Here is a 113,707-nt window from a genome sequence, read left to right on the forward strand (position 1 = left end):
GAACAACAACTGAAAACATGGTGTTTTTATTATTTAAGCCCATTCAGATCACATCTCTACATGTATACTCAAAACTAGATAGTTTTTCATATTGTCAGGTTTTGAGGCTAAAAAGCATACTGAATTTATAGCCCAGCTATAAGGAAGGGAGAGTCTATTCAACTGTACATGTAGCAATTTGCTATACAAAAAAAATTGTAAATAAGAAGTCCCAGTCTTTATTGTAATAATTCCAACGATGAGCCATTTAAAACATGCAGAATATGTTTGGGGGCCAAATCCCTTTTTTCAATGGTAGCCTTGAAAAATTAAAAATAATAAAAATTAAATATATTTTCTGTTCCTGTTCATACAATAGCTGAAGACCAGATCTAAGTTTTAAGTTTTAAGATGCAGAAGCAATGAGGTGTAGAAAAGGTTAGACTTAATAGCATTTGCAAGTTGCTCTTTTTAAATTATAATTAGTCACGCACCCTGTCCCTCTGGAGTGGCACAGCTGTAGGTACCAACACTACAGAAAAGTAATCAGAGTTGGGAAACTAGCTGTCTTGCTGGTAGGATTGCTCAGGCTTGACCTGGGTGTCTTATGCACAGTGATGATTGTCTATGACACTCTCATATTCCACTATGAATGCAGAGGCAATGGCAACAGAAATCGAGTTTCCACATGAGGGTTTTATCTGCACTTTCCTTACCTCTGCACTCACAAACAAACAAACAATTTGTGAATAAGTATTCAGGACAGGAGCTTCCTCAGAAGAAGACCCAGAAACTTTAACTGGCTGAGAATGTTTGTGGGTTGTTGTAATGAACAAATGATTCAAATCCTGTGTCAACTATTTCACCCTCCTGTTTGTTTTTGAACTTTATATACCTGCTCATGGGGTTGCTACAAGAACACACAGTATCTGAGGTACATTTGATGAGGATGTACCCAAAGGCCTTTGCTCTCAGCCCTCTCAGCACAGGCCTTCCAGCATCAGCTAAAGATGTTATTTATTCTGGAGAGCCTTTTAATTGACATGGTCTACGTTTTTAATTGTTTGCGTTTTGCACTATTTTTTGTAAATTGCCTTGTCTTAAGAAAAGATAGCTTAGAAATGCTCCAGATAATGAACTGCAAGGTACTCAAGGTTCAGTTATGATGTACCTATAACCGGACTCATGAGAAGAATGCAATATCACAACAACATGTCTAAGCTACCTAAAATTGCATGCCTTATATCGTGTTTTCTCACACTCACTCCTCCAAGCTCTTCTGAGCAATCCACCTGTCCTCAGGTGTCTTACTATCCTGTAAGACACACGTTACATTTCAGATCCTTAAAAAACTCACCAATCGTATATCATCATATTGTTGTGCCTTTCAAGTAATTTCTCACACATGGAAGAGAATGCCTTTTTTTAAGAGGGTGCTTGCTTTGACATTTGCATGCATCCTCTAAAAACAAGAATGTGTTTTCCCCTCTCCATAGCACAGCTTTATTTATGTGCAAATGTATGCAGATTTAAGCTATTGATTAATCAACTAAAATGCATTCAATTAATCAACAATGATTTATTTAATTGGGTGACAGGCTTACTAAATGTAAATGAGATGCCCAGCTGCAGGCTACAAACTTTTAGAAGCACCACACAGGAATTGATAACCAAGGACCCCTATACTAAATAGGCCTGCAGGAAAACACATCTCAACCACACATACTGTGTTTGTGTGTGGTGGGTGGATTGGTCCTTTCATGTCCAGAGGAAATGTGGAGCTATGGATTGGATTAGAAGGCTCTTATCTCCCTATCCTGCACCTAGGCTTGCTGGTTTGAGTAGCATGACAAATGTGGATAAATGTGAATTGGGTAAGCTACTGTTGAGAACGGCTGCTAAATCACAGGCAGGCAAGCTCATGGGTGTGAATTTTATGTCCCACCCACCCCCTTCACTCCACATCTCCCCCTCCCCAAAGCTTCCACATTTTAATCTCTTTTTACTGTTTTCATTTCCTCCTTTGCTGGGGTTTGTGTTTTAAGTACCATCCTGTGAGGGATTTCATAGGTGACACTCAAACTAAATCTTATTCCATACATATGAAGGGAGAGATTTATTGGGCCAAGTTTGACAGAAATGTGCAGAGCAGCTGGGACTGCTTGAAATTCATCTCTTTCCCCGTCAGCTCAATGAGAGTTCAGTGTGATGGGGATAAATTGTATGTTATGCTTTTTCCCCCCAATTAGACTCCACTCAGCCACAAACTACCTCAATAAATAAAAAACGCCCACAAGTGAACATTAACACCAGGAAGCCATTTCTGTCCATGTCTCCCTGGACGGCCTGTGCAATAAAATACCATCTCATTATAGTGAAACAGGGAAGAAGACAAATGGTGCCTAGGACGGAGAAGAGGGGAAAGGAAGCTTAGCCAGGGCTCATCCAGATGATGGCTCTCATTTAAGGAATTCAATGTACTCTTTGCTGTTATCAGTACTACAGGATGCTTTATCCATAGATAGCCTCACACTGGCTAACCAGCAGGAGCTGTTTATGGGAGTAGTGTCTTTTTCCAGAGACACTTCCTGTGCTACAGCAACGCACTCGAACAGGGATTTAGCTTGGAACATAGAATGTCTGCTCTGAACCAGTTTCAAACCGCTTGATCCATTGTGGGTTCCTCCAAGAAACCATGGGGGCTGCAGTCTTGAAGGAATGAATTGCACATGCTTGATTTCTTATCATTTGAGTACTTGCATCAGAGTATGAAGTAACTGAAAAACATAGTGTTGGATGTGCTATAGGAATTTTGCCTGATCTGATTTGTAATGGCTCATTCACACATGAAAGACCAACCATGAAGCAACCTATGATCAAATGAGGAATTAGCTCTAAGGTCTAGTCTACAAGGGACACTGGATGAGTGGCAGGATGCTGAAATGAGTATCAATTCAACTTCTGGTTAGAAACTGGCATTTTAAAATGTATGTTAAAAGATCTTATAATTTTTAAAAAAATCTACCACACCAGGGAGCAAGGATCTAGTTCAGCCTTCACTTTGATGTAGCTGTAGTAATTTTCTATTTTTAATGTATTAATGCCACACACACACCTTCAAGATAAAGTGGTTACATCCTTAGCATTTTACTAACTCATTTACATCTTGTTCTACTGTGTGTAAAGACCAAGCTTAAAACAGGATCCTCCCTACCATGACAAAACTACAAATCTTTGGAAAGAAGTTAGGATGATGAAACCAGTGTCACGCCTGTGAGGTACAAATGTGCCTCAGTAATAAAAATTACCATTCAAACAGTGTCCTCCTGATAGGAAATCTGTGTTTTGGAATTCAACACTGACCACAGCAGCAGTTCTGAAAATGGGAGACAGCAGGCCTTTGGTAAGAAGATACAGCCACTTGCCAGCAAAACCAGAACTCTTTTATGATTCAATTTGCTTTCAATTAGGTCAGGAGGCGGGAAGCCAATTCCTGCCTCTCAATCTATGTAGCACAGGAGGCAGTGAGAGTACGGTTTAAGCCTAAGCGCCTATAAAACAGAAACATGCAGTTCTGAGCTGATAAGGATGGTTGGGAAAAGTAACAGGAATGATGCTGCACTTATCACTGTACATATTACACAGTGTCCAAACTCCCAGATGATGGAACAGGACTGCAGTGTATGAATAAAAATACATCTGATTGGAGCCCTCAAGCAACCCACAGACATATGTCAGTACTGGATCTAATCATTAGGAGGCCAGTGACCAACCCAAAGACAGTTTCTCCTCTGCCTAGAGATATGGTACAGTTAAACCATAAGCCTATATCATAAAGCATGGAGCGGTATCTCTCTAGAGGCAGTAGGATATACAAAGCCTAAGGCAGGAGTAGATGGGGAACATTTTCCTCCCAGCTGGAGTTGTTCTATCATGGGAGCCATTTCTGCTCTTCCAAATTGCACCAACATTACTTCTTTTAGAAAATGTTGGTTATAAAAATGCCAACCCTTGTTCTGAGACATCAACTTCCCATACAATATAATGTCCACCACTTAGTTCCTTATTTCATATTTCCATGAAGCATAACAGATAGCCACCCCTTCATTTCAACAGTACAGGTTTAAAGTATCCTGCATTTGTGAAATTTTAATTTGGCAGCCTTATCCACAGAGTCAGTGACTGGATTCAGTGGCATAGTTACACACTGTGCTGCCTTCCTAACCCCTTCACTTTGACACGAATCTCTAATTGTACAAGATTGCGTTTAGAGACTTACTGTCCCATTCACCTGAAACAAACAAGATGGGATAAAGTCAATTTAAAGCAGAGAACAAGTGGACTGAACATTTCTCTGGCAGCTGCTTTTCACTTATAAAGGGTCTTTTTTAGCTTTCTGATTGTTGCACATTTAATACATTCAAAGTATTTATGTCATTTATTATTTGCCTTTCTCACCAAGACTCCATGGATTACACAGTGTGAGACAATTTAAATCAATAGAATGAGACATCTGACAGACAATAAATATAGGTTTGAATTGCAGAAATCTGACAATAGAGCTGAAACCAAGCTGAAACAAAGCATAAGTATTAACATGACATGTTAAATGGTGTCAGAATGACACAGTAGGATCATACTTACGCAACTAGACAGTAGGTACTAGATACCATAGCACAGAGCTCAGTCCATATCCCTTTACCAAACATCTTTCTGAAAAACTTTTCATTACAGTATAGACCTATTACTTATATAAAAAACCCTCTCCTGAATAAATCAATTTTGCACAGTTTGCAGAAAGGCTAGAGTGTGAGAGCTTTCCTGACCTCATTCTACAAGATGGGAACCAAAACAGAGAATGCTCCTGTACAGGCAGTGGCTGATATTGACCATTTTCAGGGTAGCACTTGCAGAAGGCTCTGCTCAGATGAGCAAAGCTGTCCTGGTGGATCATAGCTAGGTTTGCCAACCTCAAGTTGGTGGCTGGAGATCTCCCGGAATTACAATTGATCTCCAGCCACAGAGGTCAGTTCCCCAGGAGAAAATAGCTGCTTTGGAGGATGGACTTTATGGCATTATACCCCATTTAGGTTCCTCCTCTCCCTTTGCCCAGAGTCCACCCCCAAAATCTCCAAGAATTTCCCAAACTGGAGTTGGGAACCCTAGGGGGAGAGGTAGTCCTGCAGATATGAAGGACCCAGGCTATGAAGGGCTTTGTATGGGATGGCCAATACCTTGAACTGAACCCAATAACTGTAGAGCAGCTAATGGAATGACTCTGCCTAGCACCTGATAATAACTGAGCTGTGGCATTCTGCACCAGCTGGAGTCTCTGAGTTGACTTTGAAGAGAGACCTATCTAGAGTATATTACAATAATATATGTGCCATGTTACCATGGCAGGGATCCAGGAGGATAGACCGGCCGTGTCAAGGTAGGGGGCTATGTACTGGACTAGACTAAGTTGGAAGAAAACATTTTTGCAGCTGTAATGTTTTTATTTGGGACTATTTTTAATTAACTTTGGTTCTGTGTGTTATTGGCAGTCTTAAACTGGGTTTTTATCCATTTTATGATTGTTACTTTATTTATATTGTAAGCTGCCTTGAGTTCCTGCAAAGTAGAAAGACAGCCAATAAATATTTTAAACAAACAAATAAAACTTGCTTGCTTCTCCAGCAGCAATGTTGGATCCAGTATAACCCTTAGGCTCTTAACTGAGTCTACAAGGGTCAACTGAACCCATCAGAAGTGGGAAGCACAAGGTCCTTCAAGATCTCTGCCTTCCCAACCAGCATCACTTCTATTTCGTATGGGTTCACAGTAGCCAGATTTGGTGTACAGACCAGACCCAGAAACTCAGGGGGAAATTATGCAGTCTACTGCCTAGTTTGTCGTCGGTATTAGGTTTTATTATTTTTATATTGCATTTAACGTTGTCACTATACATGCTTAAAACTTGTTAGCTTTGCCAATAAATATAACTGAGCTTTTGCTTTTATACCACCATCACCACCCCCAGCCATTTTTCTTTTTAAAAAAAAACAAGTATGACCAGGAGAAAAGCATCTGGGAAAGACCTGGCCCTTTAGCCCTTTAAAATGCCTAGCCTTGTTTATACAAAATCAGTGTTACCTGCATTGCAACTACATTGCCATCTCATATTGTTAACCCCAGAATGTGCCCACACACTATCAAAAAGCATATTATCCGTGACTATTTCTGGTATCTCACCTGTAAAGAAAGCATAACTGATCCTGAAGAGACAATCATACAGGCTAACAGAAATAGAATTAAAACAGAATTAGAAATAGAATTAAATTAGAATTAAATTAAATTCGAAATAGAATTAAAACAGAAATAGAATTAACAGATAGAATTAAAATTCAATAAGACCGGAATACTCTGGAGAAGTGGGCAGCTGTGAATAGGATGCAATTCAACAAAGACAAGTGCACAGTATTACATCTGGGCCACAAAAATGGGAAGCACAAATACTGGATGGGGATACACTTCTGGACAGTAGTATATGTGAAAGAGATGTTGGGGTAAGAGTGGACTGTAAACTAAATATGAGCAGTCAGTGTGATGCGGTGGCAAAAAAGGCCAATTCAATCAAAAGGGTTGTATCAAAAGGGCCACAGCATCGAAATCGCAGGAGGTCATAGCCCCTCTCTATACTGCCTTGGTCAGGCCGCACCTGGAGCATTGTGTGCAGTTCTGGAGGCCTCACTTCAAAAAGGATGTGGACAAAATCAAGAGGGTACAGAGGAGAACAACGAGGATGATCAGGGGTCTGGAGACTGAGCCCTACGAGGAAAGGCTGAGGGTCTTGGGAATGTTTAGTTTGGAGAAGAGGAGATTGAGGGGGGACATTTGCTCTCTTTAAATATTTGAAAGGCTGTCATTTGGAGGAGGGCAGGGAGCTGTTCCAGTTGGCAGCAGAGGGAAGGACCTGAAACAATGGGCTTAAATTACATGCAGAAAGGTACCGGCTGGATATTAGGAAGAACTTTTTCACAGTCAGAGTAGTTCAAAAGTGGAATCAGTTGCCTAGGGAGGTGGTGAGCTTCCATTCACTGGCAGTTTTCAAGAAGAGGCTGGATGAATATTTTTCAGGGATGCTTTAGGCTGATCCTGCACTGGGCAGGGGGTTGGACTAGATGGTCTGTATGGCCCCTTCCAGCTCTATGATTCTATGATTCTAAGAAATGCCTCCAACTTGACAGACTCAGGCTACAATAGGCAACCATAGGTCACGAGCCTCCATCCCTCAAATCTTCAGGAATTTCACTTTCCAGAGCTGGCAACCCTACTGGAGGGGGAAAGTGGAATCAATGACAGACAAGGATGACAGGGAGACCACAAGATAGCAGGAGAGTTCTGTACAGATCAAATTGTTTAAAAGTTTGTCTCCCCTCCCTACAATTGGTTAGCTTCATCCCTGCGGTCTAAGCCTGCCCGCCACTTCATCTGTGATTAATTTAAAGCCAATGGCTCAGTGGTTAGAGTATCAGACGAGAATTTGGGAGACCCAGATTCAAATCCCTACTGTGCTGTTGAAGCTCACTTGGGCTGGTAACTATCAACTACCACACAGGGTTGTTGTGAGGATAAACTGGAGCATGGGAGAACAGTTGTAAATGTGGTAGACATATCTAAATGCATAAATAAGTACAGCAGCAACTATGTTGTTTGAGTCCCTGGAAGCAACCGCATCACAGGAGTCATACAAACTGGATCTGCATTCTGTTTCTAAAGCTGATGTGGCTTATGTTACTGCAGTATTTTTTTAAAATAAGCAAATGAATTCCAGAGCTTTCCAATGAATGGGCAGCTCAGCTTGTGTAAAATCTGTTTTGTTCCTCCCAATAATATAGCTTCGGAAAGCTCACTGAAGAAATAAACACTTTGCACAGCTTTAGATTAAACTGATTCAGAGCAATCAAAAACTAGTAGCTCATCAGTATTGATCTTTCTCAGATGGTTTCAGACTTCACATTTATGGAACAAAGAAAGGCAGAATGGTTTCCAGTAAGCTGAATCGAAACTGTATCAGCGTCACCAAAACCACTTATTCCATTTCAGGAATTCCATCCTTCATGAGCTGGTGCAGGTGACAGGAAGGGGACAAATTCAAAAACTTGCCTGAGTAGAATAGAAAGATGTCTATGAATTTGCTCTTTGACCTGATGCTTCCCCAAAGGAGGAGCAAGCAGTTGATGCAAACAGACCCCTGAAGCCAGCCAAGAGATAAGACAGGGTGAAGTCTGTGGCTTGTGGCTATGTATGAGGTCTCTCTCAACATGGAACCACATAAGTTTCTTTATACCAGCTCAGCACACATACACAACCAACACATCCCCCACAAAAAAGCTCCCCACACTGGAGACTGCAGACATTGAACCTCACACCTTCTGCATGTAAAGCAGATAACTACACTGAGCCACAGCCCATCTCCAAAGGAACTGGGATATTGTGAAGGGGTAAGGAAACAGGATTGGCAAGAGTGGCAAAAATACCAGTACAGTGCCTGTGTGCAACAAGGAAGAAAAATGCAACATCTCTTGCAATAGCTGGTCTTGTGACATTCACTGACTGATGCAGATTAGTAACAATAAAAACGTCACCCCAACTCCAAGCCAACGTATTCTATAATTATCCCTCAAGGGATTTCTTGGAGTTTCCTCTGAAATACCAGGTCATTGTTAGAAGCAGGATTTGGAACAAGATGGCATCCATGACATTATGCCTCTGCAGCTCTAGTGTGCAATGTAAAGGGCAGAGACTGGGGACAACTGATTAGGGCTCAAAGAGTCGATTTCCACAACACCTTTGAGTATGCTGAGATATGGATTACTGGGGGGCATGGTCAGGGCAAACTATGCAACAAAGGGAGACAGATGTTCATTTGTTTCACCATGCCCTCGGGCCATTCCTCATCTTTCCTGTGCAAACCATCTAAAAATGGGAGGGAATGATGACCCAAAAGCAGGACTCCACATCAGAGGCCCCATTCCGTGAAATCCTAAGCAGAGGGCTTAGACTGCTTAGGATTTCACTGATTGTCACCTAGCGTATCTGTATTCTCTTTCCAAGTGGTAAGGAGGATTGAAACAAGCTTGCAGGTATGTGATGAAGTGTGTAAGAAAACAAAAATGTTTATTATTCAAGTCAGCATACTTAGGATTCCAAAGAGGCCTCCCTCCTGGTCACTGCTCAGACGCTAACCTGATTAGCTTCAGCAAGGTTGCCCCAACATGAGACCCCAACCATAACTAGAAGAATTTACCAATCATCTGCATCTGTCTTTTTATCTTTCCCTTCCTCCAAGGAGTTCAAGATGTTTCCCCTTCTTTTATTTCCCTGCCTACAACCCTGCTCAAGCACTTCCTCACAAGTGTAACACTCAGCATGCGTTCACTAACCTTTTACCACACTGAAAATGTTGATGTTTTATGCAGCTGTTCTGTTTGCTTTTATGTGTATCGGCACAACACAAATGTTTCCTTGGACAATATCCTTATCTGGATCAATGTTCTTAAATCAGGCCAATTCTCAAATAGGCTGATTGCTGAGAAAGAACGTGTAGCCCAAAGTTTGTTTGCTACAGGATACACAGGTTACTAAGATTACTAAGAGCCAGCATGGGTTTCTCAAGAATATGTCATGTCAGGCTAACCTTATCTCTTTTTTTCAGAAAGTTACTACCTTGCTGTATCAGGGGAATGCTGTAGACATAGTTTATTTCGATTTCAGTAAGGCTTTTGATAAGGTTCCACATAATATCCTTGTCGACAAGTTGGTAAAATGTGGTTTGGATCCTATTACTGTTAGGTGGATCTGTAACTGGTTGACAAATCGCACCCAGAGAGTGCTTGTTAATGGTTCCTCATCCTCTTGGAGAAGAGTGACAAGTGGAGTGCCTCAGGGATCAGTCCTGGGACCTGTTCTGTTCAACGTTTTTATAAATGATTTGGATAAAGAAATAGAGGGAATGCTTATTAAATTTGCAGATGATACTAAATTGGGAGGGATAGCAAATATGGTAGAAGACAGAGGATGTTCTTGACAGGTTGGAAAACTGAGCTAAAATGAATTTCAACAGAGATAAATGTAAAGTTCTGTATTTAGGTAGGAAAAATCAAATGCATAATTATAGGATGGGGAAGATGTGTCTTGACAGTAGTATGTGCGAAAAGGATCTAGCGGTCTTAGTAGACCATACACTGAACATGAGTCAGCAGTGTGATGTGATAGCTAAAAAGGCAAATGCAGGTCACCCAAAGAGATGGTATCACTCTACTCTGCCCTGGTTAGACCACACCTACAGTATTGTGCTTAGTTCGAAGTACCACAATTTAAGAAGGATATAGACAAGCTGGAACATGTCCTGTGGAGGGCAATGAAGATGGTGAGGGGTCTGGAGACCAAGTCCTATGAGGAAAGGATGAAGAGCTTGGTATATTTAGCCTGGAAAGGAGATGACTGAGAGGTGATATGATAACCATCTTCAAGTACTTGAAGGCTGTCTTATAGAGGATGTCACAGAGTTGTTTTCTGTTGCCCCAGAAGGTCGGACCAGAACCAATGGGTTAAAATTAAATCAAAAGTGTTTTTGGCTAAACATTGGGAAGAATTTCCTGACAGAGTGGTCCCTCAGTGGAACAGGCTTCCTTGGGAGGTGGTGGGTTCTCCTTCTTTGGAGGTTTTTAAGCAGAAGGTAGATGGTCATCTGACAGCAATGTTGGTTCTGTGAACCTAGGCAGATCATGAAAGGGAGGGCAGAAAGGGTTACATCAGTACTTAGTTCTTGTGGTCCCTTCTTACACACCCAGAGTAATGCCGATTGCTACTTTGGGCTCAGGAAGCAATTTTCCTCAGGCTAATTTGGCTAAGGATCCTGACAGTGTTTTGCCATCTTCTGGGCATGGAGCGGGGGTCACTGGGAGTGTGTGTGTTTGGGGTGGGGGGGGGTAGTTGTAAATGTCCTGCTTTGTGCATGGGTTGGACTAGATGACCCTGGAAGTCCCTTCCAACCCTATGATTCTATGATTCTAGGTGTAGCTGCAAGAGGATGCTTTATTTTTCCACTGGCTTTTGATAGGCTGGGACAGGATGGTAAAAAAAATTAACCTCTCCCTTTTGGCTTAGGACCCTTGTCTCCTCTGAACTGAAGACTGGAATGTTTTTTAAGATCGTGTAAATTGGAAATGTTAATGTTTTTAGAAAAATAATATGATTTCTTGTTCCCGCAACACACAAAATATACACGCCTATGTATAAAAAGCACATCTTCCCTGGAAAAGAGATTCACACACTGCCTTTTAGTATTACATTTATATGCAACTGTGTCTTCAAAAATGGGGGATTAGGGCCCATTGTTGGGAGGGGGGGAACTGGTCAGCTGCAAGGTTTCAGATATTCTTTTCTTCCATTTCTTGGTCCCAGTGAAATAAAATACAGAAATAGATACAGCCCACTTGGGAGTCCTGATGTCAATTTTATAGCAGCTGTTCTGCCGCTGTGGCAAACAGATGAACTTAACAGCCTCCGGCACAGAGTTTACAGACATGGATAATCATTCTAGAGTAATTACCAGTTTGCTCCCCCACAGGAATTCACCTGCAAGAAGTTGCTGGGAGCTAATTACTCCAATTACTCCCCTGACGCATGCAGCCTCAGCGACGAGAGCAAGCAGTGCTCTTCATAATAGCTCAGGTCATCCTTCCTCCCAGAATATACTTCTTCCTACTGAATCCTAGACCTCTGCCCATCTGTCAAGTACAACAGAGCTTTCTACCCCACCTTCATTGTATCATAGCCCCAAGCAAGGCTTAATGTACCAACTTGTAGCCCATTTTACGAAGGTTCTCCAGCTGTGCTCCTGAGCTGAAGATAAGACAACCAACATTGTGCATACCTCAACTAAACTGACTTAGTTAATTGAATTCCAAAAAGAATAACCTGCTAATCATATATCTGGAATGACAGGGGGAAATGTTCCAACTAACAAGGGGAAGAGGGGCATAATTGCCAGTGCTAGACTGCCAAGGAAAGCCATAGGGGAAACAAAGCAAGAAAAAAATAGCCCATCCTTGATTTTTATTTCTCTGAATTCTTGCCGAGAACAGTAACAAACTCCACGTGCTCTACTAACCACCTCCTTTATCCTCTCAAGACCATTGCTATCATAAGATGCTTAAGGTCCAGATACCGTGCAATCCTAAGTAGAGTTACAAGTCCATTGAAATCAGTATGTTGAAAAAAGTGCAACTTTGCTTAGGATTGTACTGTTAATTTCCTTTTAAAAGGAATCAATCCCCATCACAATGATGGACTAGATTTTGAACATTTGGAACTAGCAGTACCCAACTTCTTCAGTGCCTCAACTGACCACGAATGATGGAACCTGCAGCTGCACTAAGGTTGGGAGGTTTGTATATCACTGTGACTTCAATATGCTCAAACCTTGAATATGTATGTACAAATACTGCCCACTGTCCTGTCACTGCAGAATAGTGATATGAGTAAGTACCAGACTGTGGAAACAGGGAAACACACCTGACATTCTTTTGTCCCCTTTCTGGGCTGCCATGCATGCCAATTTGTGGCAGTAATTCCTACATAAGGCCAGGAAAGGAACACAGTCATCAAAGTAAAGGAGAAAACACCTGGAAACAACAAGGAGTCAAATGCAATCAAACTAGAGATTAAAAGAATGTTACAGTTCAACAGTGCAGCCCATATAATTCAAATGAGAGCATCCCAGAAGATGACAGCAGGAATGGCCAAAATGTGCAACACTCCACATGGATAAGGCAAAAATAATTGTTCTTGAACTGCTCTTGTTCAGGTTCCCTTTTCCTGCCCAGGAAAGAACCAGCAAATCTTTAATTACTTAAACAGAATAGCCAGCTATATGTTTAACACAGAAAATTTCTGTCTACAGTTTAACGCACGTTAAACCGTCAAGGGCAGATCTGCACGTGCCTTCCTGGTCCAGATCATGGAAGAAAATCTTTAGTAGTGAAAGAAAATGACCTAAACATCAAGCACCACAGGAAATCAAGCTAGGCTCAGTAACTTCTCCTTCCAGGCATGCCCAAGCATCATGCAAGTGGACGTGTGAATCTCAGGAACATGTGCAAGAGATAGAGCCTAACATCTAGTCTATGCAGAAGCTGCCAATTAGAATTATGTCGCTACTATTATATAAGCAGTGTTGTGTAGTGGTTAGAGTGTCAGATTAGGATCTGGGAGACTGAGGTTCAAAACCCCAAGCTGCCCAAGTTTGTTGGGCGACCTTGGGCAAGTCACACCCTCTCAGCCTAATCAACCCCACAAGGTTGTTGTAAGGATAAAATGGAGGAGGGGAAAATGATATAAGCCCCCTTGGGTTCCAACTGAGAAAGGGAGGGTTTAAATGAAGTATGAGTAGGGTTGTATATATTAATGACTCCAATGTACAACCGTGGAATACTGGTACAGATTTCAAAATCCTAGGAGCCTCAGCTTTTCTTGAAAAATTGGCAAACTACTAGGCTTCATAGATTTGCTTGGAAATGGTTGGGCAATGCCTACTCAAGTATCAGGAAAGTGAAACCAGATTCCAGAGGTCAGGGGATGGGGCTTCAGGGTTCTTAGCTCTGTGCTACCATTTGACTACCAAAATTATAATGAACAAGCAAACAAACATTTTTTTTAATTGCATTATTTTATTCGTCACAAAATTAGGCTGCAGTTTTAAGCACACTTAACTATAAAGGTAAGCCTACTGAATACAGTAGTAATTATTTCTCAGCATAGTACAAAAGATCCAGATGCATGGTTTTTCTTAATTCATCATTTTAGGGCAAAGAAAACAGAAGGAATTGTATTCAGGATCAGAGATCCCTTTTTGATGCCTCACAGAAAGCCTCACAGATTTCCTGCAATCATTCGATCTTCTGTAGCCAAAGCACAGGGGGATAGACCAAGAAACCTAAAAGACAGAGGAAGGTCTAAGCCAGGCCATGCCTGGAGGCCGGTTGCAGGTGTCCTTTTTGGTGGATGTGCACGTGTCAGGTTCTCATGCTTCTGGCTATGAGAGCTTTAATACAGCTAGGTGTATGGCGAATATTCATAAGGCAGACATTTTTTCCACTGAATCAACCCTGTGCTTACTACAGGAAGTCAGCCAGAAGATGGCAGAGCCCATACCAATCCCGTGCAGGACTACCACTGCCGGAATGCAAAACCAGGGAATACAGCACAGGCTGATGCTCTCTGCAGTTCTGGGCTGCAAAAATGAGAAGTGCTAGAACTGCTTCCCCAGCCCTAGCAGTTACAGCCACCTGGTTTTGCCCATAGACAAACAAGATTCAGGACACACGTCTCTTTCTTAGAAACGGCATTACTTGGGTAAAGATAAAGAAGCCAAGGGGGAGGACAGAGAACTGTGCCCTTTAAAGTCAGAGACAGGCATCTCTCAATCCTGCATGACAAGAGTGCCACCTGCTGGGTCAGAACAGATGCTGCTTGTTAAAACCTACCTACTTGGGCAGATTTACACTATAATACTATAAGCGTGAAGGAAATTTAACCCTATTCTGCCTCTTTTCCAGACTGCAGTCACCTCCATTTTGCAGTTACCATTATTCATGAGTATATATAAAAGTGGAACCTTATACATCTCATGGCTATTTAAAGATCTTTAGGAGTACCAACAAGTTTTGTCCCAGCCTGTCCAAACACTCCACATGGGGGAGCATAGTTAAAGATTTTTTTAATGAGCATTCCTCTGCAATTTAAGTCATGAATATGTTGCTTTTACATCCCTGATGGAAGGAGGTAAAGCAGTCTATGGTGTTGGGATGGTAAGGTGTTCAAAAATTCCACATGCTGCCAAATTTAAACAGCTGGTGACTCAGACTGCTGTCAGTGGGTGCAGAACCCAGATCTAACAGAAAATTTAACAAAGAGGATTGGTTGAAAAGAGGGTTGGGACTGAACTGGGAGTTCTAAACAAAAGCACAGACATTAGTAAAAAGTGTAAGAACTATAACTTCATCATACGAACTCTATGCCAAAGTAGTGTTCTTCTCTTTTCCTGTAGCCTGGATGTCCCAGACAACATGTCTGTGTATTGCTACCAAGTTGGTCTTGGTTGCCACCACCTCCTTCAGTCTCAAAAAGAAAAGTTTCCTCACAAGAACTAGCTGCACACTGGACTGCTCTAGCCGACATCCTGTCAGTGTTCCCTCCCAGAAGCCTTGTTCACTACTCTTCTGAAGGGGATACACCATAGCAAAGATCTCCCTCCGCCCCCGTCCTCCTCCACAAGAGACACTACAGTCTCCAAAAAAGCCCGTATCTCCAAACTAGGCCGCTGTTAATTTAAAATCCAGCTTAATTTGAGTGCCAGGCTCTCCTGCTTGCAAAACATATTCAGATCTGAGAGAACTGTATGCTGAGGACAGCATAGTATGGCTTATATACACAAACTAACTTAAAGTGAAGCCAGTAATCCAATATGTAAACAATATGGAATATAATAGCACCTAAACTCTCTTCACAGCACTGAAGGTTACAGTCCAATGTCAAATTAAGAAATGAAAAGCATTTAAATCAGTGAAAAATTCCAGAAGCTCTTTTAAAAAAAAAACTTCTTTTTGCTTACTACCACCCTTAAGTTTCTGGCCTATTCACTAAGAAAAACAAACAAACAAACAAAACTTTCTCCCTCATCACAAGCACCTTGCTTGCCAAGCACAAAAAATTATACTTGAATCCCACTCTCTCCATATCTCCAAGACCTACAGAACTGGTTCTGAAGTCTGGAAATGGGGAGGGGGCGCACGGCGACATGGGGAACAAAAAAATACAGCTTGTAGAGGAGATGACAGAGGATCTGGGATGGGATGGAACCTGTGTTGTCTTCAAGCATCCACCAGGGTCAGCCCATCATGCAAGGCACGTTTCCACATGTAATAAGTGGAGCGTGCCGTTAGGGGGAAGCGGGCCCGGAACTCTTTGTATGTTGGGAAGGTCTGTGATTCGAAGCGTTGCTGAAGAAATAACTTGGCCTGGGCTTTGAACTGAGCTGTGGCAATCACATCCATCACAAACATGCTGCTGTTGACATTTTCTGACACTGGATAACCTGGAACCCTGGTGTTGTTGGGCTTAGGCACCGGCTTGTCCAGATGCACTGGAGCCATCTCTCTTTGCTGTGTTGTCGGGAACTCAAGCTCTGTCTTCTTACCAGACTCTGAGATAACTTTTTGCAAGTGTTTGAAAACATTACTTGAGGAAGGGCGACACTTTTTGGTCTGGATGCCTCTCCTCCTCCAGAACCAATAGGCTGAGGAAGAGACACCTGGATAACGCAGACGGAACTTGCAGAACGGCATGTGCCATTGGCGGACACGCTTCTTGGCCAAGTCACGAAGCTGCTTCTGCCAGTTATACAGAGATGGCTTGATGTGCAAGAGAATTCGGGGTCCAGGACTGTGCCCATTCAACAACTTCCTGTTAGGCAGGTTTTCTGGCTTGCGTAGCAGATATGGGTTGCTGTTCACAAGGGGCTTCTGGCTGACAGGAAGAGGCTGAGAAAGTTTGAAGTTTGGGTTCCCCTTGATGGCCTTTCTCCTCCAGTTGTAATAAGTGGACCTGGAAATGCCAGGAAAGCTGCGCTTAAAGCTCCTGTAAGGCACAAGAGTGTTCATAGAAATGCATTTCTCCAAGTAAGACTTGGCTCCTTGCATAGAGATCCCATTTTGGCTGGAATTCAGGAGAGAGTTTTTGGAATCCAGGCCTCCCTCCAATTGTGCTGCCCCAGATATGCCTGTATGAGGCTTCACAGGTTTGTGTGAATGAGGTTCCTTTGAGGACCCAACTTCAGCAGGGGAAGAGGCCTCACCGTTGGTCATGCTTTGCAGCTCGTGCTTCCAGGCATAGTAAGTGGAGCGAGATATTTCTGGGAACATTTGTCGGAAGTGCTGAAGAGGGACAATGTTACCCTCTTGAAAGCAGGACTGCAGGAAGTGTTTGGCTGCAAACCTAGTAGCTGCTTTCTGCCTGTGCTCTCGGGACTGGCGCTTCCAGCGATAGAAGGTGCTTTTGGTAATGCTGTACCTCTCCCGCAGATTGGAGTAAGTCACCTGAGGATCGTTGTTCAGCAGCTCCAGGGTCTTCACTGGCTGCACCTGAGGCTCTGAAGGAGGGCTCGTTGGTTCCAGCTCTTCCAGACCTACAACAGCCACAAAGTATTGAGCTTTGAAAACCTGGGAGGAGACCTGCTGCCCTGACCACATAATATGGAGCATGGAGACCTGTGAGCCACACTTCCTGGGTCGAATCAATCGGTTGAAGTATGGCCGGATCTTCAAGTTGCTCATGGGGTAGATGGAATAGATATTGCACTGCAGTACCGACGCCAGGGCATACACATGCCACATGTTGGCATAGGTGCCAGGGAAGCAGGTGGCTTTGACGTCAGCATCAAAAATGGCCTCTAGGATGGCCAGAGGTAAGCTAGTCATCTCAGGGGATTCTTCTGTGCAAAGCGAGTAGCGAGCAGCCTGCAGCATCACCTTGGAGTCGATCATGCCATTTAGGTAGTACTGCTTGTGCAGCTGCATCTCCACTGCTGTGCGCACCTGCAGTTCCAGGCTTAGGCTTGTGTTCCCCCACAGCAGCACACTGGCAGCCTCAAACAAGTGGTTTCCCTCACCTTTGCAAACCAAAGGCAGCATGTTACTGGGAGCATCTTCTGGATAGAGGCTTTTTGCTACCTGATCAACTTCCAGCTCTTCCTGAAACTGCCTCCCACAGTAGCTAGGCAGGGAGAAAGAGGACAGTGTCCTCTCAGCCTCAAGGGCCGCACTGGTGAGTCCCTCCAGCCCAAAGCATTCCGTTGCCTCCTGCAGCTCCTGGAGCACAGACTGCACCAGCTGGTGTCGCTGGATCATCCTGGAACACAGAAGAGTTCAAACAATGAGATTTCACAGATTCAGCACAGGCCATGTCCACGCAGCCTAGCCCACAACTGGAGCAGTACAGTCAGACTGCTTTATTTCTATGTATTTATTTATTGTCCGCCTTTCTCACTGAGACTCAAGGCGGATTACACAGTGTGAGATTAATACAGTAAATATCAAGAACATTTTCCATAAACAATGCCATAGGGTAAACAGATACAAGTTCACAAAGACATAACATTAGCAGGAATCCAATACAACATTATGGTGAGGTCCATGGTTCCTAATTCATTAGCAGATCATCTGAGATCCCTTCCCTACAATACAGCCCTCTTAGCTGAGAAAAAGGCCTTTTTGAATAATTCAGTTTTGCATTGTTTGCAGAAAGCCAGGAGCATGGGGGCTCTCCTGACCTCCTCGGGCAGGCCATTCCACAGGGTAGGGGCCACCACAGGGAAAGCCCATGTACAGGCTGCTGTTGATTTCGCCACTCTGCAGAGTGGCCACAATAATATCCCACAAGCCACTCAATGAGCAGAGACTTTTCAAACTTGGTTGAAGAATTTCATAAAAACAAAAAAATTCATTGCATTTTGACAGCCTCATCCTATGCATATATATTTATCCTGAATTCTGCTGGACTTGCTCTCAAATAAGTATGCATAGCATTGTGTTCTAGTGGTTAAGTGGTTGGACTGTGAATCAGCACTCTGCTAGTTCGAATTCTACTACTGCTGTGAGCTTAGTAGGTGGCCTTGGGTAAGCCACTCCTCTCAGCTCCACTTCCCCAGCTGTATTGTAAGGATAATAACCACACCGTTGAGTGGGGCACTGTCTAGAAGAGTGATATATAAGCACAGTTATTATTAATAAAACCCTAGTACTTCTTAATTAGCCACAGAACTGCAACCTCAAGACTGCATCATGAGACAGGATAAAGCTTAATTTAAGTATTTCAATGGGCACATCATTTGTTATCTTGTTACTCATACCTGTTTGCGCCTATTACTTGAACATACTACACAACTCTAGTTGTTTGATAAAAACAGATTATCCAACCATTTTGCTATGACAGTATGAATTCTGAAATCGATAGTTCTAGTCTTTGTGAGGCAGCTCTAGATTTGTGAGACATACTGAAACGTACAAAACTGCACTGTAGCTAAAGGCAGATGGGTGATTTCTGACTATGGAAACGTACATTCTAAAGTTAGTTTCCCATATCTTTCAGGGTCCTAGATTTATGCTGCACTTGGCCCATGCACATGTGAATTTTCAAGTCTGATGCAATCCTAGAAAATATACTGAGAAGTGAGCTCAAGCCTACTTCAACCAGACCAAATCTTAAACCTTTCCCTAAATTTTCAGTATACAATATTAAAAAGAATGGAAGGGGAAGGGGTGAATCTCATAATCCTAATACAATAGGAATGATGGTCAATATTATATGGATTTATATGCAGTAAGTAACAGGCAGTAGATACTTTGACCATGAAGTTCAAAGAGGACACACCAAATGCAATTTAACTGTTCTTTGTAATCCATGAGTCAAAGGGTCATACAACACCCTTAACGGACCTCTTCTGGTGGAAAGGTAGGATTACATTACTGGCATCTAGAAACAGTTTTAACTGGAGACAGTACAAGACTAGACCACTGAAGGCACCACAAGACAAACAGATATATACCAGAAAACCCAGGGAAGAACTGCAGATGCTTATCTTTCTGGGCAAAGAGGCATTTTGCTAACAAGATGCTTAGTACTGTTCACAATGTTAAAGTAATGGAACCTGCTGTCACCTGCTTCTTTTCCCTTAACCCAACAGAAAATTTCCTAGAGGGGTCTTGCTTGGTTCTAACAATATTCTGCATCTGATGAAGGAAGTATTGACTCTTGAAAGCTTATAGCCTGCTACTGGACTCGAATCTTGCTCTTCTATTGCTGACCAACACAGCTACCCACCTGAAATAATTTTCTGCAGTAACAGTCATGGAAGGCCTGAAACCCAATAATGGAAAGAACAGCCTTGTTGCAGTTTTCTCTCAAGACTTCATATTCCTTGCCATCAGTAAAATGCCAGTTCAGGAATATAAGGCTAAAATCATCATTTTTTTTAATCCAGTGAAGGCTAGAAAGAAAGAACACTACTGCACTTCTATGCAGATACAGTAAAAGGGGCATATGTTGAATCTGGGTTTTATTTTGTTTACCTTATTCTAATACTTTAAAATGGCTCTGGTTTTTGGATGTCACTAAGAACCATCTCATACAGAAAATCAGGGAAGGCAGATGTGAGAAAGCACTTTGTTATTAATGAAACTCAAGCAAAAGCAAACACATTCTTCTCCAGGGACAGAACAAAGCACTGTAGGGTAGGGACACAGAAGTACAAACTACCTCACATCCAACAATCATTAAATAGATATAAATTTGGCTACAGCTAGGGCAGTGGTGCAGCAGGAGCAAAATGAGGGGAAGAGCAGCATTGCTGCAATGTCACTGCCAGTTATGTAATTGGAAATGATATCATGGCATTGTGACAGTCCTCTAAGAGTTCTTTAAATATCCATGTTTTTTACCACAGACATTTGGAATATTCATAGAGCATCACTGCGATGCCATGGCATCACTTCCAGGTACATTAACTGGAAGTGACGTTGTGTCAGGTCTGTTACACACAGTTCTTCCATATTGCTTGCCTAATGTAATTTTCCAGTACTGTTTATGTTCACAGGAGCAGCTTGGTTCCCGAGACAGCCTTATCTGAGATGGCTGACCACAGCGACCTTGAGACAACTCCTTTTGTTTTCCCACCTTCTGTACTAAGTGGGTAGACACCGAGGGTGGGGGCTGGCCTACAGGGTTTGATATACTGTAGCAAGCATTTAACACGTCATTCTCAACAAGAGATCTGTGTACAGCCAAAGCTTATTCTAGCCTTTGGATTAACTATGGACACTTGTACTCTCTGAGCATATATCTTCTCTCAATAAACAACCTTTGACTCAAGAGACTGTGGATTTCTTGCTGCAAGGGGTGGGAGATGAAATCAGAGTATACTGCTATCCACAGACTGACACATTGAATGCTGCAACATCACAGTGCCCCACCCCCAAGTTCCCAGCAGACAGCTGGCAAACCTGGCTGCAGCTCTAGTTGGCAAGAGGCACTGTCATAGGATGCCTTGTACAACTCATACCTCTAAGCCTCCTCCTTTCATGGCATCCGTGGTTTCTAGCCTTTAATTTCTAGCCTCCATAGTCTCGTTGCCAGTGCCATCCAGCCTGCTTATTCAAAATGTCTTCCTTCCTGCCCTGCTATTCATTTTCCTTTAAAAGCTGATAATTTTTCCAATCCATATTCTCTTGCAATTCTTTTACAGGCTTTTATGCCATAACATAGTGGTTTAAAATAAACAAGGAAGGTGCAAGCACAAAAGTAGGCACAAGCAATGAATCAGTTACAAAGTATCAAATGTGTTCTATTGGAGTATTGGAATAGAACACATTTGATACTTTGTAACTGATTCATTGTTCATGCCTCCTTTTGTGCTTGCACCTTCCTTGTTTATTGTTGATTAGTAGGTTCCTCTCTTTGCTAAGCTATAACATAGTGGTTTGGCTGTGAATCAGCACTCTGCTGGTTCAAATCCCACTACTGCCATGAGCTCAGTAGGCAGCCTTAGGTAAGCCACTCCTCTCAGTTCCCCAGCTGTATTGTGGGGATAATAATAACACTGATTTTTTTCATTGATCTGACTGGGACACTAATCTGTCTAGAAGAGCAGTATATAAACACAGTTATTATTATTTTCCCCACATGCTTATCAAACATGTTCTGATTTTATTTGTATGCAATGTACTATTTGCAGGCATTTGGTGCAGCAGCAACTAAACTAGGCCTCAGATCTCAGTTCAGTTCCTAGCAACTAAACAGCCAAATTCCTGAAAAACTGCCAAGGAATTTAGAAAAGCAAAACTTACCCCTTTTAGTAGACAACCTGAGTACTAACCAATAAATTCTTCCCTCAAAGCTGACTATTTATAGTCTGTCAAAGCTTTTGTTCATATATTGCTCTATTTCACTCTTCACTTCCAGCTCTCTCTAACAGGGTATTCTTTAAGATTACCCAAGAAAGAAAATACAGAAGAACAAGAAGTTTGCTATTTTCCTTTGCTGAAAATAATGGAAACAGAATAAGGCTCTGGGAAGGCACAAAAACCTTTTCTTTGTTTATGTTTAACCACAGCAGAGCTTGGAGAGGCTTATGGTCCATATTCAGACAATGGCAAATACAGGTTCTCAAACATCCTCTGGATGGTAAGTATTATAATAATCCTTCAGCAGAGACTGTTTCCCAGGACAAAAAATCTTGTCGTGTGGAGATAAACCTTAAGATTTAGGACAAAGCACAGGGAAGCCTAGAACCTATTCATAATTCAGGCCACAATTCTGAATACCATGTTATTTTGTGGGTAACATCAATTCAAAATCATAGCTGCCCTAACATTAGGTAAAACCATGTATTGTTCTATTCACTCTTGGATATCTGTCAGTATCTACTAGACATTTCTTTCCAGTAGGAATTGAAATTTCTCTGCTGGTATACCTGTAGGAAGTTTACAGCTTTTTAAAAGGAGTTTAATTTTGAATATATCCAAAACAGACCTTTGCTGTGAATCCTGCTTTACCTGCCAATTAATCTCTCTGCTGCATTCCCTTTCCCTATGGAAATGGCATCCTATGGCCAGGCCCACCAATACAAGAGAGTAGACTAAGCTGCCTCCCACTAGTATTCATGGAATAGTGGTTAGAGAGTTGCACTAAGGTCTGGGAGAACCAGGTTTGAATCCCCATTCTGTCATGGAATCTTATCTAGCCTACCTTCCAGGGTTGTTGTGAGGACAAAAGGCAAATATGTAAGCTACCATGAGTGCCCATTGGGGAGAATGGTGGGGTATAAATGGAGTTAATAAAAAAAATATTTCAGGGTCCCAACATCTGAGGTACATTGTTGGTGGATCAGGGTAGTCCTGCTAATCTATTACAGCAAAGATACAAAAGCTGTCTGGCATCTTTAAGACTTGATTTACTCATCAGATGCATGGAACATATCAAATATAACATTAATAAATTAACTCGATTTGATGCCTATTCTATTTTAACTCATCTACAGAAATACAAACCACAACCTTCTCAGTTCATACATCTGAAGTTCAGTGTTTTTGACAGTAGCCATGTTAGTTTGCAGTAGAAAAGTTAAACAGGAGTAGAGTAGCCTTAAAGTCTAACAAGATTTATTCCAGCATCAAATTTTGAGAGCTGGAGTTCTCTTCCTTAGATGACACTCAAAAGCTGATGCAGGAATCAATTGTGTTTGTCTACAAGTTGCTACAAGGCTGCAGTTTAATTTCACAATAGGACAGTTATCTTTAGAGGACTCTGGTTTTTTTAAACAATACTAATGCACTTTTTCACATACACTCCTTTTCTGGGTTTACTCAGAATCCAACTTAATTCAACAGGACTCACTACCAAGTAAGGGTGTATTAGACAACAACTTATTAAATGGGCACAAAAATTCACACCACAGGAAACCAGCAACTTTTAAGATGCCGTTAAGTTTTAGCATTACTTCTTAAACATTAGCATGGCAACTCACTCGAAGTCCACTGCTGCCATGAACTCAGTAAGTAGCCTTGAGTAAGTCATTCCTCTCAGCCCAGCTCCCCAGCTTTATTGTGGGGATAATAACACTGGCTTTGTTCACCCCTCTGAGTGGGGCACTAATCTGTCTAGAAGAGCAGTGTATAAGCACAGTTGTTATTATTATTATTTTCCCAATCATTTAACTAACTGCAATAAAAATGCTGAAGTTTAGGTAAGAGGCCATTCAAATTAAATGTACAAACTAAATATTAAAGAGGAGTGGACACCTTGGATTACAAAGATATCCTAACCCACCCACCCCTGAAACCCTGAAGATACAGCAACCTAAAACTAGAATCCACACGGAAAACAAACAAAAACTGGGCTTAGACACACCCAGTTCATCATCAACAGCACAAAAGACAGACTGCAACCAGTAGTCTTCCTATCTCATTCCAACTACAAGGCCAGCCTCCATGCGCGCTCTTGAACGAAGGCCTAGCTTATGCTCCCTCTAGCGGCAACTCTCTTGCCTTACAGCAACAAGACAACGCCAGGACAATCTTAAAACGATGGGGTGGGAGAAACCGAAGTAAACTTGGGAATGAGCTTGGGGGACGTTTGTTCCCCTGTTAACTCTAAATAAATACAGGGTTGCTCGATAGTTTCAGGTAGAAGGCCTCAGGGAAGAAAGGGCGGCAGAGCGCTCGACCTTTTAAAGAAGAAGAGAGTTTTGTAGACTTAACCGTTGCCGAGTCAAAGTTGCTGAGGAGAAGACAATGCCCAGAGACATCCCGCTCGACTACTGAGCGTTGTGTAGGAGGTTCCCACAGGAGGGAAGCCAGAAGCCCTACGGAATTCATTTAGGAAAGTCTCTTGAAACAAAGACTGCCCACGGAGACAGAAGTTCAAATGGAGACTTGGACCAGAGAGCCAAAGGAAAAGGCGAATTTGGGGTGGGGAGTCTGCAGTAACGACCGCACGTAGGTGCTTCCCTTGTAGCCCCTGCGTGTGCTTAGGCAAGCTCCAGTACCATCCTACGCAGAGATACTCCAACCTCCGCCCATGAAGTTTAGACTGGAGTAACTGTGCAGAGCAGCTGCGCAGTAAATTACTCCGCCTGGTTCCAGTTACAGCCCCTCTTGGGTTTGCGTTTGCGCTGGCCTACACGTGCATTCTCTGGAAGTTAAGCTCAGCTTTTGGAATCCTAATAATCTTAAACGAACGGTAGGTTTAGGAGGATCTCTCAAACTCACCTTACAAACTGGTGTTCACCCCAGCCAGGCCTAAGGCTCTCTGCAAGGAAGTTGACTGGACATTTAAATCCTTGAAGCAGGAAGCGCCAGGGAGCTCCCTTTCTCAGCTGTGTCCCACATCCAGACTGGAACTGGTTTCAGATCTGGAGTGAACCAACTGGAGTGACTTGACTTGTGTGTGTGAAAGGGTCTGGGCTCCTCCCACTCCCCTCACCAGGAAATAGTCCATCCCCAAGTGAGCTTGTATTCAGGATGAAAGGAGTGCAGATGCAGGGGTCACTTCCAAAGCTAAAGCGATCATGATGACTATTGTCCGGCGGCAGGACTTCTTAAAGAGACAAGCATCTTCACTACTAAGTATCACACTTTCCAGAACCTGAGCAGGAAAAGCGCACACACAATTCGGTAAGCAGGAAGTTGGAGAAGAAAGCCAAGCCACAAGGGGAGAAAAAACCTTGGGTAGAAAAGGTGCCTGTAGATGGGAATGGCAAAGGGGGATATTAACTTGGATACACTAGTGATGGTTGTATCCTTATGTACCTAGACCAACACAGAGAAACATCCAACTGTGTTTATTTTCCTTTGTTCTTCATGTTGCTGCTTGAGCTCAGGACAATAAACTGATACCTACAATGCGGTGGAAGTTAGAATATTAGAACTTCCTAACTGGGGTGGAAAAATGGACAAACGATGCTGGAGTTTTTGTGCTGGGTATGAAATATGCACAAAGATCTCACCAGGCAAATTTCTTTCTAATCTACAAAACTAAACAAATGTCAACAAAGACCTTTTTGCTCTACTTTCAGTTAAAATGTAAGCACAACAATTCACCTATTGAAAATATTTCTAGACCTTGTCAACCAAAGTTGATAATATAAGTACAAACATTCAATACACTTTCAAAATGAACCTATCCCAAGAAACAGCAATAAATGTTAAAATATTAAAAGCAGTGTTAACAATGGGATTTGAAAGCCAGCAAAAATACCAGCTATCAGATATAAAAACAATCTATAAAAGATTGATTATCACTAAAAATGGGGAGAAAGAAAATCTCTACTTTGCCTTCAAAGCTTGTTGCATGCTTGGGCCAATCACACTCTCTTTCTTAACCTAACCTACCTCACAGGGCTGTTGTTAGGATAAAATGGGGAAAGGGAAAACAATATTGTAAGCTGCTTTGGGTCCTCATTGGGGAGGGGGGAAAGAGTGTATAAATATAATCTGCCTTGAGTCTCAGTTAGAAAGGCGGACTATAAATAATGCAAAGAAATAACACCCTAACATTCAAAAGAATGATTGCTAGGCAAATTGCTGCAGGAACTGAGTTCTGTTGGCAAGGCACCAGGAGAAAGTAGACTTGACCTAAATAAAATAATAACTTAGCCTTTTCCATCTTCTTTTTGCTGGGCTCTTGCTCAAAAAGTGTGGCCCAAAGGACAACTTCCTTGAATAATCTTACAAAGCAGTTTACAGAGACAAGCTATAGGAGTGTACTATCTCTACATGATAGATAGTGTATTACAATGCATAAAACATTGGATTTGGATTCGGGTTCAAAACCATACTCAGCCACGATCACCTTGATCAAGTCTACCTAAATTCTGGATAGGTAAACCATTAATGACCAATTCTGTTGTCAGAGTGGAACTGTAAAATGAATGAAACTTGATGTCTTTTGAAATTGAAAGTACAGTATTTTAAAATCCATGGAAACATAGCATTCTAGGTAAAGACCAAGGATTTGGATGGACCAGTCAACCAAGTCTGTTAAGAAAGCATATTTGTGTGTGATTTTTATTAATAATAAACATATTCGTGGGACAGTGCCAATAGGGGGCCCCACAGTAGGACCCCAGAGTGTTGGGCAGTTTTTAAATGAAGCTACAAGCAAAAATGCTGGTGAGTCAACTTCACTAATAATTAACATAGGCAAAAAGACTCAAAGAGAAACTCTGAACCATTCTGTCTGCAATCCAGTGTGCACTTTCTGGGGAGTAAGCCCCATGGAACAAGGAAGAACTTTCTTCTGAGTAGATTGCATAAGATTACGCTGTTATGCAAATGATGAGATACATAAAGATCTCAATAAAGAAGTAGTTACCATTTGTTTATTACTTGTGTTGAGCATTCTCTTACAGGGTTTATTGTGAGGAATATGTGGAAGCATTATAATATGGGTATCAACTTTTTCATGTTTTTTGTTTGGACTTGTGGTATTTTACAACCAAATCTTGGTGTACTATCCTCCACCTGGGCTTGATTTCCTGTTCTCATTTCATATGGGGTGCTCTGACTTTCAGAAACCCAACAACTTGAATTAAAATAAAATATATCATGTGAGCACATTCCCTGTTTTATTTGGCTTAATTTCTTACATTTGTGATAGTTTAGGGACCTTAACAGGACATCAAAGTCCACTTAACCACAGGAAATTTGACTAAGAACAACTGTGGCACTAATGAATTTTATCAACTATCACTCACAGACTTTCAAGCAAATCTTTGGAGTCATAAGAACTAGAAACTTGCGTTTAAAAAAAAACAACTCAGATTTTCCACAATGCCAGTTTCTGCTTTGATATCAGATACCTGTTGTTGTTTTGTTTGCACATGTGCAGAACTGATTTTTCAAATTATGATTCACTTGCTAGCTTTAACACCCCTTTGTAAATTGTAAATAGGGATTTATCTCATGAAAAAATAAAAATAACTATGCAGCTTTGAAACTACAAACAAACCTGCTAATTGTGGCAGATGTATGAGGTAAATTTTGATGTAATATCAATTTAAAAATTAAAAATTCTAAATAAATAATTATATACACACGTTTATGGATGCTGTCCCCAGAGAACAACTGCAAGAACAGAAATTGGGAATGGTCTGTCTGGCAAATATTGAGTACATTCAGAGTGCAATCCTAGACTGAAATACATCCTGAAGTCCACTGAAGACAATAGTCTTCACTCTGTTTAGGACTGCACTGTTTATATTCCATTATAAAAGAAATAGGTGGGGATCTCTTCTTTTTATCTGGGAGGGTGTGGTGAGCTGGCAGAGATTCTCTGCAGGGTTTGGAAAGGGACTTGGCCCAGAGATCTCAACATTCCATTTCAAAACATTTTGAGATTGCAAGCCCAGATAGATGGTTTGTGGCTGTCCGTCTGTGGAATGTGATACCTGACAAAGCCAGGGGTGTGGACTCATTTCAAAATAGCAAATGGTTGATTCCTTCCATTGTAGCCCACCAAGTTCAAATCAGGAAAGTCTCAAAACAACACTGACCTGGTCTGTGTTATGTGGAAGGTTTTCTCTTTTTTACTTACATGAACACAATTTGTAGTAGTTATGATGAAGTTCAGATAAGGATTAGGCATAGGCATTTCCAACAGTAATTTGCTCACATCAGATTAGTACTCTGAATAGAGGTAAAAGCTACCACTATCATTAATCTGACATTAAGAAAACTACACCCTTCTACACAGTTACATGTGAGTAAGGCCACTGAACAGCTAAGTAAATATGCACAGGCTCAAACTGTAAACCGAATTAGCGCTTTCACCTTAAATAGCATACCTTTACTCTGAGCAATTAAATCAGAGTCATTGATTTACTCCAGCATGAAGCACAGAGGTCAAAAGCTTGTTTGGAGACTAGTAGATTACAGGCTGGGAAATGGCCCAGCAAGACAGAAGGTTGTACGAGATAAACTATAGACAGGCTGCCCTTGTTTGTCAGCACATCACTAGGCCGACTGCGGAGGGCTGCTTCGTATTTTTAGACCTCCACGGATGTCATTGGGTCTTTTTAAAAAAGAAGCTGCTGAGGGACATTATGGATCAGGGACATAGTAATAGAGAAGGAGGGGCTTAACTCTTTGCCTCTATGCCATTTTCCTGATCAAAAATGCACTGCCACCACCCCCAGCTAAGCCCTGTTATAAAATAAAATAGGCCCCTGTACCTGATTTTCCACCCCTCAAATGGAGCTAAAAGTAGCTAGAAATAAAATTGTGCAAAATATGTGGTGGATCCTTTCAGAGTGCTCAACATCTTGCAGCATTCAGTGCACTGAATGTACAATGGGGTACCAAAGAGGAAGGATATTTTTAATGTTCTTTTTCTTCTCTCCTGTTTTTATATATATGAAAGGAGAGATTAAAAGGGGGGAGGGGGACTTACTGAATACTGAGTTTGTGCAGCACATTAATTTTTGGGATATCATGACTGTGAATGACAACGTGTCACAAGGACACAGGATTCAAGAAAGGCAAAGAAGCTTCTGTGAAGAGCTGAGAAATTGTATTAGGTTCTAGCACATTGCTACCCAAGGAGATATTAAAGGCTGAAATTATGACAGAAAGCAAAGGAAAGTCAGATTTCTGGGCAATATATATCCTTTTAAAAAAGAAGTGATATTTATTAGGCATGAACAAAGAATGACTTATGGAGTGTATCAGAAAAAAAGAAAACAGTGACTGCATTTCAGAAAACCTTTCCTGACAATAAGACAGCTTGAGTTGCGGAATCAATTTTCCCTAGGGAAATAGAGAAGGAAAAAGAACTTGACTGCATTGGAAAGTAGGTTGTACAAAGTACTAAAAAAAGTGGCAGTTTTGCAGCTTCCAAAATACCTTTGTGTTTCCATGGGCAAATTTAAAAAGTAAATGTTTAGCTCACATATTGCAGAGAACTGTTTTAAAATGGGGTGATAAATATTGTTAATAATAATATTGATTCTTTTTGCAAGAATGTTCATTTTATAAATCTATATATCAAAATTTTCCTAAAGCCATCTCCATAATGCAAGCTTGGGATAGATATCTTATGAACTAAATATCAGTACAACCATATGAAAAGTTAGTAATACAGTCCTAAACAAAGTTATATTCTTCTAAACCTATTGATTTTAATGGATTTAAAAGGGTGCAAGTTTTCTTAGGATTTCACTGTGAGACAGTCAGTTATAATGCAGTTATAATGCAGTCCAGTATAAAGCAGTTACACCCATCCAAGTCATTGAATTCAGTGGACTTAGAAAAATGTAACTCTATTTAGGACTGCACTGTTAAGTTCAGTTGTTCTTTTGTGTTTTGTCATATAAATAAATTTATCTAGATTGAACTCAATGGGATTTTCTTCCAAGTTTTTTTTTTCATTTTATCCTTACAACTATAAGTGAGATAGGTTAGGCTGAGAGTATGTGACTGGATCAAAGTCCAGCATGCTTCCATGGAAGGGGGGTGGGTCTCCCAGATCCTAATCTGACACACTAACTGTTGTAGCACACTGGTATGGGATTGCTCTGTTAACCCTGTCATGTGCGACTTTGTAACTTTCAGACTGAACTGTTATAATGTGCTCTACTTTGGTGCTGTCCTTGAAGACTGACCAAATGACTTGAGGGCATGACTGCCTGAACTTCTCTGTTTAGGGGGGAGACACCTATCTAGAAACATGACGATTGGTTTCCCATATATTTCCAGGCCCAATTCTGAGTGCTGATTTTGACTTAAGTCGTAAATAGTCTGGTTCTGATGGAATTCAGCAAGCATCTTGTTCCCTATGAAACCTCCTGCCAATGAGGCTTTAGTCCAGGTACCATGATTTATAACATCCATTAGAAATGGGGCCTTTTCCAAAGCTGCCCCAGTAAGATGAGATGTTCTCTTCAGGTCTATTTGCCATTCAATTTTATCATTTGCTTCTTCTAAGAAACTGGCAAAGAAATTCTTGTTTTGCACAGGGATATGAATCAGTACAGAGTACAGTAAGAAAATGGCCAGAGTAATACCTCCTATCTTCTACCTTGACACCCAAATACCATTACTAGTAAGAAATGTAAGGTACTTTCACCCCTGGTTCTAACAGGCTGTTTGTCAGATGCTGAGATGAGGCTATTCAGACAGAGTAGAGAATCCCAAGTCAGGCCAGAGGTCAGGTGAACTGAAGATCAGAAGAAGATGAAAAGTCCATAGTAGCACAGGTAGATGGGAGGGGGCACTTGGTCCCTCCCGACGAAAGATTGCCTGCCCCTAGAGTGAGTGATTCTTTACATTGCAGGGAAATAATGGAGAATATTTTGCTGGTATGGTTTCCACATTTTCTGAGCTTCCTTGTAGATTTCTATATGGTAGATTGCTTGTAGTTTGCTCTAATGTAAGCCACTATCATCTTTACATATGCAATGAGTAACATATCCAGTCATGATTAGTATGATTACCATGAGTATGTTTTTAATGAAAAAAATCAGTAAATCACAGAATACATACTAAACTTACACTAATGTCCTTTCTGGTAACAATTCTAAGCTGGTCCATTTGGAAGTAAGTCCCATTCAATTCAAGGAGGCTTCACCAAGGAAAGTGTTCTTAGGATTACAGGCTATCTCTAGTAATAGATTTGAGACAAACATTTCACAAGTATTTCCTGTCCCTTGTCCTACATTTCTCAACTAGGAGTAGGAGTTCTTTTTAAAATCTGATAGTATGATATTCAGTAATCTTATAGAAGCCTAATTCAGCTTTTTAAAACAGTTTTGCCATACACCCATCTGTTTGACAGTGTCACAGACATTGTTTCAGCATCTCTCCTCCCCGTTTTTAGATTTTACATGCACCTGCAAATTTAGCAGCAATAAAAACACCCATCTGGCTGTGCACATATTTGTCAGAATGAATAAAAATACTAAGCTCCTTCCACAATGCAAAGAACAGTTGTTATTAATAGGAGGAAGATACTCATTTGTATTTTTTTCTAAGTTGAACATGCATGAGGAAAAGAAGGAATTCAGCCTAATGCCTCACCCTATGTACATTTACCTGGGAGAAATCCTAATTGAATACAGGTGGACTTACTGTTGAGTAAACATGCATGGGATCACACTTTGCAAGTAGCATCTGATGAAGAGAGCTGTAGTTTTCAAAAACTTATGCTACAATGAAGTTGGTTAGTCTTAAAGTTGCCACTGGACTCTTTACTGTTTTGCAACTACAGACTAACACGGTTAATTCCACTGTTGTCTGATACCAGCCCTTGGCGCGCTAGAGAATAAACGGCCGCCGATTGTTACCAGTGGGATATTTTGACATGGTCCATTGGGATCGAGACAATAAGAACTGTATGCCCAAACGCACACAGCTGGGAGTAAAATAATATTGAGACTGACGCCCCTGATGAGGCGTTATCGAAATCTGAGCTTCAGCCGGCCCCAGATTGGGCGTGTCTCTTGCTTCCAAGTGAGCGACTTGCAGTGAAGTGGAATATACATGGACACTTTAACCCCTTGCTGCTTCGCGTTCAGAGAAGACATCATTTATGTTGGTGCAGTTTGTGATATTTAAGAAGACACGAGTTGGACACTGGTTAACTTATATTTACTTTGCAGGTTCATTCTATGTATACTCTTATTGAATATGTATAAATTAATTTTCATATTATGAATTTTGCATGTTGAGTTACAAGTAAACAATTACTGTATAAAGTAAGCTTTTGCATTCTGTGCATAATAGTCTTAACAACCCCCGTGGGTTTTCCTTTATACTGTTCGCTACAACGGGGGTGGCCCCTCCTTTTTTGTTGATACCAGCCCTTGGCAAATTACCTTTCCCTGTCTTGATCCTGCTTTGTCTTTTTGAGAAATTTAGCAATGCCTTTTCAAAAATCATTATGATTCTTAACCACCTATCCAGGTAGTGAATGTTGCAGAGTGTGTTTTAAGTTTCATCTATTGTTTAATAAGTTCAGTCAGATCTGTTGTTTAAATTAAACGTTCATAATTTTAAAAAACTCATGTTTGTTTAGCAGTATTGTCTAGTGGTTAGCATGTTGGGCTAGGATCTGAGTGACCCAGGTTCAAATCCCCATCTGGCATGGGTGACCTTTGGACAGTCATACACTCTCAGCCTAATCAACCTCACAAGGTTGTTGTTAAGATAAAACAGACAATAGGAGAACATGTATTGTCGAAGGCTTTCACGGCCGGAGAACGATGGTTGTTGTGGGTTTTCCGGGCTGTATTGCCGTGGTCTTGCCAAGACCACGGCAATACAGCCCGGAAAACCCACAACAACCATCAATAGGAGAACAATGTAAGCTGTGTTGGGTCTCCCTTAGGGAGGAAGGTGGGCCAAAAATGGAATAAATAAATAAATAAATAAATAAATACTAACCAGTTTGGTGTAGTGGTTAAGAGTGCGGGACTCTAATCTGGAGAGCCGGGTTTGATTCCCCACTCCTCCACTTGAAGCCAGCTGCGTGACCTTGGGCCAGTCACAGCTCTCTGGAGCTCTCTCAGCCCCACCCACCTCAAAGGGTGTTTTGTTGTGGGAATAATAATGACACACTTTGTAAACCGCTCTGAGTGGGCATTAAGTTGTCCTGAAGGGTGGTATATAAATCGAATGTTGTTGTTGTTGTTGTTGTTGTTAACACCTGCTTAGAAGCAAGTGTGGGACAAGCTACTGCAGAGGAAATAAATACAGTGCATGCTAGGGTTGCCAGCTCCAAGTTGGGAAATTCCTGGAGATCTAGGGGGTGAAACCTGGAGAAAGTGGGGTTTGGGGAGGGAAAAGACCTTGGCATGGCATAATTCCATAGAGCGCCCCCCCCCAAAGTAGCCATTTTCTCCAGGTGAACTGATCTCTGTGGCCTGGAGACCATTTGTAATTCCAGGAGATCTCCAGCCACTACCTGGAGGCTGGCAACCCTAGTGCATGAAGAAGATCCTTCAGCAATAACTAATAATAATGGAAGTGTGGTGGGAAGACTGCTATAGAGCAACAGATCTTGGCGTGAGAATGAGGCAAATTGTCACTACAAGCAATTGAAGCAAAAGCTAAATCCAAACACAGTTTATTTACAAAACTTCTACAATTATCACAACACAATGACAAAAGACCATATCTTTTCTTCAGTGAAACATTGAAGAGTATGCTAGTGCAGGAAGAATGTACCTTTCTTGCGCAGCTTGCTTTAGGTCCCTGTTTTGGAAGCAAAGTGAAATATAAATCAATGAACTAAAGCCAAAGGGCATAGCCAAGTCAAAAAGATTACTTCCTCACCCAAGTGGAACTCTGCCATCACCATTTTTTTTCTTCCAGTGGTCAGTGGAATCCTTGGGGCATGTGGGAGACAAGAGCTATTGCTGGGAATTGTCAGTGGTTCAAAGTCAAGATCAAAGTGCTTCCCTTCTGAATTCCTCCTGCTGTTTCGCCCTCCCACTTGCCCATAAAAGCTCACATCCCTCAGCAGGCTCCCAGCTCTGGGAGCGGGTGAGTGCTCCTTCCCCCCTTTTGCCTTTCCTGTGCTATCAGCAACTCTAACCCAGGATGCAAGAGAAACCTGGGAACATTCTTCTAGCACATCTCCCGCCACCCAAAGCGGTGGTCACAAATGCCTCGGAGAAGGTCCAAAAGGATTCAGATAATTTCTTTTACTGAACCTGTGTTTTTAAAAATGTCTGGTCATTGTAGATTTATTTATTTCTTTAATTTATGACTTGCCTTTCTCCCCAATGGGGACCCTAAGTGGCTTATGTATTTTCATCTTGTCCGTTTTATCCTCACGAAGATGAAGAGACAATTGGTGCAGAAGAATCTTTAATAATAATTGTACAACCTCGAGGTGTTTCGCATGCAGTTTCGTCAGTGGGTTATCTTCTAGATTATTTTTAGCAGAGTGCTGAAACTAATGAAACTAAAAAGAATCTGGAAGATTTTCCCTGATGAAGCTGCACGTAAAATGTGTAGGGGGTTGTACAATTATTAACGGTTCTTTTCTTCTGTATCAGTTGCCTCTTCGTCTTCATTTTGTTTTGGTGCCCCCCCCTTCTTCATTTTATCCTGACAAAAAACCCATGAGGTAAGTTAGGCTGAGAATGTGTGACTGGCCCCAGGTCAGGGCGGGTATTCAAACCTGGATGTCCCACATCCTAGTCTAGCACTTTAACCACTATACCACACAACTCCTCTGTAAAACTTGTGCCATAATAAAGTAGTTATATAAAAAGATATATCAGATAAGTTACTACATTTACTGTGATGATAACATAGAAATCTTGAGAAAAAAGGCCATTAGCTGTAAGTCATGACTGATCCATGTTACAAAGTCCTTGTGCCCACCACATGGCTGCCATGAGGAGACTTTCAATAAGATGTGCCCTGATGGGATAGAAAACTTAAGCCCTTTCTCCCCTCATTCTCAATCTGAATTGGGACCACAGTCGAAAGTCCCCTTGGGAGGGAAGCGGACTTTGTAACATGAGAATTGGCAGCAGAACTTGCATATGTTTAAAAGGCAGAGAAACCAAAGCATAATTTTTGTCATACCATCTACCTCCTATACACACTCCTAAAATTCTCCCTCTATAGATAACTTATACAAGGGGTTTCAAAATGGTTGCTTAGCTCCTAACCCTTGCACACTTTTCAACTCTTCTGGCACCACTGAACAGTTGGACAGCAAGAAATGTCAGCAAGTGTGTTCATTGTTATTGCTGTGTGGAATGCAGTGTGCATAGGCCTCAGGGACTATGATGGCTTTTAGAGACAGCAAAGTAACTCCTCACCTTCATATGTGACTTTTAAACATTTTACATTTTTATAAAATCCTTAGTGGTTGTGTACATCCTCACTATATTATCATGTACTTCTTTGCACAGTGAAAGCACTGGGTGGTGGGATAGTAATTATAAAATGTAAAAGATAGAATGCAATGGAGATAGTTCACACTGCCATGTACAGTGAAGTCAGTAGCGACAATGTACTTTTCAGTGTATTTTGCTACATGGAGGTAGACTTCTGAATGCTCTAGAAAATCATTACATATGATGTTCTTCACTATTAGGATCAAATCATTTATATGGGACTTGATCAAATTCTGCCTCTCTGTGACATAGGAAACCAAAGACATGGCATTACAATACCACATTGTTGTGGGTTTGGGAACTCTGCATCCAAATATATGCTCAGCTGTGAAGCTTGCCGAAGGATTCAAACATTATCTTCAAGCCCAGCCTACCTCACAGGACTGTTATGAGGAGCTCTCATGCATGCCATCCTAATCTTCTTGAAGGAAAGGTGGGATACAAATGCAATAAATGGCAACAGGACTACACTCCTTTTATTAGTACAAAGTAGTACAATCCTAGGGAGTTACTCAGTCTAAGCCCATTAATTTCAATGGGCTTAGACTGGTGTAACTCTGCAGAGGATGGAACTATAAAAATCGCAATGCAATTAACTAGCTTTTAAGTTTCACAAAACTCTTTGTTAAACATAATGGTTAAAGATTAAAAAAAGGGAAAGGAGGAAAATATGTTGGCGCAAGAATGGTAGAAGTCTTGTCTGCAATATATTAGAATGTTAAGGCACTGATTAAGGAACTCTTTCAGACTAATTAGGATGATTTGTACTCAGTGTAAAAGATGTGAGATTGCACCAAAATATACTGATACACAAGAAGCAATGAAATAAAACAGGAGTGGCACTTAAAAACTAACATTTTCTCCAGCATAAGTTTTCCTGTGTCAGAGCTTACTTCCTCGGATAGATATATACTCCAAAACATCTAATAAAACAAGGTTACTGAATCAGAAAAGTCTATACTGGAATGCATTTAGTTAGTCTCTAAGGTGCTACTGAACAATTTTGCTGCTATTGACTAATATTATTTGCCAAATGGAATTATCATAAAAGAAGCAATTGCCACTCTTACTTTGAAAACAAATTTATTTATTTATTTCATTATCTGCCTTTCTCATTGAAACTCAAGGCGGATTACAGACTTATAAAAACAATGCAATTAAGATCTTTATAATACATACAATGGATAATGCAAAAAATAAATACCACCTCTGGATCACACCATTTAAGACAGGAGGAGTAATTTAGCACTAATCTCTTAGCAGCACTAATCAGAACGTATGGTTTCCTTGTGAGGCATAAATTATTCCTGAATAATAATCAGTATGATTTGTAAGAATTTTCAAATATTTGTAAGGTGGTATATAAATAATAATATTAATGCCTCTCTAGTCTGACCTGTAGCCCAGAATCTCCCCATAATGTAAACAGAATTGCACACTACAGAGATTTGATTCTTCAGCCCTGGCTGTGACAGACAGTCCTGACACGCACAGTCCTTTTGCTGATACAGAAGTGTGAGAAGGGAAGGGAGGATGGTGGGCTGTAAAATATGTAAATGTTTCAGTACTGTGCCTGGCTCCAGAGGTCTAGGACACCAACTCCTGGGGGAGGGGTAAAAGCTGATAGGGAGGCCCAGAAAATGCTCTTCCCCTTTGTTCTTGGATTTGGATGGGTCAGGAGGAGTCATGGAAATTTTTGGAACTTAGACACTAAATGAAGCTCACAGCAGGTGCTGTATCTGGCCTGGAGAGGACAAAAGGGTCGGTGGGGAAGTGTTTGGAATGGACAATTGCATCTCAGCATGTCCCGAGTGTGTCAAATCCCTCAGCTTCCAAGGATCTGATGGTTCACCCAAAGCAAAGTCCAGTTTTTTCACAACCGTGTTGTGAATATCAAAGGGGCCTGATCTTCTAAAAGGATGGGAAATTCAAAAGAATTGGGCCAGACCTGGAAGCTCAAATGGGACTCTGTACAATTGCAGAAGTTAATGACTAAGCAGGGGGCCCAGATGTTCCCACAACATTCAAAAGGTGCTTTCAAGCAGCCAAAACTGTCACCAGATTGCCATCATAGTAGCGTTCCAGAACCTTTACTGTACCAGGTGCATTTGTTAACACATCAGATATGTAAATAAGTGTCAATAAGCTTGCAGGACTGCATGCAAAAGTAAAAAAGTCTCTCTAGATTTTTGCATACTTATCAACCCCACCTACCAGTGTTCATCTTAACCCATGTTTAGTGCATGGGATGTTGAATACAAACAGCATAGAATTAGTCCTGAAGTGGATCCATATTGCACTGGCAGCTAGGGACTTATGTGAACCTTAAGAATCTACCAAATATCATAAGTCCATGCTCCATAGAAAAAGAAATTATTTTAATACTGGGCATTTGAACAGCACTTTAGAATGCTGAAAGAGCACTGTCACATTCATTAGTACTCAGCAACCCTGCATCATAGATTAGTATTATTATCCTGATATTGCAGATAGCTGGCTCAGGCTGACAGACCCAAGTAGGTTGCAGCAAATGTGAGATTTGAACAGGGACTCTCTGGTTCAAGTCTCTTGTCCACTATGCTATACCTATCATTTTGCTATGTCATTTTGCAAAAGATTGCACCAAAGCTGGGGTGTACAGTTGCCAGTTCCAAGTTGGGAAATTCTTGGAGATTTGGGGGTGGGATTTAGGGAGAGGAGGGACATCAATAGGGTATAATGTCATAGAGTCCACCCTCCAAAACAGCTGTTTTCTCCCAGGAAACTGCTCTCTGTAGTCTAGAGATCAGCTATAATTCTGGGAGATTTCCAGACCCCACCTGGAGGTGCCAGCCCTACCAACATGGCAACCATGTGGTTGGGAAATCCAGACCTTCCTACATTAGCACCATTTCCCCTGTCCCAGTCCCTCACGTTCCAACAACTGAAAAGTGTTTTGTTTCAAAACAGCAATTGGCATATTGCTAAAGCAATGGTACTCACTCTATAGCTCTAGGAGAGCTGCATTTGCAATTATCTTCAACCAAAAGAGGTACATTTATTTCCATCCCTGGGATGAGGCCCGCACCTCAGGGACGCTCACAGTTCATTCCTCCTGCAGCACTTGTTTCAAAGTGGGAATGGCCTGCCAACCACAAATCTGGCCACTACAGGTGATTGGGGCAGGGAAGATGCAGGAAAACCTACTATGTGGAAGTCCCATTACCACGACACTGTAGTGGCAGCTGCAGCAACAACAGAAAAATCACACAAGTCTGCCCTGCCCTCAAATGAAAGAAAACAAGGAGAATTTTATTGGCAAGATATATTTATGAAAGAGGCCTATGGATGCTAAGACATTCTCAGATTTGTGTCACGCATGCAGATATAAACCCTTTTGCACGTTACAATTTTAGCTGCAGAGAAGCAATACTTGCTGTAGCACTTCACCAATTTAAACTCGTAATGTGGAGAATCTCCCAAAGTCACAGTGGGGATTCAGATTACTTGGTTTTAAAATGATGACACACAGAGAACAACACACACAGACCATGCAAAAATTAAAAGAAGCAAGTTCAGAAGAGCAATTGGATGAAGTGAAACTGCTTAGTATGTAAGAACTTTAGCTCCAGGCACAAATGTTGATGGGGTGTGTGTGTAAAGCAAGGGAAGCACTAGACAGCCAAGACAAGATGGGAAAAGAAATTCAGAGCCTGAAATTCAATGTCCATTGATCTTCCTGATTACTGCTGTGGGCCTCTTGCCTAGTGTTTTGTGATCCAGAAATGCGCAATTATTATAAAGGCAATGATAAGACTTCATAGAATGCTTTATTAGCATGAATGTTTCTCTTGAAACTCCTGAATCAACTCCATCAAAAATATTATGGTGATTTAATGAATCATCAGGTTGTTTAGTGTGTAGCAGAAACTTCTGGTACTTCTCTAGTTACCCAACAGTTTCACAGCAACTAGTGTGCAGTCCGTTTTCTACATATGCCAGCTTTAAATTTCCCCATAGTTTAAACAAAGTAAATGCTGTCCCCCCACCCTAGAAGGCATGACAACAAGGGTGCTACTATTGAGCATGTCCCTAAATTTAAGATATTGTATATTCTGTAATGGACTTTTGCTCTGTGGGTATATTGCTCATGCTGTTTCTTTTCTACCCCCTTATGACAAACTACTTTTACACTACTTTTACAAGCATGCAATTTTTCATCTGCCAAATGTTGATCAGTACAAGATTGAACTTGGACTTCTGGGAAAACTAGATCTAGGCCTCTCACATATAGCACTGTATGTGCTGAAATGTTGCAGTTGCTGTCAAGGAGATTTCATAGGGCAGTTAGGGCAATAGAAGGCTTAGATGTTAAAGCGGGAGTCCACCACTGGCCAAATCCAGCATCTGAGGGAAACACCCCCCACCCCCCACATTGCCAACTGAAAGGAAAAAGGTAGCTATGGAAAGTGCACTCAGACTAAGGAAGAGGTCGATGTTTTTGCCCACCAAAACCTGCAAGCCAGCACTCAGTGGCCAAATGCCAAAACTTGCTGCTGACCAGTGTGATAAAATAAGAAAAATGTGTAGGTGTTTGTTGAGCTCTGTTTGACTAAAACACCTCAGTTGCATTGTTCCACATTCCAAGTGGTATTTTTAAAGCACTGATGACTGAATATTTAGGATAATGCATTTTGCATAAGAATTATAACTAGGAAATTCCTGATCTACAATTTTTGCATCCCAGCATATATAATAAAAATAACATTCATTTTCAAGGACACCAGGGAAATATTCCTAGCTGAATGGTACAATAGCAAAATCTGTAATTTCTAAGCTCTATCTGCCCTTTAATTTCCCAGTTATAATGGATTGACAAATAAGAGTAATTGTGAAAAACTGTTTTCCTGTGTTTTGGAGAACAAGTGTCTTTTAAAAAATAATTTGCAGTCCCAAACAGAAGAAAGGGCCGCTCAGATTAAACACCAATTATCTTTTTTAAAATGGAAACAGAAATGGTTATTATGTTACCAGATATTTTTCAGCCATTAAGGAGCCTCTGTAATTGCAAAGTTTAAAATACTACTGGACCCAATAAGCCATGTACCATTTTCTTTGTAATCTATTATTAATTTTTGCAAGGACGTGGCAAAGTCCATGCTGTGCTCTATAATCTGTATTCTGCTCTACTTCTGGACTTATTTTGTGTCTGTGAAAGGCATTTATGTTATTAAAGAGATAGAAGTCTCCAAACAATTGGTCTCACACCTTTTTTTTTGTTTCATTGTCCTAGTTTTTATGCAAAATTTATGCCAAATTTACATTATCATACTTATCCATTTTTACCCATTCTCTTCCTTTCAGCAGAAGCTAAATCTCACTATTTTATCCTATTACCTCAAATCCCTGTTTTGTAGAGCATGCTACATAAAAGCTCCAGTCCATAAAAAATGTCAGTCCTTAATTTCAATGGGATTTAAGCATGACTTTCTGTAGAATATTGGGGTGGAAAGCTGTTGTGAGAGATGTACAAGTTTATGAAACTTAATTCTCGTGGAAGATTCCACATTAACACTCTCTTTCCCTATTTTGCAATCGGGGGGGGGGGGGGAGTTCTCACATACAGAAAGCACATAAAGATTTCCTGATGTGTGGCTGTACCTTGTCAGCATATTTGTGTAAAAAAGAGGCCGGGGGTTGGAACTGTTGTGTCATTGCTGCAGTGAGTCAGCTGTGAAAAATGCAAAGGAAAACAAAAGTTGCTGCTTGTTGCTAGAACTTTATTATCAAGTGAGCCCCATCAAATGAGTGTCTGTCACTGTACAAGGTACTTGGGAGTGTAATGCTTAATGGTAAACACAGAGAATGTGACAAAAGAAGTTCTGCTCAGGCATTACAATTTTATAATGCTGTTCAGTGGGAATCTGGCTTGTCTTGTATGTCTAGAAGCTAGGAATTTGGAAAAATAAGAGTACAAAACACAAAGCAAACTCAGAATGTTGAATCTAATGCCTTGCTGTGCAATGTTTCCCCTCTGGAATATACCACAAGCTACATACAGAGTGAACAGTAAATGTTTTCTTCAAAGGCAATATTCTTCTCCTGTGAAATATATCTTACCTAATGGGTTTCCGGGTCTGGTACCTAAGGCTGTCAGTTATCAAGCACAAATTGCAGATTCTCTTTAGAAGTGCTCAGAAAGAAAATCTTCCATATTCAGCCTCTAAAACCCATGTCTGAAATTTGATCTTATAGTAAGGAATGTACTGAATCAAAGACACCATCTTAAGTTTTCAAATGCAGGAGTACTGTATTTTAAACTTTAAGATGATGCCGTGTTTCTATCCAGAAACTCAGTCGGCCTAAGGAGAGCTCTTAGGAATTTTGCCACATTTTTGAAACCATGCTACTGACAATTAACTAGCAGAAAACTAAAATTGTAGCTTTTGGGAGAGGAGTGAAATCTAGGAATAGTTTTAAATACCTGGGCGTAGTTATACAGGCCAACGGCTCTATGGTTAAACACAGCCATTATGCTGCCGATCAAGGGGAAAGATCAGCAAATGCCATACTGAAATTTTTTTGAACTCAAGGCGGACATTTCATTCATACAGCCCTAAAGTTATACACGGCCAAATCAATGGCGCAGCTGCTATATGGAACGTTTTTAGGACCGCCCTCCTCATGCTTTGCCCCGCAAGAAAGAGTTCAGTCTAAATTTCTGAGAGCTGCTCTGCAAGTCCTGCGTATCTAATGCCTGGAAACAATCAGAGTCTGGTAGACTTAGGTTTGAAGCCAGGGTATGTATTCAATCCATTTATACATGGCTGAAAGGGCATTTTAACCCACAAGGTTTGTTCCCCCTGATCCTTCAAGACAACTTCCAATCCAGCTGGCTCAAGGCTGTTTATAGCCATATTCACAGAAAGGCTTTTCTCTTCAGGTTCTCTTAACATATGGAGCAAAAGGGTTAATCAAATGTAGAACAGAGGATATTTAGCATCAATCTGACATCTCCAATGCATCAATATTTGGGGAGCTGCTAAATGTCAAAGGTACTTTTGGGGAGCTGCTAAATGTCAAAGGTACTTTTGAGCAGGCAGTGTATGTGGCCTCAGTGGAAGCAAACAGTTTTAGAAGGGCGTTTGCTCTAGCTAGGTGCTCCACTCTTCCATCTGTGGCTATCGAAGGCAGGTACAACAAAATCCCCCATCTAGAAAGGTTGTGCTCACACCCCCTAGCAGAGGTTGATCTGTCGAGCACGTGTTCTTTAGGTGTCCATTTTATAGGGAGGTTTGTCTCAGATTCATTACCGTATTATTTGATACGATCCCTGGTCATATAACCACTAATAATGCAAGTCTCCACTGGTTTTTATCTGATAAAAGTTTCAGGATTACATGTCAAGTCGCTAAATTTTGTGCAGTAATTCTTAAATTACGGGAATTGTATCTTAAACGTTTTTAAAGTCAATGCATTTGTAAAGTCATATATGCATTCTCAATGAGCTTGTAAAGTCATCACAATTAGGAGGAAATGTGTTCAGGTCAGAGGCAGTATCTATACCACTCTGTGCACAAGTGTAATTTTTTCATGATCCCCAAAATACCTGACCCCATTTTGCAGGATGCCTTAAGTAAGACTATAAATACATGCTGTTGGTCTTCCACCTGCTATGCAGATCTCAGCCCAGGTCTCTCCTCTCTCTGTTAAAAGGACTGCTTCTAACCCTCTCAACACCTGTGGAGCCATCACCACCAGGTAGGTAAGTCAAGTACAATTTTGTACTAACAAGGAAGCATTCCATTCACGAAGGTAAAGCACTCTGCATTCTCATGGGCCTATAGACCCCTATAAAAAGTCATTTCTCTGGGGAAAAGGGGAGTTACAGCTTTTTGCTTCAGCCTTGGATTATATGACCAAAGGTAAATCACAGATAAAAACTACAAGCATATTTAAAATAACCTAAGGTTCTTTTCCTCACCTAATTGCTGTCCTACTGTTCCCTCAAACTCTGTCCCCAATGGACACTTAGCAGAATACTTCTCTTTTCCATCATCAAAACAGAAGCAGTCTCTTCTTTCCACTTTCCTGTGAGGCAGGAATGTTACCTGAATCCTCTTTCCTTACCATATTTTGCCTGAAACAATCAGGCCCTAATTCTTGAAAATAGTTACATGCAGGATTATTTGCAAAGCAAATGCAGCTATTAAGACTGAGATACTAATAACTACTCTCCTGTCCGTACAGCATTTTAAGAAGAGAGACTACAATATTACAAACATTGAAGAATCATTTCTAAGCTTTTGAGTCTTCTAAGTTTGCAAAACCTTACTTTTCCAGAAAAAAATTGATTCCCAAATGCTGAACTAACAAGAGAGAGTTTAAACATTTGTCTTGAGTCATATCGCAGCTCTTCGTATCACAAGTCTTCAGTATTTATTAGAATCCTTAATGTGTGAAGAAAGTGGCAGAACACCACAAAAATCAGTATAAAAACAAACAAGTGCAGTGCTTTGAAGTAATCATGTGCTTTTCCTAAAAACAGAGTTCTGTTGCTGACTGGAGGAACTTGCTCCATCATTGGCTTATGGAACAGATCTTCAGATTTTAAAAGAAATGCTAGTTTGGCTGTTAGTGAGTCCAGGAAAGAAGTGGTCAGAGCATAGAAATTTAGTCTGAATTTAATTTTGTTTGTTTTGGTGTTTATTTTGGAAATTCAATATTTCTATTTATTCTTACCTCTGAGTAATCCTATCAAACTAGCAGAACATAAAGCAGGGCCTCAGTCCCTATTCAGAAGACATTTGCCAGACAGAAGGAAATACATTTTGTAACTGGGCCGTTAGAACTTGAAGGAACAGCAAAAATAGAATTGTGTACTTTGTCAAAAAATGGAAAAGGAGACTACTGAACAGATCTTTGAGACTGAGGAATATTTGTAATGCTTGCACTCATCAGAAGCTGAGATTTATATAAGGTTATCAAGGCCTGGAAAAAGTTGATTGATATGTGTTTCAGTATCGCATATACAGTAGTGATCTGTGCCTGAGGAACTGTATCGTGCCTTTTAAAAACTGGAAAACTGGCAGAAATTAAATAAGTATAGACCTGCATAATACAGGGCTCAGAAACAGCTGCACCTGTTAGATTTCTACCCAGCACACTTCCTTTTAAAAGCACCTGAGCCCTGCCAGTTTTATTTTTCAATACATATTTTTTTTACTTATAGGGGTGAATTTTTTAAATACGTCATCAAAATCCAACAGCTAAACCTTTCTAATTACAACCTCTCCACCTGCTGAAGTTCTGCCTGACAATATGCCAAAAAGTTTTCCTTGGCTAGCTTCTCTAATTTTGTTTACGTGTGATTATTCAAAGCAACAAAAAAGATCTTCCATTGTCAGTGTCACTTGTTTTATTTTAAATATTTACAGTTAGTCATGTGCCCGTGAGAAGATCCCATGAACTAAAATTGGAAGTAAAGTACAACGTCAAATCGAGACTATAGCCCCTTACCTGGAGCAGGGGCTCTTTCTATTTATCGAAAAGAGTCCAGTAGCACCTTTAAGACTAACCAACTTTACTGTAGCATAAGTTGGTTAGTCTTAAAGGTGCTACTGGACTCTTTTCGATTTTGCTACTACAGACTAACACAGCTAACTCCTCTCGATCTTTCTATTTATTTATATCCAGCTTTTCTTTGGGGTTCAAGACACTTTATAAATAATAATTTATAACATATCGATTTAAAACCAACAAAACCTCAAAACCTCCTCCCCCCCAACCTTAGCCTAAGCGGGCCTTCACCCCTTTCAGCAGCTAATTGCGCCAGCATTAGAAGTTACCACGTGGCAGGTTTTTCCAAAGAGTTTGGCTGGAGGGAGATGCCAAGATTAACTTGGCTTGTTGCTATTTTCAGGCTCCGCCTAACTATCCGGGCAGCTCCGCCAGCATTTCAAGCCAGGCGCTTCCTTCTGTTCTTGGAGCTGCTCTAGCCGCGCTTTCCTAGCTCTATGCTTCCACCAGTGACCGCTCTGTCTCTCTGCTGTTTACCGGAGACTCGATAGTCTCTGCCTAGGCTTCCCACGCGCCTTATGAATAATCCAAAGCGGCAATGAATATTCATTACCCGAATGTGGGCAGGGCCAGAGCCGGTCGGGGGTGGTCCGAAACTCTGGCTTGGCCTGGCCGGGTTTCGGCGCGGGTCTTTTCGACCGCCTGCATGGCTCCCGGGACGGCGGGGTTAGGGAGCGCCCGGTGAGCAGAGCTGGGGCGACGGGCTCCGGAGGGAGGGAGGGAGATTGCTGGCGGAGGGAAGCGTTTTGAATGGAGATGTAAAAGAAACGGCAGAGGGAGGAGCTCCGTAGGGCCATCACAGCCTTTGTACCCTTGTATGCAGAAGAGTTTTTGTTCAGGACTCGTGATCTCTAATGTAGTTTGTGGAATTCGCACTAATTAACAAGCTGCAACGCTTTATAGGCAAACCTAAACACAGTTACACCCTTCTAAATTCATTAAAGCCCTTTGATCGAGCAAAAATATGCCCTGAGTTCAACAACAGTAAAAAAACTATTGAAGTATCTGCAAATGTAAGGAATATTAGCAAGGATAAACTTTGGAATTTTCTTCCTTTCTTTCTGGTTTAGGAGGAATTAGATGCAAATGCTAAAATAAATGAGCTGTGATTTGTGAGGCGCTTGGTTCTGATGTCACCTCTGCCACAGGGAACTTTGAGTTTCGAAAGTTCATACTCCGGAAATCTAGTTGGTCTTTAAGGTGCTACTGAACCCAAATCTTGTTCTTCCTCTGCTGCAAACTATCTCTGTCTCTCTCCCCCAGTCCTGCTTCCAGTATGGAGGTGATAATATTCAACTACATTATTCAGTATATAGTAAGAGTTAACGTGTACTCAGAAAGTATGCAGTAGGTGCTGAGTTAGGACATAAGGATGAAAACTTATTTTCAAACAAATGCAGAACTCTTTACTAAAGAAACCCCATTAATTTTGTGTGTGGGTGGTGAAACAGCAAGTGGAATTTGTTGCATTTATCCTTTCTCTTCTCTCATCTCATGTTGTGATATGAGCATTTATTGCTGATCTTGCAGAGGCAGTGCCCAGACCTCAAATTGGCAGGCCCAGTCAACCAAACGGCAGGCCTGAAGATAATTTTTACCCCTTTCCTACCCTGTAGGGTTGTTCCTGCAGCATCTTTGTGCGCTCTGGAAGATGTAGTCTTTGGGATAATGGACAAAGTTGGGCATCCTACAGACTTGTGCACCAAGCCACTCAGGGAAAACAGTAGGAATAAAATCAAAAAGAGTCCAGTAGCACCTTTAAGACTAACCAATTTTATTGTAGCATAAGCTTTCGAGAATCAAGTTCTCTTCGTCAGATGCCTGATACTGAGACTGGTCAAATTTGACCAGTCTCAGTATCAGGCATCTGACGAAGAGAACTTGATTCTCGAAAGCTTATGCTACAATAAAATTGGTTAGTCTTAAAGGTGCTACTGGACTCTTTTTGATTTTGCTACCACAGACTAACACGGCTAACTCCTCTGCATCTATGAGTAGGAATAAAAACAAGCACACACAACATTTACTTCATTCCTTTCTTAATTTGTAGCCTGCCTTTCTCACTGAGACTTGAGGCAGATTGCAAAATATAAAAGCAAAGCAATCAAATAGCATTAAGCCAGCCAGTGAACAATTAAATAGGGCTAGGACAACAGTATTAGAAGACAATGCAGACATACTATAAACAATGCAGAAAATGAATTTCAAAAGAAGAGGACAAGATATCAAAAGGAGGACAGTACATACAATAAACATGGCAATAGACTGAAGTCATAATTGACTTTTAGAAGAGCACCTCATGGGCCATTCCATTATATTACAGCCCTATGCATTAAAGTGCCCTCGTTAACATAATGAAGATGATCAGAGTTTTTGAAGCAGAGAAAAGCAGGATATTTTTGTATGTTCCTGCTATACAGATAACAGAAAAGATGTAAAAGAAATTAGAAAATAGAGAACCTTGTGGCTCCAAAGACTAAGCCTTGCTCCTCTTCCTCTCTTTCTGCAATGCTTCATTTTATTTTTGTTGGAAACATCTCAGCTCTTCGAAGGAAAGATTCATAGTAAATATGAAGAGGGCTCTTCATGATTGTATTAGGCAACTATTGATGTTTTAAACAAAAACTGCTCAGGAGCTACCATATCTGTATTACCAAAAAGAGTCTTCGCTCCCATAACTGTTCTAAGGTGACTAATGCAGAACTTCATTTGTAGTGCAGTTTTACACTCTTCTAAACTCATTGACTCATTGTCTCTGTTTATGGTTGCAATGTTTGTTTCATTTTAAGGGTGGGGGACAGAAGGCATGGTAACTGGGTGATTGGGCAGATCTGGGTGTTTGTATGGCACTGAATGCTTGCTTGCTTGCTCACTTTATAATCTACTTTTTGGTGCTCTTTCAGCCCCCAGCTGGACAAACAGTTCCTCCGGCGCTTCCTAAAGATCCAAGCGATTTTATTTCCCCGATTCTCTTCTCAGAATGTGCTGATGTTCCTTACCTTGCTCATAGTTGCCCTCTTGGGTAAGTAAATTTTACTGAGCCTTTACCTTGGCCATGTTCCATGCTCTTTTCATACTGGCATGCTCTTAAATCTAACTTTATCTCTCCCCCACCCCCAGAGCAGCTGGTCATCTACCAGGTGGGAGTGATCCCCAGCCAGTATTATGGAGTTCTGGGGAACAAAGACATTTCTGGGTTCCAGAACGTGACTGCAGTTGCTCTGATTCTCATTGTGTTGAACTCTGTGGTGAGATACATTTCTTTTCTAATATCAGAATGGGTACTTTTTTTTTTTTGGTTGAGGAGCAGACAAGACAACACGTATGCAAACTTAGTTTCTGCAGAGACACAACATCCTTATTCTTCCATAATCTTTCAGAGAGAAATGCAGATGCATGCCCAGAGATGTACCTGTTCTCTTTCACAAAAGAGTTTTCACACCTTGTTTCCATCACTGCCATCTTGGCTGGAATCTAAACTGGGATTTTTCAAAAAGCTAGATGCCACCAGAAACTGAACAGAAGGGACACTTTCCCTCTTGCCTCTCCCAAGTGCCAAATGATAAAAACAATGAGGAAACGTGAGAGCTGACACTGTTGGGGGTCTCCTCTGGCTCACAGAGCCGAGCCACACGAGATCAGCCAAACTCCTGAGAGCTGCACCTTTGGAGAATTCTGAAGGTGTAGAGAAAGCTGGAGAGGGTGCACCGTGAAGAAGGAGCTGCTAGCTGCTGTTCCTTGTCTCTCTCCCTTTGAATGCATGAACAGATGAAGCTGCTGTATATTGAGTTTCTCTATTGGTCTGTCAAGGTCACTCCTGTCAGCTATGACTGGCAGTGGCTCTCCAGGGTCTCAGGCAGAGGTCTTTTACTTCATCTGCTACCCGACCCTTTTAACTGGAGGTGTTGGGGATTGATCCTGGTGCCATCTGCATGCAAAGCAGATGCTCAGCTACTGAGCTATGGCCTCTCTCCTTATCTTGCATCTTACTGATGGTTTTTTTCCTACTGTTCCCCATCTCAACTCCTAGGGTCACAGCAGGAATAAATAAATTATGACTTGTCTTTCCAACTCCTGAGAATAATCTCACATCACTGTGAGATAATCTCAAATCAGGTAACCCCTGATTTCACGCACTTTTCTTTGCCTCTAATAAAGCCAAAACAAGCAACTGTCTCTGAAGCAAACTGTTGGGGAAAATCAGACTATTGGTTTCTGGTTAAGGGCATATGATACCTTTTGATGAATTTTGATAGACATGGGCTGCGCTGATGTTCTGTTGCATGAGTTTTCTCCGGATGAGCAGGCACCAGAACGAATAATATTTGTACTTTTTCCCCCTGTAGTCACCTTGCACTGATGAGACCATGTATGCTTTTAGTTGTCCAGTGGCAAATGGACATTTGAACATGGTGGGAAAATCCACCCCCACCCCCGCCCAAGAGCTGCATACTGGTATGGGCTATACAGTTACCTGGTACTTAGTCTAAGTGAAATCACGCTAAGATGTGTAGGGGTAAGCAACTGCATTTTGTATTTCAATGCACACAATTGTGGCATGGGACTTAACTTGTGGTACACATGGCAAAAAGGTTAACTGCTGCTGTGTTAAGCGATTGGGCAAATGCTCCTTGTGACAGACTCACTCTGGCCATGGGTACTCCCTGCTCTGTGAAATGTGGTTAGTCGACTACAGAATCAGCAGGGGCTGATTCCCTTCCTGGGTAATTCTATAACCATGCCCTCACATTATTACTTGCTCCACATCCACATATCATTTCACTCTCTTTTCCTTCCCAGCTGAAGAGCTTTGACCAGTTCATCTGCAATTTGATGTATGTGAGCTGGAGGAAGGTGCTCACTGAATATCTCCATGGCTACTACTTTCAGGGTCAGGTGTATTATACCGTGAACATGCAGCATGAGGACATCGATAACCCGTAGGTGGCTGGCTGTCTTCTCAGCCATTCCTGGTGCTTTCTAGCATGTCTCCATGCCCTGTGCCTTAATAAGGGCAGTGACTTGTGCATTTTAGCTTGGATCCAACAGAGTATTGCTGCAAGCGGAAGGATTTCTGCTTAGGGAGCTCAGCTTTCTTGCTTCTTCATTCTACTGCAGCCAGAAATACCTCCTTCACCCTGAAATGCTACTTCTGGAGATCTCAGGGAGGCATTTTGTACTCTAGCTAGACCAGTGGAAGCAAGATAATTATACTCTGTAGGAAAAAGTCTTTCCATCCATGGAACTCTGCTGTTGGATCCAAACCTTTGTATGAGAGAAAGCTCTTCAGTCTTTTCCTTGGGGGTCCATGAGCTCTTGCACTGAGTCAGGTGGAGGTAACTTAGAATTTTTATCAAACTGTTCACTTTGTACTCAGTACATGGTGGTTTAAAATGTAAAATGCAAGGAAGCGCTCTAAGAAAATACTAATCTATATTTGGAAATATGAGAATAGGGAGTTAAGGTGGTTGTATCGAGATGCCAAAGTTGCTACAAGAACTTAAACACCTGCACAGGTTTGGCAATTGCTTTGGAAGGTAGTTCCTGTTTATTGCTTGGAACAATTGTGTTCACATTGGGATGAGACATTTCCAAACAAATACTGACTTCAGCAAGAGTTTGGAGAGGGTATGTGGGACTTGGTCTTTTGCCACCTGTTTACATGGCCCTTTTTATTATTGTGTGTGTGTGTTTTTGTGTATGTTAAAATACAGTGGGCAGTTGTGTAACTAGATAGAGGTCACAGGGACTTGCAGAAGGGTAATATCAGATTTGTCTGCTAATGTGCTAAATGGTCCTCAGTGCTCAAATCCCCAGGAGGTTTGAGAACAGGCTTGCTTGATTCCTTTTTGCTTTCTGTTTTGAGCATAGTAAAGGCAAAGTCAAGGGAGAGCACAAAAACTGGTAAGCAGGTTGGGTTCAGGGTCAGCTTGGTCTCTGTTTGGGTTTCTTTCTTTTCTTTGGGGGGGATTACTTGATCCACTTCTGTTGAGAACAATTGCGACTTCTCAGAGCAGAGCAATTTGAGCTGTGAAAATACAGCTTTGGGTTGCAAACTGCATCTGCCTGAGAATGTGTATAACTGAGCTGCTGGCTAAATCAGCTTGAACTCTGCACTGGCTGGGCAATAAAGAGATAGCCGAAGCATGCTTAGAGAGCACAGAGAAAGGAATGCTCTGAAGAGGCTGGGATTCAGGAATCCTTTCCTGCTTCCTGTGTCCTCTTTCATGTTCTGATCATGATCGATTCTTTCTTCATGGATTCAGCAGTGCCCAGGAGCAGAACCATTTCTGTTAGACCTAAGGTGAACCACAACGGGAAGGACTCTGGTCTCCTATAGTCCTTTTCTTGCTGGATGGAACAGCATTTGCTTCTTTTAGAAACCTCATCTCTACAGTATCGAGAGCCACTCTCAGTTTCTGCTGGGAGGGTAGAACAGTGGTTCATTCAGCAGTGCTTTAGCAGCACCCTTCTTTGATCCTTTGTGGATCAGCTACAAACTAACTGGAGTTCAATTTTGCAGTCGTTACAGTGTGTACAATTTTAGGTTTTTCTCTTTTCGAGCAGAGACCAGCGAATCAGTCAGGATGTGGAGAGGTTCTGCAAACAGCTGAGCTCCATGGCCAGTAAGGTGATCGTTGCCCCCTTCACACTTGCTTACTACACCTATCAGTGCTTTCGCAGGTAAGGGCTCCTGAACTTCTTTCATACAGCCTGCCAAGGATACTGCCCTTGCATACCATTCAGCTGCTAGAGTTTTCCTGAAAAGCATGTGATGGCCTGTTGGCATTCCTATGCCAAGGATGATGTATTCATTGTTAATGGGTATATATAAGACTCCAGTGAGTGGCTTGGCCCTCTCTGCTTTTCAAGAGGACTAGCTGCTTCATGGCTGCAGGGAGATCTGTGCGAGGAGGGGGGATCTGAGCATCTTGCTCTAGCTCTTGCTGGGCTTACTCTCATCTGGGGCTGAGGATGCTGCAGCCCTTCTGGCACCTCTAGCCTTGCACGCAACTGCACAAGGGGCAAGGTTTGGGATGTTTAGCCTTTTGGATGGACTATTAAGGAGGGATATTTCTATTTAGAATTGCTAGTGAACAATGAGTGTGTGTGTTTTATCCCAGAAGATAAAACGTATTTTGCATTAGCGAAATAGTTCTACTCTAGCCCTTTTAGCATTAAACTACCAAATGCTAGCCCAAACTAAGCAGCCTTCTTGTGCTTCTGAAAGATGCTTGTGCAAGTCCTTAGCGAAAAAGATCCCCAAAGTTAAGCAGCAGCTACCAGAATGTCAAGAGCAAGATTTGGGACTAGTAGCACAAAGACCATCAAGATTTCCAGATTATAAGCTTTTGAGAGTCAGAGCGCTCTTCTTGACATTACGTGTATTTACTGTACATGGTATCTGACAAAAGGAACCTGACTCTTGAAACCTTATACTCTGGAAATCTTGTTGGTCTTTAACGTGCTCCTGGACTTGACTCTTGCTCTTCAACTGCAGACCGATGCAACTAGCTGTCTGAAATCATCTTCATACCAAGAATATGTGCATGCTGAGAAGCAAACTTATAAATGGGCACATTGCTCTTTTTTTTAGTAGAAACAGGGCAGCTGTGTTTGCTACAAGCAATTGCTCTGTGTGCTTCATAATTATAGCAAAACTAGATACTTTTCTAGTATCATAATAAATATAATAAGAACAACATACTGTTGAGTCACAGCTGACTCATGACAACCACTTCTACAGAGCATTCCAGGCAAGAGATGGTCCAATGTGGTTTGTCATTGCTTTCCTTCTTGTAGTAACTCCAGTCTTCTTGGCAGTCTCTCATCCAAATACTGGCTGTGGCAGACCCTACTTAGCTCCCAAACCCTGATGAGCTTAGGCCAAGCTGGGCTAATTGGTTTGCTAAATATAAGAACTAGTCAATTGGATCATTGTGCAGATAAATTTCTAATAGACTGATACATGGTCTTCCAGTGCTGGTTTTTTTTCCCAAACTCTCTTTGTTTTTCCTGTTTAGCACCGGCTGGTTGGGCCCTGTGAGTATCTTTGGTTATTTCATCGTTGGGACCATCGTCAATAAAATCCTAATGAGCCCCATAGTTTCAAAACTGGTTCAGCAGGAGAAGTTGGAAGGTGATTTCAGGTAATTCAACAGATTTATATTTTGGAAATAAGTAAATTAATGGGATGGCTGCAACTCTTTCTTCTACACTGGTATCCCAACTTTGCTTTATGCTGAAAAACTCTTGAAATAGACCATCTTTGGAGATGGACTGCCAGCCCAGGTGGAAGACCCAGATCCAAGCAAAGTCTCCCTGGCTATTTATCCCCCTTGTCTTTCATCATGGTGCTCAGGGCAACATATCTGGGGTCCCCAGAAGGTCTCCCATCAAGCCAGAGCTCTGATTCAGACCTGAAAAACTCCCTCTGTATCGTGCCTTCCGACTGTACTGTGGGACCCAAGTCTTCTGACTTCTGATGCTACGATTCTGTTCTGTGTCTTTTATCTTTTACAGCCTAGAGACATTTGTTCTCTGGCAAAAGCAGAAATAGGTTTGCAGCAATTCAGATCGTCTGCTCCAAGAAATGGGTCCCCATTGATGTTAACTGGTATTTATCTTTAACAGATTTAAGCATATGCAGCTGAGAGTGAATGCTGAATCTGCAGCTTTCTATAGGTAAGAGGTGTTCTTGTGAAAACTTCTGCTTCTGGAAGCTTGCTGTTTTGCTTTCTCACCACGTGAGGGCACCAGTATTACCTGGAATTTTGCTAGAAACAAACTTCATTTTGATAACCTTGGATTCCCTTACTTTAGGGAATATCCTGAAGCGAATATGGGAATTAGGGTATTTTTCTGTATTAAGGTACTTTTGTTGTCTTATTTTATAGTAGTCTGAATTGCTCAGTATGACCTCTTTTCCTGTTTGGTGCTTTGATACTTATAATATCCCTAATTATGAAAGTATTTCAGAGTCAGAGACCTGTTCATCAGCTATCCTTCCTTTCTTTGCTGCCTTCTCTGGGCAAGCTTGGGTAGGGAACAGTCCTAGCAGCTGCGCTGCGCTTGAGAGGTGCTCTTGGAGAGTGCATTGCAGTGTGAGACAGAGGAACCCTGGGGGGGGGGGGCTGTGCCCCAGTGGCAGAGCATCTGCTTTGCATGCAGAAGGTCCCAGGTTCGCTCTCCAGAATTTCTGATTAAAAGGATCACGTAAGAGGTGATATGAAAGATCTCTCAACGGCTTGTCTCGACCCAGCATAATTGAGATATCACCTTCTTAGATCATGATCCGCCAGTCTGAGCACTTGCTTTTAACACCAAGTTCACACTACAAAGACACATACAGAGAATTGTTCTCAGTGGCTTCCCAATAAATTTGGAACTATCACCCCACCCCTCAGCCAGGACTAATCAAAGCCTGAGCCTCTTTCATTGGTTTATCATTCATCGTTGTCTTTGCCATACTTGCATACGCACAGCTTGCCCTCACAAGCGGTGAGTTTGTGGGAATGATCATTTTACTGACGGACTGACTGTGGCTCCTGTGTTGCTTTGCAGAGCTGGGCAAGTGGAGCACATGCGAACCAACCGCAAGCTACAAAACCTCCTGCAGACCCAGAGGGAGCTGATGGGCAAGGAGCTGTGGCTATACAGTAAGCAGAGCCATTTTTCTTAATGGGTACGGTTTGTGAAGGTCACTTCACCCAAGAAGTGACTTTGGGTTGGAATCTTGCAGGAAATACCTCTGTGGGTCTGATGATTCCTGCAGAGAGAGAGAGAATGGAGGGAGGAGAAGGAATAAGTAAACCACCGACTGAGATCGGGGATGGGGGATGGATTACACAGGACTCCACAGGTAAATGGGGACACTGAACCTATACTTGGATATCTGAAAACATTCATCAAGAAGGCCTGAGAAAGCAGACGGGTGAGTATTTGCAGAAAGTGAGCACAGGGCATCTCTTGCTGGTGATCTTTGCTGGTGATCTTTGCATCCCTCTCTAGGTCAGGGTTAGGATTCTTGGATCCTGTCAAAGAGATCTGAATGCACAAGTGGGGGCAATTTCCTCCTCCTGCAACAGGTCTTCTCTGTCCCTCAGAGTCAAAGCAGATTACAAGTACAATAGAACTATTTAATCAATCAGCTGATTACAAAATATGTTAACATTTGAATAATAACGTAATGGGACAGATATTTCTCATTTCTCACTGGTTCATGCTGGTTTGTTTCTGCTCAGTTGGGATCAACACTTTTGACTATCTGGGCAGCATACTGAGTTATGTGGTGATTGCAATCCCCATCTTCAGTGGCGTCTATGGTGATCTGGATCCGGCAGAACTGAGCTCATTGGTCAGCAAGGTGAGTTCTTGTAATTTTTGCAGGTACAAACCTTGGTGACTTGTGTTCTCTAGAATATTTCCTTGACCTTCCAGTCTCCTGGGATTCTCATAACACCCACAGGATGAAGTAAACAGAAGCCTGCAGAAGTTTGGTCATACCATGAGGAGACTGGTGTGTCAAAAGGGAAGTGAAGACAGTCTGTGTTGGAAAGAGAGGAGGGATGCTGTCAGAGAGAATGTCAACAAAAATGTTAAAAATTATTTGTTTATGTAGCTAGTTACCAGCCTGGAGTCTATAAGGAACTGGGGACAGAGAGAACAATTTGGAGATCTCACTGCCCCCCCCAGTCTTCTCCAGGGTTCTTGAAGCTCTTAGGGCTCAGAGCATGGCGAATCTTTCTCCCCCCTTTCTCTCCCCTGCTCTTTCCCGTTTAATGAATGCCCATGTGTTCTCAGCCTTCTATGCCTCATGGAGCATATTTAGTCTCCATCAGGCTGTGTATGTGGGTTTTTCTTTTCATTCATTTATATAATCATATTTTTCTACATAAGTGGGGAATTCTCCACGTGTGGAAATTCTTAGCTTGTCTGTGAGTGACCCAGTATTGCTGCTTTCATAGTCATAATGAGGTCCAGCCATTTTACAAGAGTAACGGCAGACACACACAGGCAATGAGTGCCGTAGACAAGCAGAACCCCCCACCATATAGAATTGGACAAAGAGAACCCGATTGCCAAAGGAAGCCCGGGGGGGGGGCTGAATAATCCAGGATTGTGTGGATTCAAGGACTGTTTTAAATTTGGTTGGACGGAATCATGGAACTGACACCTTGAAACCTGTCCTCATCTGCTGTGGCTTCAGTGATTTTGTTAGCTCTTGTTCATGAGCATTCTAGCCTGTTTTCTTAGTCAAAGTAACTTGAATTTTACTTTATAAACTGGGAGATGAGGTTCTTGGGAAGCCAAATTCTCTTCCCAGAACAGGATTCTAGGCTTGTGTGGTGGCTTGGGAATATGTAGTGGAGGAAATGGCTTTTACTTGCATGTAAAGTTGCTGCTGCTCAGCCTAACTGTGTTAAATAGCCAGGTATTCATGACCCAGTGCTTCCAAGCACAGAGCTGGAAGTGACTGATAGTAATTGAGCCTAACCAAAAAGGCAGGACAAATCAGCCACCTACAGACTATCCTGTGCAATTCAATCCATACCATGCCGCAATCAGAGAACAGGTCTACTTTAGCAATATACCACATGAAATAGCAATTATGGTGGAGAAAGCAGCGCTGCTGTTCAGGAGTGCTGTTGCTCCACCCCCAGTGGAATGAGCTCCACAAGGGCATAAGCTGGAATGAGATCAGCAAGAGCACGTGTTCCTGCAACTTCCACATACCATTGAGAAGCCACAGGCACCAGCCAGCTGGCCTGTCAAGTCAACAGTCAATAAGGCAGATTTATTTGCTTCACCTGTCTTGGAAATGGATCCTTTCCTCTATAAGTAAGGAGTGGACAGAGATGGGCTGACATAATCCAGCTCAATAAACCTGCTAAAGCAGGACTTGATGAAGGAGCTCATGTGGTCTCATTAATAAGATCTGATGTGGAAAAATAAATTTATCAGTTGTGCCCAGGTGTGTTTTTGGTGCAGCACCAACATAAGCTGATAGGAAGGAGAGGTAGATTTGCTTACTTCTTTTGTTCTGGTTTTTTAAATCATCTCCCTTTCTGGTTGTTCTGTCTGGCAGAGCCCAAATGTGCATCTGGAGGTCAGTGATTAGGAGGATTAATAGTTTGGGGACTCTGTTCATTGTATTGCCTGCTCTACCTTCCTAATAGACTTTTACTTGCGCTTGTAGAGAAGATCTTGGAGTTGAGGACTCTGTGGCTTTTAATTCCAGGGGAAATGTAATACCCATGCTGGTGCTCCCTCAACCAGTATAGAACTTCACGGCTTCCATGAAACTCATGGAGCTCTCCCCAAAAGTCACAGTTCTCCTGCGTATAGCAGATCACACACTTTGATGTTCTGGGCTAGACAGACTGATTTGAGAGTGGGAGATATAGCAACAGTGTACTTGTTATGGTCAGATCACTACTCAATGACGTTCAGGCTGTCAGTTACTTTGAACTTCTGTAGGGGTGGTTGGTTCACCCTCAGAGATCAGTAGATTTGGATTTTCAGAGAGTTCTGGGACACTTTCCAGATGGCAGTTTCGTTATTCATTTGGAGTATAGAGAGCACCTGGGCAGTTCAATTGATCCATGAACATCCTCTCTTGCTGACTGGAAACGGCTCATATCCTTGGCGTATAAAGGGGGAGTTGAGATGAATGAAGAAGTAGTAATGACATCTAGAAGACTGATGCCCAAAACTCAATGGCACAAAGCTCTCACAATCTAGAGAGCATTCTAACAACTTTGGTACACCCACTACAAGCCCCTTTGGAAAAGAAGACTTTTGCCACAGTAGTCCACCTTTCAGTGACATCCAAACTAAAGTGAACTGTGCTGTTCATGGGGTTACCTTTGAAAAGTCTCCAGAAATGTCACCTGGTCGAAAACGTGATGGTGAGGTGGTTAGCCTGGAGGATGGTGTCATGAGCATATCTTTCCAGAGCTTTGACTTCTGCTCTGTTTCTGACTCAGAAGTGCTGGTGTTAACCGTTTCAAGCTGTAAAGAATTTGGGACTGGTCCAGGATACTTGAAAGACTGCTTTCTCCCGTACAAACCTGGATCATCCTCAAAAGCCCTTATTTGTATCACATTTGGAAGTAAAGCGAGTTTCTACCAGAGAGGGGTACCTTTTTCTGTAGTTGAGGGCTGCTTGTGCAAGATGCTCACCTGGCACATAATTGCTCTCTTTTAGATACCATCCCCTGTTTGTTTGTTTGCACGCGCGTGTGTGTGCGCGCGCGCGCGCGTGCTTTTGCTTGTTAATTCCTCCTCTTCCCCTTGTGCTCATCTGAGTTACAATGTTGCTAGTTTTTGCTTTATGCTACTATATATTTCATGTGTGTGTGTTTGTGTACCTTGTTTTCATTATTCTTATGACCTTTGTTCCTTTGCTTTTGTTGTTACTGTGAGCTACCTTGCATGTCCATCTGTTTTTAAAAATAAATGAATCTCAGGCGAGTCACATGGAGTTAAAGATAGCCTGACTTGGCATTCTTTGCAGTGCAGCAAGAGGCCTCTTTTGGGCATGATGGGGCAGCCTCCTGGCCAGGGCTGGCTGGTTGTCATGACCTCATGGAGTGAACATTGACCCTTGTGTTGCTGGGAATTACTGTGGAGCTTGGCAGGCTGTTGATGCCTGCTAGAAATGGAGTCAGGATGCTGTTTTTTTGCAGTTCCCTGGATCTTCCTTCATGTCCGCTCCTCTTTGTTTTCAGAACTCTTTAGCTGCCTCAACATTTCAAATGCTGTTTGGTACATATCTGTGGTGTTTTAAGGTACTGACATCAAGAGGCCTCTGGCTTCAGGGTGTTTCTTTGCTAGGCATTGTGTCAAGCATATCCTAGAAATGCTGTGTCCTGCCTCCTGTTGAGCACTAGTAAGCAGCGACTAATGCCAATATATCTGGAGAAGGAATGCTGCCCTAGGCATCTCCAGTGAACAGATTTTTCCCAAAGCCTCTGAAGGAGAAAAGAGAATAAAGTGTTAATTCATGCTCCATGATGCCCTAGTCCCTGAGTCTGGGGCCTGTTCTTTCTTGGCACTCTCTGTCTGTAGCCTCACCCTGCATTCTCTACCTTCTTGCTGGCTTACTCAGCCAAGCCTTTGTTGCTGAGCACTTGCAGGCTTGGAGGTGGGTCTCTGCAACTGTTCTGCCCCACCCCTCTTCTTCCTCCCAGTTGAAGCAGGTGCACAGCTTGAGTACTCTCACACTGTTCTCGCCGGGGAGGCTCTGCGCTATGTGCTGGGGACTTATTCAGTCCCACTATTAGCCAAGCAGGCTCACCCTCTCTTAGACACTGTACAAGTACCCAGGGATACGTCACTCACATTACAGCATGACAGCTCAAGCATTTCATATTCTCAACAGTGATAACATTCTGGAGGGGGAAAGTGTGTGCAAGGTTTAGAGGGCTGAATGGATACTTTGGAAGGGGTTTTTCCAAAGGGTCGGTAGGCTGTTTTTGAGGAGCCTTGAAGAATACCCCTTTGGTCGATGGTTCTGACGGATCTTTTTACCTGCCCAACTGCAATAGCAACTCCAGTGATCAAGGTTAGTTTAATTCTACATGCATAAGAGGGGGATACAAAATCTAGACTGCAGCATCTCATTCAGCATTCTGAAAACTTCACCTTTCTCTTTTAAAAAAGCAAGCTTCTAGATCTCACTGTGAAGAAAATATTTTAAAAGTCTGAGTAGTTGTCTGCTGGCCTCTTGAACTGCTGTCTGCTCCCCTGCCTATGTCTGCTTTCAAGCTTGGCACATATCAGCCATGCCAATATCAATGCTATTGCAGACAATGCTAATTCTAATGCAAACCTGTTATCTTGAACCAGTGTTTCATGCTGTAACTTGCTATAACTTGATATCATATTGCCAATGCCATAACTGTTTCTCTTGCAGACTTAGTACAGTTTCCAGGGCCGAATCAAGGGGGGGCAGGGAGTAGCCTGCCCCTGGCACCGCCAAAGAGGGGGCGCCAGGTGCGGCTGTCAGCTGCCCAGGAGCGCATCACGGCTTGCCGCCCGCGAGGCTGAGCACAGGATTGGGAAGCCCTCACCAGTCCCGCCAATAGGGCGGCTGGCTTGCTGTGTGCACAGGACCTCCCAGGCCTGCACTCAGCCACCCGTGCGGCAAGCCAGCTGCCCCAGCGCACGCCCTTGCCACCAGCTCCACAGCGCACCGTGCGCTGGGGCAGCCAGCTTGCTGCGTGGGCGGCACAGGGCAGTGGGGCACGCGAACTGTGCGGAGGGCCTCCTAGCCCTGTGCTCAGCCGGCTGCGCAGGGTGGCACGTGCTGGCACTGGGGCGGCCAGCTTGCCGCGCGGGCAGGCATGCCTCCCGCCCTGCGTGATGACATCATGAAAGTGTGATGGCAGCAGACAAGACAGAAGCTATTCTACAGTGAATGTGTTAGTGACAGGGAGAAGAAAGTGGTAGTTCTTGTTCTGTGCGTTGTTTCTCAGATCTTGCTAACTTTGTGTTTTGCATGTGGTTTTTCTTTTAGAATGCCTTTGTCTCGCTGTACCTGATTGGGTGTTTTAGCCAGCTCATTGACCTTTCCACCACTGTGTCTGATGTGGCAGGCTATACACATAGGTGAGTCCTCCTTCTCTATTGGCCAGTGGAGAAGATGTTTAGACATAAGCCTTCAAAGGATATTTCCATCAGGAGCTGCTGCAAAAAGAAAGAAGCTTTGACTCCTTAAGGCCCATCGTTTTGGGGAGGCTTATTCTGTAGGGTATGAGAATATGTCTGCATTCAGAGGACCCAAAGAAACTGAGATTAGTTTTGTTTGATATTTGAATGTAGCCAATATCTCAGCTGGATTATATCATCATGGGCTCCCTGAGATGCCATTTGAGAAGAAATGGGCTGGGGACCTTCCATACCTTCCCTTCAGGCATAAAATTGCTCAGCATCTGTAATCTGAGTCCACAAAGCTGCAACTGAAGAGGGAATCTAGAGAATCTTTTCTTCAGCAAGGACAGCTTCAGATTTTCCAGTCCCTCAGATTTCACTGAATAGCCTGGGTGTCACTTAGATTTAAAGGGTGGATCCTACTCTTCTCCCACTCCTTTGCTGAGCAAACTATATTAATTTATTGAACTATTTTTGCCCCACCTTTCCTTTCGGCTCAAGTTTGAAGTCTTCCTCCAACTTAAGCGGCTCTTCTGTTAGAGGAAGAACCACTTATTGGAGGCAGGCTCCTGGGAGGATGGTTGGCTCTGCCCCAGTGCTTTTCAGAAGACTCCTCTAACCATACTCACCTCTTACAATTGAATGGTGATATATTAACAAGTGGTTACCTCTTCATGCTTCCTAAAATCCATGCTCTCTCATGGTTTTGCCAAGCAGAGAAGAAGCTGCTTTTGAACAAAACTGTTTCTCATCTCCACCCCCACCCTCACTACTGATCAATTTGTGTTTTTGTAGAATTGGAGAACTTCAAGAGACGCTGCTGATACTCTCCAAGAAACAAAATGACTGTGAATTACAAGCCAAATGGGACTTCAATAAGTGAGTCACTATAGCTATCATAAGTCAATAGTTTCCTAATTACACTGCTTTTACAGGGGGAAATGGCTGCTGAACACATTGGATGTGGAGTGTTAAGATAATTCATGGGCACAACCTTGCATCACAGATATTCTAGGACACGAGTCTCCAAACTTTTAAGCCTGTGGGCAGTTATCTAATTTTGAGAAAGGTTATTGGGTACAACCACAGAATTGCTGCCATGGGAGATGGGACCAAATAACAAAATGTGTGGTATGGGAGGCAATTGCAAAAAGTTGAGAGGTTCCAAGTTAAGCATCCTCCAGGGATGGAGGCAGCTGTTTCTGAATGGGTGCTCCATGCAAATCCAAAAGAGAAGAGGCATTTTGAAGCACCGCTTACTCCAGTGAAGTGGAGGAAAATCCAGGATTTCCTCTTGGCTTTGGGGAAGAAGCAAGACAGTGCCAAGAAACACATCAGTGGTTGCCATGTTGGGGATCACTGCTGCAGGCACCCTCTGTGGTGATTTCAAGGGCTCCCAGCCAAGATCCAGTGTAAACAGAAGCCTTATGGGTTGAAGAGAGCCAGGCTCAAAGTACACACCAAGGAATAAAACACTTGTGTCCTTTGCTTAACGCTCTTCCCCACAACATGCAACTCAGAAAACAGGAAGTGGTGGATATGAACAAGGTGCAAGTCCTGTAGATTCTGGGAGTGGCAAAAACTGATGCTGACATGGTTATGAATGAACATCTTAGAGGCCTGAACAGGAGACAACACTATAAGATAGGGAATGGGTGTCCTAATATGGTAGGTCCTCATAAATATCAGGCTCTTTGAAGGGGGAAGGGCTATATGTTTTTGCAGGGCCACTTTTGGATTTCCCTCTACCCTTCCAAATTATTTGAAGGTCCCTGCAGACTTCCGCAACAGCAGCTGGAGGGAATGACTGCTGAGAAATGTTTCTGCAGCAAAGTATCCCACACATACTGAGTGACTCTCTAAGTGGCCTGTCAGAATTCAGTTGATGGATAACCCACTTCCTGCCCTTCTGAATGCAGTTGAGTGTACTCACAGGCTGATCGGTTTACCCTTCCTTTTATTTGTTTTCCCCTTTCACTTTTTGGGTCTTTGGTGAATGGATTTAGCACCAGTGTTTCTAAGGAACAGGCAGCACCAAGTGACACAGCGTTCTTCCTGGAGCAGGTCAGTCTCTCTGTTCCTTCTTCTGAGAATCTGCTTATCAAAGACCTGAACCTGAGAGTCACACAAGGGAACAGTCTGCTAATTACAGGCAACACGGGTACAGGGAAGACATCTTTGCTGCGTGTCCTTGCGGGCCTCTGGGAAAGCAAGCAGGGTGAGTACCTCAGCTTAACAGAAGTGCTGCTGGGATGGCCCTGCCAGAAAACTCAAGGTTGATAGGTTCCCTACACAGATCAGGTGACGACTGGACTTAAGCTGTCTGGGAATGCAAATCAGCCTTTGTCCTGCTTATGGCTTTTTTCTAGATACCAAGCCTACCCTTGACCCATTTAAACTTGGGGTATCAAGTATATCTAGCCACATGGAAAGCCAGTGATCTATAAAGTTTCATCCACAAGGTGCATTAAGCCTTGCTCTGTGACTAGATCCGACAGATGCCTGGCTTCCTTGTGCGGTTGGCACTGCTGTGGTGTGTCTTTATAGGCAGCTTGTCTGGTAAATAGTTGCTTGTTTCTTGCTGGGATAACGATTGTGAGTAAAATGTCAGGTTGTACAGTAGAGCCAGCCTGGTGTCTGCATTATTCCCACTTTAACCCAGATCCACTGGCCATTGCCTTCTTGGGAGAGAGCAAACTGTAAGATCAAGCTAGACAAGATGAAGAACTGGGATCTCTCAACATCTTTTGCTTGTAAATTTCAAGCATGTGTGGCCCCAGTGTAGATTTTAGCTGTACAGAGCAGGGGTGAAGGAGTTTGAGCCTTCCACTCCTGTCAAAACTGCCTTTCCTGTTCTGCTCTTAGACTCAGAAGGAGAAAAAAAATCAAGCACCCTTTTTTTGCCTACATCTTTCACTTTGAGCAGTGTAAGCGGGGTGCTTTTAATTGGCAAAACTGCATGGAGGGGCCTCTCCCTTTCACCCCTAATGTAGCCTGAGACCAGATTAGGATCCTACACAGTTTCTCTTAGCATTTTAAAAAACTCTGGGGGGAGCCAATTGTGTCATCTATTTTGAATTGTAGTGGCTTTGATGGTGAGCTAGGAGCCAAGAAGTCTTCCTCAGTCCTGAACTCGAGTTTGGCATTTGACACACCATGACCACTCAGGCTTGTCCTCCCTATCTAAAATGTGGGGGGAATAATATTGGCCTCATGAGCTTGTTGAAAAGACCAGTAAAAGAATGTGCTTTTTAACACTCTCAAGTGCTATAGAACTCCTGAGCATGTAGTATTGATGGGGGAATTGTTGAGCCTGTGGTGCAGTCTATGAATTCTTTCTGTTGGATCTCTTCAGGAGATGTCCATATGTTAACGTGCTTTGGCCCCCATGGGGTGGTGATCTTGCCACAGAGGCCTTTCTTCACAGACGGGACCCTGCGTGAACAGGTGAGTGGCTCTGGCACTCGATTATCCCCATTGTCTTTCTGCTTATGGGCTAGTTTGGCACTTCTGCTGTAGCTGCTGCCACTTAGGGCTAGTGGCTTAATGGGAGCTGAGAGGGGGAAGCTGTGGCTGCTCATTCTTTACAGCCAGTGCACGACTGGGAGGCCCCTCATTTTGAGTTTGTGTTTGGTTTATTTGATTAGGTGATTTACCCTCTGAAGGAGATCTATCCAGTTTCAGGTGAGTGGGAATTCATTGGAATAGCTGCCTCCAATGGACTTGGAAGTAGCTTCACTGGCACGGAGTGTCTTTTTCTCTGCAGTGCGTGTCTGTATTGCATGAGCTTTCTTGTGATTGCTTTATCTTAACCTGGGAAAAAACCGTTGACTGAGCCAGTATATTAATGCAGGGACATTCAGTGCATGGAGAGCTGCAAAACACCAGGAAGGTCATGCAGATTTGGCTGCAGGGCTGAGAAACCAAAGGGAAACTTCACTAGGTTATGTAAATTATTGTAGCCAAAGGAACATATGTTCCACACTTGGACAAAACAAGCCAAAGCCAAGAAAATGTATGCAGATAAGCTTTGTTTGCATAATGCATTCTGAAGCTAAAATGTAGGCGTCTAAGGACTGGATCTATTTTATTTTTGGATGCAGAATATATCCACCCTGACTGCAACTTTCCCACTTAATTGCAGGAGGCAGTCATCAGCTGCAGAAAGAAGCCAGTGAGTCATATAGAGATAGGGGGAGCTCCCTTTTACCCAGGGTCACTTGTAGCCCTCCACAAGCTATGCACCTTTGTTGTTGTGTGACTGTGTACTCTATTGCCATTTTTATTTTCATCCTTGATCCAATCGCATTCTCCACCACTGATCATTTGCTATCTATGCTTTGTGCTTATATACAAGATCCCCCAGTTCTTCAAATCACCGTATAATTCTTTTACTCCAGTCTGTTCCCTGTGAAATCAGTATTTGATACTGAGTGGTAAAAAGCTTCCAAATAAGGCTATTGGATGTTGGTGTAATACTTGGCATATGTTATTTTTCCTCTAGGCGTCACATTCCTTTTACCCATTTGTTATTTTTCTTAGAAAAAGACTATGGTAAAATTGTTGAAGCAGCATGCCATGTTAACTCACATTGTGTATTTGGAGTACAGAAGTTGTGAATAAAACAACATACACAGAAAGCAATGTAGGTTGCCATTTTAAAAAAAAATTATAAGTCAGGCCTCCCAGAGCAGAGCGATACTTCGGAGACGCAACACTGTACTTCTAAAACATCTGGGTATTCAACATTCTTGAGATTGTTCTCTTTGGCTGCTGAGAAGGGTATTTTTAATTATTTGTGCAGTACTCTTGGTGTTTGTGGCACTACAAGAGGGGGGGAAATAGGTCGCTTTCTCCAAGCTTACAGTTTAAAATAGACAATAGCAATAAAGGGTAGGGAGGAAGAGACAAATGTCTTAAGGAATAAAAGTGAGCTGATCCTGTTACGCATACTTAAGTTTTGAGATGGATGGCAGTGAGGACATACAGGAACTAAGTAAGAGACCTCATGAGGAAAAGTGAGCTTTGAAGAGGGATCTGAAGAGAAGAATGACAGATGTTACAAAATATGTTTTCAGAGAAGGACATTCCATATATAGGAGGGACAAAGGAACAATGATCTTGATGAGATAGCGTCCCTCTCTGTTAACACTATATTATGGATTGCTAAGGAACTTACAAAGCAGCTTAACTGATGCCTACGGCATTTGTTTTCAGTAAATCATCCACACATCCCCCAAAAGGTAGAGTATCTCTTCGCATACTTCTGAGTGTTGCTTCACACATGCTTGAAAATCACTTGATTAGCGCAAGGCATCAAAATATGATAACCGTAGGTGCTGATACCACTGAAAAGGCATTGTTTTCAAGGTGACCCAAGGTCACACAGACATAGTCAGTCTGATTGGCAGTAGTTCATTAATGCATGCAAATCACCGCTGGACATGGCAAAGATCAAGTAATGAAGTGTGTGTGTGTGTGTGAGTGTGTGTGTGTGAGAGAGAGAGAGAGAGAGAGAGAGAGAATGACCAAGCAGTGTTCCTGCCAGAGAATTAGTTGGGGTTTGTCGATGAAAATAAAGTTTGAAACTTAATCAGAAATCAGAGAGGCCTTTGTAAAAATTGTCACTGAAAAAAGAACAATACTTTACAAGCAGGCAGCTGTGCTCTGCTTTCAAATTATCTGGAAGATAATCTTAATACAAATCTCATTCATTTATAGTAAATGGAAGCCAGCTGTTGCTTGGTTAAGCTTTGCTCTTGTGTCAACAATTATTTGTTCACAGGGCCATCCTGAGTTCTCAGATACTGGCCTGTTGAACTCTATTCAGTTGCTGGGATAACTCCTGTTCTGCCATTGCCTGGGAATTCATGTTTGGGATTACCAACTGAAAGGGTATAGTTGAAACTCTACCAAATGCTCAACCACTGTTGGAGGATGCTTTCATATGCTAGCTTAAGGAAGAACCCAGGATAGACCTAACTGCAGTTAATACCTTTGCTGGCAAAATCTTTAACTGCAATTAAAGCCCAGTGGCAGGAATTCAAATGGCAGGAGTGAGGGATCGGTAAATGTAGCTATGGCCTGTTCCCACTTGCATGATCATGGTAAGCCATTGGCTGCAAACTGTTTGCATTGGTCCAAAATCTAGAGATTTTAGCTTAGTGAGATTTTATCACAAGGCTTGCTTATGTGCAGGTAGGCAGCAATAATCCCCTCCCCCCTCAAACCCCAGCCTTTTATATCCCCACAGTTTGCCTTGTAGTTACATATCTTAAGCCTGTTCAGTTATGAGCACTATTCTTGAATACTAAGCTCTTCCTGAATGGAGCAACTTCTAAAGTAGTTGTCTTCATGCAACATGTCGATCTTTGGAATTCACTGCCACAAGATATGGTGATGTGCACTAGCTTAATTGGCTTTAAAAGACGGCTCAACAAAGTCATGGTGGGATAGGTCTTTCAATAGCTGTTGGCCAGGGCAGTTAATTTAACTTGCAAGTTAAGAAACAATTTAGTTCTGAGTCTAATTGCTTGGTTATCACCAAGGGAGAGCTACTTCCTCTCTGTCCCACTTCTGGCTTCTTGGAAGTAGCTGATCAGTCACTGGAATGCTGAACTTTATGGACCTTTAGTCTGACCCAGGAGGGATCTTTCTGTAGTCTCGTCCTGAAGGGCAGGGGGTTGCTAATGGTCAGTTTGCAATACTTGTTAACTGACATTTACCTTAGTCTGTGTTACCTGGTAATACATCCTGTTGATGACAATGGAGTGGAATTCATGTAATGTATGTATGATTGTACTGTTTATTCTTATGGAGTTCTGAATACTTAAATAATTTTTAAAGGGCTGAAAAGTTGAGAGGTTTTGATCTTTTTGTTGAAGTGACAGTTTCCTAGATGGCGCAGACCAAACTGTTCTGTTGTTGAATGCGATTTCTTGCATAACAGGATCTGCAGATGATGAAAGGATACTGAGATTCCTGGAGCTGACTGGGCTGGTGAGTTACCAAGGGAATAAGCTGCATCATGTGTTAAACATCTGTGGTACGCTGTGGAAAGGAAGTGGCTATAATCCTCAGCTGGGAGTAATGTTAATGTTAGTGGCAGGTTCCTAGAAAGAGATGCTGGAAGAAAGAGCTTCAGCTTGCCAAGAAATCGGACCATAGGGTAGGCTGCAGTTAGAGAAAGGAAGCTGTACATGCTCAGAGGTACACTCTTCTCTGTTTCACATTTTAAGGGCTGGACATGAATACTCAAAACTGCTCTTTAGGCTGAGCTGTGGCTCTAATTAACATCCACTGTATGAACAAAAACAGTTAAAACTCTACTGATGGCAAGTGAAGATGGCGTGGTGTCAGAGAGCAACAGGAAATCGATGTTGGTCACTAAGTGGAAATGCTGGGGCAGGAATGGAGCAGCAAAATAGACAATTTATTCATGGCTGTATTCACCTTAGCAGCCGGTTGCGGAATAGTGGAATAAGTTTCACTTTTCATCTGTTGTTTTCTGTCCGATGCAGTCTGATTTGCTAGTGAGGACAGGAGGCTTGGACCAGCCAGTGGACTGGAACTGGTAAGGCTCTGCTGTGAAATGGGACGGGCACATCTGAGCATTCCATGCAGGGATTTGACAGTGGCTTGAAGGGAAGGGAAGACACACACAACCACTGCAATTCAGAGTCCTGCAAGCACTATTCCACTGCTGGCTATGGCAGACAGCTGAGTAAGGTTTGAATGCTTGTCATAGTCAGTAATGGAAGAGCCCCAGTTTCGAGCATGAGCATGTTAAGTTCTAAGAATAGCTCTTAGCAGCCTTCTCAGTTCCCATATGGCACCACCTATCAAGACCCTTTAAGGTTTCCCCAGGCAGGACGCAGAGACCTGAATTAAATGCTGGACAGAGCAAGAAGAGATGCTGCTGCATGTTGAATGAGCTGAGAAAAAGCTGACTAATTCCTCTAGGGCTGTAGGAGGTCCCTTGTGGAGTAAGAAATGCTGCTATCTAGTCCAAAGTGCAGCGAGCACACAAGATGGCCCTAATCACCAATTTCTCTGTTTTTTGCTCTTACCATAGGTATGATAACCTGTCCCCAGGGGAGATGCAGAGGCTGTCCTTTGCCCGTCTTTTCTATCTTCAGCCCCAGTATGCAGGTGAGGAAGGGAGATCAAATCAGGAAGGAGTAGTATGGCATCTGTACTGTAACACTTTAAGTCTTTTGTGGCAGTGGTGAAGCTTCTGGAAGTGATTGGCTGTCTTGGAGGGGTACTCAGAAAAGGCTTCTGGTTGCCATTGGTTCAGCTATTGAGATCCTGAAAGCTCACATTCCAGCTTTATAGAAAAGAAACACCCAATAGGCTTATCCCCCTGCAACAAGGGTCTTTCCATCCCTGGCCACCTTTTGCATGAAGAAAGGATCTTGTACTGCCAGTACTGGCTCTTAGGGTAAGATGGCCCACCTCACTTTCATTCACCTTCCCCCTAGCAGGAAGATGTATTTGATCATTTCGTTGAGCTACTAGAGTGTTCTTTGTATTTTCTTCCTTTCTACTTCCTTGCTGTACTGCGATGCAACCGGTCAGAGCTGCTGATCCGCTATTTGTGCCTGATCAGCTATTTGTGCCTCCTCCTGATGCACTCCCTATCAGGGATAATCCACCCAGTGTTGACTGAACAGCACCAAATTGTATTCTGAATTTCATTGTCAGCTAGTGGAGAGTTTGCTTTAATTGCAGTAATAGAGCAGCTTCCTTGGGGGGGGGGACCCTAAAATGGCTGCAGTGTGTGTGTGTGTGTGTGTGTGTGTGTGTGTGTGTGAGAGAGAGAGAGAGAGAGCTTAATCAGCTCTAGTTCTTGTTCTGATAAGGCACAAAGTCTATTTTTTTCACCAGCTGCCAAGCTGCATGCAAGAAGGGGAGATTGGAAGTCTCATAGTTTGTCTTGGATGATCCATATTGAGGGGATTTAACTTTTTTCCCTTGCAGTGCTGGATGAAGCAACCAGTGCACTCACAGAAGATGCAGAGAATCAGCTGTACAGGATCTGTGCACAACTGGGGATGACTCTGGTTAGCGTGGGACATCGCAGCAGCCTGGAAAAGGTAGGACAGGGGAGAAACAGCCAGTTGATCTGACTGTTCAAGCAGCATTGCTGCTATAAGAAGTAACAAGTGGGTTTACAGGCTCAGGCAGAAAGGCTCTCTTGCACCTGAGTTCTCTTTCCCAGAGAAGAGATAATTGGGGGCTAAAGGGCAAGGGGAATGAAAGAGAACCTCCCTCTTGAAAGCCCTGGTTTTCACATTGTACTGACTTTTGCATTTCAGTTCCATAGCTGGATATTGAGACTGTGTGGAGGAGGAAAATGGGAACTAACAAGAATCAAGAAGGATTGAGCCACTCCACAGCCAGTCATGAACAATAGAACATGGAATGAAAAGTTCAGATGGGGCAGTTACCAAAGTGCCTTGGAATCAGCCTGGAGGAGTTGAAGGAGTTGTAGCTTCAAAGCCAACAGGCGCAAATGAGGGTTCTGTGACAAAAAGACATCCATCTCCTATTGAAAGAACAGGGCAGAAGGGCAAGTTTTAACTCTTTTGTTGCCTTATATAGAGAATTTCCTCTGGCCCATTGTTCTGATTTTCCTTGTGCCCCAACTAAAGATTTTTCTCTGAGGGAAGGAGATTCTTCTGCTGCTTGGATCTTCTTTTAGCAAGAATAACTGAATAGTGCTGAAGAGAACTAGATGGAGTTGTGCAGACCTGTCCACACACTGTGAGCATGACCCTTCTTTTGTGTGCCTGAAAAAGGGCATGCGTGTCAGGCTTACGGCTACGGCCTTGATGCTGGACTGAAATGTCTATATGGCAAGGCCATTGTCTTTACTCTGCATAAGGATCTGTTTGCTCTTGGCACATGGACAGAGACTCCTCTGTTACTATAGCAACCCTTTCTTGCTCAGGAAGTGTTATCCAGTAGAGCAAAAAGGGAGGGGAGGGGAAACAGAGAAAGGTATTATAGACTGGAAATGTTGTACACCTAACAGCTATCCATACCATGGCAATAAATTTACTTTATATGTTGTACATGGAGGGACAGAATCTCAGTTGGCAGGGCTTCTGGAAATCTCAAAGCTGCAATATACGTGCACACTCCCCAGCTAAGGAGATGGGTGTGCAGTAGCGGCAGATGCTGATGCTCACCAAGACATCATTGAACTCTCTCAGTTCTCCTTTTGAGGCCGATGGACATTCTTACCAGGTGATGGCACATCAGCTGCTTGCTGGTTATAGAGTGTATCTGCATAACAGAGAACCTGTGCAACTTACACATATTGATTAGAGAGAATTCTTGGGTTTTTTTTCTCTTTGTGTTGTCTTTTTTGCTTTTTTTTAAAAAAATTCTTGCCCTCATTTGGGTTAGAGAAGAGTAAGCTGAGATGTAAAGCTTGGAAAATGTATGTTGTCATATAAAGGTAAAGGTAGTCCCCTGTGCAAGCACCAAGTCATTACTGACCCATGGGGGGATGTCGCATCACGATGTTTTCTTGGCAGACTTTCTGCAGGGTGGTTTGCCATTTCTTTCCCCAGTCAGGAAAGAGTACCCAGGAAACTGGGTACTCATTTTACCGACCTCAGAAGGATGGAGGGCTGAGAACCTTGAGCCGGCTACCTGATCCCAGCTTCCACCAGGATCGAACTCAGGTCGTGAGCAGAGCTTGGGCTGCAGTACTGCAGCTAACCACTCTGCACCACTCTGTTGTTATATACTGGTTTAAAAGTCCAAAATCCAGAAGGGGTCAATGTGAGACCTCCTGTAGCTTTTAGATCATCAGTCTTCCCGACAGCATCCTGTTCTGACTTTTCTTCCCTTTCTACCATTGCAGTGCTTTCCCCATTCTCATTTTCCTCCCATCCCAAAGGCTTCAAGTGATGAAATTGGAGGAAGATACGAATTTGGGATGACAAACAAGTACCAGCAAGGAGGCTTTTGAGTTGGAATGTAGGGGTATATAATACAGAACCCTGCCTTTCTGTTACTTATACCAAATATCTCCTGCTTGGGAGGGCTTCTGAGGGAAAAAGAAGAATCTGATGTCCAGTATTAAGTACCCCACTCTTTTTTCCCCCTCACCAGTTGACTAAATGTTCCCCCTAACTCTTGGGGAGAATACACCTTTGTGGCTTTGTTGGTGGCTTCTCATTCCTAGTGAATAGGCCAGCTTCCTCTGTAGTAAAGGATTGCTGAAGGGGAACAAGGCACTGCTGCTTGCAGATCACTTGCACAGAGCCACGTGAAGTATCTGAGCTACTGGCCCTACTTTTCTGGCCAAAGTTGCTTGTGTCGCTCAATGATCTCCTTCACCGCCTCATGGTCATCCAAGGTTGTCAGATCCCCTAGCTCATTGGCTTTGTTTTCTACAATCTTCTTCAGAACCCGCCGCATAATCTTCCCCGAGCGAGTCTTAGGCAGCCGCCGAGCCACCTGAGCCAGAAAAATAGGAAGGGTTAGAACAGGTTGGCAAAACCTCATTTACCTAGAGAAATCAATCTGTATTAGAAATTGTGAGACCTCCATCTATTTTTCTCCTGTTTCAGTCCATCTCCTCCCAGATTAGTAAAAAGGAAAAGATCTCCTTTTCAACCTCGTGAGCATATGTCAGGGTATCACCTAAAAAAAAAAGTTTGCCAAGGGGACCACCCCAGCTATCAGGGCCCTTCTGTGCCCAGGCAATTGAAGTACAAAGGTCAGATTAACAGTCCATCTGCTTTCTGTCTCATGAAGTCTGAAATGTACATTGAGGAAGAAGCAGCAGGAACAAACTGGGTTATAGTGATTTTTTAAAAAATCAGAGGGTATGTGCAAAGCCATGAGGCTTGAGTTGGAATAAAGCCGTGGAGATGCTCCTCTTGGATGGAGGCTCCAAAAGTAGGCCTCCACCCTCCCTCTGGGAGCCTCCTAGAGAATAGTGAAGGAACAAATTATTTGGTGCCTTGAACAATAGGTGTATTTACTCCACAGCTGATTGCCCCCATTTGCTAAAACCTCAGTGAACTCATTTGATTCATTTCTCCTGGGCCCAAAATGTATACTTAAGGAACTGAGATGGTCCAGTTATCCTAAGCCCACTACTATGATTTGTTCTTGACAGAAATCTCTCAGGCTACCTTACCCATGTCGCTTAAGTTCCGTCCCCCCTCCCCACTCCAGCAAGAGGGTTAGGTGGTCCTGATACTGTAATCAGGACCAAAACCAAGTTGTTTGATGGTCTTCAGGGACTTTCAAAATTACATGCAAAAACATAAACTGGTTTTAAGCAGCTTGCATGGTTAATAGGCGCATAATCCAATATGGTATCTCCAAAATATTTCATGTTTTCATGTCAACTGACCGGGCAGTCTTAATCCAGTCTTTGTATTCTCAGTGCTGCTGATTTATATCCAATTATTCAGAATAAGTCAGCAGTGAGAGATAAGTTTAGAATATTGTTTATACCTCATCTTTTCCCCTTTCTCCATTTTATCCATACAATTATAACTCTGTGAGGTACATGAGGCTGTGTGAGTGTCTTGCCCAAGAACACCTAACAAGCTTCCATGGCAGAATGGGGATTCAAACCCAGATCCTAGTCCAACACTAACCATTATGCCACACTGGCTCTCAAATATGTTGTGATACTGTTTTATACATTTTGTGTTTGTCCAGAATTCTGTTTTTTGATCATCGAAAATACGAAGCTGCTGTATATGAAATTAGACCATTGGCCCATCTAAGCAGTGGTTCTCCAGGAGCTTTGGCAAAGGAAGACTTTCCCCAACACATGCTGTCCTTTAAGTAGAAACATCAGAAATTGAACTTTACGTTTGTATTTAGTTGTGCAGCTGCCATAACCAGTCTTTACCTTGTATCCTACCCACAGCTGAACAAAGTGCTAATGCAGTGCAGTAGAAGGAGAAACAGTCTACAGCTTGTTACCTGAACATATTCAGGGGCAGCATATTTTGCTATCTTTTCTGAAACCAGCTCTCGAAGCTCAGAGGCTAAACTTTCTTGGGACAGAGTAGAGCCTTTCTTCAGAACAATGAATGCATAGGCTCCTGCCAAAAGAGAAGCCAGGAACAGAATGTACAATTGGACATGAGGCACGCCACATGAGAGACCACATTGCTTTGCCCCTTCTCCCAACTCTCTGGCATGGGAACTGAGGGCTACATCTGGCACAGGAGCCCCTTCTCATGCAGTGAAGACATCAGATTTTATCAGACACTTCCAGCTTCCAGCAATAAGGTCATCAGAGAAAAAGCAGGAAGCAGCAAGGCACAGCACTGCAGAAAATCTCCCCAAGGAACACTGGATCAAATTTTACTATCAGTTTTTTTAAAAAATTTGAGCTACCCAGGCCATGCACATGCAGCCTGTACTGTACATTCCATGTGCACAAGTGTTGCCCTAGTTTCCTGGAGGAGTGAGATCCAAACTAAGCATTATGTTTAATAAGATGGGTTGAAGTTTTTATTATTCTCCATAGACACATAGCAGCTGCTGCAAACTAAGTTTCCAAGCTCTTCAGGGCCCAGTTTGGATTGGGATCATGAGGTGGAAAAGGGGCTTCAGTTCCCCCCTCCCCCATGACATTTTCCTGACTCAGAATGGCCTGGGGGAAGCAGCATAGAGCTGCCTGCCCTCCAAGCTTTTTTTCTGCTGAACCTCCCTTCCCTATGTCTACTATGTGTCTTAAAATAGCTTCTTTAACTCCAAACAGCTGTGGGTAAAAGCAGGCAGTCACTCCAGCTCCCACTTGCTGCCTAAATTGATCCTCCCCTTCTGTGTCTGCAGTAGATGTGGAATATGCAAGCCCCAGTGGAGGTGGAGCCCACAAGAAGTAACTGCAAGACTGACAGTGCAACTTAAAGCATACTGACTCAGAAGCAAGTCCCCCTCAAGCTCAAGTGGCTTATCCTTGGTAACTGTTTACAGATTTTTTCGGCCAATTACAGAATCATAGAGTTGGAAGGGGCCATACAGACCTTCTAGTCCAAGCCCCTGCCCAATGCAGGATCAGCCTAAAGCATCTCTGACAAGTATTCATCCAGCCTCTTCTTGAAAACTGTCAGTGAAGGGGAGCTCACCACCTCCCTAGGCAGCTGATTCCACTTTTGAACTACTCTGACCGTGAAAAAGTTCTTCCTAATATCCAGCCGGTACCTTTGTGCATGTAATTTAAGCCCGTTGCTTCAGGTCCTATCCTCTGCTTCCAATTGAAACAGCTCCTTGCCTTCCTCCAAATGACAGCCTTTCAGGATTGTAACCAAAGCCACTCACCTTCTCCTTTGATCTCATGAGGATATCCAATCACAGCTGACTCTGCTACGGCACCATGGGTGTTCTGGAACACAAACAGGTTTGTTGTTTTACTTCAAGGATCCTTATAGACTGGTGGGAATTTGTAGCTCACTAGCCTTGGTGTAGGCAGAAGAAAGGGGACAGAATAGACAGGCTAGGCCCTGATGGTTCAATCCTTCCTTTACGAGCACTGGCAGACTGGAACCAAACTGTTTCCTGGTATCTTGTGCCACAGGACAACTGTGTGGGCTTCCACACTGAAGATGTATGATCCAGAAAACTTATGAGGGAGGAGCAAATTAAATAGTAAGTGCTTTAGGTGACTATATAATAGATGAGGGGACCTCTGGAAAACCAGTGTGGGATACTTGAAAGGAGAATGAACAATTATTTGCCATGCTAGTCCCCACTAAGGGTATGCACCAAAAAAAAGTATGGGTGAGCCATATCCAGGTTTCAGGGATACCAAAAAAAAAGGTCAGTATCCCTGAAATCTGGGTCAGATTCTCTAATCTGGTTAGAGAATCCCAAATTTATTCAGTCATGATTCCCTATCGGAAAAACTATCCAGGAAGGGGTTATTTTTCAAGAAAACACCACCAAATTTGCTGGGAACCTATTTTTTCCTGTCTACTAAAGACCCCTCAAGTTTCAGTAAAATTGGGCCCTGGAGTCCAATTTCATGGGCCTCTGGAACAAGCTGCCCCAAGCCACCCTCCATTGTTTATTACTAGGGAAGCATTTCCATGGCTTTCCAGGCAAAAGGAAACCTTAAGCAAAGGCAACCCCTGGGCCAAAAGCCGGTCCCAAACACACATCCCACTCCCTTGTGAGATGAACCACAAAGCCCAACAGAACCAAAGTGAAGGAGGGCAACCAATCTCCAACCAAAGGATCCCAATGTAAGACAATCCTGACTCCACCTGAAACAAGAGCGGGCAAGGTTTGATGGAGCTGCGGTGTATAAAAGGTGGCTGGCAGTAGCTTGAAAGGCTCTTTTGGAGCTCAGGAGGGGATGGAGGAGCAGGATGAGATGGGAATCCTCTCTGTCTGCTGCCTCCTCCCCAGTCCCACCAGGCTCACCCTGCTCTCCCGCCATGGTGTGAAGGAGGTCGCCTCCATTTGTGCCACTGCCCTCTCACTTGCACTGCTGCCTCTTGCTTGTTGCTGCTCCATCTCTGCTGCAGCTGAACAATCCAGCTCATAGAGTTTGGCTCATGGAGTTTGGTTCCTTGGAAACAATCTGGGATTATTTTATGTGATCCGTCATAGTTGGATTATGCTGGATCAGCATAAATTCAGCTATAAGGCTAGATTCCAAATCCCAAGTTGCACACCCCTAGCCCCTGTTGCTGTGGCATCTCATAAAATTGCTTGAACCAATGTCCTTCAGATCATTCCATACATCCTTTGCCTTGTGACATAACCATGAGGACTCAAATTGATTAAGTAGATTCTTAGTTGATTCTGAGAAGTTCCTATCCTCCCATACCTGCAAAACTGTTGCAGATACATTTTGTTTCTGGAGGGAATGATGCTTTGCATTTATAGGTCCATATAATAACAGCTGTGCTTATATACCACTCTTCTAGACAGATTAGTGCCCCACTCAGAGCGGTGAATATGGTCAGCGTTGCTATTATCCCTGCAGTACAGCTGGAGCTGAGAGGAGTGGCTTACCCAAGCCCACTTGCTGAGCTCAAAGCAGTGATAGGATTCAAACCAGCAGAGTGCTGATTTACAGCCTGCCCATGTACCCTGCATTCAAAATATTTCTAATTCCACATCAAAAAAATTCTGTGACTGGACATCTCAAATTCTGCAATCAGAATTCACTCTTTTCAAAAATGCAGGCATTCATTTACACACTTCTGAATCTGAAACTCATTCTCAGTTGCCTAAGGGCTGTTATTTCCCAAATTAGCGAAGAAGGAGTATTGAGATAGAAACACATGTAGCCACAAGGGACACTAGAGACATCAACTCAGCTAGTGGTAACTACTAAGTCATAGCATTTGGCCCATTTTCTTAGGCTACTGCTGGCGTTCTGCAAAGATTGCTATGACAACAGCAGGTTCTGTGTCACCTGCTAAATCCTACGAGTCTGCCTCTGGCTTACCACAATGTCTTCTATCTCAGCAGTGCCCAATCTGTGTCCACTGACATTGATGACATCATCCAGGCGGCCTGTCAACTGGTAATAGCCTTTGTTTGTCCGATACGCTCCATCCCCAGTGAAGAAATATCCTAGAGGGATCAAAGCAAGCCAACAGTTGTGTTCTAGTGGTTTTACTGAGGTGGCGTTCAATCTGTGTTTTGTGGTACCACAGCATTCCTCAGAAGCTTATCAGAGGTTCTTAACAAGACGATAACCTTCACTGAGAAAAAGCTTGTCCATCAGACAGAACTTCCCCTGAAATCTATAGCTACAGGAATCTGGTAGATGTAATATATTCTCAGTGCTGTTAGCCAAGATTTGTTTGTTGGTATACTTTTATACCCTGCTTTATCTTCAGTGGTGACACAAAGCAGCTTACATCAGTCTCACCGCCTCTTATCTTAACAACAACCCTGGGAGATAAGGTTAGTGTATATTTACTTTACTTCATTTACACCCCATCATTCTCAATGGAAGGTGGCATGGTATAGCCTTCTCTTGTCAGATCTCATAAGCTAAGCAAGGTCAGTACTTGGATGGTGACCATCAAGGAAGACTCTGCAGAGGAAGGCGCTGTCAAACCACCTTCACTTCTCACTTGCCTGGAAAGCCCGTTGCTGTGGTTGCCATAAATTGATTGCAACTTGACAGCATGCATGCACACATACATTCTCAATGGGGACCCAAAGCAACTTCCATTTTTTGTCCATTTTATCCTCACAACAAGCCTTGTGAGGTAGGTTAGGCTGAGTATGTATGACTAGTCCAAGGTCACCCAACAAGGTTCCATGGCAGAGAGGGGAATTTGAACCTGGGTAGCCCAGAACCTAGATCTGGCAGTCTAATTACCACTCCACTTTGGCTCCCTTGGTTTTCATAAGCAGATGAGCTGGTAAATGTGTGTTATTAGGCTATTGCAACTCACATTGTGACACTCTCCCCAAACTCGAAATTCCTGTGCTTAGGAATTTTGCATATCAAGAAAACTCAGCTAACTCCCTTTTTCTCATATCTAGTTTTCTACATACAGGGAATCTTTTTGTAGAGAGAAGCATTCAGTCATGAGCAGTGTGAAGAGGAAAAGTCCAGGCCCAGATTTACCATCTTAGCTGCCATTTGCAAGAATTAAGCCAAAGTGAGTGCCCTCAATATAAAACATGTTCAAGAATCCTCTCTGCTATGTGTGTAAGAGCAGGCTTGGAAGGATCTCTCCACAAGCCAACCAATTTAAATGTTCCCTGAAAGCAGAACATTTTAAAGCCACTGTGTTAAAAGAATTGAAGCCATTGCAAAAATATTCCAAATGTAAACCCATCATTTCCCCCTCAGAAAGAGACCAGACCCCTTCACTATAAAAAGGCATTTATGAATTTGCAGTTTATAGTATGCTCACTGCCTCTTTTTTCTGGCCTCTGCCTGTACTAATTTTAATATAAACAGTAATTACTGAGGAGGACAAACCACTTCAGAATTTTTGTGGGCCAGATACTTCTCATTCAGTTGGTTCTGAAAGCCATGTGGTTAGTGGAAGTCATGAAGGGGCAGCCCAGTTCTAGCAAGGAAGTTATTTTATGTCTTCTCTGTTGTCCTCCATTTATGTCTGTGTCCCCATGGAACTTATCCTTCTACATGCTTTTCCTGGGTGACCTCATCAAATTGTATGGCTTTCAATGCCATGCATATTTTAATGACACCCAATTATACCTCCATACGCCTGAAACTTTCCCCTCCATTTGTCTGACATTTCTGATATTATTTGCACTGAAAAGTCTCATTGTCCTCTCAATATGTCCAAGACTTTTCTCCCAAGCCTTCCTCCCTTCATACACTCTCCATATCCATTGATGTTGCCATACATAATGCCTTGGCCTTCTTTTCTGTTGTTCCCCTGTTGCCATATCATGTTACTTCCCCCTCTACAAAGCTGCAAAGTATGGCCCTTTCCCTCTGTTCCCCTTGTTGAAAACTGGTTCACTTTCTGACCATGTTTTGCCTTGACTACTGCAGTCAGCTCTCTGGTTTCCTGCCACTTTACCTCAAAACCTGTATCTCTTTCCAGCACTCTGCCACCCAAATCATTCAGTTCATTGTTCTGACCTGTGTTGTAGTCCTCATACATTTTCACACAGCCTCTGTTTGTTTTCAGATCCAGCACAAACTCCTCATCCCTGCCTTCAAATCCCTCAGTACCTCCCTGTCTCTTTGCTCTCACATCCTGATACATCCCTGCCTGTGACCTTCAGTCTTCCAGCTCTGCCACCTCATCCTTCTGAGGGTCTGTTGCTCACCCTTTCTCCCTTGCTGCCCTTTTATTCCAGGAACTGTTCCCCAGGACGTTTGTGCAACACCGTCTTTCTTTTTTCAAATTCCTTTTCAAAACCCATCTTGAAGGCTTTGTGCTCCTTCCCTACTAAAAGAAAGCCTAGAACAGACACACACTTTCCCCATCTATGTCCCCACCTTCAAATCCCTTCTGTTTATCACATTTCAGATTTTGAACTCCTCCTGAGGGCAGAAATCTGTCTTCTTGTGGTCTGTCAAGCACTGTGCGCATTGAAGGAGCTATGCACATAATTTAAAAGGTCTTTCCACTGTGCAGTTGCAGAGGGAGGTCACTGCCTCAAGCACCTGAATGTCTAACTAGGCAAATGAAAAGGAAGATTGTTTGCCTTTCTAGTCACATGTAGAAGAGAGGGAACATAAGAGACTCAGAATAGGTACAATCAGTAACCAAGTGTAATGAGCTGCATCGCCATCCTTTCTCTGTTTCCACAAGTCCTTGCATACATAAAGCCAGAAAAATCCTGCTTACTAACAGTTGTCCATAGCAACACATTGCTCCCCCCTCCACCAGCCACCTTTTCTCACAAGGATGTACCTGGGTAAGGCATCAGGTACGTCTCCAAGAACCTCTGGTGGTCATTGTAAATGGTCCTTGCCATACCCGGCCACGCCTGCGTGATGCAAAGAGCTCCAGAGACATTGTTCTGTTTTAAGACATTTCCCTGAAGGAGAAATAATTGTACGATAATGTTGAAGATAGTTCTTAGCCCAGTCCTGAGCACATTTACTCAGACGTTCACTGGGGATAACTCCTAAGTAAATGTACATAGGATCGCAGACTAGGGAACTCATGTCCATTGTGCTCATTCCACAAAGCCACATAATTTTGAGCTCAAAAAATAGACAAAGAATTACTCCTTTGACAGATTCTTTATCAAACTAGGTGGCAGCCTGCTATTCTCACTCCCTGCTTTGTAGCCATTCCACTTTTGTGCTGACTGAGGGATTTCACTTGAATCCTGAAAATCTTTAGGGCCAAATTGCATGTTATCTTTTGTAACAAGTTGGGTCCAAATTCCCCAGACCCAACAGGCTTTCCCTGCAGATTCACAACAGCTGTGGGGAGACACATTTTGAAGGACCCCAGGGGACCAATTTGATTCAGGACTGTGGCATAGAGGGAGGAGGGACTCCTGCCTCCCATCCACCCCTTTGCTATTTTCCCTAGTTGAAACACCCATTTTGGAGCTACAATGTTGTGTTACTTCTTTAGAGAAAAAATTAGTTCTCGTGGTTGCACAGTGGGACTTTAAAGTTGCAACCTCAGCTTTTTGGCAACCACTTTTTACTCTCCATCCCTCTATGCAATCTTGATTTGTATTTGCATGTGTGCCTGTCTTTGTCTATTCCTCTACTTTTAAAATCCTACTTCATAACTTATTTTCCTGTAAAGCTAAAGACAGATGATTGTTTTTCAGAGAGGTGAAGGTGGTTTGAAAGAACTGCTACTCTTAGGGGTGTGTATGTCCTCCCATTACTGGCAAAAGTATAGGTAAGAAGAGGCACCATCCATGCACACTATCTCCTCCCATGCTGCTACCAGCTGAGATCAAGAGTGCTATCTCTACTCTCGGTAGGTTGTAGCGCCCAAATGTCTGCCTGGCTCACTGCGGGGTGTAGGGTTGGGTGGGGTGTTGAGCCGTTGAGCCAGCCCTGTCAATTTTTCTGATCTTGAACTTATTTCTTTAAAACGTCTTAATTTTCAGATTCTGATTCCTCCAGCCTTTGTGTTGAAATTAGTAACAGCTGGCACTACAATCCACCCTTCTATTCAGCTACCGCAGTTTTGGAAAATATTGGCAACATTTGCCAGGAGATCAGCTTATCTTCACTCACAAAAATAGGCAAGAGCATGGGAAGAAACACAATTGGACTAACCACCTTTAACAGCAAATTCATGAAGTACAAAGATCTGTAGGGAACTAACAAAAATTGGATAATGAGACGATATGGTTCAGCGGGAGAGTGCAGGGTTGAAAGGATCTCTGGTAACAGGTTTTAGATAAGACTTTCCTCTCTCTGGGACCACAGGCTTGTTGTGAGGATAAAACGTTTTGACTTGGTACTAGGCTGCTTCATATGTAAATAGATCGCAGCTCTAAAAATCTACATGATGCTCTCGGAAGATTCTGTCCCAGAAGTTGTTTCAACTGATAGTGCTGACTAATGTGTGTGTGGGAGAGAGATTGCTAACATTGTTCTCCAGTTTAACAATTCCTGTGATCTGAAAAGTGGATCACAAATAAAATGTACCTTGTCATCCATGAGGGCTGGGCTGATGCCAAACAAGGGTCTCATGGCTGCAGCTGGAAGGATTTCAGCTCCTGGGTTTGAAGGACGAGGAGCAATACAGATGCCTCCTGTTTCTAAATAACACAAAACAAAATGGATGATTCTCTTAAAATCTGGCCAAGAGGATGTCCCTAACAAGAAAACTTTCCCTTTTATATGATCTCTGACTTGTAGGGGAAAAGAAAGATTCCTCTCCTGTACTCAAGCCGTCAACAAAGACTCGGATACTTATAAGTCAAGCATTTCAAGAACTGAGAATGATACTCTATTTTGCCACATTTTTACATCTGCACCTGTTGCAAAGGCAGACTTTGGGCACTTGGCTGGAAAAGCACCAAGCTTACAAAACTCTGTACGTAACCCCTCACTAAGTTAGAATTGCTTTCCTAAGGGCTGTAACATTGCTTTTGTTTTCCTACCGGTCTGCCACCATGTATCAACTACTGGGCACCGTCTGTCTCCAACCACGTTGAAATACCATTCCCAAGCTTCTGTGTTGATAGGCTCTCCCACTAAAGAGGAAGAAAAAAGGCAAGTGACATACAAACCAACCATCCAATGAAGTATTACACCTTGGAAATGGCCCTCATAGGAATATATGTGGCTACGTAAACTTTTCAGTCCTCTTTAAGTTCTCCATGAAGCTATATTGTATTAATATATCTGATTCATCTGATACTTCAGAGTTCCATATTCCACCATCCCATTTCCTGAGAAACCCTGGTTCAAAGTAGCGATTCTAATGTGACTTTGCCATAAATACACTGATCAAGACCCAGTTGATTGGCCTGGAACACACCTGATCCAAGAATCCTAAGGGAAGTTCTGTCATATTTCTTCACCCAGCCATCCCCATATCTCAGCAGTAGCCGAATGGCAGTAGGGGCTCCATAGAACTGATTTATTCGTAACCTCTCCACAGTTTCCCAGTAACGTCCTGGAATACAAAAACAGATGCAATTACCACAGGACACGAGTCCTTCCCAGCCTGATATTCAAACTAGTCTTGCCCCACCTGCTTCAGGCAGCCTACCTTTTTTTAAAAAAAAAGCTCTATCAGACTGAGCATTCACTTGCACAATTGTTCAGTGCCTTTGATTTTTTAAAAAAGCTGGAATCAACCTTTTAAAAATTGAAAAACAGTATGGGGGGGTGACCTGGTCAGCCAATCAGCACTCTGCATGGCCATCTCCTGCAGAAATAGGATCTACAAAATGTTCATGGGGGCCCACGTCTCAAGTTGTGTATATCTGCATGTAGCCTTACTCATTTCATCTACACATGACTCCTTTGTGCTTTGTCTGAACATGCAGAGTAGGCATAAGTATGTTGGCCGGATTGACTGGGGGGGCAGGGGGGGTAGTCTGCCCCGGTGCCGCCTGTGCCATTTGCCTGCCCTGCCGGACAGGGGGTGGCCAGCTTGCTGTGCGCCCACTGCCAACTCCACGGCACGCTGGGGCAGCCGGTGAGCTACACGGGTGGCACGCTCCTCCCTGTGTGATGACGTCACAGAAGTGATGTCATCACAGTGCCGGGAGCGCACATGCACGCCGGCAACCCTAGATACAGCCCTGCTTGTGAGCACAGCACCTACACAGATAGGATACATCCACGTGAATGCTCACTTCCTGTGACTGGAAAGCAGCTGTTCGAATTATAGGGAGGGATTATATGCATAGACTCTTCCTCCATACATAGGTGCCACTCTCTACATGTTCAGTCAGTGCATTCAGTCACCATGCCGAGGGTGATAAAGCCTAAGTGTCCACCACATGTTGATCAAAAGCTGCAGACAGTTCTGTGATCAAAACTTAATTTTCAGGCAGATGTAGGCCTGTTTTGGATCAGGACCACAGAACTTTGGGAGATGGGGTTTAAGCCTTCCCCTTGATTCATTCTACCAATCTGAAAGTGAACCTGGGAGCTGCTTGGGGAAACATACTAATGGTTATGTGCAACTTTCCCTAACAGGACAAATAGCAGCTTCCCAAGGCTGTTTCAGATTGGGAAAAGGCTTACGCTTCCCCTCACCACACACCATGGTCTTGATCCAAATTGGGCCTACAGACCCACTGTTGATCAACAGTACCCACAAGCAAAAAAGTGGCAGTCCCAAGGACTGTGATGTTTGAACTGACCCTTGTCATTTCAGAGTACAACTATAGCAGGAATTTTGGATAAAGCTCCCCTATACCTGAAAAATCCTTTCAAAGGATTACTTAATAATGGTCCTTTGCCTTACTAGAATTTCTGCAAAGATTCTGAAATATATGTGGAAATGTACCACATCTTTTCCTTTCAAGTAAAACATTGAGCAACTGTAGTTTTGTTCATTTTTAACTACACCATGATTAAAAGTTGGCTGAGTATGACGAGAAGAGACCAAGTTGGTCTAGGGGCTGGATCTACCCATGAGTCAGCCCAGCCATGCATTTTTTTATTATTTACCTGGATTAGGATACACTGGAGTGCTCTCAAAAAGGACCGTGGTTCCTCCATTGCACAATGGTCCATATACCACATAGCTGTGCCCTGTGATCCAACCAATATCTGCAACGCACCCAAAGACGTCTCCATCGTGGTAATCAAACACATACTGTCGGAAAGAGAGTAATAAAAGATGGAGCTTTCTTCTATACTCAGTGATTTTAGAAAGTAATTATTAAGAAGATGCTATTCACAGCTGGAGTGTCCTGGAGTTTCTGCTCCTGGAAAACTTATTAATAGTCACACCACCTCTTTTCACACTTGGGAAAAACATGGTAATAGGATATGCCCAGGAGATAGGAAACCAACACAGAATCTCTTTTGATAGGACAGCATGAGATTCTTGCCAGTCACTTATGAGTTATTTTGCTTTTGTAATCTGTAGCCTGAACACTGCTTAGTGAGGCAAAAGGTCATCCATGCTGTTCACTGCTGTTTTCTCAAGTGGTGCCATATATACAAGTGGTGCCATTCATATTTCTCAGAAAGCACTGGGACAAGGCAAGAACCTCATTCATGGCACAGGCTGGGCTTTTCTTATCCTCTGTTGACATGAACTGACACTGACAGTAGTTATGACTGACACTTGTTAAAAAATAAAGCTTGTGAAGATGACCTCGTGAAAAGATATTCTCTAATGATGTGTGAATACCCCCTTCTTTAAAAAAAGTGATGTGTTAAGGTCTAGGGGGGAAAGAGAAGCAGAAAACCTGAAAGTGTTAGGAAAGAATCAACGTAAAATCAGTCTGTGGTTTTCCTTACTCTTTTTCCCATGAGAATTTTCAACATCAGTCATTTAGAGTCCTGCCTTCCTTCCATATTTCACAGTTCCCGTAATTATACTTTTAAATTTCACAAACGTTCTCCAGGTAGAAGACTACTTGATCCACAAATCCTCTGCAAATTTTGCCCCAACTATCATTTTCATAACGATCCTAGTTCTTATATTCACATCTGCAACACAGTGGTGTGATTTTTTTTCAGTTTCACTCTTCTGACTGTAGCTGTTTTCAGCTTTCTAATTCTGCCCTAGAGTCAAAAACTCTTATACGGCGTATTCAACAACAATTGGATTACATACTTGATCCCATTAGCAAATCCTCTGCTTTTCTTCAGGCCTCCCCTTGTTATTTCACTTCCTGCCTGTTTTTATGCCAGAATAGTCTCCAACAGCTTTTCTCAAGTTTCTTAACTGTTGCTTTTGGAGCTGTTATTTCAAAAAGTATCCCCACCACTTTCTGAGTTGCTGTAGCAATGAAAAACGAAGATTCCAGAGGAGGAAGTTGGAGTGGTGTGTGGGTGAAGTGTAAATGTTTGTAATGGAAACTTGTCATTCTCTGTATTGTTTCAGGCACCACCAACCTGTTATAAGCTGGGGGAAGAAGCAGGAACTCGATTCAGTCCTGTTTCATAGTTTCCAAAGGCAACTGAAACAAAGCGTGCTGGATTTTTATTGAGAGCCCTTCACATTCATATTTCCTTAAATTTGCTCCTGCACTCCCAAGATCTGTCTTCGACAATCCCACCATCAATTAACAAAGTGCAGATTGTACAACAAATATTGATGGTGGGAGGGGGGAGAGGGCTCTCCTTCCTGGCTTCCTGGGTATTGTCTATATCTGACATAGATTAGAGGGTAGGTCAGAACTAAGTCACAGTAACATTGCTGAAATACTTTCCACTAAGTTCTAGGGTTTGTCCTCTGCCAAACAACTTCCAGGGAAGGCGTTGAAAATTGATCTAATGATTAAAGGATTTGAAAACTAGACTAAGAAGCCAATCTAACGTGATTTATTTAGAAGTAAATCTAAAATCAAGGATTTCAGTTCAGATAAACTCGGTTATGATCAGCTGGTAGATGAGAGCTTCAGTTCTATACATACCCATGGAATTCACTGGAGCTTGTGGGTACCTGTAATAAGTGAACCCTGGCAGGAACACAAGCAGCAGAAAAAACGGCGGGGAGAAAGAGTTAAAGATTCCCCATGTCATTCTTTCTCTCCAAAAAGCAGCTTCAGTGCTGCATTTGGAAAAGACTAACAGTGCAATCCTAAACAGAGTTACTCCAGTCTAAGCCCATTGATTTCAATGGGCTTAGACTGGAGTAATTCTGTTTAGGATTGCACTGTAAAACACTAACAGTGCTTCTTAGGATTGCAGTCTTAGTTTGGGAGAGATTTTTACTGCATTGTTCCCCGGTGCAACGTCTTGCTTCCATGTCGTGCCAAAAAATGAGGTCATTTTCCAGTGTGACAGGTGGGCCCTGGAGCATGCACATGAAGTACCCTGCCATTTTCCAACCCCTGCTCCCCAGTTTGGTGTAATGGTTAAGAGCGGCAGGACTCTAATCCAGAGAACCAGATTTGATTCCCCACTTCTCTGCTTGAAGCCAACTGGGTGACCCTGGGTCAGTCACAGCTCTTCAGAGCTCTCTCAGCCCCACCCACCTCACAGGGAGATTGTCGTGAGCAGATTGTCAGAGCAGTTTACACAGAGCAGTGGGCATTAAGTTGTCCTGAAGGGTGGTATATAAATCAAATGTTTTTGTTAGTTTCACCCCCTGGGGGATGTGGCAATCCTTGGTGATACTCTAGCATTTGTCCAAAATTCTGTGGTTAAACCATAGAGTTTTGGTTGAAAGACAGAGTGTCACTGGCAATGTGATGCCATCACTTCTTTTGCCAGCATAGGCCCTGCTGAACATGAGTCTCCTACCAATTTGCCAGCAACAGAATGTGATGTCAAAAAATTCAACCTTCTGAAACTATTTTCTCCAGGGGAACTGACCTCTATAGTCTTGTTATCAGTTGTAACACTAGGAAAACTCCAGGCCCCATCTGGATGTTGACAACCCTACTGAGACTGCTTCTCGCTGTCTGCCTGGGCTTGTATTTGCTATGCCCTTAGTCACTGTTGAGCTAGACAGAGCCTTTCATGGAGAAGGAATGAGAGCAGAGAGGAACAGAGATGTCTTGGAGATGGTGCATATGTAGATATGTCATATGGCAGGCTAACAGAGTCTTGTTTGCCCTTTATGAAGTTTCCATATCTCTGCTGAATATATAATAACAACAACAACAACAACAGAGCTTATATACCTCTTCTAGCCAGATGAGTGCCTCACCCAGAGCAGTGAACAAGTTAGTGTTATTATTATCCCCACAAGACAGCTGGGGAGCTGGAGCTGAGAGGCATGGCTTACCCACTCGTGGCTCATGGCAGTTGTGGGATTTGAACCAGTAGAGTGCTGATTCAGAGCCAGACCACTTAACCACCGTGCTACAGCAGCAACTTTACCTTGTGTGTGATGGCAGTATACAGCAAATAACCGGCCTGGGAGTGGACTAATCCTTTGGGTTTTCCAGTACTGCCTGACGTGTAGAGGAGGAACAGAAAATCTTCACTCTCCAAAGCAACAGGCTCACAGGTTACATCCTCTTTCATCATCGCCTGTCACAGGAAGCAGAGAAGATCTCTCAGTGGGATCTGTTCACAGCCCCAGGGTCTCCTTTAGGTTTTCCCTGTACCAGAGCTAAATTAATGAGCTCAGCGTGACACTGCCCACCATTTCTTCCTTTGCCCTGCTTATGTTTTTAAAAGCAAATTTGTAGCCCTCGTGGCGCAACAGAAAAGCTTGAAAGTATGTGGACTATGCCTGGTACACTTTCAAAACCTCAAGATGTTTCAGAGGGCTACATAACTTGTTTCTCCCCTCCTACCATGCCTACTCTTTCCCACCATTCTCTTCTCCTACTAATCATATGTTTCTAATACACTAATTCCACCCTCCAGACTGTCCTTCCTTATCTTTCTTTACAGGTCTGTCTCAAGCTGATTCCTAGAAAACTCTCAAAAGGTGCTTGAAGAGATAGGAGCACTTGAAACACCAAGTTTAGGACCCAAGTTGAATTTAGTCTTTTCACAAGGTCTGGGCAGGACAGGCATCATCATCATTTAAGGTTCCAGTCTACAAACAGCATAGCAGTATATTATCAGCAACAAAGATCCCTCCACTAGCACAACACCATAGCCCTTGGTGTTGTAAGACAGCCAATGATCCAGTCATGTAGTCAGACAATCTTGCCTTTGATGTGGTCCAGCAATAACACAGCAGGATACATTCGAGGAGAAAGGGGTCTCTCTATGCATTTTGTGTAATCCTACAAATCTTTCTGCCCGCTGAAGTCGCAGATCCCAGAGCAACTGTGTGCCTACCTCATCATCTTCTATTAATAGAGTATTGCTTCCCTTGCTAGGATTAGGATGCATGTGCCAGCCCAAATCATGCTTGTACCATTGTGACAGCATTTCCCAGTGTAAACTCACTGTCTGACTGTTCAAAGGGAAGGGAAGGAGTTTTGTTGCTTGTATGTTAACAAAGTTTACATATATGAAGGCGGGGCATATAGTAATAGAATGAGGGCTGTGGGGATTCTTTGAAAGGTATAGAGGATCTCTTTCCCTGGGATGGGGACATGGATCTCACCTCTTCCAGTGAAATATCCAAGGCTGACATGGGAACCTTTCCTTCTGTCCTCATTGAAACAAAAACTCGTTTCACCATTGGACACAATTGCACTGCCTGGTCCACTGTCTGCTTTAGTTCAATAACCTTGCCCCCTCGCAAGCCCTGGTTCACTGTAATCACTGTTTCAGACTGAGCTGGAGAAGGCGAAAGAAAAGAAATTACATTCAATGCACTGTAGTCTTCTTATGGCCCAACCACCCCACACTTAGGGTTGCCAGCCCCAAAGCAGCTGAGCCCTTGCCTGCAATGTACTGATGTCACTGGCAATATGCTGATGACACTTCTGGTTATACAGGAAATGACATCAGTGCAGAGGATGCAGAATATCACCCTCCATTCCCCCCTTTATTTTTCTCCCAACATCCAGCTGAGCAGCTGTAGGAAGTATCCCCCGGGGGGGGATCTCCTCCCTCCAGCAGGAACCTGGCAAGCCTATCCCCTCTGCTTCTTAGACAGAGTTAAGAAAAGGGGATTTCCTTCCTCCAGTGCATTGTCTTCAACTGGTGAATCAAGACCTGCAAATGGTCTAACCTGGTTTACATCTACGTTTACCAGCATCTAAGTGGACCCTTGAGTTCTCCTGGAATTACAACTGATCTCCATACTGCAGAGATAAGTTCCCCTGGAGAAAATGGCAACTTCAGAGTTCAAACGCCATGGCATACCATAGATCCTAGTTGAAATCCCTCTCCAAATTCTCCCCTTCATAGACACCACCCCCAAATCTCCAGGAATTTCCCAATCTAGAACTGGCAACCATATCCACAAGGTTAGGCTTTGGGGGAGAGAAGTCCCCATGGTGCTCTCATGGCCAGGAATGACCCTGGTCTTTGAGGAGACCAGAGTTCTTTCTGCCTTGCTAGGCCCCTAACAATCTTGTTTTGAACTGGCCTCTCTTTGTAACCCACCGTCTGCACCTAGTTGTTGTGTATATAAATTAGCCTGATGGATATACCCTCCACACATCTGATGAAGTGAGTTCTGAGGCACAAAAGATTATGTGGAACAAATTTTGTTAGATTTTAAGATGTCACAAATCCTGTTTTAGTCTCTGCCCAGGGTACCTTGTCAAATAAAATCTTTAGTTTTTGTATTAGTTTATTGGTCCTTTGCCTTACATGTACAGGTTCTATGTATCCTAACAATAATTAGACAGAAAGAGTACACAGCCTGAGGTATACAATTCTGAACAGTTAAGGGAATGAGACTGGATGAAGCAGATGGGAACAACCAGAATGGCTCAATGAGTAAAGGGATTGGGTGAGAAGCCACCCCAGAGCATTGTTATGTCTGAAAAAGTATAAAGACCTCCATATTAATTGTATTATTATCACTCTGTGCAGGCTACCTTGTGGATCTTCCTAGGCTGAACATAGGTGTAGAAATCAAAATAAATAAATGTAAACTATGCTTTGCACCTGAAGACCATGATCTCCTACTCAGGGCTTGCAGAGAAGTTTGACAACATTTGCATTATGGGGTTGCCAACTCTTGGTTAAGAAATTCCTGGAGACTTGGGGGTGGAGCCTGGTGAAGGTAGAGTTTGGGGAGGGGAGGGACACCAACAGAGTCCACCCTCCAAAGCTGCCATTTTCTCCGGAGGAACTGTTCTCTGTAGTCTGGAGATAAATTGTGGGAGATCTACAGGCCTCACCTGGATGTTGGCACTCCTATTGCATTATGACCTCAACCTCATGCTCCCTAATCTCTTCCTACTGCAGAGCAGGCTAAAAATTCTAATCTCTACTTCAAATGTTGGCCATAGCTTGTGAAGTCAAGATTAGAAGTTCTTTAAAGCCTAACATGGATGGCTCAGGCTCAAGATAAATATATTTTTTTCTCAACACTTTTTTCTTTCTACCCAGCAGACTACCTTAATGTATGCTAGGATAGTCTTGGTGGCAGAAAGGCTTATGCATAACCATTGCTTCTGAAAACTTAGTTGGTAATTGAGGGTGATGACCCGACAGCTAATACTCCTAAAAGAAAGCTATTAAAAGATGATGGTCTTTTGTACAGGACATAGCTGCAGCACAGGAAGCACTTACCATCTTGGATCCTCTCTGCCAAAGCAACAGAGCTGAATCCAGCAAATACCACAGTGTGTATGGCTCCAATCCTTGCACAGGCCAACATACTCGCCACAGCCATTGGACAGGGGGGCATGTAGATGGTAACCCTGTCCCCCTTCTTTACTCCCTCTCGTTTCAAAGTGTTTCCAAGGCGACATGTCATCTCCAGCAGTTCCCTGTCCAAAGAAAATACCTGATAGTTTTGCTACAATATGGTTTATTATCCCATAACTATGGTTGCAACCCTTCAGTGGGGCCTGGAAATTTCCTGCAATTACAACTGCTCTCCAGCCTACAGAAACCAGTTCTCTTGGGGAAAAATGGCCGGAGGATGGAGTCTATGACATTATACCCTTCTGAGGTATGATGCACACTTAAAAGCTTGCATTCTTCTGAGATAGAAATCAGTTCTCCTGGAGAAAATGGCAGCTTTGGACGGTGGAATCTATAGCATTGTACTCTGCTGAGGTAACTTGCCTCCCTAAGCCCCGCCCTCCCCAGGCTCCACCCCCCGAAATCTCCAGGAAGTTCTCAACCTAGAGCTGGCAATCCTACCCATAAACCCTCCCGGTCTCATGCTCATGGTTAGCAAATATTATGTACAAAGTATAGCATTACAAATACCTATGTTCGGTTTATGAAAATGTCCATTAAAAATAATATCAGAGGGAATGTTCTCTGCATGAGACCTGGGAAGTGACTGGCATTCGGAATTGACTACTCTATGGTGGATGGACCATTGATCTAATCGGATAAAGTAACACCTTATGCTCAGAGATCATAGGAAGCGAAGCTGGTCTACAGAAAAATCCAAAACAAAAATCACTCAATACCTTTCTTTAGGACCAACCCCAAGTTCATTCAATAACATGCAAGCTTTCAAGTTCCCCACAACTCTTCCTGAGTCTGCGTGTTAAGAAAAATATGTGGAAAATATGTTTCGAACCAGTATGTTAAGATATTATGTGGTACTGGGTAGAGCTGGTTTCATGTACACTTTCTGGGAAGAAGAAAAAGTGGCACTTTATACTTAAGAACAGAAAAGCCGGTGGTTAAGGTCTCTCCAGCAGCAAATTGAACCCCTGGGTCCCTTTAGAAATTGAGAACAGAAGTAAGATGTGGTAGTAATATTAACAAAACTAAAGAATGGAAGTCAAATTAGGTAATATACCTAATGGCTGGGTGGCAGAAATGCCCAGAAGCAAAAACCTTTCCTAGGTCCTCTTCCTCAAGTTGGCGGGGGCGGGGGGAGGCAGGGAGCCTTTCTTTGAAGGCTAAAGTAACAAGGAGCCGCATTAGTTGTTAAAAAATCCCAAAATAAAAGTGCTTTTACTGGGACCAACAGAAACATCCCAAAACAATCCAACACATTCTGCACAAGACGCACACCAGACGCCTTTAACTTCCTGAAACATCTTCCCCGCCCCCAACACACAAACCTTTTAACATTTAGCCTGATAAAGAATTCTGGAGCTTGCACGCTGATTCATTCATTCCCCCCACCACTAGATAACATTACCCAACCTGGCTTCCATTGATTCCAGTTTGTTAATATAAGGACTTACAATATTTTCAGTGAAATTCTAAGCAGAGTTACTCCAGTCTAAGCTCATTGATTTCAATTGGCTTAGACTGAAATAACTCTGCTTAGGATTTCACTGTTAAATTCTGTTCCTGGCGTTTAAGGGCTTTCTATTTGGTGTTTAAGAATCTTTTATGTTATTCATAGGGTTTTATCGGCTGGGTTGGGACTGGAGTGGTTTTTAATTATTATATTAGGCTGTTTTATTGTGACTTTATTGAATATTATACTTTTGTATTGTTTTTAACCATTGTAATTGTTGTGAACCGCTTCGAGATCTTAACTGGAGGAAAGCAGTATAAAAACTGAATAAACAAACAAACAAGAGTTCTCCAGAACTCAAAAGATTGCAGTTTTTTGTGATATTTTGATTAGTCTCATTAACAGGTATCACATGATTTTTGTTTTTACCTTTGATGTTTCCAGCTAAGTGTTTTTCCCTGGCAGAGCACAAAACAGTGATTTAGATCCTGAGATCTACAGAACAAGCATTTTGCCTTGACATGAGCATTATAAACTACTAAATTGTGATATTTTCATTATTTAAAAATATGAGCGGTTAAGCAGGTGTGCAAGTCGCCCTCCCATGCTTCCCTGTGAACAAGAAAAAGTAATCACCTGTATGTAATTCGGTCCTCTTGTCCAGGCTCATCTTTCTCCCAGATTAAGGCCACTTTATTTGGGGCACTGTGGACATGTCGATCCAAACAATTGACTGGAAGAGAAGAAGACTCTCACCATTGCAGGCCGGGCCATCTTCTAGTTCAGCACAAAGCTACTGCATACATAGTCCTAATTCATAGTAAAATTGATGACTCTCTTATGTACTCTTATCTTTTGTTACAGAGGAATTGGACAAATGCTTACCCAGTTCACTAATGTTGGTATTTCTTTTTACCAACATGCAGTCAACAGCTGACTATACCCAATACCCCAAACCATACAGGGTAAAAAAAAAAAATTTAAAAACCCAGAGTGGCATGTATCCAACCACACATTTCCTCCAACACAGCAGCATTTCCATTTGCAGAAGAGAGAGTAGTGATTTCTACCAATCCCTCCCTCCACAGCAACTCCCAGTTTGCCCTCTATGCTGCTCCTGAGGGGATTAGATAGATTCATGCAAAATATGTCCATAAATGACTACTAGCCACGGTGACTAAATGGAATGTCCATATTCAAAGGCAATACACCTCTGAATACCAGTGTCTGGAGACAATATCAGAGAAAGACATGGACTCTATGCCCTGTCTCTAAGCCCTCCAGGGCTACTGTGTGAAACAGGATGCTGAAGTGGAACTGGGTAGGCCACTTTTCTGACCCAGCATGGCTCTTCTTATGTTCTTATTAACTCCCGTCCCAAAACAAAATTCCAGAAGGATATTTCTCCAACAGAACAGGTTTTCTGCTCCTTAGTGGGGGAACCAAGTGTTCAGCTGGGCTATTTTTTAATATATACATACTTATGTGCCGTCAAGTTGCAACCAACTTATGGTGACCACAGCAAGGGACTTTCAAGACATGAGAAGAGGTGGTTTGCTGTTTTCTTCCTCTGCAGAGTCTTCCTTGGTGGTCCCTCATCCAAGTACCCACCCTGCTTAGCTTCTGAGACCTGATGAGACTGGACTATACTATACCATTCCACATTCCTTTATGTTAAGAACAAGATATTAATCTGTGGTAAAGCCCAACTTGTTCATTTATGCTGTTCTATAATATCCAGTGTAGGAAAGCTCTTTTCCCCTGCTTGCTGTAGTAAACAGATGGCCTCAGGGAAACACTCACTCATCTCTGAGCCTGCCTTAATATCCTCATATGATGCACAAAAAGGAAGAAAACACACTTGTAATAAATGGGAGGAAGACCAGAGACCATTTGGCTATATTGTCATTGAGGGGCAAGATGGATTACTTTAATATCCCAGCCTGTAGTCCTAAAACTTAGTAGTTCACAACATGATGTGATTGGTTAAATGAAGACTTAGCAGAAATGAGGTAGCTCATCCTCTCAATATAGGATTGGACCCATAGAATCTCTTCCAGCTGGGAAGTGAAGGGTTAAATGTTCAGTACATAATCTCAGGAAAAACTTGCCAAGGGGAGAAACAGAGCTGAAGTCTGTGCCAGTGCAAGAGACCATTCTTTGTTTAAAGTTCCTGCTGTCTTGGGTCCATTTATCTGGGAGAACTGCTGAGGCAAACCAGTGCAAACTAGTATTCTCTTTTGTGTTTTATTTATAGTATTGTGCAATATCTTCTCATCATAGGGAGGGAGCTAAAAAAAATCCTTAAAGATAAAGATGTCTCTCTGGGAACCAAGATCAAGATAATCCAAACAATGGTATTCCCTATTACTATGTATGGATGTGAAAGCTGGACAGTGAAGAAAGCAGACAGGAAGACAATTGATTCATTTGAAATATGGTGCAGGAGGAGAGTTTTGCGGATACCATGGACAGCCAAAAAGACAAATAACTGAGTAGATCAAATCAAACCTGACTCCTCCCTAGAAGTTAAAATGACAAAACTGAGGCTATCATACTTTGGTCACATCATGAGAAGACAAGTCCTCTGGAAAAGTGAATAATGATAAGAAAAGTAGAAGGCAGTAGGAAAAGAGGAAGACCTAAAAAAAGATAGCTTGACTCAATAAAAGAAGCCATGTCCTCCAGTTTGCAAGATCTGAGCAACTCTGTTAATGATAGGACATTTTGGAGGTCTTTCATTCATAGGATCACCACAGGTCGGAGGCAACTTGATGGCATATAACACACACACATTGTGCAATATCTGTAACTTTGTCCTGATATATTCCCACGCCTCTGTATATAACTTTGGGGTACCATGTATGTTAGTTAATAAATATTGTTCCTTTCAAAGATCTCAGACTGTTCATAAAGCTCTTTCTCAGAGACCCAAGCTTTTCACCCACACAAAGACACCAAAAACCTGGCAAAGCTAAAGAGATATATACCAGCTAGGGGACTTAACCTGGGACTAGAAACTGACAAAAGGTTAATCCCAGGAAACAATATATATACGCAATACACAAAGTGACGTTTTATCAACAATGTGAAAGTGTATCAAGTTTTTCAAGCAAATCATATAACAATAAATACAATAAATACAAAGGAATTCATGTCTCAATACTCTACAGCATCTATACATTCATCCAAGTGGTAGAAAAATCATTTAAATTCAGTCACAATGGTGCAACAGCACTCCTAACAATAAATAACGAAGAAGCTGCTGAAAATGGTGAAGCAGCAAAGCTGTGGAACTGCGATTGCCACGCCGAAGCTGTGAAGCTGTGACCATTCACTTCGGCGCCTACAAGTTTCGCTGTAGGCGAAACGGTCTAGTCCCGTTTCACAATCAAAGTTATCTGATTGGTAACTACCCAAAGGATAGGAAAGGCGGCTAGCGTTTCCCTACAAAGAGGATTCAGGCACCTCCATATGCACACATAACACCCTAGCCTCCTGGTCACTGACAGTCTGGAAGGTGGGAAGGGGGAGCAATTGCAGATAATTGACACTTGCTGCGGCTTCGTTCCTAGTTTTCATACTGTTAGCATTACATACCTCAGTGGTCATTTTATCTGCTCCCTGGTATCCTTGGAAATTAGTACAGCCCCTGGAATCTCCCAGCATATGGGAGAAAGAGCTTCCTCTGCCTGTCCCTGGAGGGCTGCTGTCAGTCAGGGTAGACACGAATGAGGTAGATGGACCAGTGGCCTGACTCAGCATAAGGCAGGTATAGAATGTTCATAACTCCTACCAACACGCTACCCGCCCACAAATTAGAGAGTATTTTGCTGTTAATTCAATTGAAGAAAACTGACTGCATGGTGTCCACTTAAATTGCATAGTCCACAACTGAATGGTGTCAGTCAGTAAGGTTAATGTGTTAGATGGGATCTGGTTATCTGCTTTGGATGGGATAAGCCATTCTCTGACAGACTCTTAAAAGCTTGGGGGTCTTGTTAGAGCCTTCCCTGAGAAAAACTAGTGTGTATAGTGGTTTATTTCCAACTTCATTTAGCACAGAAATTATCTTGGTTGAATGGAGCTGGTCTAGCCACACCGATTTATAGCTTTATTTCTTCTTTGGGTTCTGTTGTGAGAGAAAAGCAGTATACAAGTATTTAAAACAAATTCATATTACACTTATACTTACACTTCTAATTAAAGGATCATGTACGCCAAATTGTTCTAGCACAAGTTAAAAATTTATAGATCACTTTAAACAAATATACTTCACAGCAAGAAAAGTGCAGATGTCACAGACATGATTGGGAAAGTAACTAATGTTAGGGTTAAAAGTTTTCTTCTAGAGCAAAGGCAACCTATTTCATGCCATCTGCTCATTTAGAAAGTCAATGCAAAGTTTGAATTTTTTTTACACTCAGTCCCTCCTCATAAAGACTGAGGTTTGAATGGCATAGAATCCCCCTTCTCCTAATATCATGCAATGAGATATTAAAGTTGGTAACCATAATCAAGAGATCCAACGGTATTTAAATTACTGAGACGAATGTTTCTCATAGCACTTTTCTGTTTCAAATTTATGTTTATATAAAGTTACTACAGTAAAGTGTCCAGGCAACCCATAAACAAATAGTGCAACTTGTACTTCAATCAGGGTTATCTCCACTTCCTAAGATCAATTGCACAGTCTGACCTAATATACACAATCCAGAGTTGTACAATCCCAAGTTAATCATTTGAAAAGCTCCAGAATAATCAGTTTGCACAATCTAAATAGATTAATTGCAGTTTGAAGTAGGTTAGTTGCTCATCTTAATCAGTGACAGACACTAAAGTTCAATGCATTGTAAGCAGGGCTTTTTTCCTGGGAAAAAGAGGTGGTGGAACTCAGTGGGTTGCCCTTGGAGAAAATGGTCACATGGCTGGTGGCCCCGCCCCCTGATCAGCGCCGGATCTAGGGTTGCCCGCGCCAGGGGCAACCCGCGCTCCCCGCACTGCGTGATGACATCACTTTGGTGACATCATCATGCAGGGCGGAACGGCGGAGGCAGCGTGTGGGGCTGGGAAGCCGCCCACACCATTCGCCTCCCCACAGGAGAGGGGGCAGCCGGCCACCCCCTGTCCTGTGGGGCAGGCGCATGGCGCAGGCAGCCATACAGCCCCCCGCGCTGCCTTTTGCCTGCTCCGTGGGACAGGGGGTGGCCAGCTTTCCACACACACCCTGTCCTGCAGGGCAGGCAAAAGGCAGCGCGGCCACCCGCGCCATTCGCCTGCCCCGCAGGACAGGGGGCAGCCGGCTGCCCCCTGTCCTGTGGGGCAGGCGAATGGTGCAGGCAGCCCCGCAGCCCTGTGCGCTGCCTTTTGCCTGCCCTGCAGGACAGGGGGTGCGCGGTAAGCCGGCCGCCCCCTGTCCCGCAGGGCAGGCGAAACGCAGCGCATGGGACTGTGAGGCTGTCCGCGCTGCTGCCTGCACCCTCTGGCAGCTGCTCCCGGCACCCCCTCCCTGGTGGCACCAGGGGCAGACTACCCCCCCTCGATCCAGCCCTGCCCCTGATCTCCAGACAGAGGGGAGTTAAGATTGCCCTCCACACCGCTGGAGTGGAGAACAATCTAAACTCCCCTCTGTCTGGAGATCAGGGGGCAGGGCCACCAGCCATGTGACCATTTTCAAGAGGTTCCGGAACTCCGTTCCACCACGTTCCCACTGAAAAAAAGTCCTGATTGTAAGTCTCCTTATGTGCCAATACTAGTAGACAGACAGGGTATAAATGCTATAAAAATAATAATTGCTGCTAAAGATATGGGAGACAAAAAAATGATGGAGTTTCTAAAAAATTAGAGCAAGATTTAGGTCCAGTAGCACCTTGGAGACAGACTAGATTTCCAAGGTGTGAGCTTTCGAGGGAGCTTTAACTCTTTTTTTTTTTTGAAAATTTTTATTTTTTAATATCTAACACAGAAAGCTACAAAAACTACAAAAGTACAAGGGATAGAAAAGGGGCAAAGAAAGGAAAAAGGGAAGGAGGGCTGGGAAAAAGGGGAAGGCAACATACAGACAATAAACACTACACTACAATGCTTTTCCTTCATACTGCCATAATTAAAAATTAAACCTTTGTAAAATATTGCTGGAGTGGTTGACCTTACAAAATACAAATCACAATCCAACTTAAATCTTCCTCCCCCCCCAGGCCTCGGACGCAATTCTCTCTGAGCAGCAATAGCCGCAGCGCTCGTTGCCTCCCCCCCCCCTTCAAACTTCGGATCTTCTTCTTTTTGCTTGGTGTCTCGCCCAAATTCTTGTTTTTTGGCCTCAAAACCCCTTAGCTGATCTTCTGAATTTATCTTGTAAGCTTGATCTTTATAACTGAACCAAATTCCTTCCAGAAATAGCCATTTATACTTTATCCCGCATTCCCTCAGGAGAGCAGCAAGCCTTTTATACTTAAATCTTCTTTTCCGAACTAGAAATTGAATGTCCTTCAGTATCTTAACCTTATTTCCCAGAAAGTCCAAGTCCGCATTATATGAGTTGTATAGGATAGTGTCCCGGACCCTCCTAGATGAGAATTCGATAAAAATCTCGCGAGGCAGCTGCCGCTTCGTTGCATACTTTGAAGAAGCCCGACGGACTTCCAAAATGGCGCTTTTTACCTCTTCTTTAGTTGCCCTCGCGGGTGCCGCCAGTAATTCCAAGGCAAGATCCCATAAATCCTCGTTTTCCTCCTCTTTCGCATTCTGGAGACGCAAAATAGTCTGTGTTCGTTCCACTTGCAGCCCGATCAGCTGATTTTCCACCAGCTTTAGCTCCTTGTTTGTTGCTCTCATGAGTGACGCATTTTCCCGAGCAGACTTCTCTGCCCCTCCCCCGCTACTTCCTTGATGGCTTTCACATTGCTCTCAATTAAGCCCACCCTTTGATCTGTTTCATTCAGCTTGTCAACAAAGGGTTTTATGGCTTCGATGACCGATCTTTTCACCAACTCCTCGAGCGATTCCCCTTTTCCCTGCAGGGCAGCTGAAATTGACTTGCCCAAAGTAGGACTCTGCTTTTTCGCTGCCATTTTAGGGGGGGGGACCGCCAACCTTCTGAAACTCAGCGAGGGGGAAGAAATCCAAGTCTTCTTACCTTCAGATCCCACCACTCCTTCGCATACGCTTGTAATAACAGAAGGGATTCGCTTACTTACAGGCTTCCGCCTAGTCCTGTTCTTTGCCGTTTTCCATGGCCCGGCAGCACACAGGGTGCCGCGCACGTCTGCCAGCCTCCATAGGGACAAACAGGCAATTTACCCCCTGCATCGATTTTCAGGGGGCTCTTCCCGGCACATCCCGGACCCTGACTCCCTTCCTGGGAGTCCTGGGGGCTAATCTTTGCAGATCAGCCGCCCGGTCAGGCTGCTCAGACGCTTCCTCTCAGACCTGCAGAGAGGAGCACCCGACATGGCCGAGAAAACGAAACTGAATCGAGGGAGCTTTAACTCTCGAAAGCTCACAACTTGGAAATTTAGTTCTCCTGCGGAAATACAATCAACAATTAAGGGTTTGAAGAATAACAAATCAGCCGGTCCCGACGGCTTTCCCTCAGAATTCTATAAGAAATTCAGCGTAGTCTTAACTCAACCATTAACTGAAGCATGCAACCATCTACTAAACACTGGTAATCAACCTCCTACTTGGAAGGAAGCAAACATAATAGTTATACCAAAACCAGGTAGAAATCATCTTAATCCATCCTCATACCGTCCCATCTCATTACTCAATCAAGATTACAAAATCTTTACCTCCGTCATGACCCAAAGACTCAACTCAATTATAAAGGACTAAATCCATCTGGATCAGACCGGATTCATCCCTGGAAGGGATATAACGCATAACATTCACAAAACTCTACACATTCTCTCCACTTACAAACACTACGATTCAGAATTAATATTGGCATCGCTAGATATAGAAAAAGCCTTTGACACACTTGAAACAACATACCTACACTCATTACTACAACACATGAATTTTGGTCCCAAATTCTGCCAAGCCCTTCAAACTATATACTCGCAAGCCAAAGCTAGAGTGCAGGTTAACAATTCATCATCACCAGAAATAAACCTTATGAGGGGAACCAGACAGGGATGCCCACTATCACCACTTTTATTCGCAATAGCACTAGAACCCTTAGCAAATGAAATACGAAATGACTTAAAAATCCATGGAGTTAAAATTGCATCTAAATCAATCAAAATGAGCATGTTTGCAGATGATATGCTTCTTTATATCACAAAACCAGACACATCATTACAACAGCTACAAACAATCCTTGACACATTTTCACAAATTTCAGGCTTGAAAATTAACATACAAAAATCATTGCTAATGCCAATCAATCTTTCACAAGCAAATAAAACTAAGCTCTCCTCAGAATTTAAATTCCAATGGACTAACAAATATCTCCCCTATCTGGGTACTAACATACCAACTAATTTGGACCATCTACTGAAATTCAATCACACACAAACAATGCAAGAAGTAAAGAAATTAATTTTGACATGGAACAAACAACAGCATAGCTGGTACTCAAGATTTCATCTGATTAAAACTTTCTTGCTTCCCAAAATGATATTTTTTGTTTCGAACCATTCCTATATCTATACCACACAAATTACTGAAACAATGGCAAACAAGCTTTAATAACTATTTATGGAATCATAAATGACCCAGAATTGCATTTCACATATTACGACAGAGTCCTCAAAACAGGGGCTTCAAATATCCAGACCTTGAATTATACACACACTCAGTCCATCTTTCTACTATATTACAAATACTAAGATCTAAGGAAGAAACAATTTGGTCACATATATCAGAGTCATTAAACTCCCCTTTGTCAATTCATGAAATACTTTGGAGCAATAATCGTCTTAGACCAACACAAACTGATAACAACATACTTTGGGCAAGTCTAATGAAACTATGGGACCACTACAAAACCAAACTACTCCCACCATTATCACGGTATTCAGCTATTCTTTTTCAAGAATGGTTTCCACCAGGCTGCAGCCTATTAAACCATAAGCAATGTTTGTTTTTTTTTGAAAAATATAAATCTTTTAGACATATCTTTCTATTTGGGCCTTTTACTAAAAACTGATTTAGAAAAGAAATTAAATACTATTATCCCCTGGTTTCAGTACCTACAATTGGTCAATATGATTAATAAAATACATTTAAAAGATATAATATCAACACCTAAAACACACTTTGAAGACCTCATAGATGTGAACACTCACCATAAAAAGGGCTGATTTCAAAAGTCTACAAAATTATTATGCATTTGCATAAACCAAAACATTACGCTTACCAAAAAAATTGGTAACAAGACTGTGACATACCGATATCCCAAAACCAATGGAAAGAAATTTGGTCATCTTCTACTTTAAACTCCAAAGCAATAAACATAAAACTTCAATCATTTAAAATCTTAACACGTTGGTATCTAACCCCTAAAAAACTTTCTGTTATCACCTCAACCTATTCACCTATGTGTTGGAAAAAATGTGGGAATATCGGCACATTTGGCCACCTATGGTGGCAGTGTCCTAAAATCAAAGCATTCTGGGAGGAGACATTAAAGCAAATAAAATTAATAACAAATTATGACATACATTTCAAACCCCAACTAATATTCTTAAACCTATGGCAAAATACAAACATCCCCTCCTTTGTCCCCTCTTCCCAAGGTGTCACAATCATACAATTAGACACTAAAGTGGCCCATTAAGGATCGTTGTAGAGCCATCAAGCCTTTGTTCCCCTTTTGAGAACCACAGGGAAAGGCACCAGCCCCAGGGTACGTCTTGAGGTATTTAAGCAGGCTTCCCCTGCCATGAGGTGCGCGTGCCATCCCTATCCTGAACCTCTGCCATCTCTCTGCATGTCTAGTGCAGGCATTAGATACCACCATGCTTCGCTGCTACATCTTTCTTCCACGCCGTGACCAGGTGAGTATACCCAGTTCCGTCGATCTCAAGTAGGTCCTGCTAATGCAAACGGCTCTGTTTTTCCTACTCTTTATTTCCTAGTTTCTTGTATGTACCTTGTTTGTGTGTGTTATCATAGGCATACGCAACACTATTAGTAAAACATGTTTTATCTTTATTAGTCTCGCCTCTTTATTGCACAAGTGATCTGGAAGAGGGACTCTGGTATAGCTGGTTAAGATCCGCAATAATTAAAACCCAGACTGCATGCTAATTTCCCCATAAATAGCAGTTCTGGTAACAGGTAGTCAGGTGGATAAGAGAGGCAATGGGGGCTCATGAGGGCAAAAGCCTTGGCCCAGCTCACTGGAGTTCCTCCCTCTGTGATGCTGTCTTCACAGGGCTCCTGGCAAGTGAGTCTTGGAAAGTGTGTTAGCAAGCTACACCAAATAAGAACAATTGCTCATCCAGAAACTTCGTGAGCCACTACTGATAACTTTTCCAAAAGACATGCCTCCCATTTTCTAAGCCAATGCCAAATCCAAAAATGGGTGTATCATTTTATAGCTCTTATAGCCAAAGAAGACATGAAATGGAAATTATGTTTGCTTATTTATGTATGTGCTGCATTCTCATTTAAACCCAGGACGAGTCTAGTTTTTAGACAAAAGAGAGCAGGTAAGTGAGGGGAGCTGGACTCTCCCCATCCCTGTGCACTTCAGAAATTTTTTTCTCAGCTGGGCTCTGATAATAGAAGTAAGCTGGTAGAGAAGAAATTGCTTGGGATGACAGAGAGGTGAAGCAGGGGAAAGGGGATAGTTTCGCTCTCCAAACCTGTGTGGCAGTTTTTATATAACAATGAGATCCACCACATGACTTAAATGATATCTTAATGTGGCAAACACAGACAACAAACATGGCTGCCCCTATCATGTCCAGTTTCCCTCTCAGAATGATGCTCATGGTGTATAGACCTTAATGCCACTTCCACATGTTCCAATTTTTGGGGGGTTTCCCTGTCCCAAAGCCGCGTTTTCCCGACTCACTTCGAGAATTCATCTTTCACATGCATCATCCTTATGTGTGTTTTATGGGTGTTTGTCGCAGGAAAAAAAGGTCCCAAAACAGAAAACATGTTCTTTCTCTGCACCTCGTCACAAATGACCTTGGCATATTCCTGTCCAATTTTTTTTTTTTGAGTGCATGTGGGATTGCGTTGTACCATTGTCCTGTCTTTCAGCTTCTGTAAAAACTGTGCATGTGTAGTTCTCCGTTCTCTACCACTGATGTCTCACTCAAGATTTTAAATGCAAAAGAGTTTAATAAATATGCAAACAGTAGAGTAGCACAATCGCACAATGCTATATTTAAAATAAAATCAGAAATTGCATTCCATTCTCAATGTTGTTCCTAGACTGGTAGTCCAATTGCTGAGTGATCCAATGTAGCAAGCACTGCAGTATAATTATTCTGGAAGCAGATAACGTAATAGCGCAAGTACTGTTAAAAAAAGTTAAGGAGGGGGTTATATGATCGCGCATGCAAACCAGATGCATGTGTGATGTTTAAGGGAGGGGTAATAGTGAGAGGAGGGGTTGGAGATTTCTGGGAGGACCCTTCTGAAGTGCAAAAAAAGCCTCCACATGCATTGCTATGGTAGGATAATCGCGTGGAAAACCTGCATCAAAAAATAAACATGGACCAAAACAGGTCTCACAAAAAATGCTTAAAAATGGGATTATCATGACCTGCTCATGCATGGGAAATGATGACATGTGTAATGAGTGAGATAGCTCACCAGAGTTCCTTGGCAGGCCGTCCCATTAAGGCAGGGATAGGGAACGTCTGGCCCACGGGCCGGATATGGCCCACAAAATCATTTGGTCTGGCCTGTAGGGCCAGCGCGTCCATTAAGGTGGAGCCAGCAGCCGCCTTGAGTGCAGCTCTCTGAAGCAGGTGCAGTAGCCCATGCCAGCCCCCGATGACCCCCCGGCCCGATCCGGCTCCAGTGCTGCAGGTTGCGCAGCGCAGAAGCAACCAGGCTGTTACTTTGTGCTCTTGCGCCCCTGGCCCGACCTGGTGGCAGTGTCGTGGGGCACGCAGTGCAAAAGCAATCAGGCTGTGCTTATTGCTTCGTGCGCTTGGTGGGTCAATCAGCCTGTGCCTATTGCTTTGTGCGCTTAATGGGTATTGGACATTGGGAAGGTCAGTTTGTAGTCCCTCAAAGTAGCTTCCAGCAGACACTCCAGTTCTTGCCGCTGTCCCTGCCAATTAGAAAGCTCCTACTCTGGCCCAGCCAGCCAGGAAAAGGGCCAGCCCCTCAAAGTAGCTTCCAACAGACACTCCAGTTTTTGCCACTGTAAAGAGAAAATGACAGGAAATGGGGGGACACATGGATCATGCCTTTCCCAGGGTTCAATCTCTCTGAAACTTGGGCGGGTCTACAGAGAACAATGAGGACTATATCCCCTGCAGATTTGGTGGGTATTGGACATTGGGAAGGTCAGTTTGTAGCCCCTCAAAGTAGCTTCCAGTAGACACTCCAGTTTTTGCCACTGTGAAGAGAAAAGGACCAAAGAAAAGCAGTTCCAGCCATTACGTTAGGTGTGAGTTAATTAAATGTTTGACCAAATATAGCAGGCTAATTTTTAAGTTGATAATTTTGTATGGCCCGCGGATGATGTTATAAATATCCCAAATGGCCCTTGGCAGAAAAAAAATTCCCCATCCCTGCATTAAGGATATGTGGAAGAGGCCTAAAACATTTCTTTCCATTTGTTTGTCTAGACTTTCCTCATTGGAAATTTTTTTTAAAAAAACTTTTAATATGCCATTAATATATATATATAACAAACAGCCAGCACATATTTTGCTTGTATTCCTTTTCCCTGTTCCAGCAGTCTCTTTTGTCCCCCTAGAAAGATGCTATATGTAGTCTCAGGCAGGGGACCACATGAAAAAGAAGCCATGCTGGCCAAGGGGCTACTATGAGGAGGGGGGAATGCCCCCTCCTACATTTTCTGCATGTGAAAGAGGGGCGTAGCTTTGCCCAATTCCCTCTCCTCACCACAGTTGCTCAGTTCTATTCAGGTCCCATGACTCCACCAGCATCACTTTTTTAGGGATCAAAAGAAGCTGCAGTCTTCATGGTGGTTGGTCGGGTATAACCAATTAAGTCATGACCTGTCAGCCTGTTGTATGTGCTAGCTTTGTTTATGTTCGTGGTTCCCAACTCGGAGTTATTGCAAGGGGTCCTTGAATCAACATGTGCCTCAAGTATGGTCATTTTGATTTTTTTGTCATTATGTATTTTCTCAATCAGTGGACACTAATAGTACAACTACTATCCAGTGAAATCCAGTGGGTGTAGTAGTTAGAGTGTTAGACTAGGATCTGAGAGATCCAGGTTTGAGTTTCCACTCTGCCATGGAAGCTCCCTTGGCGACTTTGGGCTAGTCATACACTCTCAGCCTAACCTACCTCACAGGATTGTTGTGAGGATAAAATGGAGGAGAGGAGAATGATGTTAGCTGCTATGAGTCCCCACTGGGAAGAAAGGTGGGATATAAATTAAGTAAATAAAATAAAATAAAAAATATGTGAGGATCCATAGAAAATTTTGATATACATAAAAGAAAATTTTGATTTTAAAAAGGGGTCCTTATACTCAAAAAGGTTGGGAACCACTGGTTTATGCTATTTCTTTATAAAGTTTTCAAACACACATACACTATGTTCACATGAAAATACATATAATCATTTTTAAAACCAAATTATCAAAAATAGCCATTCATTGGCGCCCCATATATTTTGTCCAGAGTTCAAATGGAATATACATATATCTACAATGAATTGTGAGTACTAGTCTTATAAAGGTAATGTTTTGTACAAGAAACATTACTTCAAAAGAGATGTGGCTGATTATTGCATTGTAACTAATAGCACAACAAAGGAGGAAATGTTGGTATAATATATGCATGCAGTAAATGGGCCAATAGTTCTGGATTCGATAAACAATTATATTCATTAGCTAAACATAAGGAAAGTTTTTAAAAAGAACATAATACACATTTTCTATTATGAAATGAATATTTCCACCATAATGCTGCCGCAAATTATTTCACTACAATTGGAGCTCTCTTGCGCCCTGCAGGGCTGCAAACCTTCATCTCCCAGAATTACAATTGATCTCCAGATGACAGAAAATGGCTGCTGTGGAGGATGGACTCTAAGGCGTCATACCTTGTTGAGATCTCACACCTCCCCAAATCCTGCCTTCCCCAGGCTCCACCCCCAAATCTCCAGGAATTTTCCAACCCAGAATTGGCAAACCTGTCACAGAGTTGGTAAAAAGAACAAGCACTTTAACCTCATGTTCTTGAGCCATAGGGTGCATGAAAATAAATTTAATTTTAAATGCATCCTAGCAAATAACCGCAGAATATTTTGTAGAGATTTTTAGGGTAAAGTCACGAGCTACCGACTACCTAAATCCATCAAAAGAAAGCAGTCCCCAGACGGTGGCATGAAATAACATTGTAAGAAGTCTTACTCTATGGCCTCATATTTCGCACACATCCTTTTTCTCTTTCTTCCCTCCCAGTGTTTTTGTCTTCTCCTCTAACAGGTCTGTTCAGCAGGAGAGACTGGCGTAGTCAAAACACTGATTCATATATTCAGTGGATCTTCTTGAGAGAAAAGTATGGACAGCTGGCTTCCTACTTACCTGATACATTTAGCTGCCCTCCAAGGAACCAGGACACGTGGCCTTGCTGTAGGTTGCAGGAACTGACACAGTGAAAGGGGTTGATCCATGTGAGCCTGCTTCTTCCTAGTGCTCCCCAAAATGTGTCTGTCTGTTCCACAGACAGCTGGTACAGCCCTTGGTGGTCCCTTGGTCCAGGAAAGGCTGCAGCTTCTGGCATGTATGCAGTCAGAGGCCCCCTGCTCCATGCTCTGGTTTTGCAGGATGAGTGTCTGCTTTTGGGGGCAGTTTTCGGAAAGCAAGTTCTAGCAAGCAGCCAAGACATAATCCTGGGGTACAAAAGGAGCCTCTTCCTACCTCTGAGCCAAGGAGAACTTCTTTAAGCATATGTCCTAGCTCAAGCTCTGTTCCTGTTTTCCTGGCAGTGCAAAATGTGAGTTTATTATTCCCTCAGCTCCAAACCGTACATCCACATTCAGACTGAATACAGTACAAGATGGATTCACTCGCTTCCTGGAAAACACACACACGTATATTCCTGTCCAAGAGGAGCATATGCAAAGGAAATTTGATCCCTTTTGCAGGAGGAGTAGTGGGGTGGATTTGGGGAACGTCCAACTGGAAGAACCTTCATGCTAATCGGAATCAGCTCCTGAACTCAAGCCAGATTGGGCTGCAGTTTGTATGCACAGCCACGTTCAATCCAGACCAGACTGTTCTCGCTGACATTCTTGCAGTGCATTCCTCTTTCCTTCCTTGTGGAAATGCAGAGTGGCTGCTTCTGTCCTCTGAGATAAATACAGCTCATATGATCATAAGATAAAGTTAAACTATTCATAAATTTTGGCGTGCTTTGGGGCTCATGGAATGTATAGATAGTAATGTGCCAATCTTTGATAACAAGAAGGCGTTTGTTTCAGTATATCAGATGTATGTGTTTGTTTTTCTAGCACAATTAGTTAATAGGGTACATGGTGTTGTATTAATACCAGAGAGTGTGTGACTTCTTTCATTGGAAACATATATACAGAACAGCTTTTCCTGTTGGGGTCCTTTTTGCAGTGTGTGATTTATGTTTCATCTTCCTTTGTTACTAATGGAACTTCAGAATTAGGAGAAAGTTGTTCACTTACGTTACTAGGCTGTTCTAGTAAGAATTGTTCTGCAAGTTCCATCTAAGGCAGATGGTGGCTGCCTAGTTTGAGCCTCCACACCTATACCAGGCACTAGGCAAGATGAAGGCTGGTCCTGCTTATTCTTCTAGCTGGGAATGTGCAATTCAGGATATCCTGTTTAAAAATATAACTGAAAAATTGTATTATTCAGTATTATTCAGGTATATCTAGATATATCTGTCTTATTTGGGTATATTCAAATAAACTAGTATTTACATTCCTGAAATATCCAGATATATTCAGGAATATCTGGGAATTGTATTTTAAAAGTTGCAGCAGTTTATTTTTTTCTCCATTTGCAGGTTTCCCAGGCTAGGGGTGGGAGAGAGGCAGCATTACTGTGTGTGCGTGTCTGCGTCAGTGTTGCTTGCTTGTTATATCCCATTGCCAGGTCTGGCTGGCTGCCTTGGTACTACTGGCTTTCCAGTGTGGCTGCTGGGACTCTCTGGTTTGGTGTTGGGCTTTGTTGGTTCTGTTTGCATTGGGAGACTTGGCCAGTGTGGTTGTATATTTGGCTGAGGCTCTTTTTTATGCTACTGTGTTTGCCCTGGAGAAAGCATTGGATGATGTCCCCCCCCTAGGAAATAGTGGAGAGTGGCTGGGGGCACCTTTTCAGGGGACTCCTAGACCCAATCAACATGAAAATGGGGTCTTTAGTGGACAGGCAAGATTTTGGTCTAGTATGCTTGAAGATCAGCCCCTCTACCCCCCCCCCCCTAAAGATTCTCCCATAGGGAATAATGGAGCCAAATATATTTGGAATTCTGAATAAAACTCAAATCCAAATATTATTTTTGGACCTGGATATTGGGAATACTGAATATATTTGGTATTCTGGATACCCAAATTTAAAAAATGCTAATTTTTTTTACTGCGCACTCTAGGCCTGGCTTTTCTGTACTATATCACCTTTTTGAGCCCCTACTTCTGTTGCACACTAAGAGCCAAGCTACAAGTGATGAATTACACTTGCCTGGCAAGTGAACAGACTCACGTGTGTTCCTCCCTGTTCACTTGCCATTCACTTGCGCTCCACTTGATCATTCATAACTTGTAGCTTGGCTCTTACACTCTCAAGAGCCTAAGCTTGGCAGCTTTTTTGGAACAACTTTCTTCTATCAAGCTCTCCTCTTCCTTCAGGTTTTTGTCTACAGCACAGTTTACCTTTCCTTTGCAGTCTCGCACTACTTATACTTCATGTTCTCTACAGCTTTACAAACATATATACAGAACATATGGTTGTTTCTAGTTCAATAACTTAACAGTTTCATGCTGTGTTCAAGGAGGAATCCTCCCCCCCACCCCCGGATTTCTGTAAGTTTGTCAATTTCCTCAAGCCCAAAAATGTCAGGCAAGTTTTCCTCTAGGACAGTTTGTTCACCATCACTGAACAATGAAGCAAAAGAAATCAGGATCAGCTCAGTGGTTTTTCAAGATAAGATGCTGTGCTGTCAAATCTTTTGTCTATTCAGGACTCCCAGGCAGCCTTTGGCAACTTCTTACTTTTCACAACTGCAATTTGTTCTGCAAGTATCACCAAGCCAGCCCAACCAGTTTTTGTGCCTATCACGCACGCTTTGAAAAGTACCACCTCTACTTCTAGCAAGACAAGGACAAATGAGTTACCCTGAATGACATTTTTCCTTAGTTGAAAAAGGGGAATCCTGTGTTGTTAACTGCTATGCAAGTAGATGAAGTCTAGCAAGCAGTCCTGTTTCCATTACAGAACTGCAGAGATGAACAAGTTGTTCAAGCAGACTTCTCTCTACAATGCAACCCAAGTCATGATTCTGTAGGTATAACTTTGTAGGTAAAGCACCAGTGTTCTGGACTCCCATGAGAAATCTGTACAATGTAAAGCTTACACAACCAACTACCACTATTGCAGTAGGAAGCACTTGATCTAAAATGTGTGGTATTGAGGACAGCTCAAACACTACTACTACTACTACAACAACTACAGTGTAGCCTTTGTTAGGGCAGTGACAGGGCTTTAGGTGTGTCTGCCTGTAAAGTGCACTGCCTTGCTGCATCAGACAGATTGTTTAATTCAGCATCCTGTTTCCAATGCAACAGTGCACTCCCCAGAAGGACATAAAGGTGATGGGCATTTCTTCTCGTACCATCTCTGTATGCAAGCGCTCCTATTTATCTTGTAGACACTGGGAAAGGGTTGGAGGGAGGCTGCTGTTTCTGCGTCAATAACTGGGGGACTGGAAGAGAGGGAAGATGTTGCACAGAGGAAGATTGGGTTACACAAGCTCAAGAATGAGGTGGCAGAACAGAATGCATCACTTCTCTCTGTACATGATGGGTTCCTGCTCATATTCCTTCATATCCAAAATCCCATGCATACAGAAAAGTAAACCAGCAAGGAAAAAGTCTCCAGCCTCTCTCTTTATTTATTGCAGTGGTCTACTATTTTTCAGGGATTTAAAAAAAACATAGGGGAGCATTCCAAAAATGTGAACCTCTATGATCCTCTACCAGCAATCAGAACAGTCCATTCTATTACTACTGCGTTCACCTACCTTCTTCCCACCTCATTCTCCAGCTTGTGTAGATGAAGCCTAAGAAGAGGCATTTGAAATTACTCTGAAGTGTACGTGAGTCATCTGTGGGAACCATCTGCCATTGTTATGACCTTGACCATTCTTGTTTGGAGCAACGGTGACCTCTGATGCTGCAGGATTGCAACATTTATACATTTCTCATCTGCCTAGATACTCAGTTGTCCAGATTTTTGCTGTGGTTTTTCGAGAGACTAAGTTGTCAAATACATTTACAAGTGATATTAAGATGACCTGTTTTTTCCCAGAACAACTGCAAAGCCATCATTAACGTTACTCCAGTAACTGCATCCATTACGGAAGGAATTGCTGTTGGTCATATTCACTGAAGTTGATAAAAAAGGAAAAATTCTTACCCTAACAAACAAGAACTGTATAATTTGTTGCTTTGGAGCTGGAATGTATAGGCCAACCTTGCTGTTTTGAATATCTCCACAATTTTTTTAAAAATGCCTTTGCTCCTTGGTGATAACATTCTACTTTTGTCCAGCATTTATATACATGTGAGGGCTACAGTACAAAGCAAAGTGTTTACTTTGTTCCCACATGAGGCTATCCTTTGGCAGCAAACCTAACCCTTCCATCCAGGCAAGATGTATGTGCAGGTGGGAAATAGTGCTCGTAATTAGTACCAGTAAAGTGCTAATACATGAAAGTACATTTGAGCCAATGCAGCCCTTTCTTTCAGTGTACAGTTGTAGGAAATGTCTGTACTCATTCTTAGAGGTACTTTTGAAAATGAAAAAGAAAAAAAGGAACACTTTAACTGCACTTTTCCGTGGTTCCATGATGAGCAGACACAAAGCTGAGAGAAAGAGAATACTTTCTTTATGCTTCATGTCTAAATTGGTATTTCCTAAATAAAGAGGGCCACCCTAATTTGAGGAGGGCAAAGGTATCCATATGGAGTGTGCATTCTTTGTAACACACAGGAAACATAACATTTCATTTTATTTTTATTTACTTTATTTATTGCCTGCCTTTCTGAGACTCAACAATTCATTTTATTCAATTAAATATTTTAAATATTTTTAACATTTTATTATTTTAAAACTATGCTGTTTTATTCCTCAGTTCCAAAAAAAAGTCCTTAAACACTTTTACTATGGAACTGCTGTAAACACCTCAACATAACCTTTTTTAAAACCTCAAATATCTTAATTTCTCAGTCAGTCCTTTAGTTTGTTTGGGTAAAGGATCACACGTGTCTTTTAACAGTAGCAGTCTAGCAGACTCATAGTGACCCCCTCTGGCTGAGACATAGAAGACATTTCCAACCCTTATTTAGGAAGAACACAAGCACACACATTTGGGTGGCATCCAGCTAAAGAGTCATGGCGGTTGTTGTGGATTTTCCGGGCTGTATAGCCGTGGTCTTGGCATTGTAGTTCCTGACGTTTCGCCAGCGAAAATCCACAACAACCATCGTTCTCCGGCCATGAAAGCCTTCGACACTACAAAGAGTCATGTGCTTCTTCCAGCTGCCCAGTTCTCAACCATTAAAACAGCTATTACATTTGACTCAATACTGATGACTGCTCTTACATGGTGCCTAAATTTTGAGCATATTTTATATTGTTTTAATCTAAATAAACTATTAGCTTTACTGCTGCTATATTAATACTGCAAACTTTGTTACTGATCAGTGCTACTAGTTTGATAATTTTTATTTATATATTTAATTGTTTAAAGTTTTTTAACTGTTATGCTGTGAACCATCTTGGTATAATTTTAATGGTGGAAAGGCAAGTTCCAAATACACAAAATAATTGATTATAAAACATAACTAAGTAATTAATTATATGTTTTTATTATGTTTTTTTCCCTCACTCTTGCCTTTTTAAAAAGCTGTTAGTTATCAGTAATCGTGCTCAGTTCCAAGGTATAAGCTATCACATACAAGGCTCTTCACGGCCTCGGTCTTGCATACCTATGGGACTGCCTCTCTCCTTATGTCCCTTCATGGCAGCTTGGTGCATCTGAATAGGGTCTCCTGCAAGTGCCACCCTGCACATGGATGAAATCAACAGCTGCCCATACATGTACATTCTCTGTAGTGGCCCCTGCCCCCTGGAACAGCCTGTCTGAGGAAGTCCCCACTCTCCTGGCTTTCTGCAAATGATGCAAAACTGAACTATTCAAAAGGGCTTTTTACCCAGATAGGAGGGCTGTATTATAGGGCGATGGTCTCAAAGAGATGCTACACTAACAAGTTAGGGACCGTAAACTTCACTACTATTTTGCCTTACATTCTATCTGTTGTTTTAAGTATGTGTTCCTATGTACTACCTGCTGCTTTAAATATGACCCTACTGGCTAGTTCTATGTTGTCTAATGTCAGTGCTAGAACTGCTTATGCATCACCTTACGCTTGGCTCCATTGAACCTCATTTGCCATATTGTTGCCCACTCACCCATTTTACGGAGATCCTCCTGGAGCTCTTTAGTTAGCTTTGGTTTCCACCCTCTGAATAGTTTGATGTCATCTGCAAACTTGACCCAGTTCACCCCCCGTTCCAATTCCAGATCATTAACAAACAAATTAAATAGCATGAGCCCCCATACCAATCCTCCTGGGACCCCACAGCTTACTTCCCTCCATTGCAAGAACTATTCATTTATTCCTACTCTTTTGCTTCCTGCTTTTAAAGCAATTTTTAATTCAAAAGAGGACCCATCCTCTTATCTCATGACTATTAAACTTACCCAAGAGTCTTGGTTGAGGAACCTTGTTAAAAACCTTTTGAAAGCCCAAGTAAATAATGTCAACCAGGTGGCCCTCATCCACAT

The 113,707-nt window shown here is 42.6% G+C and overlaps 3 protein-coding genes across 8 annotated transcripts; 1 reads left to right on the plus strand and 2 right to left on the minus strand.

Annotated features, from left to right (window-relative positions):
• Nucleotides 1-15,899: 15,899 nt before the first annotated feature.
• Nucleotides 15,900-25,077, minus strand: VRTN (vertebrae development associated). The gene is made up of 4 exons (XM_054972771.1): nucleotides 24,886-25,077; nucleotides 24,334-24,394; nucleotides 23,136-23,138; nucleotides 15,900-17,934 (listed from the first exon to the last, which is right to left on the minus strand). Exon 4 carries the CDS (start codon nucleotides 17,931-17,933, stop codon nucleotides 15,900-15,902), a length of 2,034 nt encoding a protein of 677 aa, XP_054828746.1. The 5' UTR covers nucleotide 17,934; nucleotides 23,136-23,138; nucleotides 24,334-24,394; nucleotides 24,886-25,077.
• A 20,568-nt stretch (nucleotides 25,078-45,645) lies between these two features.
• Nucleotides 45,646-70,785, plus strand: ABCD4 (ATP binding cassette subfamily D member 4). Of its 3 annotated transcripts, XM_054970437.1 has the most exons (19): nucleotides 45,646-45,730; nucleotides 47,953-48,071; nucleotides 48,170-48,297; nucleotides 49,850-49,989; nucleotides 51,617-51,733; nucleotides 53,074-53,199; nucleotides 53,684-53,734; nucleotides 54,614-54,708; nucleotides 55,294-55,415; nucleotides 60,573-60,664; nucleotides 61,502-61,585; nucleotides 62,713-62,924; nucleotides 64,062-64,153; nucleotides 64,354-64,390; nucleotides 67,656-67,705; nucleotides 68,227-68,279; nucleotides 68,781-68,857; nucleotides 69,689-69,804; nucleotides 70,027-70,785. In XM_054970437.1, the coding sequence occupies exons 1-19, from the start codon at nucleotides 45,696-45,698 to the stop codon at nucleotides 70,093-70,095; spliced, it is 1,815 nt and encodes a 604-aa protein (XP_054826412.1). In that variant the 5' UTR covers nucleotides 45,646-45,695; the 3' UTR covers nucleotides 70,096-70,785. The 3 variants fall into 3 exon arrangements, with proteins under 3 accessions (XP_054826412.1, XP_054826413.1, XP_054826414.1); XM_054970438.1 differs by lacking the exon at nucleotides 45,646-45,730 and having other exon boundaries at nucleotides 48,014-48,071; nucleotides 48,175-48,297; XM_054970439.1 differs by lacking the exons at nucleotides 45,646-45,730; nucleotides 49,850-49,989 and having other exon boundaries at nucleotides 48,014-48,071; nucleotides 48,175-48,297.
• Nucleotides 70,786-70,871: 86 nt separating this feature from the next.
• LOC129323761 (acetyl-coenzyme A synthetase 2-like, mitochondrial) lies at nucleotides 70,872-107,703 on the minus strand. 4 transcript variants are annotated; one of them, XM_054970433.1, is made up of 14 exons: nucleotides 107,194-107,703; nucleotides 93,124-93,220; nucleotides 90,900-91,099; nucleotides 88,810-88,985; nucleotides 87,621-87,773; nucleotides 84,285-84,432; nucleotides 82,636-82,773; nucleotides 82,256-82,348; nucleotides 81,798-81,910; nucleotides 80,080-80,206; nucleotides 77,163-77,290; nucleotides 75,023-75,086; nucleotides 73,676-73,797; nucleotides 70,872-72,184 (listed from the first exon to the last, which is right to left on the minus strand). In XM_054970433.1, the coding sequence occupies exons 1-14, from the start codon at nucleotides 107,495-107,497 to the stop codon at nucleotides 72,017-72,019; spliced, it is 2,031 nt and encodes a 676-aa protein (XP_054826408.1). In that variant the 5' UTR covers nucleotides 107,498-107,703; the 3' UTR covers nucleotides 70,872-72,016. The 4 variants fall into 4 exon arrangements, with proteins under 4 accessions (XP_054826408.1, XP_054826410.1, XP_054826411.1 ...); XM_054970435.1 differs by lacking the exon at nucleotides 107,194-107,703 and adding an exon at nucleotides 107,020-107,105; XM_054970436.1 differs by lacking the exon at nucleotides 90,900-91,099 and having other exon boundaries at nucleotides 107,194-107,348.
• Between the last annotated feature and the right edge of the window lie 6,004 nt (nucleotides 107,704-113,707).

This window comes from Eublepharis macularius, chromosome 2, assembly GCF_028583425.1.
Source record: "Eublepharis macularius isolate TG4126 chromosome 2, MPM_Emac_v1.0, whole genome shotgun sequence".
Lineage (NCBI taxonomy): Eukaryota > Metazoa > Chordata > Lepidosauria > Squamata > Eublepharidae > Eublepharis > Eublepharis macularius.

What these genes read in the sequence shown, in the direction of transcription:
- VRTN (XM_054972771.1), bottom strand. Translation starts at nt 17,933, where the DNA reads ATGATCCAGCGACACCAGCTGGTGCAGTCTGTGCTCCAGGAGCTGCAG.
- ABCD4 (XM_054970437.1), top strand. Translation starts at nt 45,696, where the DNA reads ATGGCTCCCGGGACGGCGGGGTTAGGGAGCGCCCG. An exon ending in GCTCATAGTTGCCCTCTTGG is followed by an intron (nt 48,072 to 48,169) that starts GTAAGTAAATTT and finishes CCCCACCCCCAG; the next exon opens with AGCAGCTGGTCATCTACCAG. An exon ending in TCCTGGAGCTGACTGGGCTG is followed by an intron (nt 67,706 to 68,226) that starts GTGAGTTACCAA and finishes TGTCCGATGCAG; the next exon opens with TCTGATTTGCTAGTGAGGAC.
- LOC129323761 (XM_054970433.1), bottom strand. Translation starts at nt 107,497, where the DNA reads ATGTCTTGGCTGCTTGCTAGAACTTGCTTTCCGAAAACTGCCCCCAAA. An exon ending in TGGATATTTCACTGGAAGAG is followed by an intron (nt 87,774 to 88,809) that starts GTGAGATCCATG and finishes TTCCTGTGACAG; the next exon opens with GCGATGATGAAAGAGGATGT. An exon ending in CTGCCCCTGAATATGTTCAG is followed by an intron (nt 72,185 to 73,675) that starts GTAACAAGCTGT and finishes TTTCTGGCTCAG; the next exon opens with GTGGCTCGGCGGCTGCCTAA.